General features: G+C 34.3%; 4 protein-coding genes, 1 long non-coding RNA gene and 1 pseudogene across 7 annotated transcripts; 4 read left to right on the forward strand and 2 right to left on the reverse strand.

Annotated features, from left to right (window-relative positions):
- The first annotated feature begins 27,805 nt into the window (after positions 1-27,805).
- Positions 27,806-31,685, forward strand: LOC120123515 (SNF2 domain-containing protein CLASSY 3-like). Its single transcript, XM_039142387.1, has 4 exons — positions 27,806-28,288; positions 28,473-28,565; positions 29,307-29,468; positions 29,679-31,685. Exons 1-4 carry the CDS (start codon positions 27,806-27,808, stop codon positions 31,683-31,685), a joined length of 2,745 nt encoding a protein of 914 aa, XP_038998318.1.
- A 1,591-nt stretch (positions 31,686-33,276) lies between these two features.
- On the forward strand, positions 33,277-37,231 carry LOC120123409. Its single transcript, XM_039142306.1, has 2 exons — positions 33,277-34,360; positions 37,069-37,231. Exons 1-2 carry the CDS (start codon positions 33,407-33,409, stop codon positions 37,201-37,203), a joined length of 1,089 nt encoding a protein of 362 aa, XP_038998237.1. The 5' UTR covers positions 33,277-33,406; the 3' UTR covers positions 37,204-37,231.
- Positions 37,232-52,633: 15,402 nt separating this feature from the next.
- On the forward strand, positions 52,634-56,480 carry LOC120123516 (annotated as a pseudogene).
- Positions 56,481-58,013: 1,533 nt separating this feature from the next.
- Positions 58,014-67,408, reverse strand: LOC120123410 (type II inositol polyphosphate 5-phosphatase 15-like). Of its 3 annotated transcripts, XM_039142309.1 has the most exons (11): positions 66,705-67,401; positions 66,004-66,256; positions 64,504-65,314; positions 62,869-63,041; positions 61,829-61,913; positions 61,091-61,256; positions 60,948-60,988; positions 60,594-60,861; positions 60,191-60,314; positions 59,230-59,590; positions 58,014-58,646 (listed from the first exon to the last, which is right to left on the reverse strand). In XM_039142309.1, exons 1-11 carry the CDS (start codon positions 67,366-67,368, stop codon positions 58,296-58,298), a joined length of 3,297 nt encoding a protein of 1,098 aa, XP_038998240.1. In that variant the 5' UTR covers positions 67,369-67,401; the 3' UTR covers positions 58,014-58,295. The 3 variants fall into 3 exon arrangements, with proteins under 3 accessions (XP_038998240.1, XP_038998239.1, XP_038998241.1); XM_039142308.1 differs by having other exon boundaries at positions 60,948-61,256; positions 66,705-67,404; XM_039142310.1 differs by lacking the exon at positions 58,014-58,646 and adding an exon at positions 58,817-59,161 and having other exon boundaries at positions 59,201-59,590; positions 60,948-61,256; positions 66,705-67,408.
- Positions 67,409-68,437: 1,029 nt separating this feature from the next.
- Positions 68,438-90,348, reverse strand: LOC120123411 (probable manganese-transporting ATPase PDR2). Its single transcript, XM_039142311.1, has 21 exons — positions 89,940-90,348; positions 89,752-89,844; positions 88,160-88,362; positions 87,699-87,771; positions 87,429-87,601; positions 87,124-87,295; positions 86,604-86,708; positions 86,411-86,521; positions 86,219-86,305; positions 85,948-86,130; positions 85,699-85,749; positions 85,490-85,615; positions 84,870-84,949; positions 81,459-81,567; positions 75,286-75,414; positions 74,065-74,130; positions 73,846-73,917; positions 71,157-71,308; positions 70,696-70,807; positions 70,500-70,616; positions 68,438-69,844 (listed from the first exon to the last, which is right to left on the reverse strand). Exons 1-21 carry the CDS (start codon positions 90,186-90,188, stop codon positions 68,744-68,746), a joined length of 3,564 nt encoding a protein of 1,187 aa, XP_038998242.1. The 5' UTR covers positions 90,189-90,348; the 3' UTR covers positions 68,438-68,743.
- Positions 78,593-95,835, forward strand: LOC120123412. Its single transcript, XR_005516187.1, has 3 exons — positions 78,593-78,603; positions 83,693-83,695; positions 95,725-95,835. It is a non-coding gene; the product is annotated as an uncharacterized LOC120123412 (long non-coding RNA).
- The last annotated feature ends 8,032 nt before the right edge of the window (positions 95,836-103,867 follow it).

Below are 103,867 nucleotides of genomic sequence, written 5' to 3' on the forward strand. Positions count from 1 at the left end.
TGCTCAAAATTGACGAGGCTCATCTCTAGTTCTGAGTTAGACGCTCCAGGGAAAATTATCACTCTTGATGTACCAGTCTGATGAGATTGATTTCCTTTATCCTCTATTTTCTCTTTACTAGTAGCCTGTGGTACCAGTACCTGGATCATTTGATTCGATACGCCTTGCAAAGAACCCGATGCTTGATTCCCAGTATCTTGTTGTGACCCGACTAACTGCTCTTGCAACTGATCTTGTGATCCCTTATGAGATTGCTCCATTGTTTCCATTTGCTTATTCATGACGATGAGGAAGTAGTATGAATGGATGATCTTGTTATTACTGTCACATAACCTTCCATAAATTATTTCTGTGTTTTTATAATTAATGCATGTAAAATGCTTAAATAAATACATGTAATGCAAATACAAATGCCAAATGCAAATACAAAAGGTGTCATTCCAGAGTGACCATCTTAAAACAACTTTCATTGAACACAAAGGTCTCGATACATCAAACAAACTTTACATATAATGGACAGCTTTCACTCCGAACTTTTCTATCTCCTTCAAAAGCCAATTTAATTTCCACTTATGCTCGGGGGGTCGAGTTGTCAATCTGCTTCAATTCTCTTGCAAAGCCAGCTAAATTAACCCATTTCTGAGCCACATTGCTTGCTTGGGTCATAGCTTCTTTCATGACGTTGTCTCTTTTCTTTATCCTGAGTGCCGATTCTCGGAGCTGTAGACACTGCTGTTGAATCTTCCTTGTAAGAAAGTCATTTTGGTTATGAAGCTCTTGTATAAGATCACTACAATCATCCATAATCTTCATCAACTTCTCATTCTTAGCTCTAACGACTTCTAGATCAACGTCATTCTCTCGCTTGTGGCGTTGATATGAGATTTCCATATTGGCGATGGATCTGTTCAACGTTTGAATTTCGGCCTGATATCTTCCCAAATTATCAACAGCTATATTGCATCTTTTTTCTTTAATTTGTAAATCATGAGAAAACTTCTCGGCTCGACCTTCTTGCACCTTACAATTCCTTCTCCACTGTTCAGCATCATTCTTCAGTTTAGCGACTCCTGTTATCCACTCATCTAGGACATTTCCTATACCAGCAAATTTAAAAGCTTGACTGATCCTTTGAAAATCATTTCGTATGGTTTCCATCTCTCTGTTCAATTTATCATTTTCATTTCTTAAATGACGAATCTGAGCTTCGTACTTTGGCAAACAATCTTCTTCTTGGATATCCTCACTAATACTCTTATCTTTGGTCACTTTTGGTTCGAACCCAACAGGATAATCTGTTACCAAACTAGGTTGTCCTTTCAATTCAAACTCCAATACTCCATGATCTAGTAGAAGTTGGACTCGACGTTTGAAAGTAGAACAATTCTCAATAGAATGTCCTTGAATCCCAGCATGATATTCACAACGAACGTTGACGTCATACCAACTTGGATATGGAGGCTGCAAAGGTTTCACATAATGCGGGGCCACTTCTCGGGCTTCTAACAGTTCATCATACAATTCCTTATATGATATTGGGATGGAATCACAACGAGAGTCACCTCTCAACTTGGGTTGAACTGAAGTTTCCAGTTTTATTTTCCCTGATGTTGGGAGTAGTCTATCAAACACCAACGAATTTTGATTGCATGTATTCTTTTCATCCTTCTGAACTTCTATAGTTGCCACTATTTCCTTGGCATTTCCAAACAATTTGTTGATACGAACAATGATTGTGCGTGATTTCTCATACTGACTAGAATCAACAAGTTCTAAAGTAGTCCCTTGCGTATCTGACACCTCGAGATTATTTTCATTGAGTTCTTTCTTTTCTTTTGTAGAAGTCTCTCTTCCTTTGAACAAAACATCTATTCTATCCATCATCTTAGACATTTGTTCTTTTATCTCTCTTATCTCCTTGTGCTCTCCGTCAGACATATGATCTTTATGTGCGCAACTCTCCACTATTTTTCGAAGCTTTCTCAGGATGCCATTTCTTGACTGTGTTATAGTTTGTTTGATCACGAAACCCCTTGTCCGTCATGAAAACCTTTTACTATGATGACCACTCACAAATCAACACCTTTTGAATGTGTCATGATCATGCAATGCAGACAAAGAGAAAGAAAAAAAAAACAAATATAGAAACAAGTTAGTACAAATGAGATAACAAAATGACAAAAAGAAACAATAACGAAATAAATAAATTAATGCTAATAAGAATGCAAATGCAAATGCACAAGGTTTTAATTCTAAAAGTGACCACCATAGAACAACCTTCATTTAGACAACAAGAATTCAGTACACCATGTAGTCAAAATAAAAATGTGATTCTTCATTTCTTTATTCCCTTGAACCGTACTCTTCATGGAATCTAATATTGCGCCCAAAGTTGTCGGCGTACTTTATCACCTTTAATGACACCATATGTCTTTAAATTGAATCTTGAGGTCTCCATTTTTACTTTCAATACGAAGTGATCTTCATGTCTTTGTGAAGGGTCTTCTTGTCCTTGGTATAATTGTATCTATCTTCTGAGAATATCTTGGCCTTCACTCTTTTAAAGGAAGTCTTCAATCAGCTTCAGATTTCTTCATTCATCAGATGTCCTTCTTCATGGATCATCTGAATATCTTTGAACCTCCTGATTTTGACTACATGGTTAAGAATTTCTTGTTTCAGTATGACCAGCCTTCTTATTAGTCAATCACTTGCGAATTAACACCTTGTGATGACATGAAGATGTGAATGCAATAAAATCAAAATAAAATAGACATAGAAAAAAATGGGTTAGTACACATAATATCAACGACAAGATAATAAATATCATAATCATTAAATAAATCCTACCCTTACATGTTGGCTACCCAATCATGTTTTAGTAGATCCTACCCAACATGATATCTACCCCCATGCTTTGTTTGAACATTAAAACCCTAACCGCATAATATCTAATTCACATGCTTGCTTGACAAATAAACCTAACCGCATGATTTCTAGTTCGCGTGCATTTATTCGAAAAGTGAAAATAAATGACTCAAAAAGCTTTTCCTTGTGTACCCTTCTCACGGGACTCTTAAGGTTCGGGTTAGGCTCGACCTAAGTTCGGGCTCTATGTTCACTATATGTTGGGTTGGGTTCTAAAGTAATAGGTTCTCGAATTGTCCTTGCCGGTGCCCCCTTGGGCTGTCGAACCCTCAATCCTGGCCCATCACAGGCTTTAGGGGATCGAGTTCAATTTTGAGGGAACACACATCCTTATGTCCATGCGGAGGTGATTACCATCACGAGGACCATAAGGCGTGAGCTCCAGGAGCGATCCACTATCCCATGCGGAGGTGAAAACCACACGAGGGCATAGTCTCTCACTCCTACTTAATTAGGACAGAACGGGGTTTTAGCTCATGTTATGATAATGCAGCTGTGCAGTGTGTGAGGAAAAGCGAAAAAACAATCAATAAAAACACTCAAAATCAATTCCCAAAACACACAAATATTCTGAAATCATTAGCAAACAGATCAGTACAACTATTTAATTGTCAATCGAATTAAATTAAAGAAATCAAACTTATTAAAAACAAAGCAAGGGATCAAAAACCAAATTAAAACGAATTTATAATTTTCAATTGCAAAGACAATTAATTAATTGACCATCGGCCTGACTCTCAAAAAAAAGTCCCCAGCAGAGTCGTCAAGCTGTCGAAACGATTTTTCTTAAAGGTGAAAAGGTGAGATTTTAAAAACCACATTAATTTTTAATTTACCTCTTTCAATTGATTTTTAATTTAAAAACAAATGCGATTTAAAAACCTCTCGTTTCGAAAAATTTTGGATTTCGTTTACAATCGAAAAAAAAAATACAGTTCAAAGAGTCGCCACCAATCTTTGATTAGGGTGTGATTGGGCACCCAAAATTGTTTGTTATTTTAAATAAAAATTAATTTTTATTAAAACAATAAATTAAGGTCTGCGTTACCAAAATCCGAGTTCGGGAGTCGGTTACGTGCAGGGAAGGATTAGCACCCCCACAACGCCCTAAAACGGTACCTAGTCGATTAATTAACGTCTTTGCAATGAACTTTACAAATTCGAATTTATTTTGATTTTTGATCCCATAAAATAAAGATGTAAATTTAAAAACATTCAAAAGCACTCAAATAAATTAAATTAAAATTACCAAGTCGTTTTAGAAAGATAAAGAATGTTCGATTATTTACAAATATCGAAACCAGATCTTAAAAGTTATAACAACCTTTTCTCGATAAATTTAAATAAACGAACATTTCCTTTTCTTTCGTTCCCAAATTTTAGGTGACGAATCGATTTTTTTAGTTTCACTTTTGGGATATACTTTTAATTTAAAATAGTCAAAATGACTCTCTAATCAGTTAAGACAAGCCACTCAAGACAATTTTAAATTAAAAGGGTATTACCCTTAGTCTGATTATGTAATAGGTCAAGTTATGCACGTGAGGGTATCATACAAATTGTGCAAAAAGTGGATGTCATGCCAAAATTAATTATACAAAATTTAAAATATCATACAACGTGACATACAAAAAATTACATACATATATTTTAATTAAAAATTATAAACCATGCATATTAACATATAATGTACAAATGTGACTTAAAATAATAAAAAAAACATATTAACTCAAAATACAAATTTCACGAAATAACTATATTTAAGGACTAAACCATATTAAACAAAATTTTACTATTTTTAAATACAAACAAAGTAAGAATTAAAGTGTACATGCATATATTAAATGATTAAATGTATGAAGAAATAAATCAACCTTTAGGACCTAAAATAAACATGCAAAAATATAGAACTCTAATGTCTAAATGACAAAAACAAAATAATCAACATTTGTGACTAAAATTAAATAAACATGCAATACAAAGACCAAATTAAAACACAACAGATTATATTTAAAGGATAAAACACCAATTAACCAAAATTACTTGCCAAATGCATAAACAAGCAACAAAAAATAAAAATAAAAATAAAAATAAACTAATGACTAAAAAGGAAACAATTACAAACATGAAGATCAAATTATAATCTTGGGAACTTCGATTTAGTGACTAAAATTAAATGCACGCAACAATTAATAACTTAAATTAAAAAAACAGAAAAGATTTTATTCTATGACTAAAATATAACATGCGTAAAAGTACAAGTCAAAAGCATAAACAAACAGAAACTAAATATATTACCAGTTAGGACTTAATCGAATGCGCTCAAAATATGGAGGTAAAAATAGAAATGCGAAAACATCAATTCAAGGACCAAAATGAATTAAAATGAAAACTTTGCGTGGCCCAAATGGTAAATAACTCCTGCGCAAACGGGAACCTTAAACACCTACACGACGTCGTTTTAATAAACAGATATATATGTTATTTAAGTTAAAAAAAAACTAGACCCATTTTATTCTTTCCCCAGCCGTTATCTCTCTCACTCTCAACTCTCTTCTCTCTCGCGCAGCGCCGCTCTCTCAGGAAAAAGAACAGAATCCCACCCCCTTAAATCGATGTCACCTGCTCCAAATGAACCCAGACTGCGAAACCTCTTCACTAAAGGTAACCAAACTCTAACCCATTCCTATTGCTTTCTTTACCAAAACAAAAGGATGGTTGTTGAAGATGTTAAAAAGAAAACCCAAATCCCTTTTTATTATTTTTTTGATTCAAATGAAAAACAGAAACAAAAAGGAAAAAAATTCACTAAAGTCATATTTAGAAACTACCTTGTAACTTGATTTTGATTTTGTTTATCTTATATTTTCCTTATTTTTGAGAAAGATAGAAATTATGGGAAAAGCCTTTGTTACCTTTGTTTTCTGCTGCTGATGAACCCCCTCTGTTTTCTAATGCTTTTGAATGGAGGGATAGCCCTTTATCATATTGCGTGATTTCCTCAGCGACTTAACAGCGTCTTTCATCTCCGGTGACGAACCAAGGCACTCCGATGACTTCAAATTTGGCTGGAACCCGAACCAAGCAAGGTGAACATCTTGATTATCCTATATTGAAATGATTGTTGCTTGTTTTTTTGGTTGTATACTGCTCTTTCTTTCTTTTTTTCACTGCTTTCTATTGTTAAAAACTGTGTTGCTAATAAAAAATACTGCTCTGAAATCTCATCTGTTTGTATTGCTATCAAAAGGATAAATTACATAAATCTCTTTTACACACACTGTTTGATCTTTGAATCTGGGGAGAAGAAATATTCTACTCCCTATTTTCTAATTCCCCCTTTGTTGTGTAAAAAAATAGTAAAAAAATGGTCTCTGTTTTCCCCCCCTTTCCCTATGCTCTTCTCTTTCTCTATGTAATCCTCCCTTTTGTTTATGAGTGGTTATTTCATTAAAACTGACCATCCACGTAAAAAAAACCCGCCCCTTTTAGTTTCTATCACCTCGAAGAAAATATCCAAATGGTCTCCACGTTTTTTCCTGGTTTTTAACCCCCCAAAACTGTTTTCATTTGCAAGTGATATATGGGCCCCGGACAAATCAAGCATCTACAATAGTGAAATAAGGTAAATGATGAATTTGGTGAGTGATATGTATATGTATATATATATATATATATATATATATATATATATATATATATATATATATATATGATATATATATATGCATATGTATAAGTATATGATGTTCAATTATATATGTTTATGCCTCACTAAGTCAATGACTTAGCGTGTGATTGTTTCACACGTAGGTTCGAGGAGATTGTAGAGCGATAAGGAGCAAGACAGGTCAGTTCTCCTTGCTACAGATCAGATCAGAAGAGAAATGCATACGATGATGTATTTGATATATTGAATGTGGTTGGCACGTACTAAGTGAATTATATTGAATATGCTCTGATAAGCTTTGTAAAACCAAATGTTTTAATTAATGCAAGTTATTCAGTTTTATTTAAATGAGAAATTGAAATTCTTTAGTTATTTTGTGAAAAGAAACATTTTGAAAAGTCAATGTGACACCACTTTAGGTGTTGATATTAGGCCTTCGGTATGGAGACCAATCCTTCAGTATGGAGACCAACGGTCTCGAGATCGAGCATCTAGTATCGATACTATAACCCTCAATATCAATACTAAAGGATTGGTGTCAACACTTGAAAAGCGTCAAATTTGCCAAATAAAAATAATTCCTAATTCTCAAATAAATAAAGTAATATAGAGAAGTATGGTAGATCCACATGGACTAAGAAAGTTTGATAATGTTATTCCTTGGATTGAATCAACTGCAAGAAAATAAAAAAGGGGATTTAAAATTAATGAAAATAAATGAATAAAATAAATAAATATTGAATAAATAATAATAATGAGAAAAATAAATAAAACAGAATAATTCAATAAAGATTATATAACTTAGCCTTAATCTCGATCGATCATCAAAATAAAATTTTTCCTTCGTGATGTATGTAGTTTACAGTCAATAATGCCCAACCCCTGCAGCTAAATCTTCCCTCTTGTTAATCGAAATTTCCAAGTCTATCTCTGAAATTCGATCTTTGTTGGTCTAGCAATATCTATCGCCGTTATAATCAAAAAAACTTAAAATTCTGGAAAAGTCTGACTCGAGTTATAGCGTCTCACCGAGAATTGAATTCGATCTTGATTCCCCTTAAAGGACCGCAACTAAGTTTGTTCACAGGAAGCCGAATTACGACCAACCGATTCAACTTCCAAACTTAAAGCAAAATAGTCTTCAAATCAACGTGCACTTTTGAGTTGAAGATGTAATAACTTTTAAGAGAATGGTCGATTGACACTCCCAATTTTCAGAGAATCAAGAATACAATCTGAAATATGAAGATCAAGATTCAATTCTCATGAATGTATTTAATTTCGCAAAACCCTTTGGATAAGTAGAAGTTTAGCCAAGCATTGACTAGATTATGCTTAGCATGGTGAAAAGAAAATAATGAAATAAAATAAATAAATAAATATAGAGAAGAAAGAAAGGTAGAACTTCAAAAAAGAACCATGGAAAATAAATTTCAATCTAACTTTCAATTGTTGAACCTAAGGGGTATTTATAACTAGAGAATTCTAAGAAAATAAAATAACTCATTCCTAAAATAATCAAAATAAAAATCCTGATAAGAGTTCTAATAAAATAACTAATTTTTAAATAAAAATAATAATAAAATAATCAAACTAAAAATCCTAAATTAAAAATGTTTATCACAAAATATAAATATTTAAGTCTTCTAATTGAATTCTTCTTCATCTTCTAGATAACCTTGTCTCATGTAAATTCCAAATTAAATATTCAAGGAATTTCTGCTTGTTTTCTATAAGATACTGAATGGACCGTCGAAATCTACTAGTTTTTAGGCTAATTAATACAATGAAGTTCATGTCCAAAATAAACTTAAAATAAAGATAAATTAGTAATATCCAAGAGATAAATGAGAAGTATAATAATAATAATAATACAACAATAACAAAACCCTATTCTCATATACAATGGGATAAGGGGGATGTAGGGTAGTAGGTTGCCCCTAACGCCAGGTTGAGAGCAGCTTCCATGGAAGATCTCCGGCAGTCAGCAAATTAAAAATATAGATAAAATGTAAAGCATGTATAAATAAAATAAATACATAGTTGAACAGTCTTCATATGCAGTCATCACATGCGCGTCTGTAATGGGAAGTAATCCCTACATAAAAATCTCTGCATGTAGACAGAAACGTAAGACCCATCTAAATTTAAAAGAGGAAACATGAAGAGAATGATACACAATAGTCAACGATAGCCAGCTACGAGAATGAATAAAGCCAAATGGGTTAAAACCTAAACTAAGGCAACCATACTCTGCTACCCTAGTTCTAAGCCTTCATAAATTCCAATGACAGAAATGTATAAAAAGTAGAAGTCATGAAAATTACTACAAAGGCATTAAAAGAAGACATAGATGATACACCTTATGGATGTGACATGCACTACTCGGCTACCCTGGTCTTAAGTCTCCATACTTTCCTATCAGAGGGCATGTCTTCGATAAGGGTTAAATCCATCAAATCAGATCTTAAACAGTTTTCCCACTACCGCCTTGGTCGTCCTCTCCTTCTGGCACCGTTGACTGTAATCGACTCTGCCCTCCTAACCGCATCTGACAGTTGTCACCTAAGGATATGCCCAAACCACCGTAGTCTTCCCTCCCTCAATTTTTCGGATACAGGCACCACCCCAAGGACATCCTAATAGCAGAGTTTGGTGTCATGTCCCACAAATTCCTACCACATACCCATCGAAGCATTCTCATTTTTACAGCCTTCATTCTTCTTACGTGATCCTTCTTGATTGCCCAACATTTTGATCCATACAGCAGCGTTGGTCTTATTGCCATTCTATAAAATTTTCCCTTAAGTTTTAGAGGCACCTTATTGTCACACAAAACTCCAGTAGCAACCCTCCACTTTAGCTATCCCGCCTTTATACGGTGTGTAACGTCATCATCCACACCCCCATCTTTATGTATAATAGACCCTAGGTACTTGAAACAATCCTTTGAGGGGAGAACGTGTCCTTCTATGCATACTTCTACATCTTCATCATTTTGGTTCCCACTGAAGTTTGAACATAAATACTTTGTCTTTTCAATATTGATCCTTAGACCTTTTTATTCCAAAGAAGTCTTTCAGGTAGCCAGTCTACTATACAGCTCAGTTTTTGTTTTAGCAACTAGGACAATGTCGTCAGCGAAAAGCATACACCATGGTACACCATCTGGTGTCGCACAATAGATGTCGTCCATAATCAAAGCAAAGATGTAAGGGCTAAGAGTTGACCCTGGTGGAGTCTGATTTCCACCGGGAATGCCTCGGTGTCGCCAACTGTAGTCCTAACGTATGTAGTAGATCTACAGAACATATCACGAATCGCCCGGATATAAACAGTTGGGATCCGTCTCGATTCCAAGGTATTACAAATCATATCGCGGGGAACGCTATCATACGCCTTCTCGATGTCAATGAACGCCATGTGAAGATCTCTATAATTTTCCCTATATTTCTCCATAAGCCGTCGAAGTAGATGAATCGCCTCCGTAGTAAACCTGCCTGGCATAAAGCCAAATTGGTTTTCCGTAACCATAGTAACATGTCTCAACCTAGCTTCTATCACCCTTTCCATAGCTTCATGGTATGGCTGAGTAGTTTAATACCTCTGTAGTTGCCACAACGTTGGGGATCTCTTTTATTCTTATAGATTGGTATCACCGTAGACTCTCTCCACTCCTCTGGCATCTTGGAAGTCTCTAAAATAATATTAAAGATGTTGGTCAACCACTTAACTCCCTCTTCTCCTAGGGCCAACCACACAGTGATAGGAATTTGCTCTGGACTGACAACTTTGTCCCTTCCCATCTTTCTGTGAGACATTTTGACTTCCTCAAACCCAATCCTACTTGTAGGGCAGTCATTGGCCGTAGTATGATGGTTGTATGACCCATCAACGGTATTATCTCTACAGAGAGAGACACCTTCATTAAATAAGCCAAAGAAGTAACTACCCCAAACCCTCTTAATATCATGATCTTTCACTAAAAGAACACCATTATTGTCCTTAATAAACCTAATACTACCGAGATCATTTTTCCTATTCTCCCTGGATTTTGCAAGCCTGAAGATGTTGTTTTGTTATTCCTTGGTGTTTAATCTCTTGTACATTTCCTCGTATGCCTTATCCTTTGCTTTAGCCACCGTTTTCTTGGCTTTCTGCTTTGCCTCCTTGTATATTTGTTTAGCTCTCGACATTTCTTCGTCGTCATTGCATTGTAGAAATTCCTTGAAGCAAGTTTGCTTTGTCTTCACCTTAGTTTGGACTTCGTCATTCCACCACCACGATTGTTTATGTTCCTTGGCCTTCCCTGTCGACAACCCAAGGGTGTTTTTGCCCACCACTCTGATGGAATTTGCCATATTTTTCCATAACATATCTGTATTATTTGATTTTGTAGTTCTAAAACCTGTATTAGACAAAACCTTACTCCTAAAGTCATCAGTTGTAGCTCTATGTAAGTTTTTCTAAAGGATCCTAGGTTTACCAAGTTTAGCCCTCCTATGAGTGCTCCGCCCGTGGCGTACGCAGAACACCAAAACCAACAATCTGTGTTGTGATGCACATATCTCTTCAGGGAACACCTTACAGTCAATGCAAGCCCATCGATCCCGATTTCAAACCAGGATGTATTCGATTTGGGTACAAAGTCCCCCGCTATGAAACGTAATTAAGTTCACATCTCTCTTGTTAAAGAAGGAGTTAGTGACCACCAAATCATATACAGTAGTAAATTCAAGCAACGTACACCCCTCCTCGTTCCTACTACCAAAATTAAAACCCCCATGAACATTGTCATACCCGTCGGTTGCACTACCTATATGGCCATTGAAGTCTCCCCCTATGAAAACTCTTTAGTCCTCTGGAATACTCCTAAGTACATCATCTAACTGATCCCAGAAACAACGTTTCTCCCCCTCCCCTAGGCCAACGTATGGGGCGTACACTGAAAGGACATTTACCACTTCCGCTTCTATAATAACCTTAATCATCATGATCCTACCCCGATATCTACAAACTTCAACTACATTTACCTTGAGCCTAGAGGATACCAAGATACCCACCCCATTTCTAGCGTTATCTACACCTGAATACCATAACTTGTACCCATTACACTCTCTGGCGCGAGCCCCTTTCTACCTAGTCTCCTAAATACATGTAAAATCTATTTTCCTATTATTAAGTACGTCGGTCAGCTCCTTCAGCCTAGCATTTAATGTGCCTACATTCAACGAGCAAACTCCAAGTCTAGTCTCCTTAACACCACTCTGTCGAGCCCTCCCCCTATACGCCCTATGGGATCTAAAAGAAGGACATGACCTCAAGTAATCATCTATAGCCGAAGCTATGAGGAACTATGAAAAAGGAATCCAAAGAAAACAGAAGATGCACTAATAAAATGCTAGACAATTGAGTGGTACTAAGAAGCCTAGTTGGTTACTTAATAGGATTTTAAGACAAAATTAACACTATCTTACTTAACTTTAGGCTAACAACTAGAAACTATAATTTAAATTGTTCAATAAATATCCGAGCTAAGCAAAAAAGATTAAAACTGTACAACGAAATATAACAGCAATGAAATCACTTCAAAAGTTGAACAAATGTAAAATTAGAAGTAGCCCAACTCTTGAAACAAAATAACTAGTAAAAGAATATAAAAAACAAAGGCATCCCCCTAAATTTCTTATCTTAACCACATAAATTATCCAAACCCATAAATAATAACTGATTATATGTGCAAGAATCGATAAGAAAAAAAAATAAAAACCCAAAAATGAAATCTATGAAAGATTAATAAAAATGCAAGATCTATATAAACAAAGGGGAAACATAAAACAATAAAGAAAAGTGTGAATGGGGAGCAAAGGATCTAACCCACGACACTCGATCCTCCTGAGCCAAACGTCATGGGTAATTCACTTGAGAGTTTTTTTCTTCAATGGAAATTTAGAGATCTGATCGGTAAGGGATGAAAAAGAGGAAGATATAGAAATCAAGAGTGGAGAGACCTGATCAAGTACTGATGAGATCCAGAAGTAGAGGAGAATAAGAAAGAGATGATCCAGAAGTGATGAGATCCACTACAGATCTATAATAATAATATGTAATATTAAACTCTCATCAATACTCCCAGCTAAAATTGCCCACATTCCATCTCAATACATCAAGTATCGATATTGTTCATCCAGTATCAATACCCAAACCCAAAAATATCTTATTTAGGCTTGGGAAACACTCAAAAGTCATCTCAATGGTCTTAGTTTGGTTCCTAATCATGGGCTAAAGCTTTAGGGGTTACTTGGGGTTATAAAGTGGCATAAAAATACCTTATTTGCGCGTATAAAATATTATTTAATCATGAAATCAAGTTTAAACTCTAAAATGCTCAACTACTCAAATCTTAGCAATTCATCATATTTATGAAAGCCTTAACACTCCAAAGGATTAGAAATACACTACCTTAATGTTTGAATCTCGAAATGAAGCTCATTTATCTAGAAATTACTCTCCACCAAGACTTGGATGACAAAACCCCACTTTTCTTGCAACTAAAGAACCCTAAGGTTTTCAAACATTTAAATGATGTTGTTGGGTGTTTAGGAATGAAAATGAAGCTTAAAATAAGTACAAAATTGTATAAAAAGACCTGCCTTAAGCTATGGCACTAGGAGGAGAAATGAGAAGAAAGGAAGAATATGGAGATGAAAGAGATAAAAAGTCTTCATCTTTTAAAAATGGGATAATTACACTTTTGGTTATCCCACATCTTTCCTCTAATCAAAAATATCTTTTTTATGGTTAAATGAGCCCAATTCCAACTCAATTAAGCCTAATAACATAAATTATAAAATTCACGGGGTCTACAAACCTCTTGAGTAAACCTGAAGCTACTAGCCTAAAATTTGGCGTGTTACAATGGATGAGTTAAAGCTCGGTGAAATCACCAATATGGGATAGGGAAACTTGGAAGTAATACTAAAAGTGGCTCGCATGTCAATTGGAAAGGCATGGAAGTGAAGAAGTCTAGTGACCCGTGTATTCCCCTTGGACCGCTATTATCAGATTGGTTATGCACTTTCGATAAGGGAGGTGAAAGTAATGCAACGGTCATGGAACATGTGGGTCTGCTATTTCACACATTGGGTCTGAAACTACGGTGATACTTTCCAGCAACATCGATGTGGTTATGAATGATAATGCCAACCTAGTTAGCCTTGTAAAATCGGTTGATATAAGGACTCAAGATGGTTCGACCACCTCATCAAACCAGTAAGGATTTTGTTTCTATGACTTGCTTTTATTTTAATGATCAATTTTCTTTTTTGGAATTGCCAAGGGGTTGCTAACCCTATGTTTCACGATATTTCCGTGATTTCTGCAAACATCATAAACACAAAATAGTAGCTTTATTTGAACCAAGGATAAGTGGAGATAATGCTAATAGAGTTATTTCAGGACTGGGTTTCACCAATCTTTTTAATAGAGGCCAATGGGTTTAGTGGTGGTATTTGGGTTATGTGATTGGAGTCTATTGAAGTTGATATTCTGACAATTTCCCCTCAATTTATTCACAGTTGTGCTCGGGAAGAAGGGTCGTCTCGTTAGGTAAAAATCATCTCTTTTGTCTCTTATTACTTCTTCTTCACCCTTTATCTTCCTCCTCTAGTAGCTAAGAAAGATGGTAACTTGATAGTCCATCATCTCTATTTGGAATTTCTAAAGGTAAAAATCATATCACACTCATCTTAAGCTTTAATTCAATCTCTAAATCCCTTCTTTTTACCATAGAAAACAAGAGTGGGTTTTAATGGGGTTAGAAAACCATGGCAAACCAGACCGTTTTTGGGAGATTTCAGCCCCTAGAAACGTTTTAATTCCCCTCTAAGCTTCTCAACAACTCTAGTAACATATATGTTTGATTTTTGTCTAGTGAGAGAAATAGGAAAGACATCTCAAGCTAAGGGAAAAGAGAAGCTTACCTTAGGTTGAACCTTGAGCACTTCCTACAACTTATGAATCAAACGTAACTATACCATATGCAGGTCAATTAAATACGTTTAGTAGGTTGAATGAGTTAAGTGACATTTTCATGGTAGAAATCAAAAATTAGTGTTTTCCAGTATGTTTATAACCCCTTTAATTAGGGGTGTTCAAAAATACCCAACCGGTTGACCCGACGACCCAATCTAAAAAATCGGGTATTTTTCTTAGAAAATACTCGATCGGGCCGGGTACCCAACCCGATATTTTTTGGGCCGGGCATTGGTCACAAAAATTTCATTTTTTAGGTACTCGGTTACCCGAATACCATGTTATAATTTTTTATATAGTATAATATTACATATTCATTTATTAATAATTTTATATATTAAATTAAACTAATAAAAATTAAAAAACCACCCACCCAATAATTGTATGTTTAATAATTAATATAATCTTTTTTTTTAATAATATAAGTTCTATTTTTAACAAAATTAATAATCGGGTACCCGATTACCTGAATTACGGGTACCCGCAAAATCCGGGTACACGATAATATTCGGGTCGGGATACGGGCCGAAAAATCTAGTACTCGAAGACCTGGGTACCTGAAAATTGGGTACCTAGATTTGAACACCCCTACCTTTAATCATACATAAGACTTTAAAAACAATTGAGACCCTTAGTAGGGCTTTTTAGAATGGAAATGTTGTATTTTTCGTGCCCAAATAGGGTATTTTTTAGCGAGGGTATAGGTAATGGAAGAACAATACCGATAATGTTCTTAAAACAAAGAGTAAATTCAATAGAGAGTATCAATACCCATTCATGGAGTATCGATAATGCAGGGTCGGTCTCGATACACATGGGTGGTATCGATACCGAGATCACTTAGCAATTACAGTAAGTAATTTTGGTACTGATACCTAAGGTGGTATCGATAGCAGTACTAATACCTCCATATGGGTATCGATACTCAATCAATTATCAAAACATCGAAGCTAAAAATGGTAGCAATACCCAGGGGACGATATCGATACTCAAGGGTCAGTACCGATACTAAAGGCTTAGTATCAGTACCCACAAATAGTTTTGGGTAGAGAGCCCAAGAAATTAAGGAGTAGGTTTTAGGGGTCCCATTATACAAGAATGCCACACAATAAAACTAGAAGTGAGAACATTAATTTAAATATTTTGAAAATGACAATAAATAATGTAGTTATTTTTTTGTTTAGATGGCGACACCGAATAATCGATACAAAGTTGTCGGGTGCAACCAAAGTAGATATCCGGATGAGGATCGATATCGTCGGTAGATATGCGGTAAATATTAATAATTTTTACATTAACATTGAAATTTGTAATATTAAATTTTTAATTATACTAACATATTACTTTTGATAGTTTAATTGGTTGTCGTATTGTGCGTTGGAGATCCAACGGTGTCTACCATAATTTTTCTTTGAATGAGCGGAGACATGGTGTGTCGTAACACCATTTCTCCATTTTGCAATTGTTGAGATCTATGTCGCCGATAGAATTTTGCGATAATTTAGGTTTCACCAACAGATGGAAATGTCCATATATAATATGGACGATTTCCATAAAATAGATGTGTGCGAGAAGCATACGTGAGATTGGCAGAGGAAGCATGTTATATACATACAACAATGGCCTGAGAGATATTTACATTTGCCTAATCGTTTCGAGGTTCAAATAGAAGATTTTGATTTCATAATTTCTCTATATTTCTCCAAAATTATAAAGCAAATGGGAAATAATACTTGACAACATTGAAGGATCAGTCCGAATACGAGGAAATGAAGGCAAAATATGCAAAAAATCATCATATTCATCAACATCTTTATCTTATGCTTCCGCCGATTATTTTCCATCTCAAACAAGTTATGGTGGATATGTTCTATATCAAGCATCAATAGAGAGTCAAGCGGTGTGGGTAGGAAGTTCTTGGGATCAAGTGCCACATTCACAATGATTTTCGGCACAAGAAACGGGAGCAAGTGGTGCATGGGATGATCTTCTTCAACACGATCAATCTCGTGGTGATTTCGCAGTGCAATTTGAGTTGATGACGTCAATGATGACACCAAATACATTGAATACTCCATCGTTTTCACCTGAAGGTGGAAATCAAAGTGGTGGATTAATGTTTAGTACATTGGAATCGGAAGAAGACGAAAATAATGAAGGTGGACGACTATGACGAAATCGACGAGCACCACATCATTACTATTCTACCACTCCTCGACATCGGCAAGAATTGCGCAAATATAAGTAATATTTTATTTACTTTAGTTAAATTACTTATGTTATAATTTATTTTTATTATCATATGTAAATAATTACTCAAGATCGGTAAAAAATTGAATGAACTATGTACTCGACATTTAATTGTATAAAAAATTGCTATCAATAATATATATGCGTTCATCCTTAAAATATTGCTAAAATTTGTCATTAATTTTACTTTTAATTAAACTAACTTTGAAAAATATGTAAACAAATATGCTAACAGTCAATTTTTAATTAAACTAACTTTGAAAAATATATATCATTATCTCGTTAACAATTTAACTTTGAAAAGCAAAGAATATAAATACTGTAGATTCTCTAATTTCAATGGAAATTATTTCAATTTATCTGAGTTGATGTGAAATATAAATGATAAGCAAAGGACGTGAATAGTGTAAATTCCCTGGTTCTCTAAAATATTTCAGTTTATCTGAGTTGATGTGAAATGTCAATGACAAGCAAAGGACGTGAATAGTATAGAGTCCCTGATTCTCTAAAATATTTCAGTTTATCTGAGTTGATGTGAAATGTAAGTGACAAGCAAAGGACGTGAATAGTGTAGATTCTTTGATTTCAATGGAAATTATTTCAGATTATCTGAGTTGATGTGAAATATCAATGACAAGCAAATGATGTGAATAGTATGGATTCCCTGATTCTCTAAAATATTTCAGTTTATCTGAGTTGATGTGAAATGTCAATGACAAGCAAATGACGTAAATAGTGTAGATTCTCTGATCCACTAAAATATTTCAGTTTATTTGAGTTAATGTGAAGTGTCAATGATAAGCAAAGGACGTCAATAGTGTAGATTGTCTACAAGGCATGGATTTAAAATAATGTAGCTCATCTTCAATCTCTTACACAACATACTCATTTCATCTAGCGAAATACATTTCAAATAATGAGCAACAAATTCTTCATAGTTGTCAATTACAATGGCAAAATTCTACACACTGATGTTGGTGTTGTGTTTAAGTCATATAGGCCCATCAATATGATGTTCCTTCTTCTAGATGTATCTCATCGCCAAATGAAGCAAAAGATTGAGAGAAAAGTTGGAGCTTTTGTTTCATGTTTAAGTTATCGACACATGATCTCCTCAAATCCAATCACATATGGAATAGTCCAGCTTGATGATGATAACGATGTCGCTATTATGATTGGACTTCATCCATTATTAAATAATAATATGGTCGAGATTTATATCGAAACCACAATTGTAACATATATTTTGATCTCAGTTGTACCAGCACCACGAACAGAAAAAACATGACCCTCTGAACCACATGCAAGTACTGTTGATGATAACCTTATTGGACAGTTCGGTGAAAGCCTTGCTGAATTTAGCAAGGATGATGAAGATATTATTACATTGCTGGAAGATAACGCCTCCATTAGTTGATGATTCTGATGTTTTTGAAGATGCTTTATAGGGAAAATGTTTGAATGTTGAGCCTGATGTATGAGAGGTAATTATTTCACGATGTCAATGATTACATAATGCTCCAAATGTTTGGGCACAAACACACCCTCAACCTGAAATGCCTTGCCATGATTTACCTCGGTATCATCATCCAGTTGCAATGCATGACATTAACTACAATGCTATGTGGAATCCTGAAATCTATGATATGCCAGAGTTATGTGTTGTCTACTGGGGTTCTTCAGACTGACGATCATCTGAGTTGGCGATTGGGTCTCAATTTGAAACAAAAAAAAGGCACAACTAGAAATCAAAGAGTATTGCATTAAAGCTCATCTTCAATTCTATGTTGCAGAGTCTGATCAAAATACATATGTCATAAGGTGTATACACCATGATGTTGACTGTAAGTGGAGGATACGAGTACCATACCTACAACAGAAGATGTTGTGTGAAGTCACAAGTTTCAATGCACAGCACGCATGTACAATGAGCTCATTGACACAAGACCACAAACATTTAGATTCAGATGTCATATGATCGTATGCCAAGCTATTGGTGGAAAAAATCCAAGAGTATCTGTTTCTGTGTTAGTGGTATCCATTCGGAATTCTTTGGTTATATTCCAACTTATTAAAAGGCATGGATGGTTAAAAAGAAAACAATAACCTTGTTGTATGGTGATTAGGATCAGTCATATAGTGAGCTATCACGTCTACTACAAGCAATGAAATTTTTCATCCCTGGAACCATTATTAGATACTATACTCTTCCTGCAGTTACACTTCAGGGAGACGTTATCCCTGGAAAGAGAATTTTTGGTGGCTTGTTCTGGGCATTTAATTCAGCTATTGAAGAGTTTCAATTTTACAAACAAATGATTAAAGTTGATGGGATTTTTCTGTATGGGCTCTACAGACACGTCTTAATGATAGTAGTTGCACAAGATGGAGAAAGAAATATTTTTCTCATTGCCTTCGTCATTGTTAAAAATGAATCAGAGAAAACTTAGAATTTCTTTCTCTTTAACTTGTATTCCCATGTTGTCACTCAAGATTGGGTTTGCATGATCTCAGATCGGTCACCTGGGTTATTAAGCACAATTTCTAGACCCAAAAGTAGATGGTCGCCTCCCCACACATATCTTGCATATTGTAAACGTCATATTGCATCTAATGCTATTAAGAAGTTCAAGAAGAAAAAGATCAAAAAAGAGATTATCAACATAGTCAAAAAAGAGATTATCAACATAGGTAACTATTATATCATTTCTCATTAATTATTTCTGCTTCATTTATGTTCTTTTTTATTTTTATTTTTCAATAACATTTAATTTACTGCTTTTTACGGTATGCTTTACTCCAACCAAACTTCCGTGCATGGCTAGAAAATTTGAGAAGATACGGAGATGATGTGTATGAATTCGTTTCTAAAATTCTTAGGGAGAGATGGTCATAAGCATATAATGTTAAGGGTCGACGTTACGACCATATGACTACCAACCTTGATGAATGTATCAACTCAGTGTTGAAAGGGACTCGACATCTCCCGATAGCAAGTATTACTAGGGAGACTTACTTTCGGTTGGGAAAAGTATGGGCAGACAAAAGTGCACAAATTGATGCCATGATCAGTGATGAGAGAAATTGGGCTCCAGATTTAGAGAAGACAATGCAAAAGAATCAAACACATGTGGCATCAATGTTTGTCCATAATTTTACCAGACTTGATTCTGATTTTTTTGTCCAAGCACTAGTTCTACCACATGAGGGGGTAATTCTACAACATACACTGGTAATCTAAATAGAAGATGGTGTGATTATAATCGATTTCAAGCTTTTAGATTCTCATGCGCTCACGCTGTTGCTGCATGTATGCACATTATTGTGGATCCATACTTATATGTTGATGACTGTTATAGTTTGCACACTATGTGTAACATTTATAGTTGTGACTTCAAGTACATCCCAAATGAAGCATACTGGCCTACGTGAACAATTTCTGAAGAATGGTTGCCAAATCCTCAATTGCGTAGGAAGTTAAGGGGTCGACCTAAATCTAGACAAATTCATACCGACATGGATGATCCTTAAAGAGAGCCAGGTCTACCCAAACTTTGTGGCCACTGCAGAGGTGAATGTCATAACAAAAAACATTATCTTTATCTTCCAAAATATCAAGTTGGACGCTAAAATAGTTATTATGAAAATATTATATTATCTTTTTACTTTTACTCTTTTAACTATGTTTTTCACTATGTTTTTAGTTTGTACTCTAACTATGTTTTTTTAACTTATACTATTTCCACTATGTTTATGAGTTTTTTTAGTTGAACATCATTACTTCAAACTTTCACTTCAATTCATATATAATTGCAAACTATTACTAAATAAGTTTACTTAATACAATAATCACTTAATTAATAAAGACAACTTCATATATAAATTAAAACCATACAAATCAATATTTGTACATATGTCATTTTCTATTTTTTTAGATCTCTCTACAATTCGTTCACTTTGTCGGATTAAGACACCTTCGTAATTTTCGTTCTTCGTCTTTTTTTCTCAATTTCTATACTAAATTTTTTAATTTTTTCTACCCTCTCAACAAGTCGTTTGTTGCACCGCTTTGGTAAATCTTCATACTTATTCTTCTTCTCCTCTTCCATTTTCATCTTCTTCTTCTTATGCTCTTCAACTATGTACTTTATTGTCTCTTTTTCCCACATTTCATCTGAAGAAGAGCTAGAATCCGAATCGTCGATCTCTGAGTCGGTGTTATCAAACCCATAAATACCATTAGCCAAATCATTTCCAAAATTTTCCCACGACCACGTTATTTGATATTCTCAATTTTTTCTCACTTTTCACACATCAAAACTGTTGAGTTAATCGATCGACGGAATAGGCCAAGAGGGGGGTGAATTGGCAATAAAAAATTTCAGTGGAAGCTTTTGCAGAAAATTGAAAATATTTGCACAACGATTTAGAGTGGTTCGACTTTCTCAACCAAAGTCTACGTTCACTACCTTAGCTATCCACACTAAGTATTTTCCACAAATTCACTAATTTGTCTTTCTTTTGAGGACAAAGAGTAACCTTACAACTCCCTTAAGAATTATACCCCAAATTCTTGAGAACACTCTCTCCCAAAGAGAACAATACAAATTTTGCAAACTTACAAGAAAATCCTCACAAGGAAAGATGTTTGCACAATTCTAGAACAAAGAAAGAACACTCAAGAATAATACAATTGAGCACAACAAGTGTTCTTGAAAGCAAAAATGAATATTGAATGAAATAGGCTTGAAAATGCTCAAACTTGAGGTTTGATGCTTTCTATTTGATTCTCTCTTGATTCTTGTTGATTGTTGTTTCTTGTTATTGATCAATGGCTTCTAATCTTGTTTAAATACTCCTTCAATTGATTCTGAATGTTGGGGATTATTAGTGGAGTCAATAGAGTCATTTAAGTGTTGAAACAATTAATAAAACATCTTGGAGCGTGGGGGGAATCGGTATCCCTTCATAGGGAATCGATTCCTGCAGTGTAAAATTTCAAATATTTTAACCGTTACATAAGGGGAATCGGTACCCCCTGGGGAGAATTGGTTCCCTCAGAGCAATCTGTTATTTCTTGGAGCCAAAACCATTCAAGGGGAATCAGTTCCCTCATTGGGGAGAATCGGTTCCCTCTGGGTAATCTGCCCATTTTGGTTTGAGATTTATTAAGAAATGATTTTTGACTCGATTAAGGCTCGAAATACTTTGTAAATTTGTTTAAAAGATTAAAACATATTTTTACACTAAAGTAAGGATTTGAAATAGACATTTTGTAAAACTTGGAGTAATATTTTGATATTCGAATAGTTGTATCGAATATACTCAGAAAATCATTTGTAAAATCTTAAAATTCATTTAACTTAATTTGTTATATCGAAACATCAAAATGTTTTCAACAAAAACCTTCACCCTAAACCCCTATTTATACTAAAACCATCTCCCAAAATAGTCGTTGGAACTCGTTACACCAGCGTGACGAGTTTGAGTGAATCCCAAAAACAAATTTGCCCGTTTAACAACCGGTCACCCCAACGGTCGAGAAATTCAAATTTATACCAGTTGGAACTCGTCACGCTAGTGTGACGAGTTCCGTTTCCATTAAAATAATATATATATAATGATGTTTTTTAAAATTCAAAAAAAATTATAAATATATTCAGCCTATAGGACCCACATCCCACAACACCTTAATAAAATATATCCTATGGAACTCGTCACGCTGGCATAACGAGTTCTAACTCCACTGTAGCATTTGTCGTAGATCCCAAAATAAAAACCAAGTTTCCCTATTGGACTAAATAATTGGGTTGCTTACAATATTACCCTAATTTTTCCGAACCTAATAGGTAAAAGAAATATTATTATTCATTGAAATTCTAGGTTTCAACATAATGTTTGTAAAAATATTTTAATTTTTTCTACCCTCTCAACAAGTCGTTTGTTACGCCGCTTTGGTAAATCTTCATACGTCTTCTTCTTCTCCTCTTCCATTTTCATCTTCTTCTTCTTATGCTCTTCAACTATGTACTTTATTGTCTCTTTTTCCCACATTTCATCTGAAGAAGAGCTAGAATCCGAATCGTCGATCTCTGAGTCGGTGTTATCAAACCCATAAATACCATTAGCCAAATCATTTCCAAAATTTTCCCACGACCACGTTATTTGATATTCTCAATTTTTTCTCACTTTTCACACATCAAAACTGTTGAGTTAATCGATCGACGGAATAGGCCAAGAGGGGGGTGAATTGGCAATAAAAAATTTCAGTGGAAGCTTTTGCAGAAAATTGAAAATATTTGCACAACGATTTAGAGTGGTTCGACTTTCTCAACCAAAGTCTGCGTTCACTACTTAGCTATCCACACTAAGGATTTTCCACAAATTCACTAATTTGTCTTTCTTTTGAGGACAAAGAGTAACCTTACAACTCCCTTAAGAATTATACCATAAATTCTTGGGAACACTCTCTCCCAAAGAGAACAATACAAATTTTGCAAACTTACAAGAAAATCCTCACAAAGAAAGATGTTTGCACAATTCTAGAACAAAGAAAGAACACTCAAGAATAATACAATTGAGCACAACAAGTGTTATTGAAAGCAAAAATGAATATTGAATGAAATAGGCTTGAAAATGCTCAAACTTGAGGTTTGATGCTTTCTATTTGATTATCTCTTGATTCTTGTTGATTTTTGTTTCTTGTTATTGATCAATGGCTTCTAATATTGTTTAAATACTCCTTCAATTGATTCTGAATGTTGGGCATTATTAGTGGAGTCAATAGAGTCGTTTAAGTGTGAAAACAATTAATAAAACAGCTTGGAGCATGGGGGGAATCGGTATCCCTTCATAGGAAGTCGATTCCTGTAGTGTAAAATTTCAAATATTTTAACCGTTACATAGGGGGAATCGGTTCCCTCAGAGCAATTTGTTATTTCTCGGAGCCAAAACCATTCAAGGGGAATCAGTTCCCTCATTGGGGAGAATCGGTTCCCTCTGGGCAATCTGTCCATTTTGGTTTGAAATTTATTAAGAAATGATTTTTGACTCGATTAAGGCTCGAAATACTTTGTAAATTTGTTTAAAAGATTAAAACATATTTTTACACTAGAGTAAGGATTTGAAATAGACATTTTGTAAAACTTGGAGTAATATTTTGATATTCGAATAGTTGTATCGAATATACTCAGAAAATCATTTGTAAAATCTTAAAATTCATTTAACTTAATTTGTTATATCGAAACATCAAAATATTTTCAACAAAAACCTTCACCCTAAACCCCTATTTATATTAAAACCATCTCCCAAAATAGTCGTTAGAACACGTTACACCGGCGTGACGAGTTCCAGTGAATCCCAAAAACAAATTTGCTCGTTCAACAACCCCCAACGGTCGAGAAATTCAAATTTATACCAGTTGGAACTCGTCACGCTAGTGTGACGAGTTCCGTTTCCATTAAAATAATATATATATAATGATGTTTTTTAAAATTCAAAAAAAATTATAAATATATTCAGCCTATAGGACCCACATCCCACAACACCTTAATAAAATATATCCTATGGAACTCGTCACGCTGGCATAACGAGTTCTAACTCCACTGTAGCATTTGTCGTAGATCCCAAAATAAAAACCAAGTTTCCCTATTGGACTAAATAATTGGGTTGCTTACAATATTACCCTAATTTTTCCGAACCTAATAGGTAAAAGAAATATTATTATTCATTGAAATTCTAGGTTTCAACATAATGTTTGTAAAAATATTTTAATTTTTTCTACCCTCTCAACAAGTCGTTTGTTACGCCGCTTTGGTAAATCTTCATACGTCTTCTTCTTCTCCTCTTCCATTTTCATCTTCTTCTTCTTATGCTCTTCAACTATGTACTTTATTGTCGATTTTTCTCACTTTTCATCTGAAGAAGAGCTAGAATTTGAATCGTCGATCTCCAAGTCGGTGTTGTCAAACCCATAAACACCGTTAGCCAAATCATTTCCAAATTTTTCCCACGACCACGTTATTTGATATTCTCAATTTTTTCTCACTTTTCACACATCAAAACTGTTGAGTTAATCGATCGACGGAATAGGCCAAGAGGATGGTGAATTGGCAATAAAAATTTCGGTGGAAGCTTTTGCAGAAAATTGAAAATATTTGCACAACGATTTAGAGTGGTTCGACTTTCTCAACCAAAGTCTATGTCCACTACCTTATCTATCCACACTAAGGATTTTCCACAAATTCACTAATTTGTCTTTCTTTTGAGGACAAAGAGTAACCTTGCAACTCTCTCAAGAATTATACCCCAAATTCTTGAGAACACTCTCTCCCAAAGAGAACAATACAAATTTTGCAAACTTACAAGAAAATCCTCACAAGGAAAGATGTTTGCACAATTCTATAACAAAGAAAGAACACTCAAGAATAATACAATTGAGCACAACAAGTGTTCTTGAAAGCAAAAATGAATAGTGAATGAAATAGGCTTGAAAATGCTCAAACTTGAGGTTTGATGCTTTCTCTTTGATTCTTGTTGATTGTTGTTTCTTGTTATTGATCAATGGCTTCTAAGCTTGTTTAAATACTCATTCAATTGATTCTGAATGTTGGGGATTATTAGTGGAGTCAATAGAGTCGTTTAAGTGTGAAAACAGTTAATAAAACAGCTTGGAGCGTGGGGGGAATCGGTACCCCTTCATAGGGAATAGATTCCTGCAGTGTAAAATTTCAAATATTTCAACCGTTACACAGGGGGAATCGGTACCCCCTGGGGGGAATCGGTTTCCTCCGAGCAATCTGTTATTTCTCGGAGCCAAAACCATTAAGGGGGAAAATTAGCCCATTTGGTTTGAGATTTATTAAAAATGATTTTTGACTCGATTAAGGCTCGAAATACTTTGTAAATTTGTTTAAAAGATTAAAACATATTTTTAAAAATTTGAAATAGACATTTGAAAAATAAGTTTTGATATTCGAATAATTGTATCGAATATACTCAGAAAATCATTTGTAAAATCTTAAAATTCATTTAACTTAATTTGTTATATCGAAACATCAAAATGTTTTCAACAAAAACCTTCACCCTAAACCCCTATTTATACTAAAACCATCTCCCAAAATAGTCGTTGGAACTCGTTACACCGGCGTGACGAGTTCCAGTGAATCCCAAAAACAAATTTGCCCGTTTAACAACCGGTCACCCCAACGGTCGAGAAATTTAAATTTATACCAGTTAAAATAATATATATATATATATATAATGATGTTTTTTAAAATTCAAAAAAAAAAATTGGACTCGTCACGCGAGCTTGACGAGTCCCTTTATATATATAAATATATTCGGCTTATAGGACCCACATCCCACAACACCTTAATAAAATATATCATATAGAACTCGTCACGCTGGCATGACGAGCTACAACTCCACTGTAGCATTTGCCGTAGATCCTAAAATAAAAACCAAGTTTCCCTATTGGACTAAATAATTGGGTTGCTTACAATATTACCCTAATTCTGCCGAACCTCATAAGTAAAAGAAATATTATTATTCATTGAAATTCTAGGTTTCAACATAATGCTTGTAAAAATTTTAATTATTATTATTAAAATTAATAATTTTTAAATAAATATTATCTTGTAATCTCCTTAAATAATTAAAAAAGTAAATGTATTAAAAATAAAAAATTATATTAATACAATTATTATTTAATTTGGATATTTAGAAGTAATATTGTATAATTGATAAATTATACATAATCGGCTCAGAGCATTTGGATAGCAATAAAGTTGCTAATGCCAAAAATAAATTGTAAAGGGAAATAGATTTTGTCATCAAGCAACGACGACAACTTATATACAAATTTTTGCATTTTTTATGATGCACCCTAAAATGATAAAATCTTAATAAATGTTCAATGTCACTGATATTGTTCCACCGTATCTGAATCAATTTAATAAAATTATAATAAACCTTTAATATTAGAAATAAATACTATAAAAACTTAAAAGGGATTAAGGTGATTAATCAGTAAAATTAAATGTTATAAAATTATTTTACTGTTTGAAAAGTTTGGATCAAAATTGTTATATAATAAAAAGAACTGAAAATTTCTTGAGATTTTTTTAATGAAAATTTTATTATAATTGATAATAAAAACTTATATTTTTTAATATCTTTAATTTTTAAAAAGAATTGCTAATATAAAAATTTCTATCCAGTCGAATAGTGGTAACCCAAACCATGAAAAAATGTTTAAAATGAGTATTATACTATATCTAAAATATATATATTAAATAAAAAATATTATTTTGTAATCGTTTTAGTTTATTAAAAAATTACATTAAAATCATGTTAAATTTAATTATTTATGTATCTTTTTAATTCAATTATCCTATATTTTAAATTTTGAATTTTTTTATAAATTAATATTTTCAGTAAATGTAGTTTATTAAACATCAATTACTTTTATTTTTTTTAAACATAATAACTTCATTCACAAATAATACATCAAATAATATAAATAAAACAATAATAAAATTTATTATACATCCTTAAACTGAATATAAATTTTAAATATTATAATTTTAAACTATATATCTCTACCAAATTTTAGCCTAAATTACGCTGGCTCAATCTCATGTTAAATATAAAATAATGTTGGATGATATGTTTATAAATATATTGCAGTTATTAATTAAAAAGTTCCCCAAACCCCCTCGTATATGGAAGGAGTTTTGAGGTTTAAGCCTTTTTGCTTTCTTTGCGAATTGCGATCTTGTCGCTGTCGCTGAGATCAGGGGATTATTGTCTTTCCGATATTCATTATTATTAAACTTTTTCTCTTTATTTTTATATTCGCGCATTCGTTTCATGTCTGTGTGCCTGAACTGAAACAATCCTATTTCTTATGGTACACGCAAGATGTTGAATCCGTCGTTGCCGATAGCTTCAAGAACCAGAAGTAGGACGGAAGCCCACGTCTTGAAGGAGCATCGTGCACTCAAGCGGAGGAACACTGAGAAGGTGGTGCTGGAGGAGGTGGAGGACGAGCGGAAGGACAAAACTGTTACATCTTTCGCTTCTCAAAAAGTGACAAACGAAGTCCATTTTCTGTACCAAAAATCTGGCGTTGAAATACAGCAGCGTAAACAGAATGCAACAAGCCCTGCTGATGTTTGCAATCTTTATAATGTCGATGATGAAGAAGAAGAAGAAGAAGATGATTCAATGGAGGGTTCTGATGAGGATCTCACATCCACAAGCGGAGAAGACAATGATGAGTCGGATGATTTGGATTATTGCGGGGAGGAGAAAGAGATAGAGAAAAAGATAGAGAAAGAGAGAAAGAAGGAGAAGAAGAAACGTCGGTGTTCTTCCGGCTCGGACGATGACGATGACGACATTGTTTGTTTAAATGATTTTACTTCTTCCTATACCAACCCGTCCAAGGGTAAAAAAGGGGCAGCCTCCTCCGAGAAGCTTCACTTTCTTACCTTTTGGCAGATACTATTTTGAACAATGAAGAAACTGAGAACAACCTTTCGCCTCTCAATTTCTCATCTGGACTGAGGACACAATCACTCCTCAGAACGTAGGTTTTGAAGACGAATTGGACTCACTGTGGACTGAGATGCAGTTTTTCCTTGCTTCTAACGAGATTGGTTCAACTCATCCTTCCCCGGTATGTGCATGTGACCAAACAATACCAGTATTCCAAAGTGATTCATATAATAAAAATTGTATCTTTGTTTATTATATTGTGAAACCCTTTTTTGTGCGTTGAAATCAAGTGAAATCCATTGCCTTTATCTTGTATGGATTTGTCTTCTATTGAAATAAATACAACGAATATGGATGCTGATGGTTTAGCAAAGGCTGGTATAGGTTGATTTTTATGTGTTGGCTTCTTTAGTTTGGTTTTCTGGCTCCTGTATTGTTTGTAAGGGTTTTTTGGAATAGTTGTTCCAAGGTTGTAATTCTATTTTCTATAATGAAATTATAAGGCACTCTTTTTCTCCTTCCGATGATTAAGAAGCTTCAATACAAGCTCCATTAATCAAGAAGGGGTTTTTAATGAAGCCTTCAAATCTTATCAAAATAAATAAATGCAACCATCGACAAAGAACATACATTCATTCAACTGCACATCTTTCTTTAAACGCTGTAAAGATCAGATAAAGTGGCCTTGAACTTTTCTTAGAAAGGAATAGATGCAAATTATCTTGGTTGTTCCTAGCATCTTTTTGGGAACAGTTAATTTTTTCTACCATATTTATATGTATATGAATATGCACTCCTTAAAGTGAAAATTAGCAAACCATGAATTTAAATTTCCTTTTTCATGAATCTTCGTTTCAACTCTAAGCGAATTCTGCTTTTAGATGATTGAATTGATACCTATATTGCCCATATTGATAAGCAGGTGGGAACTGAGGATGCTGCTAATGTTTGTGGGGTTAAACGGGACAGATCATCCCTATGTCGTCAAGGGGATCATAAACTTGTGCTAGACGAAGAAATTGGAATAAAATGCAAATTTTGCTCTTTTCTGGAACTGGAAATCAAATACATTGCATCACCTTTAGTAAGTTTCATATGGACCTGTATGTTTCATGCTTAATAATCTATTTATGAACTTTTTTCATTTTATGGATTTAGATGTAAACAGTTCCAATTAGAATTGTGGTCCTAGACAAGCTAAATGGCAAGGAGCCTAATATGTATACTGCAAAACTTGAGGATCTTACTTCGCTTCAGATATTTAATGCTCATAACTTTGTTTTGCTTGTTGCAGATGAAACGTCCATGTGGAAAATATGAGAGGCAACACTCTAGCATTGTGAACTCCTCTATGTTTGATGGCCTTCAAGATCTAGATCCTCGCATTGACATGCCTGGTGATTCCTCTGCCAATATCGAAGGAACAGTATGGGAAATTGTTCCAAATATAAAAAGTAAACTCCACCCCCATCAGCGTGAAGGTTTTGAATTTATGTGGAGTAATATAGAAGGGGGAATTTATCGTGATAAGTCTAAAAACTCATCCAGCAGCGGTGGAGGATGCATCATATCTCATGCTCCTGGGACAGGGAAAACTCTTCTGACCATCGTCTTTCTTCAGACATACTTAAAAGAGTATCCAAGCTCGTGGCCAGTAATTGTTGCTCCTTGTACAATGTTGCTAACATGGAGAGACGAGTTCATTAAGTGGAAGGTTGATATTCCCTTTCACAATCTAAACAGTGAGGATTTTTCTGACAAGGAAGAAACGTATGCAATTCCTCATTATGAGAAACTAAATAATGCTACCCTGCATGCAGATAAACATGCTAAGCGTTTGGTGAAACTGCTTTCCTGGAAATCCAGTGGAGGCGTCTTGGGAATTAGTTACAACCTTTTCACTAAACTTGCTGGAAAAAAGAAAGGAGGGAAAGGAAAATGTAAAACTTTAGATGATCAAATCAGTAAAATCCTTCTTGATCTTCCTAGGCTTTTTGTCTTTGATGAAGGACATATACCTAGAAATGCTGATTCTCTTTTGTGGAAGGCTTTGTCAAGAATTAAAACCAAACGTCGTATAATTCTGTCCGGAACTCCCTTCCAAAACAATTTCAAAGAGCTCTTCAACACACTCTGGTTAGTTAGACCAACATTTGCTGAAGGAATCCAGTACACTAATCGATACAAGGATAATATAAGGTGTGGGCGCAAAGGAGACCAAGCAAAATTGAAATTTGCCAATTGGATTGGTTCTATTGAAAACGATGTTGATAGAATTAACAAACTGAGAGAGGTTAGAGCTGTGATTAAGCCTTTTGTTCATGTGTATGAAGGCACAATTCTACAGACTGCACTTCCTGGTTTGAAGCATTCTCTAGTTGTTTTATGGCCCACTCATCTGCAGAAGAAAATCCTTGAGTGTGTTGAAGAAATCCTGCATCGTGTTGAAGAATTCCTTCAGCGTTCTAGAGAAAAGAAGAATCCTTTCAAAAAGAGAAGAAAAAACGTAAAGCAAAATCCACTTGATTTGGATCGTTATGTGTCCTTGATCTCCATCCATCCCTCTTTGTTGAAGCAGCTTTTGATTCCGCTGTTAGATGAGAAAGATACTGATGACGTTGTCAGCTCCATTGTTAGCATGAAGGAGTTAGAAATGATAAGACTGAAACCCGATGAAGGAGTGAAAACAAAATTCCTCATGAATCTGCTTAAGCTTAGTGAAGCCCTGGAGGAAAAGGTTATAGTTTTCAGTCAATACATTGGACCATTACGCTTAATAATGGAGCAGCTTCAAGATAATTTAAAATGGAAGGAAGGTGAGGAGATATTCTTAATGCACGGAAAATGTGACATAAAGCAGCGTCAATGCTCGATTAATGTTTTTAATGATCCAAAGAGCAAAGTAAGGGTGTTGCTTGCATCAACTAAGGCTTGCTCTGAAGGTATTAATCTTGTTGGAGGTTCAAGGCTGGTATTGCTTGATGTCACATGGAACCCATCTGTCGAACGACAGGCTATATCCCGTGCTTATAGGCTAGGCCAGAAAAAGGTCGTATACGTTTACCACCTGATCTCCTCTGGGCCAATGGAGGCAACAAAATATTATCGACAAGCTGGGAAGGATCGGTTATCTGAGTTATTGTTCTCTTCAGATAAAGGTGATCATCACAAACAAGTCTGTAATATTGTAGAGGATAAAGTTTTGGAAGAGATGTTCCAGCATGAGACGGTCAAGTCAATGTTTGAAAAGATCATAAACGAGCCCAAAGATTCTGAATTTTCTGCTTTTGAGGATCTATAATAGGTACTATGATTCTATTCCCTTATAGAAAGTTCATTATATGACTGAAGGAATACCAAATTCAGAAGCTAACAGTTTATGCATTTTTTGCTGCTTTTTTATTCCTTCAGCTTGCTGACACTTGGAATCCTTAATTGTATTATAGACATATATTACAAGTCACTGACATATATTACAAGCCACTGTGTAGGCAAATCTTGATCATCTGATGTCATTTACATTTATGATATAGACAAGAAATGGAACATAACCCATATTAAATCTAGGAATGTCAATTACTTTTCATTTTACCTTAGATATGAGTAGCATATTGGTCGTGAGACTAGCAATTTCTGCATATTTATTTTTGCTACTACTTGCTTTACTCTATTGGAGACAGTTCCCCAAAACCAAAGTTCATCCCTCCAACTTTGATTAGCATTGAACAAGATTTGGTTGAACTTGGAGTTGGTATTGTCTGGCTTGTACAATTTGATCAGCTTTGTGCAGTTTTGCTTCCTTCTTTCTCTTATCAAATCAGATATTCATCATTGATTGGTTTGTTTATGAGAAGTTATTGCCTTTTGGGTGATTTCAGGTTCTGAAAACGGGGAAAGATTGATGTCACCTTGGTTCTCTGTAACATGTTTGGTGGTGTTATGGGAAGCTTCCACAAGGGACTTGGATCGAACTTGAGCCAATTTGCCTCTAGGGCTAAAAACACTACATTTTTGTGCGCCGATTTATTTACATGATTATACATTTTGTTTGTTACTTAAGAGCAGCTTATCATTTATTGCTAAATGAAATGCTTATTTGACATGTTTGATAAAATGAAGTAGTACCAAATCTAGTTTTCATTTGTCAAATTCCGACCAGAACCTTAACCTAAAATTTGGACCCAACAATTAAGATGCCAATCACTCCATGATTAAACATTCATAAAACTTTAAAAGAAAAACCAACCACTTTTTTTGCGAAAACTATGAAACAAACATATTCTTCATTTCCATGTTCTTAACAGGGGTGAAGGTGGAGGTGGAAATGGCCTTGGTTTTCTCATAATCATAAATTTGTATATAAATTTTTTAAATATTAAATTTTTAGTTAAATATGGTAATTTTTTATGAATCCTTGTTATTTTAGTTCAAGTTATATCATGTGTAAATTTATATATGTATGGATTCTTATTCTATTGAGTTGGGAGAATTTCTATTTTGATCATTATGGAATTAAAATTAAAAATAAATTATTTTGAACTTAAAATTATAGAATTTTTTCCGGGCTAAATGTTGTATTTGGGTTAAACTAGCAATTTATTAAGATTAATGGTTAATTCTTCTAGTTGACACCACTTGTCCTCTTTCACTTCTAGTTTGTCTTCTCTCAGCTTCCGAAAGAAAGATATCATTAATTGATCAGAAAAAAGTTCACCTGTTTTCACCCCCACCGTTACTTTGACGTGCCAAAATCCTAATGGTCGTCAATCTATAGAGTCAACCATCTCTGTATCGACCAAACAAATGATTATTTCAACGCTCTCAACTTGCATGGTCTTCCTCTGCTCAACACTCTCAGTGCCTTGCCTTATCCTCTTTGGTCTTTGGCTTTTTATACCTTTCTCACAAGTTATTATCTTCAGAATCCAAATTGAATTAGGGATTGGGGTTTGTTGGGTGCTCTCTGTTTTTGTTGTTTTGATCGCCCTAATCTAGAAAAGAAGTTCAATCAAGATCCCTGCCATGGAAGGAGAACTACTAGATTGGGAGGTGCTCCACAGCTCAGACTCTGAGTCGAATTCTATCATGGCGACCTCGCCCGAGTCGAGGAATCTTGAGAGCATTGAAGGTGATACTGAAGGGATGATAAGGTCTGATTACTTTTCTCTTGATAATCAGAGTATGTATGCAAAGGAGGGGGATGTGAGTGAAGAAGGCTCTATTGAGTCAGATAATCCGAGTTGGATTGATCCCAAGCCGGTGACTCAGTATAGGAGGAATAACTCGGGCGATTTTTGGTCCGATTCCGGCAGTGATCGGTCAGATGATCGTAAATTAACTGATTTGGTTGTGAAAAAAGACTTCGAGTTTGCTGAGAACGAGAAAGCCTCGGATTTGTTCCAAGGGATTGGAAAAGCGGAAGATAAGACTGACGAATTGGTTACATTTAAGCCTGATGCTACTAAATTTAGTGAATTCGATAGGACAAAGGAGTTAGGTTTCGGTGAGTTTGACGACATTCAAGATCAAGACAAGGATTTGGGCAAGTTCTGGCCTGATTCTGGTGGAGATGGTTTGATTTCAATGAAGTTTCAGGATATTGAGAAAGAGGCTGGCATAGAATTTAGTGACTTTATGGAAAAGGGAGCTGAGTTGGAGAATTCAGGTGAGCTCGATGATGGGGATAGCTCAACTTTCAATTCGGAAGTAGGAGACGATAATACAATTAGTAATGAAGGTGTAACTGTTGATGAAATGGAGTTGCATGCGAAATCGGTTAATGAGGGAGACAAGAAGAAGGTAGCATGGTGGAAAGTTCCTTTCGAGCTCTTGAGATACTGTGTTCTCAGGGTTAGTCCTGCTTGGTCCTTCTCTGTAGCGGCGGCTGTGATGGGTTTTGTTATATTAGGATTTAGATTGTATAAAATGAAGCGGAAGAGCAGTAGCATGCAGATAAAGGTTACCCTGGATGATAAGGTCAGTTGCTGCTTTTTGTGTTTCCTGTTATTGTTTTCAATATTTGGAAATTGGATAATGAATTGTCTCTTAGATTTATTCTGTAACCAGGCAATATAAGTTATTGGTTGTCCTTGTTATTTTAGGATTTAGATCCATTTCTGCCCTAGGGTTCATGTTGCAATTGAATTTCATTATCTTTTATACATAATCTTTATGGTCTTCTTCGTTTTTGTTTCATTATCCCTTTGAGCTTCACCATGACTAGTTGAGACCCGTTGCTTGCTTGATTTGGCAGTGTTTTTACCGGCATCCTTATTAATTTCTTTATTTAGAAATATTTGATTAGTGGGTGCTTTCCCGAGTGAACCACTGAACCATTTTATCTATTATTAGTTCCTTATCTAAGCGCTGAAATTCTCTTCTTTTTGCCTTGGTTCACTGAAAATATAGTTGCTTATCACTGTAATAAATTAAATACAATAAAATAAGGAAAGTAATGTCAATCTAAATAAAGTCCTACCAAAAAGAACTTCTAAATAGAGTCTTACCAAAAGCTTATTCCATTCTTTTTTAAGTCCTACCAAACAACTTCTACCAAGTTTCCACAACACATTTTCTTTTGTGGTGGGCAACTTTGTGTTTTGTATTCATCTCCTCCTCCTCTGTTCTGTTCCCTGTCACTAACACAACTTTTAACTAAATGCTGAACGGAAAACACGTATGTAATAGAAAAACCAATTCAATATTCAAACACCAAAGTCTCTCACCATTAAATTGGACTTAAGACTATTTAGCTGACAGCTGAATCATATCCATCATATTATCATGGAGATAGTACATGTTATTAATATCTAAGGTACGTTGGATTGTCAAGAATTTGTAGCAATCATATCCTCTCATCTCCTCCTCCTCTGTTCTGTTCCCTGTCACTAACACAACTTTTAACTAAATGCTGTACGGAAAACACGTGTGTAATAGAAAAACCAATTCAATATTCAAACACCAAAGTCTCTCACCATTAAATTGGACTTAAGACTATTTAGCTGACAGCTGAATCATATCCATCATATTATCATGGAGATAGTACATGTTATTAATATCTAAGGTACGTTGGATTGTCAAGTATTTGTAGCAATCACATCCTCTCAATGTTTGTGTGGATTCCAGTCTTGGATGCCAAATTTGGTCAACTAATAAATGCTAAGACCCTTTTATTGCAAGGTTAGGGAGTTCGGCTTTGCCTTTTGTCTAGTCTCTTTCATGTAAACAGAAGATAACCCTACATGGCTACATGCCAAACAAAGCCAACGAAAAATGTGATATGTCTCTCTACAGAAAAATGAGAGACCAAACAAAACCATTCCTGAAGTGTTGCAGAAATAAGTTAGGAGGCTTTAAATCTTGGTTGATCCATCCATTTCTATTTTTCAGAAACACCAATTTTTATGTCTTCTCTTCCTATGTCTTGCGGACATGGAGGTGGTTAGGATATAATGGAGGATATGATTTGAGGAATACTTATTTGCGATTTTAGATCCAAATATTTTGTTCATCATGGTTCAGAACTTGTTTACCCTTCTATGATTAAAATCTTATCCCGATTTCTTTTCAAGCATAGAGTTTTTTTATGAATTTGGGTTCTTGTTGTACTTCTATTGTGCCCCTTTTTGGTATCATTTGTTTTTAATTTTTGTTTGCTGAATTTGAGATAACAGTGAATCTAGTGATTCTTATAATACAAACAAAATAATAATGCAATTGGTTTTTATGTTGGAATACACGTGCACATGCACATGCACACAAGAGTAGAGATCTCATTAAATTAGTTTAGTATTGTGGATTGTGCATGTAGAGTTTTCATTAAATAGTTTAATATTTGTATTATTTACATAAGTTCATAAACTCTTTGTATGATTTATATTTGTTAAATATTTTAGGCAAAAGGGTAACTTTTACCCCTGTAGTAGACCTAAGTTATCACTTTCGCCCCTATTGTATTTTCACATCATTTAGCCCTCGAAGTTACTCAATTGCATCATTCTATATCCTACTCTAACTTAAAACCTTAAATTATAAGCCATAACCTATAACCCCTAACCCTAAATCTAAATCCTAACTCAGAGTTTATAATTTAGGGTTTTAAGTTAGGGGTAGGGTATATAATGATGCAATTAAACAACTTTGAGGGTTAAATTGATGTGAAAATACGATAGAGGCAAAAATGATAAATTGGGTCTACTACAGGGGCAAAGGTGACCCTTAAGTCAATATTTTGTATCATACTGATTATACTGATTTATAAAAGATTCATAACATAATATTGTGGATTGTGCACGTAGAGTTTTCCTTAAGTCAATATTTTATATCATACTGATCATACTGATTTATAAAAGATTCATATTATTGTGGATTGTGCACGTAGAGTTTTCATTAAATAGAAGTGCCTCAACTATTATCCCTTGTAAAAAACTAGAAAATATATATTGAAAACAACAAAATTCTCTATCGACATTGTAATAATGTCGGACCAGTTTGAAACTTAATATGCACCATGAGTACAGTTATATTGGCATATTCAATGGTCGGTTTGTTCAAATATTTATGTATAATAATTTTGAAAGTAGGTAAATTAATTTTAAGTTTTACACTAAACAAATGGACAAATGGATTGGTTGACTGATGGTACACATCTAACGTTTTGTTCTTTCCTTGAGTTGTACTTGCAGAAGGTTTCTCAGTTTATGACTCGTGCGGCTCGACTCAACGAGGCCTTTTCAGTTGTAAGACGTGTCCCAATTATCCGTTCTTCAATGCCCACTACCACTGGGGTGAATCCGTGGCCTGTGATGAGTTTGAGATGAAGGTGATACTGTAAAAAATATTGAAAGACCAAGGAGTGTCCACAAGCTAAGCCATAATATTATGTTTGGTTTGTTCTGTTGATGAAAGGAGGATTATTTTCAGTTTACTCTTTTCTTTATGTATGTATGTATGGGTTCTGAATTGATCAATATGTAAAACTTGGCTGTAATTTGTTTCAGTCCCCTTTATGTTGTAAAACCTTCACCAAGCCATAATATGTAAATCTTTCTATTTGTTAGTTGGGATTATTCGGGTATGGTCGGGGTTCTTATCACCGAGGTTCTGTCTGTTGCCACAAAAACTTGTACATAAATCTAGTCGATAATTTTCCGAGGAAGTAGAACTTCCGCACAATCCTTGCCCCCCAATAAGGAAAAGCTGCAGGAACTTGATTAGTGCATCATTCATTAAAGCTGCCCTTTGAAATTCTAATCCTGCCTCGTATGCATAAAAGCTCCCATCCAAACTTATGCTCTTTCTGTATACGTTCCATTAGAAATTCCGAATAATCTGATCAACCTTATCGGTAATGCAGTTAGGAGCCTTAAAGTAGGACACCATATATATATTGGTATCAAGGTTGAGAGTTGATCTAATAAATATATACCTTCCACTTGCAACAAGCATTTAAACTTGCACACTGTTTTAAGTTGCTAATATATTGGCCGGGAGATCATTTATATGATCATTTCGAAAGAAATAGATGTGTAAACACCAGTACTTTGGGAAAAAGCATAAAAAATCTAAATCAAGAAATTGAACCTGAATCACTCTCGTTCAATGGGCCAATGATTGGAGTTCTTTTGTATGATCATTTCGAAAGAAATGACAATTTTCCTTGGACAATATGTTGTTCATATGGCATATGAGCAGGAAAATTATTAGGGTGACATGAATAGTATATAGGAGGAGATGCCCAAATCACGTAGCATCTTTGGAAAGATGTTGCGAAAGATATATTATTTCTTCTAATTGATACGTTAATAAGATTGACTTTCACACTATTTGATTTAGGGGAAATGTCGTTTTTTCTGACGCCTTCCTGAGTGTCTTTCCTTGTCTATTATTTATTTCACTCTGTTTGGAAAAAATAATTTATATGAATATTTTTCCACTATATTATTCCATTAAAATTGCCGAAAGAAATAGATGTAAACCATAGTATATTGAAAAAAAGAATAAGAAAATCCAAATAAAACATTAAACCCCAAACAGATCTAAGCCCAAAAAAGTCAAGATAACAATAAAATCACGGATACAAGCCACATCGCTCAGCTCCATAAAGACCAAGTTAATTATAAATATAATAATAATGAAGAATTTTGAAATCAATATAATTCTAAAATTAAAAAATAAGCCTAAAAAGTAATTCAACCTTGGGTTCATGATTTAATTTTATTGATTTCAGAACTATCAAGAATTGAAAGAAAAAAAATTAAAAAAGGTTTCAATTGGAGTTTAATTTTGTTGATTTTCAAAACTAATAGAGGTTTAAATAATAATTGAACTAAAAGAAATTAGGGAAGCATAATTTCAAGTTTTTAATAATTTTAGAATTGAGAAAATTATTTAATACACAATTGAACATATTGTGTAAATTTTAGTTTACATAAATTTATCTATTTTAATATTATATATCATATTTAGGCTTTAGAATTTATAATTTAAGGTTTAATTAAGTTTTAAGATTTACTATTTATAATTTCAAATTTCAAGATTTAAATTTTATAATTTTGTAAACTTTAGTTTATATATTTAAAAAAACAATAGACATAAGGAAATTAAACCATAATAAATTAGATGGTCAAGATATTTTTCGTAAGGTTGAGGATGGTTAAATTATAGAATCTAGCTAATTCTGATTCGATTATATATGATTAATTTAAAAACTTAAATTCTTATTGGATCGAGTTTTATGAAGGATAGAGTTAGGTAAGTTTGGAATCAGATTTAGGGGAAAAAGTTTCTAATCCAACTCAATCCACGATAAGAGCAAACTTCTCTTTTATATATTTAGAGAAATTATTATAATACACATGTCTTTATAGATATTTTTTACAACCGCCTCTCTACTTTTATCAAATACTCCCTATGTCCCATTTAAATGGCTTCTAATTGATTTTTTTGGGTTATTTTTTCAATTTTGACTTATTATTGATAAAAATATAAAAAAAAATATTTTAAAATCTTTTAATCAAGTAGTTTTGAAATATATATTTAATAAAAAAAAATTTAAATATTCAAAATAATCATAGTCAAAGTTTAAAAATTTTAATGGGACGAAGGTAAATAAAAAAATGGTAAAATATATAAATGATCACTCAACTATAGGATTGGTTCAATATGACCATCATTTACAAAATTGAGTCAATATAACAGCTTAACTATTTAATTGGTTCTAATATAGTCACTTGCTATTAACATTTAAGGCAAGTACTTAAGTGATAGTTAAAAAATTGGTATAATTCATATTTGATTCTCAATACTTATACATTCAATCAATTTAGTCCTAATTTTAATTTTATTTAATAAAATTATAAAAATAAGTATAGAAAAATATTGAATTTAGTTTCAAAACGTAAAAATAATACATTTATTTTAAATTTTAAACATTGTATTAAATATGATTTATAATAAATATACAACTTATTAACCCTTTGCTCCTGTAGTAGACTCAATTTATCACTTTCGCCTCTATCGTATTTTCATATCAATTTGGCCCTCAAAGTTGTTTAATTGCATCATTCTATACCCTACACTTAATTTAAAACCCTAAGTTAGAGTTTAGGGTTATAATTTTTTTATTAAGCTAAGGTGATTGTAAAGTAATATCTGTTCTAAATACTTTCAACTATTTGACAATGAACATTCCTTTAACCACTGAGGTAAGTTGATTCGTAGGGTTTTAAGTTAGGAATAGAATATATAATGATGCAATTGAGCAACTTTGAGGGCTAAATTACAAGATAAATTGGGATAGGGGCAAAAGTGATAAATTGAATCTACTACAAGGGAAAAAGTTACCTTTTTCCTAAATATAATTATAAAAATATTATATTTTTAACTGATTTAGGTGCTCTTATATTTTATAATTGGTCTAGGTTTGAATCCTCATTTGAATGATTTTATTCCTTTATTTTTCTATCATTAACAATATTATAAGATAAATAGAGTTTGTTGCAATACTTAACCAAATGAAGCATTTAGCCTAGTGGTTTGAGTGATCTTCTTCGAGTTAAGTAACCTAAGTACAAACCCCCAAATACAAGTTATCTTTGATTGGATAAAAACTAAATTTTGATTAAATAAAATTAAAATTAGGATTAAATTAACTATCACGATTAAATAGTTAAGTGGTCATATTGACTCAAATCTAAAATTGGGTCTACTACAGTGTCTCTCTATATTTTTTAATTATCTTTTTATTTTTTTGAATAAAAAACTTTTTATTTGTTTCAAATTGACTTGGAACAAGTTTTAATTTTAAAATTTAGATTGTGTTTGAATCGAATAAAATTTTTTTAATTTTTTTACATTAAATAGATTCAGATGAAAACTTCAATCGAATTTGAAAAGACTAAAAATTCAACTTTATCTTACTTATCGACCGTTTCTCATGGTAGCCCCGACCTTGGAAATGTAGGTATAATAATGTACAAAATAATACGAATCAAGCTATCTCAGTGCTTAAATGAATAGTTGTTATGATTAGAAATTTTAGATTCGAGCATCAGAAATGTTGAAAACATTTTGATGTTTCGATATAACAAATTAAGTTTAATGAATTTTAAGATTTTACAAATGATTTTCTAAGTATATTCGATTTAATTACTCGAATATCAAATTATTACTCCAAGTCTTTCAAGATCAATTTCAAACCTTACTAAATGTGTAAAGTTGTGTTTTATACTTAATATATTTTTGAAACAATTTTCACAAAGTATTTTGAACCAAAATCAAGCCTAAAATCAATTTTTCAAAGGGATGCACATACCATGCATCGTTGCGCCAATGATTAAATTGAACATCGAATGCAATTAATGCACCGATGCACTCTCCATGCATCGATGCACTTGGGTTTTAATGAAAACATCGAATGCATTTTATGCATCGATGCACACACCATGCATCGATGCACACACCATGCATCGATGCACTTGGGCTTTTACAAAACATTGAATGCATTTTATGCATCGATGCATGCTTAGTGCACCGATGCACTAAGTGTTCCAACGGTCAAAATATTTGAATTTTACACTTGATGCACCGATACACCTTGTTATGCATCGATGCACTGACGCTCCCAACTGATTTAATTAATTGTTTTCACACTTAAACGACTCTATTGACTCCACTAATCATCCCCAACATTTAGAATCATTTGAAGGAGTATTTAAACAAGTTTAGAAGCCATTGATCAACAACAAAAAAGAAGAATCAATAGAGAAACAAGAGCGAAAACATCAAACATCAAGTTTGTGCAATTCAAGCCAATTTTCCTTTCAATATTCATTTTGCTTTCAAGAACACAATTTGTGCTTATTTGTAATCATCTCTTGAGTGTTCTTATCTTGTTCTAGAATTGTGCAAATATATTGCCTTGTGAGGTTTTCCTTGTAAGTTTGCAAATTTGACTATTTCTCTTTGGATAATAGTGTGCTCAAGAATTGGGGTATAATTCTTGAGGGAGTTGTAAGGTTACTCTTTGTCCTCAAAAGAAAGAACAAATTAGTGAATTTGTTGGAAAATCCTTAGTGTGGATAGCTAAGGTAGTGGACGTAGATTTTGGTTGAGAAAGTCGAACCGCTCTAAATCGATGTGCAACTTCTTTCAATTTTCTGCAAAAGCTTCCACCAAAATTTTAATTGCCAATTCACCCCCTCTTGGCCGATTCCATCAATCGATTAACTCAACAATTGGTATCAGAGCCTCACTCATTTGAAGGATTAATCGCCTCTTGAGTCGATTCGGGAAAAGTTACATCGATTATCAAGTCATCAATGGCCTCTACTTCAAATGTCGACTCCGGTCTCGATTCGATGCCCGCCAACAAGCCTTCTTTCTTCAATGGAGCTAACTATGTCTATTGGAAGAATAGGATGATGTATTTCATTCAAGAAAGTGACATGGGAGCATGAAATGTTGTAGAAGACGGATATATCAAGCCTTTCACTCATCCAAGATTGTAGAGTGAAGGAGAGACAAGAATGTTCCAGTTCAACTCCAAAGCCATCCATATCATATTTTGTGCTCTTGGACCAGATGAATATGGAAGAGTTTCATCTTTTACAACCGCCAAAGAAATATGGGATAAACTACAAGTCACTCATGAAGGCACCGACGAGGTAAAAGAATCAAAAATTAGTCTCCTAACACATAGCTATGAAAATTTCAGGATGAAACCAAATGAAGATATCAAAGCTATAACGGATAGATTCTCAACGATTTTCAATGGTCTCAAATCATATGGAGAGATCATTCCAAACGAAAAGCTTGTGAGGAAGTTAGTTTACTCACTTTCAAAATTGTGGCAATCCAAGAAGACGGCAATCATCGAGGCTAAGAACCTAAAGTCCTTAACTCTTGAAGAGCTAATCGATTCCCTCCTCACTCATGAAATGATGCTTGAAGATGAGGTGGACCTCGATAAGATTGACGAGACACCAAATGAGAAGGAGAATAAGAAAAATATTGGAGTTGCTATCAAATCCACAAAAGATGAGAGTGATTCGGATGAAGATGAAGAAGACGAGGAAATGGCATTGTTTGCCAAACAATTCAGAAAAATGATAAGACCTTACCGAGGAAGAAAATTCAAACGAAATGAAGGCCTCAAAAATGAACCAAAAGAGAAGGACCCTATCATTTGCTATGAATACAAAAAGCCAGGGCATGTCAAATATGATTACCCATAATTGAAGAGAAAGGGTCAATCAAAGAATAAGCACAAGGCTCATGTGGCTACATGAAGCGATGAAGAAGGTTCTGATGAAGAGGAACAAGAAGTAGCAAACTTGTGCTTGATGGCATTCAGGGAAGATTCTAAGGTAACCTCTAACTCATTTGAATTAGATGATTTATCTTATGATGAGTTATTAGAGGAATATAATGGGTTGGCTTCGGATGATGAGAAATTGTTTTTAAAATATAAAGATGATGTTTCAAAATTGAAAAATGAAAATAAGCTCATATCCAAGACCAACAATGATTTTGAAACTAAAATTAGTGATTTGCAAATCAAACTAGAAGAGTTTGAAAAGAAAAATTTAGATTTGCAAAATTTACTTTCAAAGGTCAATGATGATCATCAAAAGAAAATTGATGATCTTAAAACTTATTTTGATAAAGTTGGAACAAAACGTTTTGAAAAAAGGGAAAATTCAAAAAACAACTTTGTTAGAAAAAGTTTTAAAAACTACAATCATAGAGGTCCCCGAAGAACCTCTAATGGAAAAATCATTAGAAGTATATGGGTTCCTAAAGGACTCATTACTACTAAAGATAAGGATATCCTACACAAATGGATACCTAAAGGGACTAGGATTTTGGAAACTAATGAATATGGACCCAAAAGAATTTGGGTACCAAAAATAAAAAATTAATCTATGTTTGTAGGAAAATGAGCATTGCTACAAGGCACGGGAAACAAATTCAAACTCATGGTACCTTGATAGTGGATGCTCAAGACACATGACCGGAGACAAAAGCCAGTTCATTGAGCTCAACGCCAAAAATGGAGGAGAAGTAACTTTTGGTGATGATTCAAAAGGTCACATTGAAGGTATAGGTACTATATGTAATACCTCTTCCATACAAATTAAGAATGTTTTATATTTGAATGGATTAAAGCATAATCTATTGAGTATTATTCAATTGTGTCATAAGGGATTCAATGTCATGTTTGATATTAATGGTTGTAAAGTCATTGACATTGCATCTAATCAGATTATGCTTATTGGTCATAGAATATGAAACATATACATGGTGCATTTAGACTCTATTGATATGACTAATTTATGCCTAGTTGCTAAGGGTGAGCATGATAGTTGGTTATGGCATAGGAGACTAAGACATGCTAGTATGAGTGTTTTGCAACGGCTAATTCAAGGAGATTTAGTTCGAGGGTTGCCTAAACTAAAATTTGATAATGATAAAATCTGTGATGCTTGTGTTAAAGGAAAACAAAAGCGAGTTTCTTTTAAATCCATTAATGATGTATCAACTAGTAGAGTATTACAATTGATCCATATAGATATTTTTGGGTTAACTAGAACTACTAGCTTGGGTGGAAAACAATATGCATTTGTCTTGGTAGATGACTATTCTAGATATACTTGGGTTCTAATTTTAAGTACTAAAGATGAAGCATTAGAACATTTCATCACATTTTCAAAAATAATCCAAAATGAAAAAGGTTACTCTATAACTAGTGTTAGGAGTAATCATGGCACTGAATTTGAAAATCTTGGATTTACTGAGTTTTGTAATTCTAATGGTATTAGCCATAACGTTTCAGCACCTAGAACCCCTCAACAAAATGGAGTTGTTGAGAGGAAAAATCTAACTTTAGAATAAATGGCTAGAACCATGCTTTGCGAAAATAATTTGCCAAAATTATTTTGGGCGGAAGCCACAAATACCGCTTGTTATGTTGTAAATAGAGTAATGATTAGGCCGTTTTTAAAGAAAACTCCATATGAAATTTTTAAAAATAAAAAGCCTAACATTAACTATTTCCATCCTTTTGGATGTAAATGTTTTGTTCTAAACAACGGTAAAGAAAACCTTGGCAAATTTGATGCTAAAAGTGATGAAGGAATTTTTCTGGGTTATTCCTTAAATTCTAAAGCTTATCGAGTATTTAATAAAAGAACTTTAGTTGTATGAGAGTCTATACATGTTGTTTTCGATGATAATCCCCTTCCGATGGAGGATTCTTATGTGAATGATGATGTAGGCATTATAAATATAAATGACGTTGGACATGACGTTGGAGAACCATCATCAAAGGAAGAAACGAAAGATGAGGAAACTCAAGATCCTCTTGAGAATCCAACCATTGAAGAAAGAGAAGTATCTTACCCAAGGGAATACAACTATGTCAAGGATGGTGAGATTATAGGTGATCCATCTAAAGGGGTAACAACTCGATCTTCTCTTAGAAATATTTGTAATTATGTTGCATTTATCTCATGCCTAGAGCCTAAGAATATTAAAGAAACATTAAATTATGAACATTGGATTATGGTTATGCAAGAAGAGTTAAATCAATTTGAGAGAACTAAAGTATGAATATTAGTTGAAAGGCCTAGTAATAAATCTACTGTAGGTACTAGATGGGTATTTAGGAATAAGCTTGATGAAAGTGGTAATATAATGAGAAACAAGGCTAGACTTGTTTCTCAATGGTATACTCAAGAAGAGGGAATAGACTGATGAAACATACGCTCTCGTAGCTAGGATGGAAGCAATTAGAATGTTATTAGCATTTGCATGTTTTCATGAATTAAAATTATATCAAATGGATATTAAAAGTGCATTTTTAAATGGTTTTATAAAAGAAGAAGTGTATGTGGAACAACCTCCTGGTTTTGAAGATTTAAAATTTCCAAATCATGTTCTTAAATTGACAAAAGCACTTTATGGTTTAAAATAAGCCCCTAGAGCTTGGTATGAAATATTGTCAAATTTTTTAATTAAAAAAGGTTTTTCCAAAAAGAAGGTTGACACTACATTGTTTTTAAAGCATAAAGGTACAGATTTATTAGTAGTTCAAATTTATGTTGATTATATAATATTTGGTTCTACTAATGATGTTCTTTGCCAAGAATTTTCTAAGCTAATGCAAAGTGAATTCGAGATGAGTATGATGGGGGAGCTCTCATTTTTCTTGGGACTCCAAATCAAGCAAAGAAAATATGGCATCTTTATTAATCAAGCTAAGTACGTCAAAGATATGCTCAAGAAGTTTGGACTAGAAAATGGGAAACCTCATGACACTCCAATGACCTCATCAACAAAGCTTGACATAAATGAAGGAAGTAAATGTGTGGATGTTAAATTATATAGGTCAATGATTGGCTCTTTGCTTTATCTAACTGCAAGTAGATCGAACATTATGTTTAGTGTTTGCTTAAGTGCTAGATTTCAATCATGTCCTAAAGAATCACATTTACTAGCTGTTAAGAGAATCTTTAGATACCTTAAGGACACTCCTAGATTAGGACTTTGGTATCCTAAAGACTCTAGCTTTAGCTTGCATGCCTTTTCTGATGCGGATTATGGATGATGCAAATTAGATAGGAAAAGCACCTCCTGTACTTGCCAATTCCTTGGAAATATGTTGATTTCTTGGTTTTCAAAGAAACAAAATTGTGTTGCATTATCTACCACTGAAGCAGAATACATTTCAGCTGGTAGTTGTTGTGCCCAAGTTTTATGGATGAAACAACAACTTTTTGATTATGGAATTGAAGTAGGTACTATTCCTATCAAGTGTGACAATACTAGTGCTATTTGTCTCACTAAAAATCTCATCCAACACTCTAGAACTAAGCACATTGAAATTAGACATCACTTCATTAGAGACCATGTCGCTAAGGAAGATGTAGTTCTAGAATTTGTTGATACTTTGCACCAATTAGCGGAAATCTTTACAAAACCTTTAGAAAAAGAAAGATTTTGGACACTTAGGAGAGAATTAAGTTTAACTGACCTATCTTCACTTAATGTTTAAAATAATTTTAGCACTTTTAAGAATAAATGAAAAAAATGCATATAATAGTAATTTTTGATTGCATTCATTGCTATTAGTTAGGGGAGTTTATGTTTTTTGGTGAAAATTAATTTTATGTTCAAATGTAGTTTAAGGATTAATTGATTGATTGAACATGATTAATTTTCAATATATGAGTTTCCAATACCACTAGAGCTAATTAATTTAGCATTCTGAGTGTTTTAAAACGGATTTTTGACATTTTTGTGCTTCATGTATCGATCATGCATCGATACACTTAACAGTGCATCGATGCATCCCTTTGAATGTGCATCGATACACCATGAAGGTGCATCGATGCATCTGTCGTGTTTTGGGTTTAAAAGGCTTATTTTCTCATTTGTTTCAAACCCTAAAACTACACCCTCATCAGTCGCACGCCTCTCTCACTCTCTAAATTCTCCTCTTACTCCAAAATCATCATTTTTAATCGGAATTCATCCTCATTTCATCTCAAAGTCCTGCTTTTATCATCAAATCGTGCAAAACAACATCACAATCCTCTCAAATCCGAAATTTTCAAGGTAATATTTCAAAAACTTCTATTATATTGATTTTTGATCTTAGGACTAGTTTTAATTAGTTATAGGATGAACATTATATCGGGCATTGATTGTTTGATGATTACAAACTAGATTTTACAATTAATTTAATCAAAAACTCACAAATTTTCAAAGATTTTTTTTAATTTTCAAAATTAAAAAAAAATCAAAATTCTAAATTTAATTTTTAAATTTGATGTTTTTTATTTAATTACGTTGTTTTCATGAAACACTATACATATTATAATTTTCAAACACTGTTTTCTAAATAGTTTTTCAAAACTATGTCCATTAGGATTCAGTTTAGAGAACCTTGAATTATTGCGAACTCAATTGAGTTTTGGGATTGATTATTTTTCATACATGTGTTTTAAAATTTGCAGGTTATATTCCTTATTCCGTTCGTTAACCATGTCAAACCCTAAATGTCCTAGGACTTCTTCTAGTCGTTCTACCTGAACTCCTAATCCCGTTCCTCCTCCACCTAATACTCTTATAGGACTTTGTTTTAATATGCCTGAACGTCGTAGAGACGACTTGTACCATAGGTATATAAATTCTTTCCAATCTTATAGAATCCAGGAAAAACGTATTCCTTCTCTTCAAGCCGTGATTGATATTGACTTCGAATACCTTCTGATTCTAAAAACATGGAAGTTTGATAAAATGTTTCATCTCAAACCTATCGTCTATCATCAGTTAGTCCTCATTTTCTACTCTAATATGGTGTGTATTCAAAACCAGACTCAGTGTGGAACTATAGCAATCAGATCCTACCTTTTAGGACAATATATTAATATTGACCCCGAGACTATAGCTTTCCATTTTGGGTTAGATGACGATGGTCTTTATAATGAGAATGAAACTGTGGATTATCCCTATGTTCCAAATGCTAGTTTTAGTACTCTACGATCTCATCATGATCGTTTTCTTTATTTGATGATCTCTTAGTGGTTTAGACCATCCGGAGGTAGGTACTCCACTTTTCGTATGAGGGATTTGTGGTGGATGCACTGTCTCAAGAATAAGAACAAAATAAATCTGCCCCACATTATATTTAGTCAGCTAGTAGATATCATAAACATTGTTCCTTCAAAACATGTCGAAACATTAGTTTATGGATGTCTTCTTAGTAACCTTTTTATCAAACTCGGTCTAAACGTCTCTCTTGACAATCTCATTCCTCTCCGAAACCAAATCAATCTCACCTCGTTGAAGAAAGCTGACTAGAAATATGACGAGGAAACCGGTCAATGGGTCTTTCGACCCTCTAAGCAAACTCCGGGAGCTAGTTCTTCACGAGCTGCTCCTAGCTCTTCTCATGCTCCTCCTCCTCCTCCTCCTCCTCCGGCACCAGCTGCAGATGATGATCCCAAACTTCAAAGATTATTTCAAGACATTGACGATCCCGACAATGCACTAATACCACAAGAGGAACAAGTGCCTCCATATTTTCATTCGTTTTTGGAGACATTTGATTTACGGTTTGCTTCCATCGAATCCCATTTGACTGCTAACAATGAAGCCGTGCATCATCGCTTGAACGCATTGGAAGCTCAACAAATGGAGTTTCAACGGCAGATGCTTGCATGTATGGATGCTCTCTCTCTTGAGATGCAAGCACGATTTCCTCCTCCTCCCGATCCTCCGATGGAGTAGATCTATCCTTGATCTGCTTTCTTGATTTTAAAACTTGGATTGATTTTGATGTTTCTGGAGTGTTTGTTTTGGTTTGTTAAATGTTTGAATTTGTTAGGAGTTGGATGATTGAATGTTTGAACTTATTTTATATATATTTGGTTTGGTTTGAATTTTGAGCTTAATGTTTATTAATTTTTGCATCATATACATATTAGTTACATTATGACCAATTATGTCATTTCACATTTGATTATGAATATTGATTATGAAACTAATGGCTAATCTCTCTTTTGATTGTGATCTTAGCATCTTAATCTTTAAATTAATCATTTGGCTAAGTTTTTCAAAACCTTGTTTAAAAATGTTTTAGAGTCTTTTTGATTTAACAAAAAGGGGGAGAAATGTTAAATGTTATGGGGAGAAGTGGTTATAGTAAAGGGAGTAATTTCAAATTTTATTTTAAAATTTATTTTCAAAGAAAATCTTAAAATTACACAAATGTTTTGTTATATAAAAAAGGGTAGGGTTGTTGAAAACATTTTGATGTTTCGATGTAACAAATTAAGTTAAATGAATTTTAAGATTTTACAAATGATTTTCTAAGTATATTCGATTTAATTACTCGAATATCAAATTATTACTCCAAGTCTTTCAAGATCAATTTTAAACCTTACTAAATGTGTAAAATTGTGTTTTATACTTAATATATTTTTGAAACAATTTTCACAAAGTATTTTGAACCAAAATCAAGCCTAAAATCAATTTTTCAAAGGGATGCACCAATCCATGCATCGATGCACCAATGAATAAATTGAACATCGAATGCAATTAATGCACCGATGCACTCTCCATGCATTGATGCACTCGGGTTTTAATGAAAACATCGAATGCATTTTATGCATCGATGCACACACCATGCATCGATGCACTTGGGCTTTTTCAAAACATCGAATGCATTTTATGCATCAATGCATGCTTAGTGCATCGATGCACTAAGTGTTCTAACGGTCAAAATATTTGAATTTTACACTTGATGCACCGATGCACCTTGTTATGCATCGATGTACTGACGCTCCTAACTAATTTAATTAATTGTTTTCACACTTATACGGCTCTATTGACTCCACTAATCATCCCCAACGTTCAAAATCATTTGAAGGAGTATTTAAACAAGTTTAGAAGCCATTGATCAACAACAAAAAAGAAGAATCAATAGAGAAACATGAGAGAAAACATCAAACATCAAGTTTGTGCAATTCAAGCCAATTTTCCTTTCAATATTCATTTTCCTTTCAAGAACACAATTTGTGCTCATTTGTAATCATCTCTTGAGTGTTCTTATCTTGTTCTAGAATTGTGCAAACATATTGCCTTATGAGGTTTTCCTTGTAAGTTTGCAAATTTGTGTATTTCTCTTTGGAAAAGAGTGTGCTCAAGAATTGGGGTACAATTCTTGAGGGAGTTGTAAGGTTACTCTTTGTCCTCAAAAGAAAGAATAAATTAGTGAATTTGTTGAAAAATCCTTAGTGTGGATAGCTAAGGTAGTGGACGTAGACTTTGGTTGAGAAAGTCGAACTACTCTAAATCGTTTGTAACTTCTTTCAATTTTCTACAAAAGCTTCCACCAAAATTTTAATTGTCAATTCACCCCCTCTTGGCCGATTCCATCAATCGATTAACTCAACAATAAACTTTTAAAGTATTTCAACATTTATTATCAAATAATTAGTAGTATTTAAAACATATATTACATTTCATAATCACATATGATAAATAAAAAGAAAACAATGTACAAAATACATTGAACCCTTGTTATCAAGCTAACATACATTGAACAATGAACATTTTCTTTCTCTATTTGAACAGACATTGAACAGTATAAGAACTTTAAGTCTATCTAGTAGGATGGAGTTCAACTAAAAATACGATGAACAAGAAGCAATTTTTTCATGTGTCTAATGTTTAATTTAAAATTTCTCGATAATTGTACCCAAAAAAAAGAGTATGAGAAAACATGGTTCCAAAATTTTAACTGCTTATGGGTAGACATTTATTTATTTATTTTATCTTTAATAATTAGGGGGGGGGAAGTCCACCTTTGAGGTTGACCGTTGGGACAATTATTTATCACAATTTTCATAAGATAATCAATAGATTTTACTGTTGAATGAGAAAAAAATAAAGGAGAAATACAACGTATAAATGACTTATCAATGATTATCGCCAGGAAAATAAGCAGTTATGTGTAGCAAAATTGATAATAATTGTAATAACATATCCAAAAAAAAATAATATAAAATAATATATTATCACACTTTATTGATAAAAATATCACTGAAATATCAGCGTTGAAAAATAAAATGATGTGAAAATTAGAAAATATATTGTAAAATGTTATGTTATATCACATCAGTATCATTTTTAATTTTTTAACGATATATGATTAGAACAAAAACGAAACATAACGTTATGTATGATTTTGAAAAATATAATAATTGGATAACCCAAAAAAATAAAATAATAAATGGATGATAGTTTATCTTTATTATTAAATCCCTAAAAAATCAAACAAAATACTAAAGGAATTCACTTATAGGAAATGAAATATTAACATTCAACAAGATGATTTAACCACATATAATTTACTTAATAAATTCTATTCAAACATTTAATTTATGATTATTGTTCAAAAAAAAATTAAATGTCATTTTAATATCGATATTCATTTTAATATCGATATTCACCTGGAAATATCGATATCATTGAAATAATATAGGTACTCATGTAAAAGTATCGATATCATAAATTTAACTATTTTTTAAATTTCATTCACGTCATATAAAACCATCTTTTCATTTGTTTATTTTTAATTAATTTTATAAATTAATTTAATATCACTATGTGAATTTGATCTTAATACTAGTGCAAAATTTCTTTAGAACATGATTTATTTTTTGAAGGCTTCGATAATGTTTCAAGTACTCTTCAAAGCTTTATTGATATAGCTGTAATATGTCGTGAAGAAAAATAATCATTTATACAATTATTTTACAGATAAAATCAGTTGAGAATAAGCATTTTACTAACAAACTCCTAATCACTTCTTATCGATCATACTTCAACGCTACTCCAAATCTTGGTTGATTATTTTCTCTTAGAAATATAAAGTTATATTCGTACCACCGAACAATATCTATTTGTGACAATTGACAGATTTATTTATTTTTTATTAAGTAGAGATATGTTATATTTTTAAAATAAATATCGAGATTCGAATTCACACAAAATGAGATAACATAGATATCCTTGATCACACAATTAATTAACGAATCTTACGGTTAACTATTTTATTAATATTTCTATTTCAATTCCTTGAAGTATGATTATTATAAATAGATAGATGCAAAATCCAATCCAGGCCAAGCAAGTGAGGGCAGAAGGAGAGATCATAAGAGAGTTTAATTTTGTGATTGAATATGGAGTTGGAAGGTACGAGTTTAAGACCAACAAGATATGTTGGTCTTAAAGGAATCAAAGTGAGGAAAGAAATGAGGAGATCATATGGTGAAGAAGAAGAACCGTTGAGTCCCATGTCTCGTATGTTCCATGAGCCTCAATCTACCGTGTACTGTATTATTATTTTGGGGTTTGAGAACCCCATCGACCCAAACACTTTCAAAGTAAAATGGCTCGATATTGTTGTTAGACATACTCGTTTCTCTAATGTGCAGGTAAATAGAGATGGGTCGAAAGAGCGAATAAAATAATTATATTTTAAAAAAAATATTAAATTATCATAATATAAAATTTTACGTATATCTCTACAAATAAAGGTTACACACGTGATTCTTAATTCCTTGATGCATACGAGGAAATTACATTTTGTTATCTTAAAAGAATAATAAATTATAACATGTTCTAACCAATGTTTTTAAAATCGGACCGGACATTGAACCGGTGAAGGTACTGGTTCACTGGTTCACTGGTTCAACCGGATTCAATCGCGGTTGAACCGTATTTTATATAAAATAATATTTTTTTTTAATTTTACATAATATTCAAAGCAATATTAATATATATGTAACACTTTTTTTAAGTTTACAATATTAAAAGGTATAAAAATATTACAAGTCATAACATATATAAATTAAAAACCATAAAATCAAGTGAAACAAAATGATTCAAATCAACTACAACATAATATTTAAGGTAAAACATATTAAATAATAAATATAATTATATAACTATAATAAAAAAATAAAATTGGGGCTTAAAAAAATCATAACAAATGATGTCATTTGGTTTAATTTTTTAAAAAAAAAACAATCCCACATGGCTAAGAAACATAGAAGATCATCTCAACTTACTTCTATAAATAATAGAGGTAATTTGACATTCAAAATCATAGAGCCTTTTGGTGAGCACAGAGTGAACTATTCTTTCGCTTCAATTGAGCTCAAATTTTAGGCTTCAATCGAACTTTTAAATTTTTTTTGAGTTCAAGCCTTTTCGAGTTCAAGTTTTAATATTATATTTCGAGTTCAAGTTGAACTTGATAATTTTTAGCTCGTGAGTTTTTGAGTTGAGTTGAACTTTTAAAGTTTTCGAGTTCGAGTCGAGCTCAGCAATACTCGAATTTGACTTGGCTCGTTGAACAAATGACGTCATTTGGTTTTTTTTTAAAAGAAAAAAAGTGAACCGGTGGTTCAAACCGGTTTTGCCGGTTTTCAGTTGGTTCACCTCGGTTTTATCGGTTTTCAGTCGGTTCTACCGGTTTTCATCCGGTTCATTGTCAGACCGGTTTTGTGAGGTAACCGGACAGGCCACCGGTTCACGGTTCAACCGGTTGAACTGGCCGATCCGGTCCGGTTTTGATAACCATGGTTCTAACATAAAATTTCTGATTTAATTTTTTTAAAATTGTAATTTGATACTAATTCTCTACATAAATTTTTTAATTTGTGTATTTTTAACTTTTTTTATTAGTTTGAGTGAATACAAGATATTATATGTTTAACGACTCTTATTCATTTAATATTACTCATTTATATCCTAGATACATCATTTTTAACTTTGATATTATTTGTGGTTAGCGTATTAACCATTTATTTATGATCCTAATTTTTTTACATAAACTTGTGCACTTTTAACTTTTAATTTAAAAGTAAATTCAATAGGTTGCTGATGAGAAGAATGGTGGGGAAATGAAATGGGTGAAAACAAAAGTAGACATAGATGAACATGTTAAAGTCTCCATGATCGATCAAGATATGGCCTCCTCCGATAAGTTTGTTGAAGATTACGTTGCCAACCTTAGCAAGACCCAGATGAACACATCCATTCCAATGTGGGATTGCCATATTTTAAACCTCAAAACCTCCGATGCCGAATCCACACTGGTGTTTCGAGCTCATCACTCCCTTGGAGACGGAACATCTATCTTGTCGCTGATACTCTCTTGCTCCGACACATTGCCGAGCTCTTCGGCGAAGAAGGAACCGAGATCAGCCTCTGCCGGATGGTTTCCGATTCTATCTCCCTTGTTGTTAACGTGGAATACGTTGGTTGATGTATGTACGTGTGCAGCAACAACGTACTTGTTGAAGGACACCCAGACACCCCTCAAAGCACCTTCGAGTAGTGTTGCTTTTACTCCTTGGAGAATTGTGCGTCGAACTCTCTTTCGATGATGTCAAACTGGTGAAGAATGCAACCAACACCATTAGTCACTGAAATTTGAATTTATTTTTTTAAATTTTATTTATGCTAATTTATTTTATATTATTATAATATATGTTCACCCTAGAAAAATATTTCTTAATTGGTCATTCGTATGAGTTAAAATCTATTTTATTGTAATGCATACGGTAAATGATGTGATGCTTGCAATCACTCAGACTGATTTGTCTCGTTATCTGAATCGAAAATACGGTAATTATGATTTCAAATCAATCCAAAATCATCATCGACAGAATCACGTGTAAAGTAATAAAAAGTATATTTTATATTTGATCTTGACAATTATTCTTGTATTAATAAGTGTATACGATAATAAGTGTATACGATAAGGCAGGCGAAGCTAAAAGTAATAATGGAGGAGCAAGAGAATGGGAAAACAACCTTCCCAACAATATTCGTCTTACAGCGACTCTTTTCGTCAACTTGAGAACATCTCAACAGATTTACGTAATTACTTAAGCAGTACCTTTTCTTTTCATTTCTTTCTTTATTTTATTGAATCTCATTATAATTAATTTACAGCCCTTGGAAGAAATGGTGAAGAGGAATAGCAAAGGCGAGTGGGGGAACAAGATTGGTTTTGTTCTCTTTTCTTTTAAAGTTGGATTGAAAGACAACCCGTTGGATTACATTAAAGATGCAAAAGCAAGAATGGATAGGAAAAAAACTACACTTGAAGCTAAATTCACTGTTTATGGCTAAGGTTTTCGTAAAGTTTTACCGTACCAAAGTAAGATATACTGTTCATGCTAAATTTTCTACGTTTCCATATTAGAAAAAAAAAAGTGTATTGAGAAGGAAAATATTGATGGTATATTTGCAGATGGGCAGTTTTCCATTAACAACTAGGTGGCTCTCGAACATGGCGGGACCTCAGGAGGAATTTAGCCTTTCTGTAAATCGAGTCACTTTCCTCTCTGGATCTTTGTATGGTCAGCCAGTTGTAAGTTTCCTCTGAAACAAGTTTACACGATGTACAACTCGAAACTGAGATTACGAAGCTTCCAAAACTTTTAACTTTATTGTTCTGCCAAGTTCTCGTTAAAGTAACCTTAACAAGTTGAATTTCATGATTGTTTGTATCTCTTCTAAACCTCCTTTGTAACTTGCATCTTTATTATTATTTTTATGATAGTCTGAGTTTTGAAATTTATAAAATTCTATATTTTTCAATCAGTTATAATCTTTTTACATGATTACTAGTAGATTAACCCGTTAAATCTATTATGCGACTTGAATATATTTACGTTTTCAATCATCGTGTAAAGATGGAGAGAGAGGATGACATACTCTCCCTCTTTTCTATTTAAGTAATCATGTTTTCTATTCCACTGAAGAACCGTATGCAGTTCTCAACCTAAACTAGAAGGGTAATCAGTTAAAAACACCAGGATCCCATTTTTCTTATCAACGGATTGATTTACCGATTTAGGGTTTTATTTTGCAGGCGCTGACAATTCATATCATTAGCTAAGGGAAGAAGATAGGCATGGTGCTGTCAGTGGATGAAAACATAATTTCCAACCCATATGAGTTGTGTGATGATTTTGAATAAGCTCTCAAACTCACAAAACTATGATATTGAAGCAACTCTAAACTCATCAAGACTGTGATGTTGGAGAAACTCTCCAACTCATCAAGAATACGGTCATTGCTTTGAAGGTGTAACATGCAATTAAAGAATCATCTGTCGGTCATTTCCAATAACAGTAATAGGCAGTGGACGTAATAAGTTTGCTTAAATAATTTTAGAATGACGTCCACTCTTTTACTTGTTTTTTTTTTAAATAGGATATCATGTTTATGAACTACGTTCACCAAGTACAGTGGTTAAGTCTCGAGTAGTAATGCTTATTTTGTTTAATATTCTTGAAGGGTTTATTTTCCTATTTGTGGCTTATTTTGTTTAATAGCCTAATGGCTTCACCTCCGTAAGAGCAAGGTTCACTTGACAAACGTCCATTAATTTAGTATAAGACTGTTGAACTATTCAACCTTTATAAAAACGCAATACCATTTGCATAATACTAACATCATTAGGTGCCATGTTTCACAACTTGTATGGAAAATTCAGAGTTCCTAGCCTTAATATACACACAAATGAATGAGCTCTCAACCAAGACTGGGTTCAGATTCAGACAATGACCCTGAATCGCAAGGAATGCTGAAATAGCAGGCAGTCGAACCAAATAAATCAACTAGCATCTTCAATTGTAGATTCATATATTTTACACAAACAATTAGTATCCACCTACAGTCCGTCGTAGCAATCAACCTTATCTGCCATGAGATGAGCTACTAAACAATGAATTCTTTTTTTTAAAAAAAAATAGATAAACAAGTACCATTTTGAAACAAAATAATTACCTGACGTGAGTCGTGCGTCGGAACTGGAACTATAACAACAAAGTATCTGCTTTTTTTTCCTTTTGGAAGGGGAGAACAGATCGGTTCAGAATTCTGATTTCATGAGCTTCACTCGAGGCTTTATACAGATGTTGTCAAAGGGTTTCCCTTGTTCTACATGGATGTAAATAATCTTTCGTCTTCAGAACCTGACAAAGGGGAAATTAACACAGAAACAATGCACAGCCTCGAGATTTTATGACCATGTTTATATCACATTAATTTCCATCCATGTCCAGCAGACTAACCTATAAGCTTACGTAAGAATGGATCCTAACATTCTTAACAAAGTACAACGTTTGTTGATAAAGTAGTTTACTGAATAATGCTTAGCTCTATTAATCATGTAAACAAATATTTATATATATGCTTCTACAATTGACTACCTCAACAACTAAACACTAACAGCTAACTACCAGTTAACTTGTATAACAAACTTTAACAACGTTGTTTTTTCTACTTGAAAGTTGCAGTTTATTTTTTTTTTATAAAAAAAATGTTCAACTTTATCCTTACCGAACTTCATGTTTCACAATAATGTTGGAATATCTTTCATTTGCATCTCCAAAATTGGTCTCTGTTTAAACGAGAACATTATTTTGTATCGGTAGTGGCACAGGAGTCGCGTATTTGAATACATCCTGAGGGCCAAATATAATTGAACGTTAACCAAAATAATTTGTTGACGCTTAATCATACTCGAATGTCAATTAAAACGAGGAGCCTTAATTAAAGCAGTTTTGTTACTAAAACCAATTGAAAGGCGAAATGCTTCTCACTTCTCTCATACTCTACACAATTTATAAATGAAATTAAACAAACACCACTGATGACGGTATAAAAATTGGGCACCAGCTCAACTCCTATTCACACCACGTAAGAAAATCACTCCGGCAAAAAAAGTTGTGAACATTTTCTGTTTGCTGCTCCATCAACCACCACAGACAATGGTCGCATGCGATTTCGTTAACATCTTCCCGGTCATACTTTATGGACTATGCAGACGCCGGAGATGATCGACCACATCAGAGGAAACACTAAGCCTTTGATAGTCGGCACGGTGAAGACGATTTCCTTGAACTTGTACAGAATCTCTAGGCTTGGGATCAATCTTTTTGGCTGAACAGCAGTGACGAACACGGATCCGATGATTCCTTGTCTCCATCGTATACCTGCCATGAGCTTTAACCACCAATATAGCTTCCTTGTCTCTGTCGTCTTCGCACCACCAGTTCTGTGGAAAACCATTAACAAACTCTTCTTGAGTGTGGAATGCCTCAAGATGAACTGATACCTCGGCTACATGATCTGGTTTAATTATGCCAGCAGCTGGAGTAACCTGGCCAAACATCACAAAATATGTAGTCGGCTTTTACCTCCAAAGATCAACAGGCAGAATAATAAAGATAATGAACTAATTTAAGTCATATTTATGCAGGGAATTACTAAATTCTAAGATCTATAAAGCTTGTAAACATGTCTAGCCATATTCTACGTTACATGATAGACATGATTTTGGGGTTTTACAAACAGAATCGATGCCTAAGCATGAAAAATTCGTAACTTCAAAGGAAATACCCCTTTAAACAGACACAAAACAGGCTGCCAAAAGCCCCTAAACCAATTTTAATCTGCTCTATAAATCTGCAGCAGTTCAAATTTGATCAAAATATAATCAAGGCTGCATCCGAAGCACACTGATGGTAAAACACATTAGATCGAAAAGTTAGATACATATGTAGCTCCAAAGGCAACCATTGCGTATTCCAAATCCATGTTCCATCAACTGATTCTTTCAATATAAATGATTTCAAAACCCTAGCAATATGGACCCAACACCAATTCTTATCCTTTCTTTTCAATCAAACCCAACCTTAAGCACCTGCTAGAAACAACAACCCACCTAAAACAAGAAAACCTACCTGAAGCCACCGTGGAAGGCCAAAGGAACCTCTTGGATGATGATATGATGCCTGCTCATCATCCTTGATTGTAGATTCACCTTGGCAAACTATTTCGAACAAAGCAATGCTTTCCTTGCATTTATTTGTTATGCGCAAAATTGATGTATCCTGGTTTTGGAGGAGTATATTGTTGGTGCTGACAATTGTTTCTGGAATTTTGCATAATTCTTGAAGCTTGCATCTAAATTCCTCATTTGATCGCACTATATCTCCAAATTCTTGTCTCCTAACTGACTCGTCAATGTGGGCAATTTCAACAGAAAATATGCAAATGACAGGCTTGTGATCACTGTCTGTCACATCCATGCAAGACTCATACCTATTCAAGAGGATATATCAGGATTTATTCAAGATAATTACAAATGTATAAAGAGATGATAAGAGATTGCAAGTCTGCCCTGAAAAAAAAAGCTGCATGTTCAAATGGGTAAATGCTAACCAACTTACCCCATATTCCAAAAAAGGAACAGAAAGGGGGTGAAAGACAAGAAAAACCATTAGTCTGCCATGACCTTTTCAAACACAATCCTAAAATTTCAATATCTACATCTGTTCTAAATCCATTTATCCATCGACATGATGTTAGCATACTATCGAATTCCCCATGAGGCACTTTAGTGGACATAACATAAAAATTCTGTTCATATTCTGACAAAGAGTTGACAGGATATATGGATTTGAAACAAATTCAAAAAGCTGTGAATAAATGATTCAGTCAGTTCAGATCTCAGATAAAAGACTAAAAATTGCTAAATGTTTGAAATCGTTTTAAAAAAGTTGATAACCACATAGACTGTTAAAGCACTGTCCTCACCAGAAAGAATCACAACAGATTATGAGGTCAATAAGAGCATAAGGTTATTGTAAAGATATTAAACAATTCCTAAACATTGCCAAAATAGAAATCAATAGAACTTACTGTGATACAGAAGATACAACAGGACACTCTAAACTGCATTCAGATCCCAAAGTTTGCCGGCTATCTCGGTATAAGATTCTGTCACACCAGGCAGGAATGCGTTTCTTTTCACCAGAATCATAACCTTTAAAATAAGCATTAAAAAATGTAATTTTAGCCAATCAAATACATTAAAATTCCTAGGAATAATAATAATAATAATACCTTTCACTACAAAGAAACACTTTTTCCTAAGCCCCTTGTGAAAAATATCTTAATAGACTACTTAAAACTTTAACAAAAGCAATCACTGAACCACTTTATGAATCATAAATTGTACAGAGTCAAAGGTAAAACAAACAAACACTAATAGACTAATATTAAGTTTAGAAACAAGATGAGGAATTCATAACATATAAAGTACCTGATAAACCAGCTACATGTTTATCAAATTTGTACGTGGGAGCAAAAGTAATTGCTGCTTCTCGCATCCCCTGGAAAACATTTCCAGCTTCCATCTCTGTTCGGAGTTGATCCCTTTCTCTAAGCCAATCAAAGCTTCTTTGAGATATAAAATCTCTTGCTTCATCATATGACACATCATCAAGACGATAATTAAAATCACCAAGAAATACAATCATGTCTGCCTCAGATAATTCAGGCATTCCTTCAACAGACTGGGCACCCATAGCCTGTATAAGCATCAACTCTCACACACTAACCGGAAATGAAGAATACTTTAGAAGGCAAGTGAAACAAAACCATAGCATATACGTACATTAGCTCCACGAGCCATTTGAACAGCCGACGAAGCACCAGCTGCAATAGAAAGGACCAATAGCAAGCTAGATTTATAAACAAGCCAAAATAAATATATTGACCAGGCAAGCGTGCAACAAAATAACAGGTACAACACCATACCAGCACCAGCATTGAAGAGATTAGATGGTCGACCAAATGACATTGTACGATATACATGGTCAAAATCAGCATTTCGACGACCGACGGCTTCCAAATGAGCAGCAAAGTGACAATTAACAAAGCAAAAAATCTTGTCATACACTCTTAGTCTTAAACCAACAGCTCCCTGGGTGAACAATCAAATGTATATTATTGTTAAAGGAAAACCTATCAATTGATAAAGTTATCATTCCTAAACAAACTTTATTTCACAAGTCAAAAACAATGTATTTTCTTTCTTGTGACTTTTTATAGCCAATCACAGGCAAACTACATATCCAATGAGAGAAGTATAACTCTTTTAATGATTTAATAAATTGTGCTTATTAATTTAAGAACTACACAGTAGGAAAAAAAACAGTGACAAAGTTCTTCTCATAGGCAATTATAATCTATTTTCCTGACCTTAATCTAAGAATCACCAGAATACTAAGAAAAAACCATATTTCTGTTTCCACTTTCCACATTACTCTAGCTCGATTTAATATCAGAGTGTATGATATACATTTATAATGAAGAAAATATACTTCCACATGATGCATGAGATTATGCTTATTTATTGATATCTACAATATATAGAACCAAATTATTTAGGCATAAGATTATGTGTATACATTAATTATAGTAATATTTCTTAATATCTCGGTTACATAGAACCATATTGCTTGCATATCATGCCTATTTAAGAAAGAATAATACCTTGTTACCAATAGCACGCCCAAAGCCGCATGGAACTGCAGAAGCATCAATATCCCCAACATGTGGTTTAAGATTATCCTTTACCCTAAAACATAAATTCAACAAGTAATATAAAAAAAATAAGGAAACAAGAACTAATAAAATATGAAAGGAGACTCGTGTAAATGATTAAGAAAAAAAAAAGAGATCCATAACAAGACTAGTCCTAGCATATTACGACAGAAGGTTTCTTATGGGATTCAAATCATTTAATCAGAGGAAGCTTGAATAACTTTTCTATTTACCTTTTAAAAATGAAAATTCTTAGGAACTAATATTTTCTCCTATTGTATTTTATTCCAAAAAAAAAAGTTTACTTGGTAAGTAAATAGAATAGAATGATCTAAGTGCTCGCTTAGAAGCCTAGTCTGCGAAATATTCTGAGACAGTTCCTTTAATGACAATGCAAGCATGGGCATTGAAGTCAAATTCATCATTAAAACTGCACAATCTCTTTACCACTCTCGTTCCACATTGATTTGAGAAAGAAAACAAATAACAGACAGCATTGTTTAAAGGTTATTCATTTAAACAGAATTACCACAGTTTTGAATAAAGGAATACCATCATTGTGATAAACTGAAATGAATTCAAAATCAAAATTTTAGAAAAGAATGGATCTTAATCGAAAAGATATTTTCTTAGAATTTTCTCTAGGAAGAATCCCAAAAACAACCCTTTATAAAATTTTCTGGAGTAAAAGCACAAAAAAATAAACTTTTCTTACTGCAAAAGAAAATGAAAATACAAAAGTGAGATATCCTTGCACTAGAGTTTTGACTTTTGACAAATGGTTTTGTACGCAAATCCTTTAGTTTTAGTATAAATCTTATTCATTATAGGGTTGCTGATTTTTCACACAAAATAAAATAAAGAAATTAGAACAAAAAAGTTATAGCAATCCTGAAATACCTTTCAGGCTTGCAAGAAACAAGTCATATGAACAAATAGTCCTATAAACTCAACAAGTAGTCCAATATCTTGTCATGATGGGCACTCACCAAACAGCAATAAGCATGCCTGCCAACTGCCTAGATCCAGCACGTTCAAATCTTCTCAGTGGATGCAATTGTTTTCTCATCAGACCTTTTGACTTTCTTTCCATCATATCATGCAAAGCATCATCTATCATATCCAACCACCACTGTCCAATAGCACTCCCGTCAATCCCCACCTGTGGTAAATAGGAGAGGTTAGAAAATGATTATAAATAAAGGGTTGAAAAACGGAATTTGTATGCAGAACTCATTGTATATAGCACAATAATTATCCCTTTATTTTGTGAACATGTAGCTTCAATAATATATTTATAGTTATGGTTAAAATTGCAGGCATTTCTGGGGAAGATTTTAATCCTTCTTTTCTATAATTTCTATTTTCATTCCTGCTCTCCTTCTTGGCCATAGTTCCTTTTAGGAAAGGTCCATTACAAACTCCCAGACTGAACAAATTATACATACAGATTAGTTTGATAGGGAAAATACTGCAGGCTTTATAGGAAGGCAAAAATTAAACCTGCATCATTCCAGCTGATATTAAACTAACTAAAGTTATAAGTCCTCTGTCACCTTTAGTATTTCTGCCCCATTGCTAAAGATAGAAATTGATTTCAGCATAAAGTGGTCACTCTGCCGTATCTCTGAATGGAAAAGTAACTAAACACGAAGGCTTTCCAAGAAAACTAAATAATAAACATAAGTTGCTTAGGTATCTAGTTCTTTTTTCTTTTCCATATTTCTTCTTAATCCTCTTCCTTGGAAGCTCAACTTTCCTGTTTCAACTACTAGATCCTTGGCTTGTTTAAGCAAATGACAACAGTGAATCATAAAACTTGTCCCTGACTCTATGTTTGGATCAATGTTAGATAAGGGAAAGGAAAGGAAAGCAAGGGAAAGGATCCCCTTTCCCTTGTTTGGACCATTTATGTAAGGGAAAGGATGATCCAAACAAGGGAAAGGTTAAATTTTAATTTCCTCAATTTGGCGGGCAAAGCTAGGGAAAGGAAAGTGAACATCCTCATTTTCTTCTATAAATCATTTTATGAAAAGGTTATAATTGTAAAAATACACTATAATTAATCATATTCTTTCCTTTCCACAGCTTAACCAAACAAAAATTAATAAAATAACTTTACTGTCCTTAAATAATTTTACCTATCCAAACAAGATAATATGCTACACTCTCCTTTCTTTAACCTCCCCTCTTTTATTTAGCCTCCCTTTCTTTTCTTTTACTATTGTTAATCCAAACATAGTGTGTAAACGCCCCCACCCCCTTCTTTTCATTCTCACAAGTCTGTGCAATGATTTATAATTACCCTTGAACCTAACATGCACCTTTCCTCTTTATTACTAGTAACATAAGACAGATGCATTCCACCTAACACAAGCTATAAGGTACAATTGATCTACAAAACATTTTGTCCTACTGAAACCCAGACATTCCAATCCTTGCATGATTATGTTATGAAACAGCATTTATTTAACATGTGTTGCTGACTCAAAGAGATCACGTTCTACAGAAATCAATACAGAAACTGAGGCCCATTCTTTGTTTCTGAAACACTAAACTCTACAATCATAATGCTAAGCTCATACAGCATTAATGCCCTGCAAACCACGAAGAAGATATCTTACAGATTCTCGCACTGCAGACATTGCAAGAAAACCAGCACCCATTTCAACTTCTTGCAATCCAATAACAATAATTCCAACGTCTGAAACAGCCGAATGTAGCCAAGACTCAAGCGAGCTCTTAGATGCTCGACCCTGCCCAACATTCCATGTACCAGTTAAGATAGTTAAATTTTCTATCCTTGTATAGAGAAATCCTTTTGCAGTCAATTCTGAATACAGTATGCCATCAAGAGCTCCAGGGGATGTGATACTCCATCCACGTATCCCACCATGCTTAGCCAGGGTGTAAATATAACCAGCACCAGTGGCCATTGTCAGTACAGAACTGTTGTGAGCAACCCATTCTCCAAGCTTATTACCATCAAGGTCTAGAGTATGGACAATACCACTAGTATAACCCACCCATATTTTTGATCCAAAACTGCATAAGCATAGAACAGCAGAAGAATGAAGCTGAATATCTTGAATACGATTTCCATTTCCATCCCACTGGATGAGCAAGCCATTCGCACAACCAACCCAAATCATCCCATCAATAGTTATAGTGAGTGCTTCAATCTTCCGGCTATCATCAACAAAGCCCCCTTTTGCTGCAACTCGGCGAACAGCATCGGCTGCTCCCATGATAGCATTACGTGACTGCTGAAAGAAACCAAAGGAACTTTGTGTTTTTTCCTTCTTTGTACTTGTAACAACCTTCATCTTTATCTCATCTTCCACAGAAAAATCTGGAACTAATGACAAATCTGCTCTATTTTCAATTTGACCATCAATGTTGAAAACTTTGAGTAAATCCCTCGTACGAGCATCCCTGAGATTTTACAATTCTATCAAAACCCAACAAAAAGAAACAGAAAAGGAGAAAAAATAAATATATGAAACTCATTTACAAGAGCAGTGTGAAGCAAAATAAAGAAAAATAACTAGAAATTCTAATTGTGCAACATGTTTTCGTAACCTCAAATATCTAAAAAGTAAACAAGAATACATTAAGAATCTCTAAATCCTCCTAGCCTACAAACAGGAACAGCATACAATCAACATCTGGGATAAAACTCAACTGATCTGCTAATTATAATTTCAAAAGCCATCCCCATATTTGGACAGAAAATTACAAGTTTTAACAACTCCACTCCACACGTCACAGTAAATCCTTTCATGTCACATTTTTCACAAAAATGAGACAATTATCTCCTTATCTGTCACAGTTTTGACTTTTGATTTCATTACAAATATTAAATGGCGATAGCCTTTTTGTCATCGGAATAACTTCTTCCGACACTTTTAAGCGGTCAAGGGGTGATGATGGCTGGTTGAAATATTTAATAACAGATTAAAGTGAGCAGAAGAACAGTGTATTAGCGAGGTACAAGGGTCCACATATAAACTAACAATAAATGGGTTGAAGGCCTATATAGCTTATTATTTATCAAAGAACCACACATATAACAAAATAACTTTGTTAATTTTAAGGGTGCAGATTTCATGGTTTAGACATACCACAATGCAAAGGAAAGATAGCCAGAACTCCATACTTTAGCTCGAATATTATCAGACAGAAGGCACTTGATATCTGAATTTAATATTGAACTGAAGCCATTTACAGCGATTTGACTCCTAAGATCAATAAATGATCTCCCCATTAACAAAGAAGTCATATGCCGTTCTTCCATTGTCAAAGAGAGTGCATTTTGAATATCTTCCCATGGCCAAATCCTGATATTACCCCCTTCTGAACCAGACCACAGATCCCCTGAACCACAGTGAAACAAAAACAAAAATTACAGAAAAAGTCAAAAGATATCATCACTCTTACCGGTAGATGCAGGCAGCAATTGTAACAGGCAACTTGGGGTAGAGATGCAGAAACAGTTCTCAAAGAGACATTCTGCTCTTCTTGATATCTATATTTTAGGGTTTTATGAATAAACAGTTTGTCATGAATTTCCAGAAATGAAATTCTAGATCTTTTCTCCTTGCTTTTCAGAATTAAAATTGGAAAAGGCAAAAAGGCAAGATGATGACAATTAAAACTTCCAAAATTTAAAAATATGCTGATGTATTCTTAACCAACCGTCCATCAGAATAGCATGTAGCACATTTCTTGTAAATGTTTATAGCAGTAGATCCACATTAACAGGAACAAAAAACAAAAACCGTAACATATCAGTAGTAGAGAAAAAGCAAAAGTGTCAACAGACCGTAAGAAGTGAAAACCATGGACAGCACTGGGCCTCGATGAGCCTGCCAACACCACCCTTCCTTAAACCCACCACTCTCACAATCGATCTTCCACCCTCTGATCTTTCCATCTCTATGCCCGCTCCAAACCACTCCATTCCCCACGTCCTGCACTATACAAATCACCGCTGCATCCCCAGTCCCATTTGATGATATCGCCAATGATTCCCTAAACGGCGCCGCCGCCGCCTCCTCACCTTCCTCGTACAAATCTTTCAATTCCCAAACCCTAACCGCCCCGCTCTCGCCGCCCGCCCAAAGTTGCCGGTCGGTGCAGGCGATCGTTTTCAGAAAGCATCCGAATTGGGTCTCCCTGAGGGGGTGCGGTCGAACCTCGAGGTAGGGAGGGCGATTAGGGTGGAGGGGTTTGCGCTCAGGCAGCGCGAAAATGCCTTGGCCGCCGCCTTTAGCGACAAACTCGGGCATGGAGGACTTGTGACGAGAAGATTGTTGAGGTAGAAGATTGCGGTCAAGGAATTGGATCATGTAGTCAAGGCGTCGGTTGGTGGAATGGAGGGAAGGGTAGGGCGGCTGCGAGTCGTCGAAGGAGGAGGAGGCGTAACGGTCGAAGATTCTGGGACTGTGATTGGGGATGTCGTCGTTAGGGTCCATGCCGGAATTCATGGTAATGCCAGAACACCTAGTAGAGAAGCAACGAATCAGGAGAAAAGTGACTTGGGGGAGACAGTTAACTAGTTAAATAGTTAATTACGCTTTCAGGCGGAACTACAATTTCAGTGTTTTTCCTTCGGATAAATTACACTAAACAGTACACGTTACTTCTTAAAAGATATAATTAATTCGCTAACATATATACTTCTTACAAAAAGAACTTTGGTTCAATAAAATAAAAATCAACTATTAATTCCGCAATTTGATAAAAAAATGTTTGTATATAAATATAAATATATGAAAATATAAAATATTATTATACTTTAAAAAATCATTTTAAAAATCAACCTATATAAATAATAAGGTATGTGTTTTTTTAATGATAATAAAATATATGATAAGTGTTTATACATTTTAATAATAATAATAATATATTTGTACAATTATCATAAAAATTGTGGCATATGAATAGTTTTGGATTTAGTTTTTCTTATCCATTTGATATTCAATACATAATTAGAGACCTTTTGGATAATCGATGAGTTTAATTTTAGAGAGACTAAAACATAATAATAATAATAGCAACGACACTAGTTATTGTATCGTAATTAAGAATAATGGTATTTAAATTTATGTCAATGTGATAAGCTTAGAATAATGTTTACTTCCAATGACAAACTAGCTTAATATTGACACATTATTTGATATAATTACATAAATTCATTTTGAGAAAAATATTATTTAGAATTAAGGAAATAAAAATTATACAACTGTAAATAAAGAAAATTTAAAGTTAATTTAAATCAACTTAAAAAAAAGTTTCAAAGAAATTGAGGTAGATATTGCAGTCGAATATGACATGAGAAAAAATATTTTAAAAAAAGGTAGATCTAGAGTTTGGGGAAAAAAGTGAACTTTGATCGTTCAAAAATATAAAATTAGCATACCTACCGGGAGTAGTACGCACGTCTTAAATTCTAGGCTCTCATGACATGACATGAGATGCAAATAATAGACCAAGAATTTGAATGCAACGTGTCAATAGCATATAATTAATTTATGTTTCCGGCCTGTAAGTTCAACTACAATGTATTATTTTTTAATCGTGTCGATACTGTTCTTTCTTTCAAGTCGGCTGAGCCAAAACAAAATTTGAGGTCTGTACTTTACCTAAAGAATCACTGCCTCCTCTACAAAAATATTGTTCCACACAAATTCCACAATTCTAAAGGATTAGGCAATGTGATTTAACCAGATCAAAGTTGAATACCTGGAGAGCTAATTCGCTAAATTTAATAATCTCACCAGCGCCAGCATTTTTCAAAAATACCCACACCACCATAAGCAGAGGAGAATTCTCCAGGTCAATTCTCTGTTCAGTGTCCACTTAGACAAGCTTCTTCTCTGAACCAGCAGCAGCCACGCGCTGACGCTTCCTCCAAGCCGGGATTTTACCAGGGAAAGCCCATCTTAACAACCTCTCCCACGCATAGCAGCCCAGAAACATCGTTAGAGCCCACAGCAAGAGCTTATCCCTCAAACCCGTCGGCAAAGGAACCAGGCTCAACCAATCATTCAAGTCCCTAAATAGATCAGAAGTTATGACCACAAAGAACCCCGATGCAGCTCCAAGCGCATACAAGAAAGGTTTGTTTTCGGGGATGCTCTGGTTGAAAGGATGGCCCATATAGTTCACTGCAAACGTTGCCACCTGAAGCATCATGCTCACCATGTACGAAACCGTGTTCACTAGATTAGGGTGAAACCCAGAGTCTGGCTCAATACATTCCTCAGGCATGTACTTCTCAGCCTCTTTCACAGAATAAATCAAGAAAAGCAGGTGCATTGCAAACTGTCCCATGAGAGAAAGGAAGACATAGAAGCAGAAAATATTTGGGTGGGGCCGTGCAGCAGAAAGGGTGGGCAGCGGGCGAGCATGTGAGATGAACAGGAAAAAAGCAGCTGTAAATACACCGCTAATCGTTGCCTGGATGTCACCCAGCTTGACGCCATCCAAGTACATCACACTTAAAACATAAGCCGTAGCAAGGCAGTTAAGGCCGAGTATCTTGAACATCTGAAGGGTAGTCACAAGGGTGCTGCGTCCTTGACGAATTATGTCAGTAGTTGGAGCAACTGATGCATGCTTTGCTGTAAATGGTGATGCCATCGAGGCATCCCCCAGTTTGACAATAGGAGCTGAGCGACCATCACCCTCCTCATTCAGCTCATCCATCATCTTCTTCAGCTTCTGTCGTTGCTTCTCAGCAGCAGTAAGATGTCGATTACTGGCTGTAAGGTTGCTAGATTCTGATCTGGTGGCAACTCTTCCTTTCGAAGAGGCTTCTGAACTGCCTGTTGCTTCTACACTGGGTTTCGATTTCTTCGACTTCAAGGATTTTGTGCTTCCATCTTTAGATGTTCCCGATGAAGAGCTTTCACTTTTAGTTGGAGGCACTGCGTTCAATAGAGCGACACCTACATGGGCCTGAACAAAAGGTAGGGTGTTACAAACGGGTAGAAGAACATTTCATACGAAAATACAGATACAAATTGTTAATAAGACAAAGCCGTCCTTAGGAGAGAAGAAAAAACATCTTATTCTATCAATATAACCAGAAAATTGTAAACATTGTAGTTCTGCAACTAAAACCCAAAATAATAACAAAAAGCTTTCATGTATATTGTAAATTTATTTAAAGAAATTGTATAAACCTGACATGCATTTACAATAAAAACTAGAAAAAATTTGGAACTTCAATTTAACTTCATCAGGACCACATAGAAAAAGATAAAAGATACAGATCCACCTCATAGCCAAAACAACTGACTGACCAAATTAATCCTACAAGGTATCCAGACAGATGGTAATAAAGAAAAAAAAACTGTCTGGGACAGCTCATAGAACAGATCCTGTCAACTAGTTCAGGCTTAATTGAGCTGATCCCTATATGATTGGTTTTCTTTTGGTTAATGGGTAGATTGACAACTGATGGCAATCGATACATGGTGCTAAATACGGATGCAAAAATATTTTCACAAACCTAAAAGGCCTTAAACATAATGGTTGCACAATAAACATGTTAAAACATCACCTGCTTAAGAGATAAATTAAGAAACCAACAGTTGTAGTAAAATATTACCTGCTTAAGAGCTCCAACATCATTGGTCCCATCACCACACATTAAAGTCAACCTTCCCACTGTCTTGAAAGTGGTCATGATAAGTTCTTTCTGCTCTGGAGCAACTCTAGCAAAAACCTACAATGACATTGTGATGTCAATAACTAGGGCAAAGTGATGCAGAAAACCAATAACAAATAGATGGTAGAGTTGCAACCTTAACAAAAGGAATCACTCGTAAAATAGCACAAGTCTCTTGTAACATTTCAACGCAGTCACCTCCAATACAAAGATCATGAGTCTCAGACAAAGCTTCAACCTCGTTCTCACTGATATCAGGTAAAATCCTTTGATCAGTCAACTAGAAGAATGAAAGGTGGAGTTCAACACACCTAATCAGCAATTCAATGACTATTCCAGAAAAGAAATAGTATTATCAAAACAAGATATACAGGCCCGGAGAAGAACCTAGATATATATATATATATATATATATATATATATATAGGAATAACAGGTCTCATTAAAAAACCCCTTCTTGATTAATGGAGCTTGAACTCCTAGATATATATATGGAAGAACCAATATTTATGATGGGCAAGTTTCAGAATTTAAACCAAGTAAAAACCTAGAGGGAAATTATATGTCAGAAAAAAGCAGTAACCCAAGAAAGATAACCTGTAGGGAATCCTCTCCGTCTCATCTGGTGATACCCATTCGTAAACTTTACTATTCTTCACTGCACCAAGAATCAATGCTGGTTTAGACACAATATGAACTTGGCCAGCAACATGGCAAGCTGTCAAGGCTTGATCACCAGTTATCATCACCTAAAATTAAGAAAATTTGTTTTCAGAGAAACACAAAGTTAAGTCCCCAATCTAGGAATTCACCACTTAGGGAAGGAAGGTGAGATAGTAATGCATACAGGCACACTTGAGATAGTAATGCATACGGGCACACTTGAGATAGTAATGCATACAGAGCACACTTGCAATTGCAAGTATTTTCCACTAGCCCTAAAACCCCCCACAGTGATATGTTACACCAATGGAACAAAGTATTTCCCGTTCTCAAAGGAAAACATGAATCATAGGAAAGAACAAATCGAACATGGAAAACAGGGAGATTGGTATTGATCAAATCGGTTCTATCCTCATGCCTACGTATTTTTTGTCTATGTTCAAGATTCCAGCTTCAATCCTTAAGTCTCTCAATTCAATTATGTCTAATTTTTTATGGGGAGGGGGCAATGGTATAAAGAAGATACAATGGGTTAAATGGGATGATGTCTACAGATCAAAGAATGAGGGAGGCTTGGGAGTTCGGAATCTGATTTGTATGAACAGAGCACTACTAGGGAAATGGTCTTGGAGGTTTGCAAATGAGAGAAGCTCTGTTTGGAGGAAATTTATATGTAGCAAATACAAAATTGATTCCTCAAGGTTACTGTTTGATAGAAAGATTTCACCTCAATCTTCCTGGTTATGGAGAACACTGGTTAACAACCATTACAAGCAAGACTCCTTTGGTTCTAAGTTTCTTAGTTTGTGCAGTTTTCATGTTGGAAATGGTAAGCATGTTCGATTTTGGCAAGACAGTTGGGCTGCTGATTATCCGTTCCAGATTTTGTTTCCTAGACTGTTTTCGCTTTCTACTAATAAATATGGTAAACTTTGTGAGTTTGGGGAATTTCTTTCATCGGGCTGGATTTGGGATGTTCAAGTAAGAAGAAATTTAAATGATTGGGAGCTTGAACAATGGTGTAATTTGGTGAGCATCATTTCTTCTTTTTCTCTGTCTAAAGATTCCAGTGATGGTTTGATTTGGAAAGGCAGTGGGGATGGTGTTTTTACAGTCAGTTCTTGTGTTAAGAGGTGTGCATCAGGTTCAGAAGATGTTCATTTCTGGAATAAAATTGTTTGGAGAGGATTGGTTCCCCCTAGAGTTGAAACATTAGTGTGGCAAATTGTGCTTCATAAAATAGCTTTTAAAACCGAATTGGTTAAAAGAGGTGTTCAAGGTATTGAGGATGATTTATGCCCTCTTTGTAGAATGGTTGAAGAAACTTCCTCGCATTTATTCTTCACTTGTTCGGTTGCGTGGTCTTTGTGGAACAAATTTCTAAAATTTTGGAGGTTTAGTTCTATTTTTCCTGCAGAAGCAAAAAAATTTCTCCTAGCTTGGGATGAGTTGAAATCTAATTCTGCGATATGGACTTTCATTCCTGGGGCTGTTATTTGGACTATTTGGAAAATCAGAAATTTTATTGTTTTTGAAGGGGGAAGCTTGATCAGACAAAACTATTCTTCTTAACAAGAGTTAGGCTTGCTTCTTGGTTCCTAGCAAAGCATAAGGATGTTTCTATTCCTAAGGACTCTTTGATTTCTGATCCTTCTATAGGGGATTCTTACTCGCCCTACAAATTCTTGAAGTCTTCTATAATCCCTTGATTACCTCCCCCTATGGGTTTCATCAAATTGAATGTGGATGCAGCCACTAGCAGTGATTGTAAGAAATCAGGTCTTGGAGGTCTTTTGAGGGATCATTCTGGTGCAATCCTAGGTTCTTTTCAGGAGCCTGCTGGTTCGGGACCTCCGACATTGAAGGAACTTAAAGCTATTCAAAGGGGTATTTCTTTCTTTGCCTCTTTTCAAGGGAGGGTTAAAGATAGGCTGATTGTTGAGAGTGATAGCAGGGTTGCAGTAGACTGGATCAACAATGTTGATTCATGTCCAGTTGTATATGGTTTCATTGTTAGAGATATAGTTGATAGTCTTAGAATTTTGGGGGGTTGTTAGATGGGTTGCAAGGACAGCTAATATGGATGCTGATGCTTTAGCAAAGGCTGGTATAGGATGATTTGTCGTTGGCTTTTTCAGTTTGGTTTTCTGGTTCCTGTTCGGATGGGGTTTGTTGATTGTTGTAAGGGTTATTTGGAATAGATTTTCCAAGGTTGTAATTATTATTTTCTATAATGAAATTATAAGGCACTCTTTTCCTCCTGCTGCTGATTAAGAAGCTTCTAAGCTCCATTAATCAAGAAGGAGGTTTTTAATGAGGCCTTCAAATCTTATAAAAAAACATGGAAAACAGGAAGGGCATGGAAAAAATAAAGTACTATGAACATTCTCTTAGGGGGCCAAAATCCAATCTGCCCAGGTTTTGGCGATTATTAGAGAAAATGAGAAACAAGTCGAGATTTATGATCTGGCACAATTTCCTATAGCAAAGAGATTTAAATGATTGCAATAGGAGAAATTTCAAGATTTACAATTTTTCAAATCAATCACGATCTTTATCACTTTAACAGTGGAACAACACAACAACCTTAAAAAAGATATGACTAAAAGACAACGCCACTTACCAAATCATGTGAAGAATTCTTTAATTCAGATAGAATAGTGGAAGAGTCTGCTCTAATAGGACAGTTAAATACCTGAAAATTAAGTTTTGAGAAGTCAGTGAAAAAAGGTAGCTAATATCAAATATTGATCTAAACATCTAAACAGGGCAAGAGTGTTCAGCAAACAAAACCCCCCAAAAAACTGTACAAAGATGAAAGAATTCATTGCTTAATGCTTACTGCAAAACCAGCAAATGTGAGGCCAGATTCTACAGTATCCCTCTCCATGCTTCTAGCTTCACTAACCTACAGGAGACATGACAACACATGAGATCAGAAGGCTGTACAAATCTACAAGGAAAAGAAAGAAGTTAAAACTGCAAGCCTTTATGGTTCGTCATGCATTTTAAGAAACTTATTATATTATATAATGCTGGTTTTATCCTCAGGAAGAGGGTGTCTAAACTCTAAACACTTTTCATGATCAAGGTCTCTAATCTAGATTTGAGATTATCTAATAATGTCCTAGGGTGAAAAAGGAGAGAGCCAATTCCAAATAAAAACTAGTTTCAACTAATCTAAAACTTATTAAAGTGTTGAAAGATTTTGGCACCAGAGTGAGTCCATGGCCAAGTAAAAAAAGTGGTTAGGACTTGGGAGTACAACTATAACCCATAAGGAATTTAGTCGCTTAGGTTAAAACTGAATTCATGGGGTTAGTATTATTTTACAGAACCTATAGAAAATCTTTGAAATCAACCCTTAACCAAAAAAAAATGTTTCATTTAATTCTATCATGATTTTCGTATACCTGAATTATACTGAAGTTTTCATTAAACAAAAAGTTCATAAAGTTCAAACTTACAAAAATTCTAACAAATTGGATCTCTAGAAAATAAAGCTCATATACTTAAACAAATTAAGATTATGTGAATAGATTAAGAATGTGTTTTACTAGTTTCAGATAAAATGTCAGGCCTTTCAGCTTTCAAATGATCAATCTATCCAAAAACTGATATGCCTGAGATTAAGTCCGATAACTGACAAGAATAATTTCAGTGACAAAATGAATTAATTCAGTTGGCTAATTAGTTAAAACTGAATTACACAGCTGATACCGGTCAAATCACTTCTTTTTCCTTCTCATTTTTCTACCCTAAAAAGAGGCCATGTTATTGCAAAGGAACTGTCCACCATGAAATTTGTTGGAAATGTTTCCAATTGTTGGAACAAATAATTCTATTACAAGCGAATTTAGATTTATTGAAGCTCTCACAAGGAGGGGGTGGGGGCAGAAGTATAACCCAGCAATCAGTTATAAACTAACAATATTGCTACCAATGTTATGAGATTCATAGCTACTGCACAACATCTTATGTTGCTTGAGAAAAGGAAAGAAATAAAAATAACAAGAAAAAGACACCGGGAGCATGTTCAATATTGAATCCATATAAAACTTACTGTCATATCTGGAAGAGACTTGTAAGCTAGGGCCAGGACACGAGACCCTTGTCGTGTATATTTCTTGTAGGTTTCAACATATGTAGGAGGCAAATCAACGAGTCTATCTTGGATAGTCTCAGGTGCACCCTACAAACATAAGTTCACGCTAATGAGAAAACAATGTTAAACAGTTTCTTCTTTCTAAATAACTACTTTACATGGCATATATCAACTTATGAAAGCTAGCAAATGCATTATGGAAGGCCCAATTATTACCCCTTAATCAGATGGCATATGGAAAAGGGAGGAGAAATATAGCTTTAACTATCATACATAACAATGTCAACCCTTAATGGGTACAGTGCTTCAAACATTCCTAAGCAAAAACAATGTTTGTTGCAGGTGTGATGCTTCTGATTTGGCATAGAAATGTTTGTGATAGTTTTATTTCATTTCACTACGCCAAGGATGTTCCTTATATCCACTTCTTTTTAATCTTGTGGGAGAATTTCTAAACCTTTTGCTTTCTAAAGCAGTCGACTTGGGGTTGTTTGATGGTTTTCAGATAGGCCGAGATAATTCATCTTTTACACTTTCTCACTTACAATTCGCTGATGATCTGATAATTTTCTGCAGAGCCTCATAAGGTCAATTGAAGAATATTAAGAAGGTTTTGGTTGTCTTTGAATTGTGTACAGGTTTGAAGCTAAATCTATTGAAAAGCAAGATTTTTGGGATAAATATAGAAGATCAAATAGTTGAGGATTGGGCAAATTCTATTGGGTGTATTCGTGGTGAATTTCCGACGGATTATCTGGGGCTTCCTTTGGGCGCAATGCGGAATTCTGTATCTATGTGGTAACCGATAGTGAATAAATTTTATCAGAAGCTTGCAGGGTGGGAAATAGGGTCGTTATCGCTTGCGGGAAGAGTTGTTCTTGTAAAATCGGTCCTGGATACACTCCCAAATTTTTACATGTCTTTTTTTAAAATGCCTGTGGGTATTCGAAAGAAGCTGGAATCTATCATGGCCAATTTTTTGTGGGGGACCACAGTACAGAAGAAAAGGATCCACTGGGTTAATTGGTCGCTAGTATGCAAAAAGAAAGAATTTGGGGGTTTGGGTATCTCAAATTTAAAACTGCGGAATAGGGCTCTATCGGGAAAATGGGTTTCCAAATTTGGGACAGAGAAGGATTCTTGGTGGAAAAAGATTTTATGTTGCAAATATAATGTTGATAGGAAATCTATTGTTTTGAACAAGGAATTGCCTACCAATGCTTCTTGGATTTGGAAAGGAGTCATCAATAATTATTGGTCGAATGACACCGTCGGATTATGCTTTCGTAATCACCATATTTTACAGGTGAGAAAGGGAGATTCAATTAGATTTTGGCATGATAGTTGGTTAGGCAACATCCCTTTGAAGATCAAATTTTCCAGGATGTTTTCTTTGTCGGTTAAAAAGGATGGGTTCATTGCAGAATTTAAAAATGTTAGCAATGGGAGGTGGAGTTGGGACATTCACTTGAGGAGAAATTTGATGGATAGTGAAATTGATCAATGGATTGAACCGATGTCGTTGTTGGATTCATTTCAGCCTGGATTAGAGACTAAAGACTGTTTCATTTGGAAAGGAAATGGTGAGGGTGTGTTTTCGGTTAAGTCATGCAGTATCCTAATTTCCAGCTTGTCCGAACCAGATTTGTCATGGTCAAAGCTTGTTTAGAGAGGGTTATTACCTCCCAAAGTTGAGGTTTTTCTTTGGAAGGTGGTACATCAGAAGCTGGCTGTTAAGACTAATTTATTGAGTAGGGGTGTCCAAGGAATTCAAGATTCTCTATGCACGTTTTGTGGTTTGGAGCAGGAGTCGGTTAATCATTTGCTCTTTTCGTGTCAAACTGTGTGGGAAATTTGGATGCGCATCCTTCGAATGTGGAATTTATTTTCTGTTTTTCCAGATAATCCTAAAGGTTTTCTGCTATCATGGTTTGAGTTAAATCCAAATTTTGATATTTGGAAACTTATTCCGGGTGCTGTTTTGTGGACTGTTTGGAATTGCAGGAATCATATTGTGTTTGAGGATGGTAGACTGGATAAGGCTAATCTTTTCTTCTTGGTTAAGTATAGGGTGGCTTCTTGGTTCTTGGTTAAATTCAATGATCTCAATATCCAAGTTGACTGTCTGGTGGGTGATTTAACCTTGGCAAATTATAACGGTGCCCCTCCAAAATTGAGAATGAATAAGCCAAAGTGGTGTCCACCACCTACGGGTTTCTTTAAAATGAATGTGGATGGGGCTGTAAATTTTGATTGGAGGTGTAGTGGTATTGGGGGTGTACTCCGGGATGCTGAAAATAATAGGTTGAGTTCTTTCTCAAGAGCGACTGGTCCAGGCCCCCCGTGTAACATCCCAAATTAGGGTCAGTGACTAAATTGCAAATTTTGAAAGTTTTGTGCTCAATTTAGAAATAAATTAAAAGTCTCGGGATTTAAGTAAAGAATTTTAATATTGGATTAAATAGCAAAGATGGATGAACTAAAGGGGCAAAATGGCCTTTTCATGGGAAAGATTTTTATCTTCCCTTTTTGAGTATTATAAAACGTGGGAAATATGAGAGAGTTCCAGACTTCTCTTCTTCATTCTCTTCTTTTCCACCGTGAAGCCATAAGCAAAGGTAAGATCTCTTGTTAGTTGATATTTAGCTGAATTTAGGATTTGGTTATGATCATTGGATGATAATTAAGCTTAAGGAAAGCTTAAATCATCTTAAAAACAAAGGATGGTGGAATTAGGAGAGATTAAAGATTAAGAGTTTTTGAATGAAATATTAGAATAGAATTCATTACTCAAATTGGAAGTTGAATTTGACTTGTCATCTATGAGAATAAGAAGTTAGAAGTGTTAGAATTAAGTTTGGGTAACATGGAAAATTTGGTATGATTATTGATTTCTATATGGAGAATAGAATTTTGAGGTTTAAGATGAAATTAATGGGTATAAATTAGTTTAAGTATGTATATTTGAGTTAAGAATATTAAAGGAAGTGAAATAGAAAGTGTGGAACTGAAAATGAAGTGATTCTCGAGCTCAAAACATGATTTCTGGGCAAGGGGAATCGGTACCCATTCAAAGGGGAATCGATACCCCCTCAACCGAACCAGAAATTCCAGAATGTCCTTGGGGAACCGATTCCCCCTAAAAGAAAAAGTGATTATTGGTTTAATGAGTTCGGTTAAGTTTCTAGTATCAAATTACAAGGTGTAGGTATCTAATAATTGCCTTAAAATGTATAATTATGTAGATTCAGAGCCTGAACGAGTTCCGGAATCATTGTCAAGTAAGATCGATCAAAGGGAAAGATAAGAGATTGGAATTGACTAGTGAGGCCAGGTGAGTGCATATTCAATAGTATATGATGGGTGATGGGAAGAAGACTTGCGATGAGTCTATTTCCTGAAGAGTTACATATGAATTCATGATTAAAGGCATGAGTTGAATATGAGTGTATGTATGCTTGATTATATGAATTGATATGTTTTGTATGTGCTATGTGGTTTATGTACAAACACTATTAAGTGTTAATGAGAGAATATCAAATAAGTTATGAAATTATATGAATATAGAAGATAAGTCAAGAGATGTAGGGAAATGGAAATAGAGGTTTATGAAGAATCATAGGAGAATAAATATATGTAATAAGATAATGAAATATAAGACTATGTGAATACATGGTTATGAGAATTAGTAAAATTGAGTTATTTGATTTAATGAGAATTGAGGAAACTAAATAAGATTGAATTATAGAATGGAATGGGAATAATACATCAATTAGGGAACTTGAATATAAAGCGATGATATGTATATATATAGGATAAATTATATGCTAAAGATCTATGGAGTTATATGAAAAGGTTATAAGGAATATATGAAATTGAATTAATTAAATGGATTAAAGTAGTATATAAATAAAATATGATTAAGTGTAATATATATGTTTAGAAATACGACATAAATTATATAATCTAAGGGAATACAAAGAAATAAAGCATAAAGTAGACGAAATGAGATAAGTTATTAAATACCTATATGATATACATTATCAGGTAATATGAAAGGATTCAGGAAACTTATATAAGCTATGTGAAAGTGATCTAGGTGTTTATATGTGAATTATTCGGTGATAAATTATATGAAATAAGTGTAGTGATTACCAGATCATAAGAGATAAGTCAGAGAATGTGAATCATATGACCAGAAACTATGAGCATGTGTGATGAAATGAATATATGAAGACATGACTATGAGATATGTGATAAGAAGTTATAATTAAATGATCAAGAGATATAAGCTAAGGGATATCTGCGAATTACATGAAAATGTGCTATGTGTATGTGAATTACGTGATTATATGAATATGAAATCATATGAGAATTGACATGAACTACGTGATTACATGTATGTGTGAATGAAGCTACGAGCTTATATGAATATGTGATATGTTTACATGAATATGTGCAAGGATATAAAAGATAGTGCCCATGTTATGTGTCCTGAGAGCTTTGGGGTATAGTTGGCATGCCAAGAGTCGAGGGTCTACGCGGTCCTTCGGGACATATAGGTATCCTATGGAACATCTATGAGGTCCTTTGCAACACATATTTGGTCTTTAGCATATGTATATGATTCTTAAGGAATTTTCTACGTGGTCTTTCGGGACGTATATGTATTCTTTGGAGCATGTATGAGGTCTTTTGAGACACTTACTTGATCATTGGTATATGTATATGGTTCTTAAGGAATTTATATGTGGTCCTTATGGACAATCTTATATGGCACTACGGTGCAAATTCTACGCGACACTTCGGTGCAATTATACGAGCTGTGGTAACAGCATTAGTGCACAACCTCTATAGACTCACATACCTATAGTTCTCACATATGTCCATGGGCTAATCAGGAGATAATAACAAATATATGTTTGTGATATGATAAATGTTGTAGAAATGATATGATGTTGTGTGTGTGTATATTGTTTGATTAAGGGGTTTAAGTATAAAAGTATGTGATTAAAAGATAAACTGTTGATGATGCTTTATGTGTATGTAGGTATATTTTGTTAAGTAATCTGATAAGATTTTGTATGCTATGATGAAATAAGGTGATTTAGTATAGCATGATAGAATGAAACATGCATGCATTGTTAAATGTTATTAAGTGCATTATAATTTTTATTTGTCTCACTAAGTCATCGACTTAGCGTGTGAGTGTTTCACACGTAGGTTCCGGAAAGCTAGAAGAAAAGCTAAGAGAGCAAGCCGGGTCAGCATCTCCCTTACAAATTTCAGATCAGAAAATAGATGATTTAAATGATTTTGGTTATTTTGAATATAATTGGCATGTACTAAAGGATTGAGTTAATATGCTCTGATTAATTTTAGTTAGTGTGGTCAAGTTATGTAAATAAACTGCTTTTACTTTAATTAAAGTTTTAAATTTTCTTTGAATTTTGTCAAGAGTCAAAGTTTGAAAAGTCAATGTGACACATCGGACTCGTATCCGGGTCGGGTACGGGTTAGGGTATTACACCCCGATCATAGCAGAGATTATTGCGATCCAAGAAGGCTTAAACTTGTTTATTAATTCAGAGTGGAGGGAAAAGGGGAGTCTGATTTTAGAGAGTGATTCATCTACTGCTTTAAAGTGGATAAATAACCCGCAGACTAGTCCGGTTCACTATGCTGATTTGGTTAGAGCTATTTAGAAGACTATGTTGCAATTCAATGTTATAACTACCCTGGTTAAGAGATGTACTAATGATGAAGCTGATGGCTTAGCAAAATCTGGTATAGGATAGTGTCAGGAGTCGTCTTTGTTTCGGTTATTTAGGAGTCCTGTTTTGGGTGTTTGTACGGGAACCTATGTACTCTATCTATTTTGTTTCTGGTTGTAATCCTAATTTCTGGTAATAAAATTTAGTTACTCTTTTCCTCCTTCCTATGACTATTGAGTTTTTCGGAACTAAATGGTTATGAAGGGGGTTTTTAATGAGGCCACATTCTTATAAAAAAAAAAAGAATAACACCTACAATTCAGAATTCTATGAACAGGGTGTAACTGGCAAGAAGCTGATAGCAAAACAATAGATCATTAAAACAATTAAAAGAAAAAAAGACAATAGCTAATAGACCTTGACAAAAGCAAAAAACTCCTCCTGAACATGAACAACAACTGCCATTCGTTTCAAGTGCGATGCAAAATGGTGCCTCTGCACAATCTGCACAGGATTGCCGCTCCCTCTGAAATGCATAAGATATAAGATAAGTGAGCTAGACCATAACTTTATAAAGAAACAGGCTTCTAAAATAATGAATAATTAAAATCACAAAATGCAGGTAAACAAGATATATTCATATAGTGCATGAAACACAAACATGCAATACACTGTAATTGGACTCTAATGAGAATATGGTGTTAAATATTAACATGCAGGTTCCAAACATTAAACAGTGTTTTGTAAGGAAATCTGGACCACTGAATCAATAACCCAGCAGATTAGATAAAACTTACCATACATAAAATTACAAACGTAAAACGGAGCAGCAAAAATCTGTCAATCCTAGCTTTATCAACAGACTTAATCCATCTATGCAGATACTATCTAGGAATCCACCACCCATTATCAGCTACTATTGATAAATTTTTCAGTGGCACGATAACCATCTTATATTACACTTGTACTTATCATTTTTTTTTAAATTTCAAACCTAGTGAGAGAAGCTCCCGCTTCTCTCTTGGTTCAAGGTGACTTTTATTTTCATTCTTCATCTCAGCTCATCTTTACCATTGTCGCCCGCCGTCGTTTATCATCGCCGACCACTGTCTGTCGTCCGACATCCGCCGTCTGCAGTTCGCCGGCCGCCGCCACACTCTGTCGTCTGTTCGCCGCCACTTTTCTTCAGGAAGAACGTCTCCTCACTCTGATTTCATTTTTGAGATTAGATTTTCGAGTAAGTAATTCATTCGACGCAGATCTAATCGTCGTTCTTCTCTGATTTCAGCCGCCGGCCATCGTCAGTTCACCGTCATACCTCCGGGCTCGTCGTACACTCACGATCTAATCCTTTCTATCCTAGCGTTCAGACTTGCTGCCATTCCCCGTGAGTCTGCCTTTGACCGGTTCGACAAAGCAGAACAAGTCATGGTTCTGCCAAGTTATTCTCCCGATATTTTTCATCTCTGAGGGTTTCGTTGAAGGTCAACTCGTAGTTCCTCCTTCACTCAGGACCAAGATCTGCCTGTCGGACTCTTTCCATCACTTCTGCCCTTCTATTCCTCACCGGTAGTCACTGTTTTCACGATCCAGATTAAGTCTGAGAGTTTCGTTGAAGGAAGAATACGCTATTCCACCTTATCTAAAGTTCAAGATCTTCCTATCCGACTCGCTTCATCCCTTCCACCCTCCTCTTCTTCGCCGGCCAGTTACAGCATTCACCATAATCGGGCGCGCGACAGGGATTTTACGTCAGGTCACTAAGTTTTCCTCTAATGTCGGGTGCTGGAATCCACCCTTGTCATCAGCAGGGACCTCCGGTCCAAGTTCCTCTGCCCTCTGCAGCTGCGCCTTCTCCGCAATCTCACCCTTCTCATCATGACGAGGTTCGTACGATATTCATTATGGGTATGCCTGAAGATGTCAAAGAGAGAGAGCTGCAAAATCTACTGAGATGGCTTCCAGGTTTTGAAGCTTCGCAAGTGAGCTTCAAGGGAGAAAAGCCTAAGGGTTTCGCTCTCCTCTCAAATGCAGATTTTGCAGTTGCTGCCAAGGATGCACTTCAAAAAATGGTTTTTGATGATAAGTTGAAGTCCCTTTTGCACATTGAGATGGCAAGGAAGAATCTTGTTGTTAAAAGAGGAATAGTTACAGCTTCTGATGCTTTAGACAAGTATGGATGTGATCATGTTCCTCCTGTTCTGCCAATGCCAAATTCAGCTTCTGTAGCATCTCCTAGTCTTCATGTGACTGGTAAAAATGGGTGTTGCGATGAAAAATCTGCTGCAGATGGTGTCCACGAGGGAACCAAGGAGTCCACCACAAAAGTGTGCAATAATGACAAGTATAGCTGCTACACGATATTTGTTGAAAATTTACCCGAGAAGATTCATTGGAAGAGGCTTGGAGCTTTATTTTGCTCCCACGGTCGTGTACTTGATGCTTTTATCCCAAATAAAAGGAACTCAAAAGGAGTTCGCTTTGGTTTTATTCGCTTCGCATCAATCGAAGAAGCTAGGAGAGCGATCTCAAAAATGAATGGCTCTCGTATCGACGGCAAAAAAATTGGTGTTTCTTTCGCTAAATTCAAACCTCGACATTCCTATTGGAGAAAGTCCTCGACAAGTGTTCTTCGCAAGTCCGGGACGAAGGATGTTTCGAGGAAGAATCATTTTAAAGTTGAAGGTGTTATAGATGAAGAAAAACTTCAGGTGTTGAGCAATTGTCTAGTGGGGTGGTGCAAGGACTTTGTCAAATTGGTCATCTCGCCAGACAAATGCAAACGAAAGGCCTCACTGACTTCACCTTAACGAGAGCTGCAGGTAATGCAATTTTAATGATTTTCGAAGACAATGCTTCCTTGAGAAGTGTGAAGAACGATAAATCAAAGATTCTCGCAGAGTGGTTCTCCATAGTCGAAGCTTGGTCAGAGAGTTTGGTAATGGAGTGTCGTCGAGTATGGTTAGTTTGTGAGGGTGTTCCTTTTCACACATGGAATTGGGATACTTTCAAGAACATTGCTGATAAGTGGGGTTTATTACTAGCTATCGACGAAAGTTGTCAGTCTCCATCATCCTTTGATCGGGCAAAAATTCAAGTCCTTACAAAGGCTGATGCGAGAATTGATGCGATGGTGGAATTGAAGGTTTGTGACAACTTCTTCAAGGTCATGGTGCATGAGATAGAGCCTTCATTCAAACCAAACTCTTGGGCTCCTGAAGAAGACGATTCTCATTAGATCTTGTCTCTTCAATTGTGGTTGTTTTAGTCTATATGGTTGTAGGTGTTGCTTTTAATTTGTATTATGTTCTGTTGCGCTGTTTTATTCCTACTGTTGGTGGTGTAATTAGAAGTAAGGTGTTTAGACTGTGGCTTTGGATGAGGTTATATGAGGTTAAGGTGTTTGTTGTAATGGTGTACATCACCGTGAGAGGATATTCCGTGGTGTCTTTTGTATCGGGTATTTTATCAATAAAATTTGAGGTACTCTTTTCTTCCTTCCAATGTTCGTTAACATACAATCCAACAAAGTATTTGCAAACAGCATTAACAAAAAGAAAAATGTTTAAGGCTTGCATTGGAAATTCAAGCATTTTCAATTCGAGGATGAAACTCTGTTTTCCCGTTTTCAGAATTTTTCAGGAATCTCTTTCTTCCCCTAGAAGGGGTAATACACTACTTAAACTTGTGTGAAGTACGAAAAGAATCAGGAATGCATGAAAAGGCACCAAAAGCTATAAGGCAGCTCAAAATAAAAGAGTATAAATGAAAGTGCTAACATAAGAATCACTAATAGAAGCAAAATTTACTAGTGGGCAAGCAAATTACTTTTTTGGAATAGCCTTCTCATCAGATTTATAACTCCAATCAATTCCTTTTAGTGCAGCCTTCTCAAGAGGATCACCGACCTACGAGCATTTGTGAAACTAAAGTAACTTACAATTGAAAAATACACATAACTTCAACCAAAATCGTAAGTGTAATTGATGGCATAAAGGAGAATCCAACACAGGGCACTCGAAGACATTTAATATGCTCACACCAGGAGCAGATATATCAAAACTCATAATCTTGATGAGAATGAATTACATAATTCTATAAACATAAAGCTAAAATGTAGACATGCAAGATTTTTATAAATGCCTAATTTAAAAGTAAAAGGTTCCATTGCCATTGTGGTCTTCTAAAATTTTTAATATGTATCAGATAGGTAATACTTTGCAATCCAGTTAGCATTCCACAAACTACATAACCTATTTGTAACAATGGAAAAAACTGCCCTGACAATTGAGACATTAGACAAAAAATACTGGTTTACCATAACCTCCAATCATAATTTAGAAAACTACTTATCATCAGATAGAGAAGATAAAGTAGCATTCCAAAAAGTAATTACAAGGAAGAAGCCAAATACGGAATTATAATATTTGCTTAATAAATTCAAGTACCAGCTTGTTGTCTACAAACACCAAGGCATGACAAGAAGCCAGAATCTCAACTGTGCGGGAAGGAACGTTAGTCATATCAGATTCTAATTCTGAACTGTCATTTAACCCAACGACTCCAGAGAACTCCTGGAAAAGAGCAATGAAAATGAATTCATTAAATGGGAATAAAACATTATAGAAAATCACTTCTTGCTCTGTCAGTAGCATACCATATCATCTGATGTCAATGTTCCAGTTTTATCAAAACAACATATGTCAACCTGTGGAATAAACAGCAAGTACTGAAATCAATATAATGCATCAATTACTACAAAATCAAGCCAAAACAAAGAATAGAAATACAAGAAAATAGTACATAGCCTGTAACCATGAATGCTAAAGCTACAATCTATCTTCTTTAACTATTTCACGCAAAATTGCCAGGCCTTTAGCCCAGATAAGGAATAAATCCCACAAACCTTTCCAGCAAATGGAATTCGGAAAGGCTCAGTACAAAATATTCCACGCCGTGCAAGGGCAATTAAAGATGTATTGACAGCTATTGATAATTCCATCGGTAGCTCTGGGGGAATCACAGAAGTAATAATAAAAGAACAACTAAGGAAGAGCTTGTATTTGCTTCTTGTGGGATCTTCCAGCCCCTACATGTAAAAATGGAATTATTATCACATACCTACCAAATATGTAACCCTGATAGTGTTTTCACTACCTCAAGAAGAATTACTTTACCTTTTTAAGTACATAACCAGCAGCAATTATTGCAAATACAACAAGAAATAAGATAAAGAGGCCACTTTCCCAGCTGTTAGCAGTAACCTACAGCACATATATTGAAAATAAACTACTGAAAATAAATACAAGATGGATATAAATAAACCAAAAACTTAAACTAATATTGAGCAAGCACCAATAAGAAATTACCCTCTCTGTAGAAAACAAAATTGTTCTCATAAGTTTTCCTTGACTTGTTTCAAACCCAGTGCGCAGAACTACAGCCAAGCAACCACCATCCGGAGTTCTCAGAGGGAAGCTCTGGCTCAAATTAGATATATAGAATTATAAATGAAGGGAATAAACATGAGATATGTTAATAACTAAATTCTGGTATACCTACCTTATCAGATGTGTGCTGCAATATTTTAGTCCCTCCAAACAAAATATGATTCTTGTCACGCTTGGAAGATAGCTTATCCTCAATACCCCTGCCTGCTATAGAAACCTAGGATAAAAGTTTTACCTCATATAAACTGTTACTGTTCAAATGCTACTGAACAAGGTTTTTCTCTAGTCAGCTCCTATGAGAGAATTCATGTGGAAAACAACCCCATATGAAGTGCAACATTTATACAAACCAATTGATCTAAAATAAAATCGAAAAACATAGGGAAAGCATTTAAACGCAAAAGCAAAAGTAGGCTTAGACAATACAAAATTTTCAAGTCAAACTTATAAGATTGCAATACTGACTATTAAAGAGAAATATAATTAGTTCTACGACAGAAACTTTACATTCAATAATTGAACTTCCACAAAAAATGATTTTACACAACTAAACATAAATATCAGAAGCCTAAGGGATCAATATTGAATATTAAAATAGGAAACAATAAAGGAATTAAGAAGAAGAGATCCACCTTCCATTGGGGAGTAGACTCGCCTGTGAGAATGGCTTCATTCACAATGGCACTTCCCGATAGTATAAGCATGTCTGCAGGAACAGACTTATCTTCTTCGTTTTGACCAGATGAACGACCAACGGAGACAACATCCCCAGGCAATAGATCAGTTCCAGATAGTTTCACCCACCTGCAACTCCCATAGTTTGAATGATAAATCTAAAACTCTGGAAAAGCTTAAAAATAGTAGTAACAATAATAGCAATAAAAAAAATCACACACACACTATACGAAACAATAAGCTGATGTTTACAGAAACATACTTCCCACATCGATGCACCATTAGAGTCTGGCTGTCCACTCTAACGCGTCTTAACTCACTTAAAGTCTTCAACCGGCTTTTTGCCATTGTTGACTCAAACATGAACAGCATGAATAAGGTGAACAAACTGTAATACCAATACTCATCAAGACACCAAAGACCAACACAGAAGACCTACAGAAAGCAAGATAAAAATGCCACAAGAAAAGAAACTTGGTCATCAGGGAAAGAATTCTCTACATTTTAAAGACATTTTGAACAAAGGGAAAACCTGAAAGACAAAAAAGGGCTCCATGCAATGTTCTTTCATTAATTTCTGAAAAGTAGGTTGTGGATATTCAAATCTGCATTATAGAAACACAACCATGTCAACATAAAACAATCATATTATTATTAAAAAAATAGAACATAACCCAGATTGTTATAGTCTACAAATGTGGTTCCATAAATCATAAGTTCAAAAAACTGATATGTCTGAAGAATCATAGAAAATTGATGGGGGGAAAGAATTGTACTCTGTAAATTAAATTAGGTAAGAATAAAAACAAAATTAAAACAATAGAGCAAGGCAATATTAACACTCCAAAGAATCCAACAGCAAAACCATTAATCCATTGCTAAGCGCAGTAGGCTACTATCACAAGGTTACTTTCATTAGTCGTGTATATCCAGGACAAGTCAAATAAAAAAAATTGAAAGGCTAGAGTGAACATTATTATGATAGCAACATACACATTGCGTCCCCATTTTTCAGTTGCAGCAAGAACTTTAGCATCAGAGCCATGGCCAGTACATTTTATGTAATAACCAAATGTTTCCTTGGTAGGATATGGAAGCTTGCAAAAGGTATCCGCCTCCTTAGAATAGATGAAGCACTGCTTCCTGAAATCAAAGTAAATCTCCTCCACATCTTTTGCGGATGAAGAACTTGCTACCTATGCAATAAATCAAAGAAAAGTTTAAGAACCCCAATGTGAAGAGGAAAGGACAGGAAAAATAGGAGCACCTGAAGCAAAATCTGAATCGCACATTTCATGTGAAATAAGAGGGTTAAAAAGGGAAGAAAGGCTTCAGATCCAAATAAGGGGAAAAAGACGAGGGCAAACAGAAAGGCCATAATTATATCACACATATTATACAAACAAAATTCCCAAAAGGAAAATTGTATAATGCAAAACCAATTCTGGCACAAATACTTTATATAAAACTTAAACCATGCATTTGGTTATCTTTTCTATCAAGGTATAGAGTGGCATCATGGTTTTCTTCAAAATTTCCCAAATTGATAGTCTCTTTTGATAGTCTTGAGGGGGATCTGCCGCTAGCTGATCGTGTTATGTTCGACGAAAAGATATCGCAAAAGGTAGTCAGTTGGTCTCCTCCACCTACGGGTTTTGTTAAACTGAATGTAGATGGTGCTATGGACAGGTGGTGGTCGAAGGGAGGAATTGGTGGACTTTTAAGAGATGAGAAAGGAGTGATGTTGGGTTCGTTCTCAGAACAAGTTGGATCCGGTCCTCCTATTATGGCAGAATTGATGGCAGTGAAGAGAGGTTTGAATCTGTTCTTGGATTCGGATTTGTCGGTTAATCAAAGGATTATTTTGGAGTCCGATAGTGCAGTGGCAGTGGAATGGATAAAAAATCCAGCTATCTCCACTCCGATGTTTCTATCCATTGTTAAAGACATTGCAGACATCGTGGTCAATAAAGGGGTCATTGTCCGTCATGTACCCAGAGTAGCAAATTGTGAAGCGGATAAACTTGCCAAACAAGGGATTGGTTAAATGATGGGGAATTAATTTGGTTGTTGTTTTTCTATTTTTGGTATTTCGGGAACATTAGGGAATGATTTTTGTTTGTAATGGTTGATCATCATATGAGTTGGTTTTGTTGTAGGGTATAAACATATTCATGTAGGTACTGCTGTTTTGCAATGAGTTGAGTGGGCTGCCATAGTTTTTGGGTGGTAGTATGATCTTATTGTAATTGGTTCTTATGCAATAAAATTTCTAAGGCACTCTTTTCCTCCTTCCAATGTCCGTTGAGTCTTTGTTGCTGGACGGTTATGAAGGGGGTTTTTAACGATGCCTTCCTTTTTATCAAAAAAAATGCATTTGGTTCTGCAGAAAGAGGAAACCAAATACTAGTATGCTACTGCTACTTCTAATAATACTAATACAACAATTTTTCCATTGAAAAGCGCAAACTGCTTCTCAAATTGCATAATAGAAAATAAAAAGCAAGAAACAAAAGTAAACTAGATAATACATGCATACTTAAAATGTAAACAAATAAATAAATAAAAGAGAGATAGTAACTTGCCTGCTTACGAATATGAAGTGGCACTACCTCCTTCGAACCACAAAACTTCACCGGAGTAATTTTGCAGATATCAGCATGGTGAATATTATTAACCTGTGCACACCATTATATTAAAAGATTCAAAAAATAAATAAGTAAATCAATCCTACACTTGTACCGGACCGGAATTGCAATAGAATCTTTATCACCTTGCTATATTGAACAAAACACTTGAAATCCACGGACCAAGCCGTGAAAAGCAAGACCAATATGTGAGTGACAACAAGGCCGCCAAAGACGATGGCTGCATCAACGAAATCTATGCTAGGAACTACCATAGTTAACCAAAGCAAATAAAGCATTGCGAAAGGCCAAACGTCTAATCGCCATGCTGTGTGTTTCTTTTTAAACAAATCGACTTTGTCAACTACTTTACCACCAACATGGAACCTCGACATTTCAAATCCAACGCCCTGTTTCTTCACCGATAAATTGAGTGCAAGGAATGGAGTGGGAAACAAAGGATTAGAAAGTGAAGAAAACTGATCGATTTGGGAAGTCGTTAGAATAATTATAAATCCGAAAACTTGATTAAAGGAAAACTGATAAATAGGAAATTGTAAAAAGTTACCTGAGACAAAGAGATCTGAAACCCTAAAAACGAATTGAAGTTGAAATGCGACCGGGCAAAGGAAAGAGAGAATACCACTTTGGAACAAATAGAGTAAATTACACCGTTTCTCACTAAAGTATACTCTATCTCCTATGTTCCTCACCTAACTTTCAATTTGCTCACTAAACTTATAAATTAAATCATTTTGCTCATTCCCCTTTTTTTCTAACGTTTGAATGATGTGGTATTTTTTATTATTTTTTAATATAAAATAACAAAAAAATATTAAATAAAAATAGAAGGTTGTCGGGTTTTACCGTCAGCTAAGGTCAACACCTGTATATGGTAGTCGTTCGGTCCCAAATTTCATGGGTCGCTTCGCCTTGACAACTTGAGTTCGAATCCGACCTCCATTTTGTCAAAATTTTCTCCGAAGTCCACAAATTGAGATTGAAAATGAGAAGGTCTAAATATTTCAGTCCAAATTCACTGGTTTTAAGGCATTTTCCGATAAAAAAAACCACCATATTTGAATTTAGGGGTCGAGACAAACCAACCCATGAAATTTGAGACCAAAAAACCACCCTCAATGATGGTGGACGATGGCTGGAATGAAAATGATGTGCTGGCTAACGGAGAGAAAATGAAGAAGAGAAAGAAAAAATGGTAAATTACACAATTTCTCACTAAACGTTACTCTCTCTTCTATTTTACTCGTTGTACTTTAAATATAGGATTCAAAACAATGTTGTTTTGTTGTATATTTGGCTGTCCCTTTTTTCCCATATGTATGGGGTAAGGGGGAGGTAAGATAGTAGGCTGCCCCCAACACCAGGTTGAGAGCAGCTTCCGTAGGAGACCTCCAAATTATGAAATGCCCTCCGTGGGACTTGATCCCACGACCTCAGGGTTTAGAACCTTGTGCTCTACCAACTGAGTTTTTCAAAACGACATCGTTTTGATGTTTATGTCATGTCATAACGTCGTTAACTATTTAACGACAGAGTGAGCAAAATGATTCAATCTGTAAAGTTCAGTGAGCAAATTGAAAGTTGGGTGAGGAAAATATGAGAGAGAGTAAAGTTCAGTGAGGAACAGTGTAATTTATCCGAACGAATATAATAGGCTTAATACAAAAAAGAGTGCAAAAGAAAAACAGTTTAGTGCCTAAATAATTTTTTTTGTTAAAAATAAATGTCTAATGTTTTAAATGTTACATTTTTAGGCGACGTTAATTATCGTTAAAAATATTCGTTAAGTAATACGTGTCACGTTTTTTATAATTTAAAAATATAAAAATATTTTTATTAAAAAAACCAGCAACTTGTGCTTTTCGCTCTCCCTTCCCCCTTACGTAGCGTCGATCAGTCAGTCATGATCGTCATTGACACCATTATCAGCATCGACGTCGATCCCTAATCAAATCTTCGTCAGTCTTTCATCGTAATTTGTCACTGTTTGCCATGGAGAAATGTTTAAAGGTTCATCAGATTTTAAGTCATCATCATTGTTCTTCATCGATTCCAGTTGATTCCAACGTCCATAAGTCACACCACCACTATCATTCGAACTATCGTGCAATTCCGATCAAAATCTAACCGTTCGACGATGACGATGATAGCCAGAGATGATCGTCGATGGTTGATAATGGGGTTAAAATGAGATATTTTAGTTTTTAGGAGTTTTTTTATAATATCAATAAATTTTTGGGTTTTTTATAAATAAATTAAGTTTTAAAAAATTAAAAAATAAATTTTTTATTGTTAAAAATAAAAATATAACAGTAAACATCTAATAATATAACTGAAAATATATTAGACACCTATTTTTAGAAAAAAAAATCTTTATGTAACAAAACGTTTTTCGAGACATAGTTTGACTACTTATTTTTGTATTAATCCAATATAATATAAAGTGAAGTTTTCATATTATGTTGAGTTTATAATTTAAAATTTAATTCTTATAATTTAAAGATTTAATTTTAGATGTACGATCTAAGTTATCTTAGTGATTAATGAATAGTTATTATTTTTAAAAGTCTCAAATTCGAAAATCTATATTGCAAGAGTGATAAATTTTTATTATCAAATTATTAAAAATCTTTGAAATATATACTATAATATAATCATCTTATATTAATAAAATATAATTCCGTATTATGATGTACCATGTGATGTTTTATCCATGTTATTAATAACATCACATCCATTTATAATTTATTAGTATTCACATCCATTGATAACCTAATTTATTAATTTTAACCGATAATTAGTTTTTTCTTATTAATATGTTGTTTATTTTTTTATCTTTATTGATTGATGATAGCATCAGCTTCAATATTGATTGTCGATATTTTTATTGTCTTTTATTTTCTTTTGTTTTTATTTTTATTTTCAATAAGTATGTTTAGATCATATTTTCATTTCCTTTTATAGTGCGTTTTCTTCTGTTTTTTGGCATGTTTGCTGACCGTTTGATTATTGTTTTCACTTATTTTTTTAATGGATGATTTGACATCATTACGACTGATTAAGATGACGCTTATCGATGGTATTTTAGTAACTTTATTCTCTTTTGTGGTTAGTTTGCTAACGCGATCAAACCTATTTGTAGATATCTTTGTTCGAGTTTATTGGTTAAATTTTAATATTTCCTTATATGATACTTATGTGATCTTATTTTTTGAAAATGATGACCTCTTTAAAAACCCCTTGTAAGACCTATGAGTTCTTAAAGGAAGTATATTACTCAGAACAATGTCATGTGATAAATCAGAAGCTATAATATTGTGACAAACCGAGTAAAAGAAAAATGCACTCCCAAAGTGAAGAGCCTAAAAAAGCTAACTTATGCGCAACTTTGTTACAACAATGAACAAAACATTGCTATCCAAGATATCACGAGCTTCCTTCAAGTAATAACCCAGGGTGAACAAATCATTCATATCACTATGCAGCTTTTGTTAATCACCATAGCAGAGTCCAACTCAAAGATCACTCGTTGCCAGTGATTTTCACGAGCAAAATTCTATCCGGCAACAAATGCATGAATCTCCGCGAGACCAGATTCGATACAATTTGGAGACAGAGAGTCATCCCACCTAAAGGCAACCCTGCCTAGTCTTGAGCAATTAAACCAATAGCATCCAAACACATTCACCTTGACAACACCTGGTTCTCAGGGAATCCACCGTTCATCTTCAACACGAACAAGAATTGTCGATGGATGATAAGGCTGTCGCACTCCGCCATTTGCAAGGTTCCTGGCTGACAAAAACTCCTTCTGAAGCAACTTGGCATTGATCGCCAGTAGCCATGGAGGTTGAAGCTTATCGTCATGGACTTTGTTATAATCGTCATGGACAATTAAGCACATTACCAAGCTAACAGACAGAAACGCAGCTCAATTACCTCATACGATAAAACATCTCAAATTGGGGGGGAGGACTAAGCTAGTCATTCAATAGAAAGGAACCGAAGATCTAAGACAAAAACTTGTATAACAATACCCCTCACTTGCCCTCTATCATTCTATACAAGGAAATGAAGAACAGTATAAAGAAAGATGGACGAAAGTGAGAATTGGCATTGATCTAACGATGAAGGAAGACATTTGGAAACAAAAAAAAGTCCAAGAGTTATTGAAACTACCAGAATCCACCATTTCACTCATTTCACTCTCTTAGCCACCTCTAATTCACTACCACCAAACCCATTTTAATCCCTTACTGAAACTGAACACCAACTTAAATATTAGATCAAACACAATATCGTAGCCACCAATAACATTAAAAAAAGTTAAAAAAGGAAAATGAAGACCACTATAAAATAGAGAGAGGCGAAAGGGAGGAGACCATTATATTTTGATTTTGCATTGATTTAACGATGGAAAAAGACGTTTGGAAACAAAGAAAATCAAAGAGTTTTGGCTTATATCCATTAACTTTGGTGTAATTTTTTATGAAAAGGGCATCAGATTTGTGTTTAGGAGGTGAGAGAGAAGATGAGAGGAAGGAAAAATAAAGAAAAAAAAAAGAATTTTATAGAGGATTCGAAGTGATATCGTTTGTGTAGAATTGATTTTTTTCAAAACGATGTCAATTTAATGCTCATGACATGTTATAATATCGTTAAATAGTTAACGACAGAGTGATCAAAATAGGAGCAATTAAAAAATTTAATGAGTAAATTAAAAAAAATAAACTTTTGTGAACAAAGAGAAAGAATAAAATTTAATGATTATTTATGTACTTTGCCCTTAATTTATTATCCTCCTAAATTTAAAATGACTAAGACCTAAATACACCATTATCTCTTAAAATATGTTATTTATACCGAGCTATTCAATATAATATTTTTTTGAAAGCTTTATTCTCTTAAGTTCAAATTATTATTTAATTTACCCTAAATTATTAACTTCATTACAAAAATTAATAATCAATTAAAAATATATCTCGTCACCATTTAATTTTAATTTATTTTAGGTGTGAGTGATGAGAGTAAAGGTACAAATGACAAGTGATACAATAGTATGAATGATGATAGACTATAATACTACGTTAGTTGGAATCTTCATTTTTCATTTATTTAAATAATATTATTTTAGTATCTACATCATTATTTTAATGGAATTTATGTCTACATCGATATATCATTTAAAAATAATTATTACGTGATATAATTAAACTCAAAACTGAATTTCATTAATATACTTATATAATTTTTTTGACAACAATATACTTATATAAATTTAAAGTTCAATAATAAAATACAGACCTATCTAAAAGTCAATATAATTTCGTGTAATTTATGTTAATTTTAAATGGATCATATTTTCCTTTTAAAAATATTAGTAACTTTTTAGGGTAAATTATACGTTTACGTATCAAACTTTACTCTCTCTCTTATTTTACTCATTGTATTCTCAATTTTTTTAATTTGCTCACTGCACTTTATAAATTGAATTTTTTTAATCACTAAATCGTTTTTTCAATTACATTATGATAATGTGGTTTATTTTAATATTTTTCCCAGACACATAGGATTTACATTTAAAATAAAAGCTGCTTTTAATTACATTTAAAATAAATGCTACTTTTGCTTTACTGTATTTTCTGGTAAGAAGAAGAAGACATTTAAGAAGAAAAGCAGTGTTGCATTTGCAGCTTTGGGTGATGAGGCGAGCTGCAAAGTGAAGTTTCAGACATGGTGGAAACTGAACACTCGATTTTTGGAACCAGTAATGTTGAAACTAGTGATTCTAAAACTAAAAACAAGAGTGAAGAGGAAGTTGAAACTTCAAAGAACAAGAACTCAAGAAGAAGAATAAGAGTGGAAGGACTGCTCAAGAAGATGTAGTAATGGGAATGGGTGTTGCTGAAGGAATCATCATCGTTATCATCAACAGCAGCAGTGGTGGATTCAAGTACAGGGAGGTCTCCTTCATCCTCTTCCTCGAGCAATGATGCACTGAAGGAATTTTCAATCTTCTTAGAAGACTTTCATTTTTTTTTCTTTTTCTTACCTGATAAAGACAATGAAGGCGCATCTTCTTTCTAATCTTCTTTTACACCCTCTTCATTTTTGTCGCAACCGCCTTTCGAGTGGACCCGAAATTTAGCTTCGACTTGAAATAAAATATTAGGAGTCGCCACCGATCATTTAAAAAATATATTTAGGTTGATCGGATACCATCTTACCTGATCTGCGTTTTACCATAAATATATCGGGCTCGGGAGTCGGTTACAGTCAAGGAATGATTAGCACCCTTGAACTACCCTTTCGGTACCATTTAATTTATCGATTGTCTTAATTACAAAAATTAAAATTAAAATTAAAATTTAAAAATTCGATCATAATTATTTACATTTTTGATCAATTAAAACTATCCCTAAAAATCATAAATAAAGTAAAAAAATAAAACCAACAAAGACAAAGAGTTAGTATTAAAAGATAAAATATAAAATAGGTAAATAAATAAATAAAAGGGAGTGAAAGAGAATTTATATAAAAAATAAAAAAATAGAAATATAAAATTCACAGATCGAATTAATTATAGGAATGACTGCAAGAGAAAAACAGAAACTTAATAGATTAAATAGAAAAAAAATAAAGTACTAAAATAGCACAAACAGAAAATTAAAGGATTAAAGTAAAAGGCCTAATAAATAAATATGAACAAATAAGATCCTCAACAATCAATTTAAAATAAATACATGAGCCTAAATTGTAATAAAATATAATTATGTTGACTAAAATGTAATAAAACATAAAATAATAGCTAAATAAAAAATAAACAAGGATCCGAATAAAAAAATTAAAATAAAAGTGGCTAAATTCGAAGATTATTAAAATCAATATTCATTTTCGAAACACATAACAAAATATATGACCAGAGTGCAAAAGGCATTAAAATAAGGGAGCTAAAAAGTGATTTTACCCTGCTAGGACCAAAGAATAAAGCACACTGAACATGGGGTCCTTATGCGTGATTTAATCATTAATATATATGAACAAAATATAAAACTCCTAAAAACTAGTGGCCTGACAAGTGATTTAACCAAAATGTTTTAAAACTTAATATCTTTTCCTTTCTTTATTCTACTCGTGAACCAGATTAGTTTTTTCATTTCTAGTCTTTTCGCTTTCTTTTCCTTCACAGAGCAACCATGGCGACCCAAATTTCCAGTGAACTCGAGATCCACACTGACCACTCAACTCTAGACCCGATGACGACGACACCCCTACTCCGACATACTGCAGCAAGGTAACTTAACTCTCTATCTCTATTTTAATTATTATTATTTTTTTTAAACTCGTGGATTTTACATTAACTACGAACAAAATTACAAACTAAAATTCTCATTATTAGTTGCATTCGAATTGAACAAATAAATTAAAGAAAACTGAAATATAAACTGAACTACCTCAAGATTGCTGAAAAAAATATGTATTTTATTGCTATCCCCTTCTGAAAAACGAGAGTAATCCCTTTACAATTGTTTCTCCCCCTTTACATTGTTTTAGTGCCTGGGTTTTATACCCTTATAGAGGAAGGAAAAAACAAACAATAATGGAGCAATATGGGTAAAGCGGTATGGGCAGCGACACATCATGGTGGAGCTGAACATGGGTGAAGCGTTAGTGTGTTGTGTTGGTGGCCGACAAGTATGGTCACGAGATGAGTGTATGCAGCGTGGGTGAAGCTGGCGTGGGGTACTGCAGCATGGACAAAAATTGGTTATTACAGTTGCCCCTCTTTGCACATTCTTGTGTTAACAAGAATAGGGCAAAGACGAAAATGACAATCAGTTTTTGTCTGGTCCTTTTTTGTTTTTGAGGCTTGATACATTTGTTAGGGAGTAACTGTAGTTGGGCTTCAGGCTGAGCCTGGAATTGGGCCTTGGTCTTCTTCTCGATTAAAGACCTCGGCTTAAAAATTCTTCTAGAAGGTAGTTTCTCATTGCTACCATGCGGTTAATATGCCTATGAGCTGAAATGAAATCAAACTCGAAGGTCTTGATGACAGATAGCCCTTCTTGCCTTGAGTTATGCTTTAAATTTGATATGCCTGAGTGTAATCGAACTTGAAGGTCTTTGTTGATAGATAACCCTTCTAGCCTTGAGTTATGTTGCAATTGATATGCCTTTGAGCTAAGTGTAGTTAAACTCGAAGGTCTTTGTCGGAAGAGATAACCCTTCTAGCCTTGAGTTATGCTGTAAATGATGTACCTTAGAGCTGAGCGTAGTCTAACTCAAAAGTCTTTGATGACAGATAACCCTTCTCGCCTTGAGTTATGCTGTAAATGATGTGCCTTGGAGCTGAGCGTAGTCGAACTTGATGGTCTTTGGTTGGCAGATAACCCTTCTTTCCTTGAGTTATGCTGCAAATGATGTGCCTTTGAGCTGAGTGTAATCGAACTCGAAGGTCTTGGTTGGCAAATAACTCTTATAGCCTTGAGTTATGTTGTAAATGATGTGCCTTTGAGCTGAGTGTAATCGAACTCGAAGGTTTTTTTGTTAGCAGATAGCCCTTCTTACCTTGAGCTAAGCTGCAAATGAGCACGATATCCTTCTTCGTGAAGTTGAAATCGTGAATAACCCATTCATTGTGAAGTTGAGCCTCGAATTGGATATCCTTCGTCGTGAAGTTGAAATCCAAGGGTTGCATTGTTGCTGGTGGACACGATATCCTTCGTCGTGAAGTTGAAATCGTGGATGGTCCCTTCGTCGTGAAGTTGAAACTTGAATTGGATATCCTTCGTCGAGAAGTTGAAATCCAAGTTAAGTTGCATTGTTTCGAGACCAATATCATTCGCCGTGAAGTTGAAATTGACTATGAAACTGGAAAGTTTATTGATAGACACTCCTTCTTTGAGTTGGATATCCTTCGTCGTGAAGTTGAAATCCAATCTAGAGATATATGTTGCTTGTGTGTGTACGATTCCCTTCGTCGTGAAGTTGAAACCGTGGATGTGTGGGCACGATATCCTCCATCATGGAGTTGAAATCATGTATGACCCCTTCATCGTGAAGTTGAGCCTTGACTTGAATATCCTTCGTCGTGAAGTTAAAATCCATGCTTGTGTTGTTTCGAGTCCAATATCCTTCGTCGTGAAGTTGAAATTGGCTCTGAAACTGGAAAGTTTATTGACAGACACTTATTCTTTGAGTTGGATATCCTTCATCGTGAAGTTGGAATCCAATCAAGAGATGAATGCTGCTCGTTTATACGATTCCCTTCATTGTGAAGTTGAAACAGTGGATGTATGGGCACGATATCCTCCGTTGTGGAGTTGAAATCGTAGATCTGTTGGTACGATATCCTCCGTCGTAGAGTTGAAATCGTGGATGGCCCCTTCGTCGTGAAGTTGAGCCTTGACTTGAATATCCTTCGTCGTGAAGTTGAAATCCAAGTATTATATGTTGTGGGTGGACACGATTCCCTTCGTCGTGAAGTTTGGCTTCGAGTTAGATATCATTCATCATGAAGTTGAAATCTTCTCTCGAGCAAATTGTGAGTTCAATATCCTTCGCTGTGAAGTTAAAATTGACTCTGAATGAAACTGAAAAATTGTTTGTTGAGTACAATATCCTTCGCTGTGAAGTTGAAATTAACTGAATGAATTGTAAAGTTGTTTGTTGACAGACACTCCTTCGCTGTGAAGTCGAGCATCTACCATCAATTTCTAAATGTGCTTTTGAATCGAGTATATTTCTTCTTGAAGTTGAAACTTGACTCTAAAAGCTGCAAAAAATATGTATATAAAAAATGATGAATGTGATGATCTTAAGTATGTCTAAGATGCATGCAACATGAATTAGTTTTATCTTCTCGTGCTTTGTCTGCTTATTCCTACATGTGGAGGAAATATCTTCAGAAGGTCTGATTGTTTGTATCAGGATGTTGAATCCCCAACGATGCCCCAATATTTGATGTTGAATCTCAAAGATGCCCTCTATTGCTTCAGCACTGATTTTAAACATGAGCTTTACGTCTGAGATCCACATGTCAAACACCAATATCCACTGTAGAGAGATTATCTTGTTTGAAAAGTGTTTTTCTTCTTCTTTTATTTTCAAAAGTTCTGAAAATGTATTAGAAGAGTTTTGAAAAATGTTTAATCAAAAGGTTTGAAAATATTGTCCCTTTCTCGGTTTCATAATTGAGACAAATCATAAAACTAGAGTTCATTGGACATCAAAGAATTAATTACACTATTAATCCTTCAATAAATTATAGTTATTTGACAAGTGTCAAGATCAAAGCTATCTTTGGGAAATGGTTAAGTAAGGAAATGATAAAAAAAAGTCTCAGGTTATTGTGTTTGGTCGAAGGTTTGACATTGATGCTCAAAGGTTTGATGGGGTAGCTTGTATGCTTCTCTACTGTAAGTGTTTTCCAACTCCCAGCCTTCATGGTTATGCTTGGATTGTGCGATGCTTTATCAAGGAATTTGTGCGATCGCTTTAGCTGCACAATTTTTACATTCGAACCGCCTTTTCAGGTTTTTAACTCGAATCCTCCTTTGGTTTCAAGACGTTACGTCATGAACCCCCTTTATTATTTTTCTCTATCATGCATTAAAGATTTTAGAAAACCTTTTGTAAATAAAGATTAATCCTGATGGGCGGAATGAAATATGAAGATAGTCTCTTCTGTTTAGAAATCCATGTATGATTAGAAGAGACTTTTTAAGGTACGTAACGTAGGCCAAAGTTCATGGTTATGAAAGAAAAGGATAAATAGGCCCAAACAAGTGTCTCAGGGTATTGAACCAAGGATCAATTCATTATGATGCCTTCAATCATGTCTTGCTCAATTTGAATCTGCTCATATGTGTTTCTCTCTTGATGCTCTATGATCTTTGAGTGAAGTGATTCTGGAATAATTGTGCTTGATCAATCTCATAGTTTGATGCTCGATATGTCATTTGACTCGAGGGAATCTTTATGTGTGCTTATTGTCTTTATTTTTTTCTTTACCTTTTTTTTGGTTTTGTTCTTTTTTTTGTTCTGATTGGATCTTCGCATTTGGTATCTCCTTTGGATTGATATCTTTACTTATGTGAGAAGATTTCTTCCACCTTGCCCCCTAGTGTAGGGGTGATCCTTGGTTATGGTTGAAAAAAAGAAAAATATTATAGGCTCAAAAAGGGGACTACAAGGGATATATATATATATACATATATGGATAAATGAAACAAAGCCGTTCATCATCTCATACACAAAAGTCTTCGCAGAAGAGGTATCCCCAAGGGGATAAATTTTCAGGATTAAGTTTTATTCACATGAAAACAATGTAATTAATGCATGATAGAATCATTTTGAAGTAATTCTCTTTTCTGCTTCTTGCTCCCGACATGCCTCAATTGTTCCCGGTATGCCTCAATTGCACAGGTTCGTCCTCAGAAGATTGCTTCGAGATGCCCCACATTGTTTATTCTGGTATGAAGGTTCATGTTCAAGTGAACATTCAACGTCTGCAGGTTTTATTTGTAAAAAATGTTGGTTTTGCGTCTAAGAAGATAATGGTATGACTTTACTGACTCAAAGGTATCAATATGACTCTCCATGGAGTATTTTGGGTAAAGAATCAATGGATTTTTTTTAACAGGATAAGAAAGGTCTGATCTTGTCATATGTCAAAAATCTATAATTCTTGAAGAGTTAAAAGAATCCTTAATTCATTTAATATTCGCAGAACTAAAGATTAAAATTTGTTCAATTATTTCACCTTAGAAGGTAGCATAAATTCAATCATTTAAAGGATTAAGCAAACATGAAAGATCAAAATGCGTTCAAACAAAACAATGCTCTCAGTACAAATGATAGATATAATGCCCCCTTCTTCGATTGTCCATGCTCCTGAATCCATCAAGTTTTGAATCTTGCGCTTCAGTGTCTTACAGTTCTTAGAGGAATGTCTGGAGCTTCCTATGTGGTGTCATGTGGTTAAGACCACTTCATCGAACCCTCCATGAAGAAATTTCATGTTTATGAAAATGCTTAAAAATGAAATGTATATGAAAAAAATGCATGAAATGCTCGAGGTATTGATCTGAAAACATGTATGTTATTATAAATAATCCTTATTGGGGACAAAAGTATTTTATCTTTTAAGAGACAAAAATATCCTGACAGCTTCTGGCATGTTGACTAGTCTTCTTCCTTTGTCTGTCACCGGTTGAATAACCTGTTGAACCGCTCTAGCTTATCTGGATGAACCGTGCAAATGTTGAGTTGCTTTTTGTACTGGCCCAAGAAGTCTCGAATGACTGCATCTCTGGCATTTATCTTCTATTGAACCTTTTCCAAACGAATACGTCAGTGGAGCCCTCAATTGATATGAACTATGCAAAGTTCATTTGTCTGTTTCTTGAATTCGTCAGCAATGGTCTCAAATTTCAGCTATCGTTTTGCCATCGTTGTCTTTGAAGGGACTCCCAAGATCAGTAACCTTCATCTTGCCCCCGCAACCTCAGCCAGACAGTTCTTCAAAGATAGACTTTCATTGTGCTTGACGTAGACCCAGTTCATTCTGAGTCCTTTATAATGCAGTAGAGTGATACACTCTTCAATTGTGGGTACCACGTTTTCTGGATTGACTTGTATTACAACCCCTTTGTCCATTAATACAGATTATTCATGTTTAACAAACATATTTTTGGTGGATCAACACCTCTTTTAAATGATGCAAGTGATGAAAATAAAATAAAATAAAAATGAAAAGAGTTAGTGATGTGAAAATAATAAAAAATAATCATGAAAAATAAAAAGTCCTACCCCACATGCTTTAATTCCTACCCGGACATGATCTCTATCCCGCATGCTAATTTCAAACAAATTCTAATCGCATATTTGTCTAGTTCGCATGCTTTGAACAGAAAGTAAAGCAGGAAAGAAAGTAGTCTAGGGTTTGGAATGAGGTTTCGGGGTGGGCTCTAATTCTTCATGGTCTACCGGTTTAGGTTCTAAAAAATGGTACTCGAGTTCTCCTTGTCGGTGCCCCCTTGGGCTTGTCAGACCCTCAGTCCTAAGCCTATTACAAGCTTGTGTGGACTAAGTTAAACTCAAGAGGATACATTTCCTTATGCCAATACGATGAATAAATTCACACGAAGACATAAGATATATGAATCCCGAAGGCTACTTGCTAGGCCTATACGGTGAATAAATTCACACGAAGGCGTCGCTTTTACCCCCCACTTAAATAGGGTTCGGAGCTCGGGTATAGAGCCTGAGATGAAAATTTTGAAAATCTGAAATCATTGAGAAAACGTCAGTACAACTATTTATTTGAAAAAAATAATCAAAGGTAAATAATTGGAATCGAATAAATAAATTTAAATTTACCATTTTCGCTTAAAACGAAAACCGAAAATTAATTTAGGCCTGACTCACTTACATCTCCCCAGCAGAGTCGCCAAGCTGTCGCAACCGCCTTTCGGGTGGGCCCGAAATTTGGCTTCGACTTGAAATAAAATATTAGGAGTCGCCACCGATCATTTAAAAAATATTTAGGTTGATCGGATACCATCTTACTTGATCTGCGTTTTACCAGAAATATGTCGGGCTCGGGAGTCGGTTATAGTCAATGAAGGATTAGCACCCTTGAACTACCCTTTCGGTACCATTTAATTTATCGGTTGTCTTAATTGCAAAAATTAAAATTTAAATTAAAATTTAAAAATTCGATCATAATTATTTACCTTTTTGATCAATTAAAATTATCACTAGAAATATAAAAAAAATAAAACCAACAAAGACAAAGAGTTAGTATTAAAAGATAAAATATAAAATAGGTAAATAAATAAATAAAAGGGAGTGAAACAGAATTTATATAAAAAATAAAAAAATAGAAATAATTAAAATTCACGAATCGAATTAATTATAGGAATGAGCTGCAAGAGAAAAACAGAAACTTAATAGATTAAATAGCAAAAAAAAATAAAGTACTAAAATAGCACAAACAGAAAATTAAAGGATTAAAGTAAAAGGACCTAATAAATAAATATGAACAAAT

The sequence above is a fragment of the Hibiscus syriacus genome, unplaced genomic scaffold (assembly GCF_006381635.1).
Source record: "Hibiscus syriacus cultivar Baekdansim isolate YM2019G1 unplaced genomic scaffold, ASM638163v2 tig00110393_pilon, whole genome shotgun sequence".
Classification (NCBI taxonomy): Eukaryota; Viridiplantae; Streptophyta; class Magnoliopsida; order Malvales; family Malvaceae; genus Hibiscus; species Hibiscus syriacus.

Excerpts from the sequence above, each read along its gene's own strand:
- LOC120123409 (XM_039142306.1), top strand. The coding sequence starts at position 33,407 with ATGGAAGGAGAACTACTAGATTGGGAGGTGCTCCACAGCTCAGACTCT. Across the intron at positions 34,361-37,068 it reads AGGTTACCCTGGATGATAAG|AAGGTTTCTCAGTTTATGAC; the intron begins GTCAGTTGCTGC and ends TTGTACTTGCAG.
- LOC120123411 (XM_039142311.1), bottom strand. The coding sequence starts at position 90,188 with ATGTCGAGGTTCCATGTTGGTGGTAAAGTAGTTGACAAAGTCGATTTG. Across the intron at positions 87,772-88,159 it reads GAAAAATGGGGACGCAATGT|ATTTGAATATCCACAACCTA; the intron begins GTATGTTGCTAT and ends TCTATAATGCAG. Across the intron at positions 75,415-81,458 it reads AGTTTTTTGCTTTTGTCAAG|GGTGCACCTGAGACTATCCA; the intron begins GTCTATTAGCTA and ends TTATGTTTGTAG.
- LOC120123410 (XM_039142308.1), bottom strand. The coding sequence starts at position 67,368 with ATGAATTCCGGCATGGACCCTAACGACGACATCCCCAATCACAGTCCC. Across the intron at positions 63,042-64,503 it reads TGTCTGCAGTGCGAGAATCT|GTGGGGATTGACGGGAGTGC; the intron begins GTAAGATATCTT and ends TATTTACCACAG. Across the intron at positions 60,862-60,947 it reads AAATGGCTCGTGGAGCTAAT|GCTATGGGTGCCCAGTCTGT; the intron begins GTACGTATATGC and ends ATGCTTATACAG.
- LOC120123515 (XM_039142387.1), top strand. The coding sequence starts at position 27,806 with ATGTTGAATCCGTCGTTGCCGATAGCTTCAAGAACCAGAAGTAGGACG. Across the intron at positions 28,289-28,472 it reads ACGATGACGATGACGACATT|AACGTAGGTTTTGAAGACGA; the intron begins GTTTGTTTAAAT and ends ATCACTCCTCAG. Across the intron at positions 28,566-29,306 it reads GTTCAACTCATCCTTCCCCG|GTGGGAACTGAGGATGCTGC; the intron begins GTATGTGCATGT and ends ATTGATAAGCAG.